The 144,179-nt window shown below is 44.9% G+C and overlaps 1 protein-coding gene across 1 annotated transcript; it reads right to left on the reverse strand.

The window, feature by feature from the left end:
• Window positions 1–42,803: 42,803 nt before the first annotated feature.
• On the reverse strand, window positions 42,804–117,281 carry fmc1 (formation of mitochondrial complex V assembly factor 1 homolog). Its single transcript, XM_084437697.1, has 2 exons — window positions 117,147–117,281; window positions 42,804–43,285 (listed from the first exon to the last, which is right to left on the reverse strand). Exons 1-2 carry the CDS (start codon window positions 117,276–117,278, stop codon window positions 43,082–43,084), a joined length of 336 nt encoding a protein of 111 aa, XP_084293823.1. The 5' UTR covers window positions 117,279–117,281; the 3' UTR covers window positions 42,804–43,081.
• Between the last annotated feature and the right edge of the window lie 26,898 nt (window positions 117,282–144,179).

The raw sequence follows: 144,179 nt of genomic DNA on the forward strand, positions 1-144,179 counted from the left end.
CGCTACTTCCTTAAGAAAGAGGACATCGAACGAGTTGTGACGTTCATCGGCAACTACGCTGAAGACCATGCCATTGTCTTGCCTGGCAGACACCCTGGTCACAGGGATTTAACTGCAAAGTTGCTGCCATCCAATGTCTCCAAAGCTTCAGTGTGGCGGCTCTACAAAGATGCTGTGGAAAAGCTTGGTATGTAAAAGTTGGATAAATACATACATATCAAATACAAACATCCTATGGTTAAAAACATACATATTTAATTCAATATCATACTAATAAAATATTATTTATTTTCAGAACACCGTGTTGTGGCTCTGGACACCTTCAGACGGCTGTGGAAGTCATTGCTCCCTCACATAGCAAGCACCAAACCCCGGACAGATCTCTGCTGGCAGTGTCAGAGCAACAACTATCAAGTTTACCGAAGTGCCAACCTGCCTGACCACGTGAAATCAGCCAAGCTGAAGAAGCAGGAGCAGCATCTCAACCTTGTTCTACAGGAGCGGTCACTCTACAATGACATGAAAGCTACATGTGCCAAGACCTGTGAGGATTTGCAGCTCTCCCTTGGCCCCTCCACACCAGCCAGCAAGAAGATCACTATGCACTACAGCTTTGATTTTGCACAACAGGTGAGAATACGTTCATCCTATGATGAGTGTGTTGTGATGTGATGTGGTATGGTTAGGGTTACATGTGTGTTTTTGATTTTCAATGCATCTCATCTTTTCCTTTTCTTCCTATTTTTTCCTTTGTCTCTTAGGTTCACTTCCCTTCTGACCCTTTTCAGCCAGGACCCATGTACTTCTTGACTCCTCGTAAGTGTGGCATTTTTGGTGTCTGCTGTGAGGGAATACCGAAGCAAGTGAACTACCTGATCGACGAAGGGATGGCCTCAAGCAAGGGCAGCAATGCAGTCATCAACTACGTGCATCATTTCTTCAACAACTATGGAGTTGGAGAAACACACGTGGACCTTCATTGCGACAACTGCCGTGGACAAAACAAGAACAATTTTGTGCTGTGGTACTGTGCTTGGCGGACCATGCACAAGCTTCACCTGCAGCTGGACGTCCACTTCCTGATTGCAGGCCACACCAAGTTTGGCCCTGACTGGTGCTTCGGCCTGGTCAAGCAGAGCTTCAGGAAGACCAGAGTGGACACTCTGTCTGCCATTGCTGGAGTCGTCAGGGACAGCTCTCCTGTGAAGCACGTCAACATCCCCCAGCTTGTTGGACTGGAAGACGGCACCGTGCTTGTTGAATGCTACAACTGGCAAGAGCATCTGAAACCCTACTTCCGGGCACTCCCACAGATTTCGAGTTACCAGCACTTCAGGTAATTATCATGCATTAGCTAGTCTATTTAATCAACACTTTCTGGTACTATTTTATGTATATGGAGTGCCAGTACTGTGGCCAATAGTTTAATGTACTTTCTTCCTTCTATTCTATTGCAGTTTTGATGCAGAGAGACCTGGCATGGTTGTGGCCAGAGAACACCGTGATGCACCAGCAGTTGAGTTTCAGCTGCTGCGCAAGCCTGATGTCCTGCCCCCCAGAGAAGGTCTTCCTGTGCAAGCCCCACCCGGACTGGACATGGCCAGACAGACATATCTCTTTAACAAGATCAGAGAGTTCTGTTCTGATGAGGGACGAGACATCACATGTCCCCCGCCAAACTCCACAGCAGCTCAGAACAAGACTGTCCGCTTGTAGATTCACTGCAGATCATCAGGACGGACAGCACTGCAGGAGAAAGGCCACAGCCTTTTCCTGTTTGTATACTGAAGCATTGCTTGTTCTCTTGCACAGACTTGCGCACACTTGCACAGACTGCATTGTTCGAATATTGAATACTGAGCCGAGTACTGTTATTACCTTGAGTATTGAGCTGGGGACTGTTATTACTTTGTTGTACACTTGATCACAATGAACACTATGCACCTTGTTATTACTTTGTTGTGCACTTGATCACATTGAACACTATGCACCTTGTTATAACTTTGCTGTGCACTTGATCACAATGAACACTATGCACCTTGTTATTACTTTGTTGTGCACTTGATCACATTGAACACTATGCACCTTATTACTTTGTTGTGCACTTGATCACAATGAACACTATGCACCTTGTCTATACAACAGACAACTGACTGTACACTTTAACACTTAGACTGTTGCCTTTTTTTGTACACTTTACTACTTATGCTTGACCTCATTTGAAAGCTTACAATCTGCACTTTCATAATCTGTAAAAAACTGAAAAATGAAAATGTCTAGTTGAGGACCAAATTACCAGCGGCGGTCACATTTACTTCTTCAGAATCCAGACAATCACGTGAACATTTCCATGTATAATATGTCCTTCGGTCTTTAGAAGTGTAGGAGAGGTGAAGAGTTAGAAACAGTTAGAGATTCTAGAGCGAAGAGAGATTTTCTAGAGTGTGGCTCCATTGATTTCAATGGAGGGGGGGGGTCATTATTCGAACTGTCACAGAGTGAAAAATATACATCGAAGAGCTTAGCTTTTTTTGATTTTATGAATCCCAAGAGTCGTGTGAACGTTTTGATATATAATATATGTATGAGCTGTGAGAATTACAAGAGGGATGGCAGTTTAAAAAAAGGTGTGACTTTTTTCAAAATGCTCTGAAACTGGTGAAAATGTGCAGAAGACAAAAAGTGTTCCTTTCATTCTGCAATCAAACAAATGAAGAAATAATGAAACCATGGGGTGTTTTGAACTCGGCATGAGCCAGGGAATCCATTGCTACCATAATTTTGAAGATTGGACATACAGTTCAAAAGTTACTAGCATAAACGCAACTCCAACTTTGACACGCTGGTGGCGCTAGAGTGCACGAGATGTCAACATAAGGCTTAATGACAGATGTCATGGGTGTGTCCCGGATGAGTGTGCCAAATGTGGTTTTGATAGATTAAAACATTACTGAGATATGACCCCAGTTCCTGTTTTGCAGCTTTTCTGACAATTTTGATTGGCTGTCACGAGCGAACGCAATGGATAATCAAGAATCCCTGTAAGACTTTTGTGGACATCGGTCTATAGATTTTGCATACTGCGTTTCGTGCAGAGTGGTGAAAAAATCTAGGAGGAGATACATTTTAAGTGTTTTTCACAAGATCCAAAATGGCAGGAAATCCAATAAGGCGGAAAATGATGTCATGGAGTGCGTTGAACTCGGCTTGAGCCAAGGAATCCAACGGTACCTCGTTTTTGAAGATCTGGCTTACAGGTCAAAAGTTGTGTGCACAAACGCACCTCCAACTTTGACATGTTGGTGGCGCTAGAGGGTTCGAGCTGTGTACATGGGTCTTGGTGAAAAGACTCAGGGGACTGTCATGAATAAGTGTGCCAATTTTCACAACTTTTTACTATATGGTTCTATGGGCTGCCATAGACTCCAATGCCAGAGGAAGATGAAGAATAACTAGAAAGTACATTTCCTGGAGAAAATGTGAGGTGGGCTAGCTCCTGCAGCTGTATGTAACAGCTACTGCTAGAACTACTACGGACCAGGCAATCTCCATGCACCCACCGGCGAAGACCGTGCGTCTCTAGCCCAATCAGGGGCTGAGTTGTGGGGTCTGTGGTGTGGACAGTGGCATGGTGGTGAGACTCCGCCTCCTCAGGTCAGAGCTGGTCGAGGACAGTGTACCCCTCTCCGGACCACCTACCCGCCCGCACCGGTGAAGACCATGTGTCTCTAGCCCAATCAGGGGCTGAGTTGTGGGGCCCGTGGCATAGATAGTGGCGTGGTGGTGAGACTCCGCCCCCCCAGGTCAGAGCTGGTCGAGGACAGTGTACCCCTCTCCGGGCCACCTACCCGCCCGCACCGGTGAAGACCATGTGTCTCTAGCCCACTCAGGGGCTGAGTTGTGGGGCCCGTGGTGTAGATTGTGGCGTGGTGGTGAGACTCCGCCCCCTCAGGTCAGAGCTGGTCGAGGACAGTGTACCCCTATCTGGGCCACCTACCCGCTCGCACCGGTGAAGACCATGTGTCTCTAGCCCACTCAGGGGCTGAGTTGTGGGGCCGTGGATAGTGGCGTGGGGGTGAGACTCCGCCCCCTCAGGTCAGAGCCAGTCAGGGACAGTGTACCCCTCTCCGGGCCACCTACCTGACTCATCCGGTGAAGATCGTGTGTCTCTTGCCCACTCAGGGGCTGAGTTGTGGGGCCGTGGATAGTGGCGTGGGGGTGAGACTCCGCCCCCTCAGGTCAGAGCCAGTCAGGGACAGTGTACCCCTCTCCGGGCCACCTACCTGACTCATCCGGTGAAGATCGTGTGTCTCTTGCCCACTCAGGGGCTGAGTTGTGGGGCCCGTGGCGTGGATAGTGGCGTGCTGGTTAGGCCCCGCCCCCTTGGGTAACAGCTAGTCGGGGACAGTACAGTGACCTCTGGGCAATTTCCATGCATCCACCAATGAAGACTGTGTCTCTAACCCACTCGGGGGTTGAGTTGTGGGGCCCGTGGCGTAGATAGTGGCGTGGTGGTGAGACTCCGCCCCCTCAGGTCAGAGCTGGTCGAGGACAGTGTACCCCTCTCCGGCCCACCTATCCACCCGCACCGGTGAAGACCATGTGTCTCTAGCCCACTCAGGGGCTGAGTTGTGGGGCCGTGGCGTGGATAGTGGCGTGGGGGTGAGACTCCACCCCCTTGGGTCAGAGCCGGTCGTGGACAGTATAGGCCATGCCGGGCTACCCACCTGCCTTCACCAGTGAAGACTGTGTACAGTGCACTGACATCCGGGCAATCTCCATGCACCCACAGTGAAGACCGTGTGTCTGTAGCTCACTCAGGGGCTGAGATGTGGGGACAGTGGAGTGGATAATGGCGTTGTGACGAGACTCCGCCACCTCGGGTCAGAGCCGGTCTAGGACAGTGTACTGCTCCCCGGACCACCCGCATGCACCCAACCATGAAAACTGCATCTTTAGCCAACTCAGGGGCTGAGATGTGGGGACGGTGGCGTGGATAGTGGCGTGGTGGCGAGACTCCGCCCCCTCAGGTCAGAGGTTGTTGGAGGCAGGTCAGTGATTGCCAGGCCATCCCCATGCACCCCTCATTGGAGACCATGTGTCTATAGCCCACTCCGGGGCGGAGCAGTAGCTGTTGAGGTGTTGTATGGAAGTTGAGGTTAGAAGCAGTAGCAGTGAAAAGCAGTAGGTGTTTGTTATAAGTACTGCTAGTACTACACTCAAAAATAGATTAGACCACTCATCATAACTCATAGTTTTATTCAGTTCAATAGCTGAAAGAGGAGAAAATATATTAATATGAGTTTGCAGCCTGAAAATATTCTGAATATTTCTAAGAAAGATGGATGGATGCAAGAAAGAAAGAAACAAAGAAAGAAGGATGGATGGATGGATGGATGAAAAAAAGAAAGACGGATGGATGAAAGAAAGAAAGATGGATGGAAGAAAGAAAGAAAGTAGGATGAAAGATGAAAGAAAGAAAGAAGGAAGGAAAGAAGGAAGGATGGAACGATGGAAGGAAGGATGGAAGGAAGGAAGGAAGGAAGGAAAGAAAGAAAGAAGGAAGGATGGAAGTAAGGAAGGAAGGAAGGAAGGAAAGAAAGAAAGAAAGAAAGGAAATGAATGAAGGATCGAAGGAAAGAAAGAAAGAAGGAAGGGAAGGAAGGAAGGATGGAAGGAAGGAAAGAAAGAAAGGAGGAAGGAAGGATGGACGGATGGAAGGAAGGAAGGATGGATGGATGGAAGGAAGGAAGGAAGGAAAGAAAGAAGGAAGGATGGAAGAAAGGATGGAAGGAAGGAAAGAAGGGAAGGAAGGAAGGAAAGAAAGAAAGCAAGAAGAAAGGAAGGAATGGAAGGAAGGATGGAAGGATGGAAGGAAGGAAAGATGGAAGGAAGGAAGGAAGGAAGGAAGGAAGGAAGGAAAGGAAGGAAGGATGGAAGGAAGGAAAGAAGGAAGGAAGGAAGGGAAGGATGGAAGGATGGAAGGAAGGAAAGGAAAGGAAAGGAAAGGAAGGAAGGAAAGGAAGGAAGGAAGGAAGGAAGGAAGGAAGGAAGGAAGGGAAGGAAGGAAGGAAGGAAAGAAGGAAGGATGGAAGGAAGGAAGGAAGGAAGGATGGAAGGAAGGATGGAAGGAAGGAAAGGAAGGAAGGAAAGATGGAAGGGAGGATGGAAGGAAGGAAGGAAGGAAGGAAGGATGGAAGGAAGGAAGGAAGGAAGGAAGGAAGAAAGGAAAGGAAGGAAGGATGGAAGGATGGAAGGAAGGTAAGGAAGGAAAGGAAGGAAGGAAGGAAGGATGGAAGGAAGGAAAGAAGGAAGGAAGTAAGGAAGGAAAGGAAGGATGGAAGGAAGGAAGGATGGAAGGATGGAAGGAAGGAAGGAAAGAAGGAAGGAAGTAAGGAAGGAAAGGAAGGAAGGATGGATGGATGGATGGAAGGATGGAAGGAAGGAAAGAAAGGAAGGAAGGATGGAAGGAAGGAAGGAAGGATGAAAGGAAGGGAAGGAAGGATGGATGGAAGGAAGGAAGGAAGGAAAGAAAGAAAGAAGGAAGGAAGGATGGAAGGATGGAAGGAAAGAAGGATGGAAGGAAGGGATGGAAGGAAGGAACGATGGAAGGAAGGAAAGAAAGAAGAAAGGAAGGATGGAAGGAAGGAAGGAAAGAAAGAAGGATGAAAGGAAGGGAAGGAAGGAAGGATGGATGGAAGGAAGGAAGGAAGGAAGGAAGGAAGGAAGGAAAGAAAGAAATAAAGAAAGAAAGAAAGAAAGAAAGAAAGAAAGAAAGAAAGAAAGAAAGAAAGAAAGAAAGAAAGAAAGAAAGAAGGAAGGAAGGATGGAAGGATGGAAGGAAAGAAGGATGGAAGGAAGGGATGGAAGGAAGGAACGATGGAAGGAAGGGATGGAAGGAAGGAACGATGGAAGGAAGGAAGGAAGGGAAGGATAGAAGGAAGGAAGGAAGGAAAGAAAGAAAGAAGGAAGGGAAGGATGGAAGGAAAGCAAGGAAAGAAAGAAAGCAAGTAGGAAGGAAGGAATGGAAGGATGGACGGAAGGACGGATGGAAGGAAGGAAAGAAAGAAAGGAAAGGAAGGAAGGATGGAAGGAAGGTAAGGAAGGAAAGGAAGGAAGGATGAAAGGAAGGAAAGAAGGAAGGAAGGATGGAAGGAAGGAAGAAAAGGAAATGAATGAAGGATCGAAGGACCACTCATCATAACTCATAGTTTTATTCAGTTCAATAGCTGAAAGAGGAGAAAATATATTAATATGTGACAGCGGCTGGTGATTTGGTCCGCAACTCGGCAAACCCCGAAATGCGCTAGAGGGCAAAATACATAAAAAAACGTTTTTTTTCGTTTTTTGTTTTATTTTGTATTACCAAAGTTGAAGTTGTGAAGAACCCACTTACTATAACAGACAACAGTTTTAGGTTCACGAAATACGTTTAATTAGTCTGCAAACTAAGCTCGTTTTTAGCTGATTTCGAGCCGGGCTTGGGGGCGGGCAGATCGATTAGCATGATTTGTTTTCATTGGCTATTGCTTCCGGGTTCTCCGCCCCCACCCTTCCCCAACAACACGCCGGCTGTTTACATTCAGTTCCAAGTTTACCAAGGATGCTACAGCTTTTGCTAAAGAGAAGACGGGGATGGCATCCAGGACATGGAAAGAGTTTTAAGAGCAGCTAAAACTCCAGCAGAGCAGGACTCGTTCGTACACGGAGTTTATTCTTGATGTCCTGTGATACAGAGATGACTGTATCAGCAAAGCGTGTTGCTACCAAGCGAACGCGAACGACGTAGCAGATTCACACCACCGCCAAGCATTCTGCTTTGCTTTGGGGTAAGCTGATCTTTATACTATCTGTGGTGTTTACATTACATTAACGTTAGTCGTTTAGCAGTAGCTCCTTTCTAAACAAGTGACTAAGTCTAGCTAGCATAACAAACTAACAAAGGCTAGCTAGCTAACGTTAGCTAACATGCTAGTTAGCTGAGCTAGCCCTTTGTTCCTAAACTAGCCAGCGTGGCAGCTAATATCGAGCTAGGTAGCTATATTAGAGAGAAACAGAATGAGAGAGCATGAGAGCTATGGTAGTCTGACACCTTTGTTTTTTGTTTTGGTTACAGGATGAGCAAAAAGGTGAGGATTTGCAGCTCTCCCTTGGCCCCTCCATACCAGCCAGCAAGAAGATCACTATGCACTACAGCTTTGATTTTGCACAACAGGTGAGAATACGTTCATCCTATCATGCATTAGCTAGTCTATTTAATCAACACTTTCTGGTACTATTTTATCTATATGGACTGCCAGTACTGTGGGCAATAGTTGAATGTACTTTCTTCCTTCTATTCTATTGCAGTTTTGATGCTGAGAGACCTGGCATGGTTGTGGCCAGAGAACACCGTGATGCACCGGCAGTCGAGTTTCAGCTGCTGCGCAAGCCTGATGTCCTGCCCCCCAGAGAAGGTCTTCTTGTGCAAGCCCCACCCAGACTGGACATGGCCAGGCAGACGTATCTCTTTGACAAGATCAGAGAGTTCTGTTCTGATGAGGGACGAGACGTCACATGTCCCCCACCAAACTCCACAGCAGCTCAGAACAAGACTGTCCGCTTGTAGATTCACTGCAGATCATCAGGACGGACAGCACTGCAGGAGAAAGGCCACAGCCTTTCCTGTTTTCCTGTTTGTATACTGAAGCGTTCTCTTGCACAGACTTGCCCACACTTGCACAGACTGCATTGTTAGAATATTGAATACTGAGCTGAGTACTGTTGTTATTACCTTGAGTATTGAGCTGGGGACTGTTATTACTTTGTTGTACACTTGATCACAATGAACACTATGCACCTTGTCTATAAAACAGACAACTGACTGTACACTTTAACACTTAGACAGTTGCCTTTTTTTGTACACTTAACTACTTATGCTTGTACTTTATATCATGTATGTGACAATAAAGAAGGTTAAATTTGAACTTCATCTTATATTGTTCTTAACTGCATTCACAACACAAGATTAATACTGACTCAGAGTGTGGGGTCATCAGTGAGAGAGCACCTCACTTGGCAGCCACTCTCAGTTAATACCCCAAGTTGACAGCCACTCTGACAGATAATGACAGATCGTCCAGTGGGGGAGTGGCTGGGGGAGGGGTTACCAGGCCATTGTTCACGCCCATTACCTGGCAGTCAGAGGTGTGAAAATGTTGGAGAACTTTGGAGGGAGATTTCTCAGCTAAGTTGATTTGGCAGTACTAGCATTCAAATAAGCATATCTTCTTCAAATATGTTCAGATTTCAATGTATGAGACCTCATTTGAAAGCTTACAATCTGCACTTTCATAATCTGTAAAAAACTGAAAAATGAAAATGCCTAGTTGAGGACCAAATTACCAGCGGCGGTCACATATGAGTTTGCAGCCTGAAAATATTCTGAATATTTCTAAGAAAGATGGATGGATGCAAGAAAGAAAGAAAGAAAGAAAGAAAGAGGGTTGATGGATGGATGGATGGATGAAAGAAAGAAAGAAACAAAGAAAGAAGGATGGATGGATGGATGAAAAAAAGAAAGACGGATGGATGAAAGAAAGAAAGAAAGATGGATGGAAGAAAGAAAGTAGGATGAAAGTTGAAAGAAAGAAAGAAGGAAGTAAAGAAGGAAGGATGGAACGATGGAAGGAAGGATGGAAGGAAGGAAGGAAGGAAGGAAGGAAGGATGGAAGGAAGGAAGGAAGGAAGGAAGGAAGGAAGGAAGGAAAGAAAGAAAGAAAGGAAATGAATGAAGGATCGAAGGAAAGAAAGAAAGAAGGAAGGGAAGGAAGGAAGGATGGAAGGATGGAAGGAAGGATGGATGGATGGAAGGAAGGAAGGAAGGAAAGAAGGATGGAAGGAAGGGATGGAAGGAAGGAACGATGGAAGGAGGAAGGAAGGAAGGAAGGAAGGGAAGGAAGGAAGGAAAGAAAGAAAGCAAGAAGGAAGGAAGGAATGGAAGGAAGGATGGAAGGATGGAAGGAAGGAAAGATGGAAGGAAGGAAGGAAGGAAAGGAAGGAAGGATGGAAGGAAGGAAGGAAAGAAAGAAGGAAGGAAGGGAAGGATGGAAGGAAGGATGGAAGGAAAGGAAGGAAGGAAGGAAGGAAGGAAGGAAGGAAGGAAGGAAGGAAGGAAAGAAAGAAAGAAAGAAGGAAGGATGGAAGGATGGGAGGGAAGGAAGGATGGAAGGGAGGATGGAAGGAAGGAAGGAAGGAAGGAGGATGGAAGGAAGGAAGAAAGGAAAGGAAAGGAAGGAAGGATGGAAGGAAGGAAGAAAGGAAAGGAAGGAAGGATGGAAGGATGGAAGGAAGGAAAGGAAGGAAGGAAGGATGGAAGGAAGGAAGGATGGAAGGATGGAAGGAAGGAAAGAAGGAAGGAAGTAAGGAAGGGAAGGAAAGGAAGGATGGAAGGAAGGAAGGATGGAAGGATGGAAGGATGGAAGGATGGAAGGAAGGAAAGAAGGAAGGAAGTAAGGAAGGAAAGGAAGGAAGGAAAGAAAGGAAGGATGGAAGGAAGGAAGGAAAGAAAGAAGGATGAAAGGAAGGGAAGGAAGGAAGGATGGAAGGATGGAAGGAAGGAAGGAAGGAAGGAAAGAAAGAAAGAAAGAAAGAAAGAAAGAAGGAAGGAAGGATGGAAGGATGGAAGGATGGAAGGAAAGATGGATGGAAGGAAGGGATGGAAGGAAGGAACGATGGAAGGAAGGAAGGAAGGGAAGGATAGAAGGAAGGAAGGAAAGAAAGAAAGAAGGAAGGGAAGGATGGAAGGAAGGAAAGCAAGGAAAGAAAGAAAGCAAGAAGGAAGGAAGGAAGGAATGGAAGGATGGAAGGATGGACGGAAGGAAGGATGGAAGGAAGGAAAGAAAGAAAGGAAAGGAAGGATGGAAGGAAGGTAAGGAAGGAAAGGAAGGAAGGATGAAAGGAAGGAAAGAAGGAAGGAAGGATGGAAGGAAGGAAGAAAAGGAAATGAATGAAGGATCGAAGGAAAGAAAGAAAGAAGGGAAGGAAGGGTGGAAGGAAGGAAAGAAAGGAAGGAAGGATGGAAGGAAGGAAGGAAAGAAAGAAGGATGAAAGGAAGGGAAGGAAGGAAGGAAGGAAGGAAGGAAGGAAGGATGGAAGGAAGGAAGGAAGGAAGGAAGGAAGGAAAGAAAGAAAGAAGGAAGGATGGAAGGATGGAAGGAAAGAAGGATGGAAGGAAGGGATGGAAGGAAGGAACGATGGAAGGAAGGAAGGAAGGGAAGGATAGAAGGAAGGAAGGAAAGAAAGAAAGAAGGAAGGGAAGGATGGAAGGAAGGAAAGCAAGGAAAGAAAGAAAGCAAGAAGGAAGGAAGGAAGGAATGGAAGGATGGAAGGATGGACGGAAGGAAGGATGGAAGGAAGGAAGGAAAGAAGGAAGGAAGGAAAGGAAGGATGGAAGGAAGGAAAGGAAGGAAAGGAAGGAAAGATGGAAGTAAGGAAGGAAAGGAAGGAAGGAAGGAAGGGAGGGAAGGATGGAAGGAAGGATGGAAGGAAGGAAAGGAAAGGAAAGGAAAGGAAAGGAAAGGAAAGGAAAGGAAAGGAAAGGAAAGGAAGGAAAGGAAAGGAAGGAAGGATGGAAGGAAGGGTAGGATGGAAGGAAGGAAGGATGGAAGGAAAGAAGGAAGGATGGAAGGAAGGGAAGGAAGAAAGGAAGGATGGAAGGAAGGATGGAAGGAAGGATGGAAGGAAGGAAGGAAGGAAGAAAGAAGGAAGGAAGGGAAGGAAGGATGGAAGTAAAGAAAGCAAGAAGAAAGGAAGGAAAGGAAGGATGGAAGGAAGGAAGGATGGAAGGATGGAAGGAAGGAAGTAAGGAAGGAAAGGAAGGAAGGATGGATGGATGGATGGATGGAAGGAAGGAAGGAAGGAAGGAGTGAATGAATATGAATGCTACCACAGTAGTCAATTAAGGGTGCCTGTACAGAGAGCATGCACGTGTCCCCAAATTCAAATCCCAACTGACACTGAGCATCCTCTCATTCACTTCAATGGAAAGGCATGTTGGCTTCAGACAGCTCTCTCTCAAAAAGTATAAAGGTGCCAGCCTAGATTTTGACACCGTATGAATCCTGAGAAAATGCTGAACATTTTAGGCTATTATATGTCCATGTAGCTTAAAAACTGTAGGCATGGCGACGAGTTAGAAAAAGGGTAAAAATGCAAAATTAGCAGCTCAAAAGGTAGTGTGGGCCCATACGTTTCAATGGAGAGCGCAGTTGCCAAACAAATCGTCATACAGCGAAAATTATAAGTCACACGGCTTAGATACTTACATTGTACGAATCAGCACAGTTGTGTGAAAGTTTTTATGTATTATACGTGTGTGAGCTTTCAAAACTGTAGGAGTGCCAGCAGTTTACAAAATGTGTAAATATTTTAAAAGCAACAGCTGCCACCACTCTAAAAACATAATGATACTGAACATTCCACCAGCAGTTTCAATGGCACAAAAATGACTATTAAAAGTTAAATGACTAAAAAACTATAAAAAATATCAAAAATCTGAATACATCCGTTAAAGAGCTAAACATCGTGAACATTTTAAAGTTTGAATGAAGTTTCTAGCACAAAGTATGAAGAAGTTATAAAGGAGACAAAAAAGGGGGAGAATAATAATAACTATAAAGTACATTTCCTGGAGAAAATGTGAGGTGGGCTAGCTGCTGCAGCTGTATGTAACAGCTACTGCTAGAACTACTATGGACCAGGCAATCTCCATGCACCCACCAGCGAAGACCGTGCGTCTCTACCCCACTCAGGGGCTGAGTTGTGGGGTCTGTGGCGTGGATAGTGGCATGGTGGTGAGACTCTGCCCCCTCAGGTCAGAGCTGGTTGAGGACAGTGTACCCCTCTCCGGGCCACCTACCCGCCCTGAAGACCATGTGTCTCTAGCCCAACTCAGGGTCTGAGATGTGGGGACGGTGGCGTGGATAGTTGCGTGGTGGCGAGACTCCGCCCCCTCAGGTCAGAGGTTGTGGGGGGCAGGTCAGTGATTGCCAGGCCACCCCTATGCACCCCTCATTGGAGACCATGTGTCTATAGCCCACCCCGGGCGGAGCAGTAGCTGTGGAGGTGTTGCAGTAGGTGTTTGTTATAAGTACTGCTAGTACTACACTCAAAAATAGATAAGACCACTCATCATAACTCATAGTTTTATTGAGTTCAATAGCTGAAAGAGGAGAAAATATATTAATGAGTTTGCAGCCTGAAAAAGAGTGTCATTCTGAATATTTCTTTGAATATATGGAAGGAAGAAAGAAAGAAAGAAAGAAAGAAGGATGGAAGGAAAGGAAGGATGAAAGGAAGGAAGGAAAGGAAGGAAGGATGAAAGGAAGGAAAGAAGGAAGGAAGGAAGGAAGGAAGGGAAGGAAGGATGGAAGGAAGGAAAGGAAGGAAAGGAAGGATGAAAGGAAGGAAGGATGGAAGGAAGGGAAGGAAGAAAAGGAAGGAAAGAAGGATGAAAGGAGGAAAGGAAGGAAGGAAGGAAGGAATGGAAGGAAGGAAGGAAGGAAGGAAGGAAGGAAGGAAGGAAGGAAGGAAAGAAAGAAGCAAGGAAGGGAAGGAAGGATGGAAGGAAGGATGGAAGGAAGGAAGGAAGGAAGGAAGAAGGAAGGGAAGGAAGGATGGAAGTAAAGAAAGCAAGAAGAAAGGAAGGAAAGGAAGGATGGAAGGAAGGAAGGATGGAAGGATGGAAGGAAGGAAGTAAGGAAGGAAAGGAAGGATGGATGGATGGATGGAAGGATGGATGGATGGAAGGAAGGAAGGAAGGAAGGAAGGAAGGAGTGAATGAATGAATATGAATGCTACCACAGTAGTCAATTAAGGGTGCCTGTACAGAGAGCATGCACGTGTCCCCAAATTCAAATCCCAACTGACACTGAGCATCCTCTCATTCACTTCAATGGAAAGGCATGTTGGCTTCAGACAGCTCTCTCTCAAAAAGTATAAAGGTGCCAGCCTAGATTTTGACACCGTATGAATCCTGAGAAAATGCTGAACATTTTAGGCTATTATATGTCCGTGTAGCTTAAAAACTGTAGGCATGGCGACGAGTTAGAAAAAGGGTAAAAATGCAAAATTAGCAGCTCAAAAGGTAGTGTGGGCCCATACGTTTCAATGGAGAGCGCAGTTGCCAAACAAATCGTCATACAGCGAAAATTATAAGTCACACGGCTTAGATACTTACATTGTACGAATCAGCACAGTTGTGTGAAAGTTTTTATGTATTATACGTGTGTGAGCTTTCAAAACTGTAGGAGTGCCAGCAGTTTACAAAATGTGTAAATATTTTAAAAGCAACAGCTGCCACCACTCTAAAAACATAATGATACTGAAAATTCCACCAGCAGTTTCAATGGCACAAAAATGACTATTAAAAGTTAAATGACTAAAAAACTATAAAAAATATCAAAAATCTGAATACATCCGTTAAAGAGCTAAACATCGTGAACATTTTAAAGTTTGAATGAAGTTTCTAGCACAAAGTATGAAGAAGTTATAAAGGAGACAAAAAAGGGGGAGAATAATAATAACTAGAAAGTACATTTCCTGGAGAAAATGTGAGGTGGGCTAGCTGCTGCAGCTGTATGTAACAGCTACTGCTAGAACTACTATGGACCAGGCAATCTCCATGCACCCACCAGCGAAGACCGTGCGTCTCTACCCCACTCAGGGGCTGAGTTGTGGGGTCTGTGGCGTGGATAGTGGCATGGTGGTGAGACTCTGCCCCCTCAGGTCAGAGCTGGTTGAGGACAGTGTACCCCTCTCCGGGCCACCTACCCACCCTGAAGACCATGTGTCTCTAGCCCAACTCAGGGTCTGAGATGTGGGGACGGTGGCGTGGATAGTTGCGTGGTGGCGAGACTCCGCCCCCTCAGGTCAGAGGTTGTGGGGGGCAGGTCAGTGATTGCCAGGCCACCCCTATGCACCCCTCATTGGAGACCATGTGTCTATAGCCCACCCCGGGCGGAGCAGTAGCTGGCGAGGTGTTGCAGTAGGTGTTTGTTATAAGTACTGCTAGTACTACACTCAAAAATAGATAAGACCACTCATCATAACTCATAGTTTTATTGAGTTCAATAGCTGAAAGAGGAGAAAATATATTAATGAGTTTGCAGCCTGAAAAAGAGTGTCATTCTGAATATTTCTTTGAATATATGGAAGGAAGAAAGAAAGAAAGAAAGAAAGAAGGATGGAAGGAAAGGAAGGATGAAAGGAAGGAAGGAAGGAAGGAAAGGAAGGAAGGAAGGATGAAAGGAAGGAAAGAAGGAAGGAAGGAAGGAAGGAAGGGAAGGAAGGATGGAAGGAAGGAAAGGAAGGAAAGGAAGGATGAAAGGAAGGAAGGATGGAAGGAAGGGAAGGAAGGAAAGGAAGGAAAGAAGGATGAAAGGAGGAAAGGAAGGAAGGAAGGAAGGAAGGAATGGAAGGAAGGAAGGAAGGAAGGAAGGAAGGAAGGAAGGAAGGAAGGAAGGAAGGAAGGAAAGAAAGAAAGAAGCAAGGAAGGGAAGGAAGGATGGAAGGAAGGATGGAAGGAAGGAAGGAAGGAAGGAAGAAGGAAGGGAAGGAAGGATGGAAGTAAAGAAAGCAAGAAGAAAGGAAGGAAAGGAAGGATGGAAGGAAGGAAGGATGGAAGGAAGTAAGGAAGGAAAGGAAGGATGGATGGATGGATGGATGGATGGATGGAAGGAAGGAAGGAAGGAAGGAGTGAATGAATGAATATGAATGCTACCACAGTAGTCAATTAAGGGTGCCTGTACAGAGAGCATGCACGTGTCCCCAAATTCAAATCCCAACTGACACTGAGCATCCTCTCATTCACTTCAATGGAAAGGCATGTTGGCTTCAGACAGCTCTCTCTCAAAAAGTATAAAGGTGCCAGCCTAGATTTTGACACCGTATGAATCCTGAGAAAATGCTGAACATTTTAGGCTATTATATGTCCGTGTAGCTTAAAAACTGTAGGCATGGCGACGAGTTAGAAAAAGGGTAAAAATGCAAAATTAGCAGCTCAAAAGGTAGTGTGGGCCCATACGTTTCAATGGAGAGCGCAGTTGCCAAACAAATCGTCATACAGCGAAAATTATAAGTCACACGGCTTAGATACTTACATTGTACGAATCAGCACAGTTGTGTGAAAGTTTTTATGTATTATACGTGTGTGAGCTTTCAAAACTGTAGGAGTGCCAGCAGTTTACAAAATGTGTAAATATTTTAAAAGCAACAGCTGCCACCACTCTAAAAACATAATGATACTGAAAATTCCACCAGCAGTTTCAATGGCACAAAAATGACTATTAAAAGTTAAATGACTAAAAAACTATAAAAAATATCAAAAATCTGAATACATCCGTTAAAGAGCTAAACATCGTGAACATTTTAAAGTTTGAATGAAGTTTCTAGCACAAAGTATGAAGAAGTTATAAAGGAGACAAAAAAGGGGGAGAATAATAATAACTAGAAAGTACATTTCCTGGAGAAAATGTGAGGTGGGCTAGCTGCTGCAGCTGTATGTAACAGCTACTGCTAGAACTACTATGGACCAGGCAATCTCCATGCACCCACCAGCGAAGACCGTGCGTCTCTACCCCACTCAGGGGCTGAGTTGTGGGGTCTGTGGCGTGGATAGTGGCATGGTGGTGAGACTCTGCCCCCTCAGGTCAGAGCTGGTTGAGGACAGTGTACCCCTCTCCGGGCCACCTACCCACCCTGAAGACCATGTGTCTCTAGCCCAACTCAGGGTCTGAGATGTGGGGACGGTGGCGTGGATAGTTGCGTGGTGGCGAGACTCCGCCCCCTCAGGTCAGAGGTTGTGGGGGGCAGGTCAGTGATTGCCAGGCCACCCCTATGCACCCCTCATTGGAGACCATGTGTCTATAGCCCACCCCGGGCGGAGCAGTAGCTGTGGAGGTGTTGCAGTAGGTGTTTGTTATAAGTACTGCTAGTACTACACTCAAAAATAGATAAGACCACTCATCATAACTCATAGTTTTATTGAGTTCAATAGCTGAAAGAGGAGAAAATATATTAATGAGTTTGCAGCCTGAAAAAGAGTGTCATTCTGAATATTTCTTTGAATATATGGAAGGAAGAAAGAAAGAAAGAAAGAAAGAAAGAAAGAAGGATGGAAGGAAAGGAAGGATGAAAGGAAGGAAGGAAGGAAAGGAAGGAAGGAAGGATGAAAGGAAGGAAAGAAGGAAGGAAGGAAGGAAGGAAGGGAAGGAAGGATGGAAGGAAGGAAAGGAAGGAAAGGAAGGATGAAAGGAAGGAAGGATGGAAGGAAGGGAAGGAAGGAAAGGAAGGAAAGAAGGATGAAAGGAGGAAAGGAAGGAAGGAAGGAAGGAAGGAATAAAAGGAAGGAAGGAAGGAAGGAAGGAAGGAAGGAAGGAAGGAAGGAAGGAAGGAAGGAAGGAAGGAAAGAAAGAAAGAAAGAAAGAAAGAAGGAAGGAAGGGAAGGAAGGATGGAAGGAAGGATGGAAGGAAGGAAGGAAGGAAGAAGGAAGGGAAGGAAGGATGGAAGTAAAGAAAGCAAGAAGAAAGGAAGGAAAGGAAGGATGGAAGGAAGGAAGGATGGAAGGATGGAAGGAAGGAAGTAAGGAAGGAAAGGAAGGATGGATGGATGGATGGAAGGAAGGAAGGAGTGAATGAATGAATATGAATGCTACCACAGTAGTCAATTAAGGGTGCCTGTACAGAGAGCATGCACGTGTCCCCAAATTCAAATCCCAACTGACACTGAGCATCCTCTCATTCACTTCAATGGAAAGGCATGTTGGCTTCAGACAGCTCTCTCTCAAAAGTATAAAGGTGCCAGCCTAGATTTTGACACCGTATGAATCCTGAGAAAATGCTGAACATTTTAGGCTATTATATGTCCGTGTAGCTTAAAAACTGTAGGCATGGCGACGAGTTAGAAAAAGGGTAAAAATGCAAAATTAGCAGCTCAAAAGGTAGTGTGGGCCCATACGTTTCAATGGAGAGCGCAGTTGCCAAACAAATCGTCATACAGCGAAAATTATAAGTCACACGGCTTAGATACTTACATTGTACGAATCAGCACAGTTGTGTGAAAGTTTTTATGTATTATACGTGTGTGAGCTTTCAAAACTGTAGGAGTGCCAGCAGTTTACAAAATGTGTAAATATTTTAAAAGCAACAGCTGCCACCACTCTAAAAACATAATGATACTGAAAATTCCACCAGCAGTTTCAATGGCACAAAAATGACTATTAAAAGTTAAATGACTAAAAAACTATAAAAAATATCAAAAATCTGAATACATCCGTTAAAGAGCTAAACATCGTGAACATTTTAAAGTTTGAATGAAGTTTCTAGCACAAAGTATGAAGAAGTTATAAAGGAGACAAAAAAGGGGGAGAATAATAATAACTAGAAAGTACATTTCCTGGAGAAAATGTGAGGTGGGCTAGCTGCTGCAGCTGTATGTAACAGCTACTGCTAGAACTACTATGGACCAGGCAATCTCCATGCACCCACCAGCGAAGACCGTGCGTCTCTACCCCACTCAGGGGCTGAGTTGTGGGGTCTGTGGCGTGGATAGTGGCATGGTGGTGAGACTCTGCCCCCTCAGGTCAGAGCTGGTTGAGGACAGTGTACCCCTCTCCGGGCCACCTACCCACCCTGAAGACCATGTGTCTCTAGCCCAACTCAGGGTCTGAGATGTGGGGACGGTGGCGTGGATAGTTGCGTGGTGGCGAGACTCCGCCCCCTCAGGTCAGAGGTTGTGGGGGGCAGGTCAGTGATTGCCAGGCCACCCCTATTCACCCCTCATTGGAGACCATGTGTCTATAGCCCACCCCGGGCGGAGCAGTAGCTGTGGAGGTGTTGCAGTAGGTGTTTGTTATAAGTACTGCTAGTACTACACTCAAAAATAGATAAGACCACTCATCATAACTCATAGTTTTATTGAGTTCAATAGCTGAAAGAGGAGAAAATATATTAATGAGTTTGCAGCCTGAAAAAGAGTGTCATTCTGAATATTTCTTTGAATATATGGAAGGAAGAAAGAAAGAAAGAAAGAAAGAAAGAAAGAAGGAAAGAAAGAAGGATGGAAGGAAAGGAAGGATGAAAGGAAGGAAGGAAGGAAAGGAAGGAAGGATGAAAGGAAGGAAAGAAGGGAAGGAAGGATGGAAGGAAGGAAAGGAAGGAAAGGAAGGATGAAAGGAAGGAAGGATGGAAGGAAGGGAAGGAAGGAAAGGAAGGAAAGAAGGATGAAAGGAGGAAAGGAAGGAAGGAAGGAAGGAAGGAATGGAAGGAAGGAAGGAAGGAAGGAAGGAAGGAAGGAAGGAAGGAAGGAAAGAAAGAAAGAAACAAACAAAGAAAGAAGGAAGGAAGGGAAGGAAGGATGGAAGGAAAGGAAGGATGAAAGGAAGGAAGGATGGAAGGATGGAAGGAAGGAAAGGAAGGAAGGAAGGATGAAAGGAAGGAAAGCAGGAAGGAAGGAAGGAAGGAAGGAAGGATGGAAGGAAGGAAAGGAAGGAAAGGAAGGAAGGAAGGATGAAAGGAAGGAAGGATGGAAGGAAGGAAAGGAAGGAAAGAAGGATGAAAGGAAGGAAAGAAAGAAGGAAGGAAGGAAGGGAAGGATGGAAGGAAGGAAAGGAAGGAAAGGAAGGATGAAAGGAAGGAAGGATGGAAGGAAGGAAGGAAGGAAGGAAAGGAAGGAAAGGAAGGAAGGATGAAAGGAAGGAAAGAAAGAAGGAAGGATGGAAGGAAGGAAGGATGGAAGGAACGATGGAAGAATGGAAGGATGGAAGGATGGAAGGAAAGGAAGGATGGAAGGAAAGGAAGGATGGAAGGAAAGGAAGGATGGAAGGAAGGAAGGATGGAAGGAAGGATGGAAGGAAGGAAGGAAGCAAGGAAGGAAAGGAAGGAAGGATTGAAGGAAGGATGGAAGGAAGGATGGAAGGAAGGAATGGAAGGAATGGAAGGAAGGAAATGAAGGAATGGAAGGAAGGAAGGATAGAAGGAAGGAAAGGAAGGAAAGGAAGGGAGGAAGGATGAAAGGAAGGAAGGATGGAAGGAAAGAAAGGAAAGAAAGGAAGGAAAGGAAGGAAGGAAGAATGAAAGGAAGGAAAGAAAGAAGGAAGGATGGAAGGAAAGAGAGGAGGAAGGATGGAAGGAAGGAAGGAAAGAAGGAAGGAAGGATGGATGGAAGGAAGGAAGTTAGGATGGAAGGAAGAAAGGAAAGGAAGGAAGGTTGGAAGGAAGGAAAGGAAGGAAGGAAGGATGAAAGGAAGGAAAGAAAGAAGGAAGGATGGAAGGAAGGAAAGAAAGGAGGAAGGAAGGATGGAAGGAAGGAAGGAAAGAAAGAAGGATGGAAGGAAGGGAAGGAAGGATGGATGGAAGGAAGGATGGAAGGAAGGAAGGAAAGAAAGGAAAGGAAGGAAGGATGAAAGGAAGGAAAGAAAGAAGGAAGGAAGGATGGAAGGAAGGAAGGAAGGAAAGAAAGAAGGATGGAAGGAAGGAAGGAAGGATGGAAGGAAGGAAGAAAGGAAAGGAAGGATGAAAGGAAGAAAGGGTAGGGAAGTGAGCGAAAAGTCAATGGGGGCTGTACGTTTCCTTGCATGGAAGTCAATGGGGGCTGTACACAAAGTGCTACCATTGTACACGTACTCACTAAAATGTGGTCAGCCCCAATTCTGCGGTATGAGGGCTGTACACCAAAGTGTACAGACCCGATCACACCACCCGGGGGCGACTCCGAGTCACCGCCCAGCGCACTATGGGGGCCTATTGGCCCTGTACACGGCGTACAACGCCCATGCAACCCGGCTGGAGGCCGTCTGGCGTGTACAGCTCAGGCGGGACGCGCCTGGGCCGTACGCCGTGTACAACCCAGGCAGGTTCCTTGGACGAGTGTACAGCCCAGGCACTTTTCAGTGCAAACTGTGAGCGTTGTACACGCGTGTACAGCCCAGGCACTTTTCATTCAAAAACGGCGTCCCAGACCGCGCGACCTCTCGGGACGCCGTTTTTGGGCGTGGCCTCGCCAAATCCGAACCGTGCGCCCTCCGGAGGGCGCCGATGACCCCCCCGGTGGCCAAAAGTGTCTCGGGCCGGTTTTGAGTTTGACCCCCACCGAACGGGCTGACGTCCGGTCAGGGTGGAGGCCCGACCGTGGCCTAACGGCGTGCGGAGTTTCGGACCAATCAGAGAGCTCCATTTTCAAAGTTTTCCGATCGGCACGCCCTTCGGTGAGCGTGATCAGGCCCTCGGGGCCTATGGGCCCTCTGTACGGCGGACCAATCGGAGCGTCCCATATGGGCCAATCGGAGAACGGGGTATTCAGAGCGGTCCGTTCGGCACGAAATCCGGCGTGCGTGATCGGCACCTCGAGGACAAAGGGCCGTACGGGTTTCGGACCGATCGGACCGCTCGATTTCTTTTAATACGCTACAGTACACAGGCGTGTACAGGCGCCATAGCTTTGGTGTACAACAGCAATAGGTTTACATGTTAAAATTAAAATTGCTCCGATTTGCTCGAAACCTATGCACAGTGACAGTACACCATGGGGACATAAACATACTGCCATATCAGCCTCCTAGCCCCTGTCAATTTGGAGATGATGTGTACAGCCGCCATAGGAATGTATGGCGGCTGTACACGCCAAATTTCTCCAAAGCGGTGGGGGCTAGGAGGCTATAAAGCGGGGGTCCTCAAGTACCAAAGAGTGGGATGAACATACTCTGAGATCAGCCTCCTACCCCCAGCCACTTTGGAGATATTGACCTGAGACAGCCGTTGTACACATGACCTTTTGAAACAAAGGTCACAGCCCCTGGAGGACCTTTACATGCACAGTACAGACACAGTACTCGGGTCAGTTACTCAGCATGCCCTGCCATTGCAGAATGTGCAGAGCTTTCGTCTCTGCTACCTTCGGTCGGGTTACGGGAAGCGACTTAGGGAGAATGTGTACAGCCGCCGAATTCCTATGGCGCCTGTACACGCACATTGTTTTTCTGTACAGAGGGGGTTCCGAAAGCACTAGAGGCCTCAAAATCGGGTCAGTGGGTCATGAGTGAGTGTCCATCGAGACTGTGCAGAGAAATTTCAGCTAACCCCTCTAGAAAAAAAAAATCCTCACATATCTCCAAATTTGAACCAGGACACTGTCAGACTCTTAGAGTACAACACCCTTCTGTGCAAGAATTGATCATTTTGATCAATTAAGAAAACCGCTTAATCTTGGGGGCTGACGCTGAAATATGTTGATCCTTGGACACTCTAGAGCAATCTGAGATTTGATTCATATCTGTGGGATGTTTGTAGGCCGTACGGGAAAGGCGTACAGTGCCAATAGGTTTATATGGCGGCTGTACATTCCTTTATTTCCACACTTAACAGAGAGCTAGGAGGCTGATATTCCAGTATGTTAGTGTCAACCCTTGGTCCTTTAACACCACTGAGCGATAGCCTCCTATCATGCACCAGTTTGGAGAAACAGGCGTGTACAGCCGCCATAGGTCGGTGTACAACCGCCATAGCTTTACATGTTAAAATTAAAATTGCTCGGATTGGCTCGAAACCTATGCACAGTAACAGTACACCATGGAGACATGAACATACTGCCATATCAGCCTCCTAGACCAAGAATCTTTGGAGATATTGACCCGTGTACACTGACATGTGGGGGCTGTACGCGGCCGTTTCTCACGATCGGTTGGGAGTAGGTGGCTGATCTCAGAGTATGTTCATCCCAGCCTTTGGTACTTGAGGACCCCCGCTTTATAGCCTCCTAGCCTCCACCACTTTGGAGAAATGTGGCGTGTACCGCCGCCATAGGTTTGTGTACAAAAGCAATGGCGGCTGTACACGCCACATTTCTCCAAAGCTGTGGGGGCTAGGAGGCTATAAAGCGGGGGTCCTCAAGTACCAAAGTGTGGCATGAACATACTCTGAGATCAGCCTCCTACCCCCAGCCACTTTGGAGATATTGACCTGAGACAGGCGTGTACAGCCGCCATAGGTTGGTGTACAACCGCCATAGCTTTACATGTTAAAATTAAAATTGCTCGGATTGGCTCGAAACCTATGCACAGTAACAGTACACCACGGAGACATGAACATACTGCCATATCAGCCTCCTAGCCCCTGTCAATTTGGAGATGATGTGTACAGCCGCCATAGGAATGTATGGCGGCTGTACACGCACAATTTCTCCGAAGCGGTGGGGGCTAGGAGGCTATAAAGCGGGGGTCCTCAAGTACCAAAGAGTGGGATGAACATACTCTGAGATCAGCCTCCTACCCCCAGATACTTTGGAGATATTGACCTGAGACAGGCGTGTACAGCCACCATAGGAATGTATTACGGCTGTACACGCACAATGTCTCCGAAGCGGTGGGGGCTAGGAGGCTATAAAGCGGGGGTTCTCAAGTACCAAAGGGTGGGATGAACATACTCTGAGATCAGCCTCCTAGCCCCCACCACTTTGGAGAAATGTGGCGTGTACCGCCGCCATAGGTTTGTGTACAAAAGCAATGGCGGCTGTACACGCCACATTTCTCCAAAACGGTGGGGGCTAGGAGGCTGTACAGCGGGGGTCTTCAAGTACCAAGGAGTGGCATGAACATACTCTGAGATCAGCCTCCTACCCCCAGCCACTTTGGAGATATTGACCTGAGACAGGCGTGTACAGCCGCCATAGGACGGTGTACAGCCGCGATAGGTTTGCATGGTGAGTGTACGGGTCAATATCTCCAAAGTGACAGGGGCTAGGAGGCTGATATGGCAGTATGTTCATACCTCCATGGTACTCTTTAAGTGTGCTGTGTTTCGAGGCAATCCGAGCAATTTGAATTTTTGACCAAAATCTCAAAACCTCAAAATTGACTTAGAGCAGCCAAGAGGGTAAATTTCAACTTTCTCCAATCCTTACGGTATTCGGAGGGCTTGTCCCTTATGGTAAGAGGATGCTGAGGTTACATTATGAGCCTCCTACCCCCAGCCACTTTGGAGATATTGGCCTGGACACTCACCATGCAAACCTATTGCGGCTGTACACCAACCTATTGGGGCTGTACACGCCAGTCTCAGGTCAATATCTCCAAAGTGGCTAGGGCTAGGAGGCTGATCTCAGAGTATGTTCATCCCACCCTTTGGTACTTGTAGACCCCCGCTTATTAGCCTCCTAGCCCCCACCACTTTGGAGAAATGTGGCGTGTACCGCCGCCATAGGTTTGTGTACAAAAGCAATGGCGGCTGTACACGCTACATTTCTCCAAAACGGTGGGGGCTAGGAGGCTGTCCAGCGGGGGTCTTCAAGTACCAAGGAGTGGCATGAACATACTCTGAGATCAGCCTCCTACCCCCAGCCACTTTGGAGATATTGACCTGAGACTGGCGTGTACAGCCGCCATAGGACGGTGTACAGCCGCAATAGGTTTGCATGGTGAGTGTACGGGTCAATATCTCCAAAGTGACAGGGGCTAGGAGGCTGATATGGCAGTATGTTCATACCTCCATGGTACTCTTTAAGTGTGCTGTGTTTCGAGGCAATCCGAGCAATTTGAATTTTTGACTAAAATCTCAAAATCTCAAAATTGACTTAGAGCAGCCAAGAGGGTAAAATTCAACTTTCTCCAATCCTTACGGTATTCGGAGGGCTTGTCCCTTATGGTAAGAGGATGCTGAGGTTACATTATGAGCCTCCTACCCCCAGCCACTTTGGAGATATTGGCCTGGACACTCACCATGCAAACCTATTGCGGCTGTACACCAACCTATTGGGGCTGTACACGCCAGTCTCAGGTCAATATCTCCAAAGTGGCTAGGGCTAGGAGGCTGATCTCAGAGTATGTTCATCCCACCCTTTGGTACTTGTAGACCCCCGCTTATTAGCCTCCTAGCCCCCACCACTTTGGAGAAATGTGGCGTGTACCGCCGCCATAGGTTTGTGTACAAAAGCAATGGCGGCTGTACACGCTACATTTCTCCAAAACGGTGGGGGCTAGGAGGCTGTCCAGCGGGGGTCTTCAAGTACCAAGGAGTGGCATGAACATACTCTGAGATCAGCCTCCTACCCCCAGCCACTTTGGAGATATTGACCTGAGACAGGCGTGTACAGCCGCCATAGGACGGTGTACAGCCGCAATAGGTTTGCATGGTGAGTGTACGGGTCAATATCTCCAAAGTGACAGGGGCTAGGAGGCTGATATGGCAGTATGTTCATACCTCCATGGTACTCTTTAAGTGTGCTGTGTTTCGAGGCAATCCGAGCAATTTGAATTTTTGACTAAAATCTCAAAATCTCAAAATTGACTTAGAGCAGCCAAGAGGGTAAAATTCAACTTTCTCCAATCCTTACGGTATTCGGAGGGCTTGTCCCTTATGGTAAGAGGATGCTGAGGTTACATTATGAGCCTCCTACCCCCAGCCACTTTGGAGATATTGGCCTGGACACTCACCATGCAAACCTATTGCGGCTGTACACCAACCTATTGGGGCTGTACACGCCAGTCTCAGGTCAATATCTCCAAAGTGGCTAGGGCTAGGAGGCTGATCTCAGAGTATGTTCATCCCACCCTTTGGTACTTGTAGACCCCCGCTTATTAGCCTCCTAGCCCCCACCACTTTGGAGAAATGTGGCGTGTACCGCCGCCATAGGTTTGTGTACAAAAGCAATGGCGGCTGTACACGCTACATTTCTCCAAAACGGTGGGGGCTAGGAGGCTGTCCAGCGGGGGTCTTCAAGTACCAAGGAGTGGCATGAACATACTCTGAGATCAGCCTCCTACCCCCAGCCACTTTGGAGATATTGACCTGAGACAGGCGTGTACAGCCGCCATAGGACGGTGTACAGCCGCAATAGGTTTGCATGGTGAGTGTACGGGTCAATATCTCCAAAGTGACAGGGGCTAGGAGGCTGATATGGCAGTATGTTCATACCTCCATGGTACTCTTTAAGTGTGCTGTGTTTCGAGGCAATCCGAGCAATTTGAATTTTTGACTAAAATCTCAAAATCTCAAAATTGACTTAGAGCAGCCAAGAGGGTAAAATTCAACTTTCTCCAATCCTTACGGTATTCGGAGGGCTTGTCCCTTATGGTAAGAGGATGCTGAGGTTACATTATGAGCCTCCTACCCCCAGCCACTTTGGAGATATTGGCCTGGACACTCACCATGCAAACCTATTGCGGCTGTACACCAACCTATTGGGGCTGTACACGCCAGTCTCAGGTCAATATCTCCAAAGTGGCTAGGGCTAGGAGGCTGATCTCAGAGTATGTTCATCCCACCCTTTGGTACTTGTAGACCCCCGCTTATTAGCCTCCTAGCCCCCACCACTTTGGAGAAATGTGGCGTGTACCGCCGCCATAGGTTTGTGTACAAAAGCAATGGCGGCTGTACACGCTACATTTCTCCAAAACGGTGGGGGCTAGGAGGCTGTCCAGCGGGGGTCTTCAAGTACCAAGGAGTGGCATGAACATACTCTGAGATCAGCCTCCTAGCCCCCACCACTTTGGAGAAATGTGGCGTGTACCGCCGCCACAGGTCGGTGTACAACAGCAATAGGTTTGCATGGTGAGTGTACGGGTCAATATCTCCAAAGTGCAAGGTCATAGCCTCTCCCAACCACCACCTACCCCCACTAATTCCTAGGCTAGCTTTCAAATGAATCCATCCGTGAAGCTCTACGACGTTCCGTTAATTTTGCCTATTTTCTGGCAGACGGTTATAACCAAAGTTATAACCGTCTGCCAGATAGGCTATATCTCCAGTGTAGAAGTTGGTAGCTACTCAGAACCACCACCTACCCCCACTAATTCCTAGGCTAGCTTTCAAATGAAACCATCCGTGAAGCTCTACGACGTTTCATTAATTTTAACATGTAAACCTATGGCGGTTGTACACCGCCCTATGGCGGCTGTACACGCCTGTCTCAGGTCAATATCTCCAAAGTGCCTGGGGGTAGGAGGCTGATCTCAGAGTATGTTCATGCCACACTTTGGTACTTGAGGACCCCCGCTTTATAGCCTCCTAGCCCCCACCACTTTTGAGAAATGTAGCGTGTACCGCTGCCATAGGTTTGTGTACAAATGCAATGGCGGCTGTACACGCCACATTTCTCCAAAGTGGTGGGGGCTAGGAGGCTGATCTCAGAGTATGTTCATCCCACCCTTTGGTACTTGAGGACCCCTGCTTATTAGCCTCCTAGCCCCCACCACTTTTGAGAAATTTAGCGTGTACCGCTGCCATAGGTTTGTGTACAAATGCAATGGCGGCTGTACACGCCACATTTCTCCAAAACGGTGGGGGCTAGGAGGCTGTACAGCAGGGGTCCTCAAGTACCAAAGTGTGGCATGAACATACTCTGAGATCAGCCTCCTACCCCCAGCCACTTTGGAGATATTGACCTGAGACTGGCGTGTACAGCCGCCATAGGACGGTGTACAGCCGCAATAGGTTTGCATGGTGAGTGTACGGGTCAATATCTCCAAAGTGACAGGGGCTAGGAGGCTGATATGGCAGTATGTTCATACCTCCATGGTACTCTTTAAGTGTGCTGTGTTTCGAGGCAATCCGAGCAATTTGAATTTTTGACTAAAATCTCAAAATCTCAAAATTGACTTAGAGCAGCCAAGAGGGTAAAATTCAACTTTCTCCAATCCTTACGGTATTCGGAGGGCTTGTCCCTTATGGTAAGAGGATGCTGAGGTTACATTATGAGCCTCCTACCCCCAGCCACTTTGGAGATATTGGCCTGGACACTCACCATGCAAACCTATTGCGGCTGTACACCAACCTATTGGGGCTGTACACGCCAGTCTCAGGTCAATATCTCCAAAGTGGCTAGGGCTAGGAGGCTGATCTCAGAGTATGTTCATCCCACCCTTTGGTACTTGTAGACCCCCGCTTATTAGCCTCCTAGCCCCCACCACTTTGGAGAAATGTGGCGTGTACCGCCGCCATAGGTTTGTGTACAAAAGCAATGGCGGCTGTACACGCTACATTTCTCCAAAACGGTGGGGGCTAGGAGGCTGTCCAGCGGGGGTCTTCAAGTACCAAGGAGTGGCATGAACATACTCTGAGATCAGCCTCCTACCCCCAGCCACTTTGGAGATATTGACCTGAGACAGGCGTGTACAGCCGCCATAGGACGGTGTACAGCCGCAATAGGTTTGCATGGTGAGTGTACGGGTCAATATCTCCAAAGTGACAGGGGCTAGGAGGCTGATATGGCAGTATGTTCATACCTCCATGGTACTCTTTAAGTGTGCTGTGTTTCGAGGCAATCCGAGCAATTTGAATTTTTGACTAAAATCTCAAAATCTCAAAATTGACTTAGAGCAGCCAAGAGGGTAAAATTCAACTTTCTCCAATCCTTACGGTATTCGGAGGGCTTGTCCCTTATGGTAAGAGGATGCTGAGGTTACATTATGAGCCTCCTACCCCCAGCCACTTTGGAGATATTGGCCTGGACACTCACCATGCAAACCTATTGCGGCTGTACACCAACCTATTGGGGCTGTACACGCCAGTCTCAGGTCAATATCTCCAAAGTGGCTAGGGCTAGGAGGCTGATCTCAGAGTATGTTCATCCCACCCTTTGGTACTTGTAGACCCCCGCTTATTAGCCTCCTAGCCCCCACCACTTTGGAGAAATGTGGCGTGTACCGCCGCCATAGGTTTGTGTACAAAAGCAATGGCGGCTGTACACGCTACATTTCTCCAAAACGGTGGGGGCTAGGAGGCTGTCCAGCGGGGGTCTTCAAGTACCAAGGAGTGGCATGAACATACTCTGAGATCAGCCTCCTACCCCCAGCCACTTTGGAGATATTGACCTGAGACAGGCGTGTACAGCCGCCATAGGACGGTGTACAGCCGCAATAGGTTTGCATGGTGAGTGTACGGGTCAATATCTCCAAAGTGACAGGGGCTAGGAGGCTGATATGGCAGTATGTTCATACCTCCATGGTACTCTTTAAGTGTGCTGTGTTTCGAGGCAATCCGAGCAATTTGAATTTTTGACTAAAATCTCAAAATCTCAAAATTGACTTAGAGCAGCCAAGAGGGTAAAATTCAACTTTCTCCAATCCTTACGGTATTCGGAGGGCTTGTCCCTTATGGTAAGAGGATGCTGAGGTTACATTATGAGCCTCCTACCCCCAGCCACTTTGGAGATATTGGCCTGGACACTCACCATGCAAACCTATTGCGGCTGTACACCAACCTATTGGGGCTGTACACGCCAGTCTCAGGTCAATATCTCCAAAGTGGCTAGGGCTAGGAGGCTGATCTCAGAGTATGTTCATCCCACCCTTTGGTACTTGTAGACCCCCGCTTATTAGCCTCCTAGCCCCCACCACTTTGGAGAAATGTGGCGTGTACCGCCGCCATAGGTTTGTGTACAAAAGCAATGGCGGCTGTACACGCTACATTTCTCCAAAACGGTGGGGGCTAGGAGGCTGTCCAGCGGGGGTCTTCAAGTACCAAGGAGTGGCATGAACATACTCTGAGATCAGCCTCCTAGCCCCCACCACTTTGGAGAAATGTGGCGTGTACCGCCGCCACAGGTCGGTGTACAACAGCAATAGGTTTGCATGGTGAGTGTACGGGTCAATATCTCCAAAGTGCAAGGTCATAGCCTCTCCCAACCACCACCTACCCCCACTAATTCCTAGGCTAGCTTTCAAATGAATCCATCCGTGAAGCTCTACGACGTTCCGTTAATTTTGCCTATTTTCTGGCAGACGGTTATAACCAAAGTTATAACCGTCTGCCAGATAGGCTATATCTCCAGTGTAGAAGTTGGTAGCTACTCAGAACCACCACCTACCCCCACTAATTCCTAGGCTAGCTTTCAAATGAAACCATCCGTGAAGCTCTACGACGTTTCATTAATTTTAACATGTAAACCTATGGCGGTTGTACACCGCCCTATGGCGGCTGTACACGCCTGTCTCAGGTCAATATCTCCAAAGTGCCTGGGGGTAGGAGGCTGATCTCAGAGTATGTTCATGCCACACTTTGGTACTTGAGGACCCCCGCTTTATAGCCTCCTAGCCCCCACCACTTTTGAGAAATGTAGCGTGTACCGCTGCCATAGGTTTGTGTACAAATGCAATGGCGGCTGTACACGCCACATTTCTCCAAAGTGGTGGGGGCTAGGAGGCTGATCTCAGAGTATGTTCATCCCACCCTTTGGTACTTGAGGACCCCTGCTTATTAGCCTCCTAGCCCCCACCACTTTTGAGAAATTTAGCGTGTACCGCTGCCATAGGTTTGTGTACAAATGCAATGGCGGCTGTACACGCCACATTTCTCCAAAACGGTGGGGGCTAGGAGGCTGTACAGCAGGGGTCCTCAAGTACCAAAGTGTGGCATGAACATACTCTGAGATCAGCCTCCTACTCCCAACCAATCATGAGAAACAGCCGCGTACAGCCCCGACCTATGGCGGCTGTACACGCCTGTTTCTCCAAACTGGTGCATGATAGGAGGCTATCGCTCAGTGGTGTTAAAGGACCAAGGGTTGACACTAACATACTGGAATATCAGCCTCCTAGCTCTCTGTTAAGTGTGGAAATAAAGGAATGTACAGCCGCCATATAAACCTATTGGCACTGTACGCCTTTCCCGTACGGCCTACAAACATCCCACAGATATGAATCAAATCTCAGATTGCTCTAGAGTGTCCAAGGATCAACATATTTCAGCGTCAGCCCCCAAGATTAAGCGGTTTTCTTAATTGATCAAAATGATCAATTCTTGCACAGAAGGGTGTTGTACTCTAAGAGTCTGACAGTGTCCTGGTTCAAATTTAGAGATATGTGAGGATTTTTTTTTTCTAGAGGGGTTAGCTGAAATTTCTCTGCACAGTCTCGATGGACACTCACTCATGACCCACTGACCCGATTCTGAGGCCTCTAGTGCTTTCGGAACCCCCTCTGTACAGTAAAACAATGTGCGTGTACAGGCGCCATAGGAATTCGGCGGCTGTACACATTCTCCCTAAGTCGCTTCCCGTAACCCGACCGAAGGTAGCAGAGACGAAAGCTCTGCACATTCTGCAATGGCAGGGCATGCTGAGTAACTTACCCGAGTACTGTGTCTGTACTGTGCATGTAAAGGTCCTCCAGGGGCTGTGACCTTTGTTTCAAAAGGTCATGTGTACAACGGCTGTCTCAGGTCAATATCTCCAAAGTGGCTGGGGGTAGGAGGCTGATCTCAGAGTATGTTCATCCCACTCTTTGGTACTTGAGGACCCCCGCTTTATAGCCTCCTAGCCCCCACCGCTTTGGAGAAATTTGGCGTGTACAGCCGCCATACATTCCTATGGCGGCTGTACACATCATCTCCAAATTGACAGGGGCTAGGAGGCTGATATGGCAGTATGTTTATGTCTCCATGGTGTACTGTTACTGTGCATAGGTTTCGAGCAAATCGGAGCAATTTTAATTTTAACATGTAAACCTATTGCTGTTGTACACCAAAGCTGTGGCGCCTGTACACGCCTGTGTACTGTAGCGTATTAAAAGAAATCGAGCGGTCCGATCGGTCCGAAACCCGTACGGCCCTTTGTCCTCGAGGTGCCGATCACGCACGCCGGATTTCGTGCCGAACGGACCGCTCTGAATATCCCGTTCTCCGATTGGCCCATATGGGACGCTCCGATTGGTCCGCCGTACAGAGGGCCCATAGTCCCCGAGGGCCTGATCACGCTCACCGAAGGGCGTGCCGATCGGAAAACTTTGAAAATGGAGCTCTCTGATTGGTCCGAAACTCCGCACGCCGTTAGGCCACGGTCGGGCCTCCACCCCGACCGGACGTCAGCCCGATCGGTGGGGGTCAAACTCAAAACCGGCCCGAGACACTTTTGGCCACCAGGGGGCTCATCGGCGCCCTCCGGAGGGCGCACGGTTCGGATTTGGCGAGGCCACGCCCAAAAACGGCGTCCCGAGAGGTCTCGCGGTCAAAGACGCCGTTTTTGAATGAAAAGTGCCTGGGCTGTACACGCGTGTACAACGCTCACAGTTTCCGTTTTTGAATGAAAAGTGCCTGGGCTGTACGTTCTGTACCGCCGCCACAGGATTCGCAAATCCTGTGAGCGTACAACGCTCACAGGATTTGCCGGGACGGTCGCCCCCTTGTGGAACGGGCCGGGATCGCCCCGAAGCGGCCGAAAAACCGGTAAAAGCCGAGGGCCGCCGGTCGCCGGCCCGGGACGGCGCCGGGGGGCGCCGGCGGGGGACCCGGGCGGCCTTTTAGAGACCGTCCGCCTATTTTAGGCGGGCCCCGGCGGCGTACGGGAAGGCCGTGTACAGAAGTCCATGTTTGTACAGCCCTCACACCTTTTTTAACATGGGGCGGTGTGGCGGCTGTACGCCACTTCCTGATGGGGGGAAAGGAAGGAAGGAAGGAAAGGAAGAAAGGAAGGATGAAAGGAAGGAAAGAAAGAAGAAAGGAAGGATGGAAGGAAGGAAAGAAAGGAGGAAGGAAGGATGGAAGGAAGGAAGGAAAGAAAGAAGGATGGAAGGGAAGGAAGGAAGGATGGAAGGAAGGAAGGAAAGAAAGGAAAGGAAGGAAGGATGAAAGGAAGGAAAGAAAGAAGGAAGGAAGGATGGAAGGAAGGAAAGAAAGGAGGAAGGAAGGATGGAAGGAAGGAAGGAAGGAAGGAAAGAAAGAAGGATGGAAGGAAGGAAGGATGGAAGGAAGGAAGGAAGAAAGGAAAGGAAGGAAGGAAAGGAAGGAAGGAAGGAAGGAAGGAAGGAAGGAAGGATGGAAGGAAGGAAGGAAGGAAGGAAGGAAAGGAAGGAAGGAAGGAAGGAAGGAAAGGAAGGAAAGGAAGGAAGAAAGGAAGGAAAGAAGGATGGAAGGAAAGAAAGGAGGAAGGAAGGATGGAAGGAAGGAAGGAAGGAAAGAAAGAAGGATGGAAGGAAGGGAAGGATGGATGGATGGATGGATGGAAGGATGGAAGGAAAGAAAGAAAGAAAGAAAGAAGGAAGGAAGGATGGAAGGAAGGAAGGATGGAAGGAAGGATGGAAGGAAAGAAGGATGGAAGGAAGAAAGGAAGGAAGGGAAGGAACGAAGGAAGGAAGGAAGGAAAGAAAGAAAGAAGGAAGGAAAGGATGGAAGGAAGGAAAGCAAGGAAAGAAAGAAAGCAAGAAGGAAGGAAGGAATGGAAGGAAGGATGGAAGGAAGGAAGGATGGAAGGATGGAAGGAAGGAAAGAAGGAAGGAAGGAAGGAAAGGAAGGATGGAAGGAAAGAAAGGAAGGAAAGATGGAAGGAAGGAAGGAAGGAAGGAAGGAAAGGAAGGATGGAAGGAAGGAAGGAAGGAAGGAAGGAAGGAAAGAAAGAAAGAAAGAAGGAAGGAAGGGAAGGAAGGATGGAAGGAAGGAAAGGAAGGAAGGAAGGAAGGAAGGAAGGAAAGAAGGATGGAAGTAAGGGAAGGAAGGAAGGATGGAAGGAAGGATGGAAGGAAAGGAAAGGAATGAAGGATCGAAGGAAAGGAAGAAAGAAGGAAGGGAAGGAAGGATGGATGGAAGGATGGATGGAAGGAAGGAAAGGAAAGGAAGGAAGGAAAGAAAGGAGGAAGGAAGGATGGAAGGAAGGAAGGAAAGAAACGTCCCTACCAAATGTCATCTCTACGCCTGTTACATCTCAGATAACGCCCTTACCGTTAACTGGTACTATTTTTGGAACACTCTTACCCCAAACAAGGATGTCTGAAATAACGGCCCCCCTAGGTTATTACTCTTCGGACACACCTCCCTCTGGTTCCTCTTCCATTGACCATATAGTTGCTTCTCCTGTTTCATGCCCTCCTGCTGTGTCTCACGCTCAAATTGGTCTCTCTGTGACCCCATGTCACCATTTTGACACTTCAGTGTCTCTGCCCCATCCCTTTGTTTCTGCTTCTAACTCACAAGTTGACCGTCCAGGTTCTGCTGATTCTTTTGAACATCTGGTTAATGAGTTTGGTAAACTATGCTTGCCAATAATCCGTCTGCTAAGTGAACAATGTGAAGCTGAGATAAGAAGGGACTCTGTGAGACGAGCTGCACAGTGTAGGTATTTCAACAATATCGCTCGCACTAAGCAACTACCGATGGGGGTACAGAAAAAACAAGATGGAGGCTATAGAGATAATCAGAGATATTCACAACAAAACAGCAGGGTTTACAAATCTGATCAGCGCTGTTATTTTTGCAACCGCAAAGGGCATTACCGGAGGGAATGTAGACAATACGCTAAAATTCAAAAGTCTTCTGTTAATACTCCACAGGGTGGTGGATTCTGACTAGATAAGATAGATATCTCAGTAGGGAAAGTCTAGGAAGAGTGAGAGTGTACGTGACATGGGGGGGGGGGGGGGGGGGGGGGGGGTAAAGGTAAGAGAAAAAAGAAAATATTCATATTTGCCAATATCTTAGTCTTATACATATTGTCTGACAACCCAATTTTGAGAATTTTGTTTTGTTTAAGATTTCATGTTTTACTGATTTCAGATGCACATTCATTGGTTTTGAGTTTTACAGAGAATTGACGTTCCTGGACTACCGGATAAATGCCAAACCGGTTGGAACCGCAAGTATTTTAATAATTTGAAATGACTGCCACTTAAAGTTGTGTTAGATGATGCTAACTTCAAACTCAATTCACTGTATTGTCATGTTAACTTAATATGCTCAGATACATATTCTTGAAAAGAAAAAAAGAAAAGACATCACTCCAATTTATCAAAACTGCGGTCTATGATTTATTTTGTTATGTTTATGTGCCTCCGGCGCATAATTTCTAAGAATTGGTGTTACCCACAAGAGTGGTGAGAAATTGAAATGTCTTTTATTTTGTCTGTCTTTTATTGTATGTAAACTGCCCATGCAGCTCTGTCTGTGCGTCTGACGGCCCACAGAGACAGCTGCATGGTAAAACAAATGTGTCACGTATTATTTCTGAAGTTTGTTTACAGAGTAGACACAGGCACGGGACAAGAGATGGAGGCTGCTCCAAGAATTGGATACAACCGGGGTAACCGACTTCCCATTTAGATGGGCTGACACCTTGGTTCGTGGGGACGCTGGTCAAACGCCTCACCCCCACGTTGCCCAACTGACTGTGGGTAAGAGATAGATATGATCTAGGCTAAATTTAAGAATAGTAACCAAGTGGTTGTCAGACCCAAGGAACCATCACGTCCTAAGCGTGCTCATAACCCTCTGTCCTCAAACGCAGAAATGTGGTTATTGAAATTGAGCTCAACTTATAACACCCCTAGTGTTCTTTTGAGAGCGGTTTAGATAAATTATATTTGTTCATGGGTTGAGAACCCCATATGAAGCTATTCATTTATTGTTTTTGGTTTGAGTAATGCATTTTTTCCATTTGTTCACCCTGATTTAAGGGAATTTTTGTTTTTACCATTAGAGGGCGCTGTTTTACATAATGTGTTGGCGCTCCCCTTTTTAAATGATTATTTTGAATAACAATTTCTTGTTAGAAACAAGGACTCATGGTTTGATGATACGAATATGTTGTTTTATTTTAGGAAATGGCCATAGAATTTCTAAGAACTAAATCTAATTGGTGCGTGAGCAGGTTAATTACCTTGGTCACTTAATAATGATAAATAAACACATGCACTGCTTGGGACTAGACTACTGCAGAGTCTATCCCATGATTTTGCAGACATAACCCTCATTAGACAAAAGCTAGCTCCACTTGACAAGATTACATGGACTGACGAGCCCGACTGGCTCTAACAATGACTACACCCTGTTTAAGACTTGACTCTGTTAAAAGGACTTGGGTCCTACTTGAAATCAGTGGCAGCTACCACTGGTGCTGTTTTGGACCTAGTAGCACTGCGCACACTGTTTTGTCCATGTCCGGCATGTTGTGTCTATTCATCTTTTACATCGCACCTACACACAGCGTGGCTGCTGCTTTAATAAGAATGAACTGTTGACCGTGCATTTCAAAGATGCACTGTTCGTAACTCTGCTTCCTCCTCCAGAAGGCAGAGAGACATGACTCAACATATTGACCGAGATCAATTAAGCCACGCTCAAACCTCTCAGATATTCTCCTCTCACTCTGATTTTGAATGAATGCTCATTTCATAGTTAGCATAACCTATACTGCATATTCCATGCTTTCATTATGTTTTCAAATTAGCACACTGACCAGATCATGTTTCAAAAAAGAGGGGGAGTAAAGGATGTTATCAAGTTAACTGGTTGTTGCTAATGAAACAGACTAGTAGTAGTGAAGAAGGTAATGAAGAAGTTGAATTGAAGGTAGTGAGGAAGTTGAATTGAAGGTAGTGAGGAAGTTGAATTGAAGGTAGTGAGGAAGTTGAATTGAAGGTAGTGAGGAGGTTGAATTGAAGGAAATTAGAAAGTAGTTGAAAGAACAAGATGCAGAGCTGAAGAAGAACCTGAAACCAGAGTGCCCGTTGGCTGGGCCCGTACCAGTTCCTGCTGCTAACCCAGACGTAGCAGAGAGGACTTTGTGGGTACACGCCAGCCACTGCAGGCTGGTTCCAAACCAGGACGAGGCACCCGGCCTGAGGATTCAACAACCAAGATGCAATATCCTGTGTCACCACCAGGGCGAAAGCTCACTCTCTGGTCTCCTCAGATGAGAAATCAGAAAAAGAATAACGCACTACTTTTCCTCATTGCTGTCAGGATGACAACTCTGACCACTCCAGCAAAACACAATTATGGGCCACCACACTGTGGCTTCCTCTGAGGAGGAGCTATTGAAAGAAGTGACCTTGCCTGTCACCTCCTTCCCAGGATCGTTATGGCAACGTGGACAAGCGTTTGTCCTATTTGAATGTTGCACTCCACTTGACTGTTGGGTCTATACGGTAGCGAAGATGTATGGAAAATACTACATTCTGCATATATAAGATTTGAAAGCAACAGAGATTTCCAGGTTATACTGTTGAAACTGTGACTGGAGTTTAGTTTAGAGTGGGTATAGAAGTATTGAAAATTCATAATTATAAAGTTGATCTTTGTAGAAGCTGTTCCAGACTATTCTCAGGGGACTGTGTTTAACTGTGTTTAACTGCTATGCACCTAACTACATCAACCAAGTATTAAAATGAAGCCTAACAGAATTGCATCCACAGGGCTGAACTTGAAAAGCGAGTTAAACAATTTGAAGTGACCTCTTCAATATATCACAGCATGTATTAATATTTTCAGATACAACACATAGATTAGGACAAATTAGTGTTTAAGCGATTTGAGATGTGAAATTAAGGTTCAGAGAGCCATTCCAAATGGCGTATTTTTGAGCTATAGGGAAATAGCGTATTCAACTTTAAATTGCAACAGTGTCATATGAATGTTATCTTGCTCATGTAATGTCCAGGATTAAGAAGATTGATCACACTCAAATGCAGGGAATTCATCAGCAATCAAACTAGACACCATAGAGCTGTCTCGAATTTTCAATTTAGTTTCAGTATATTATTTCTCTCATGAACGCATGACACATGATCGCACAATACCAAGTAATTTCAGCCTTAGCTACAGAAGTAAATTACATGGAAAAGATTGTGCTACAAAATAGACTTCCCTTAGAGAGAATACTGGCTATATCTGCTGTTCGGTTAGTTCAGATCCAAATGCTACATTGAGTTCCATGAAGCAAACGATAAAGGTATTCAGATCTTAGATAATGTTCCTAAATGGAATGCTTTTGCAAGTCCTGGATATTCTCAAATATGTGTGTTTTCAGTTGTATGTTCTTCATTGTTATTATTTTTTAAATATTCTTAAGTGTATGTTTAAATGCTGTTCCAGATATGCCTATGCTGCCTAAATAATGATGGAAAAAGTTAAATTTACTATTAATTCAATTCAAGATCTTAATGATGTCTGTGCCATTGACATTGACTATTTGGAATATTTTGATACATAATCTGTTGGTTCTAATTTGAATTTAAGGGTTTTCCTCTAAAACAAAGAGGTTTTTTCCCACTCAGTCATGAATATATGATGTCTTAGATTAATAATCATGTTATCTTTTTACCTTGCTTATGCCAAATTAAGGTGAGGAGTTTTGGTACGTGATTGCATATGAGAAGAAAATGATCTTGGTGTGTTAAATAACTTGAGTTTGTTAAATCTTTATTATGCTCCACCTAGTGGAGAAATAGATTACTTCCTTTCCATATGTGTAGAATAGGGTTTTTGCCAAAGATGTTGGATTATTTTTATGATAGGCCTATTTTATAATTTGATTTCACATTGTTGATTCTTTCATTTCTATTATAGTTGTGGATATTTAATCCACAAAGTGGGGAATTGTGAATGAATTTCAAGTCTCAACAAAGTGTTGTTTTTCCCATTTACTGTTATTCTTAACTTTGTAGTTCGTTCTCATAGATCAGTCTGTTAGAACTACAAATCCCTCCCTGTGTGACATCACTTCCCTGTCTTCCCCCTGAAACTGTCACTTCCTCTTCTTCTGTATAAACCAACGACCCCTCCTCACATGCTTCACTCTTGCCTGGAATCACTTCCGGTGCGAGGGTCCGACTCTGCAGAATCGTAACATAGAATAAACTATTGACTTTGTTTAAAACCAGCTTGATCGACCACTCAGCGTGTTCTTTGACAATCTAACTAAGATAAGGATAAAATAACTTTCACAAGAATAATAAAGAAAGAAAGAAATAGTGGGAATATCACAAGTTGGGCTATCTTTTACAAGCTAGCCCACCTAATAATAAAGAAATAGTGGGAATATCACAAGTTGGGCTAGCTTTTGCAAGCTAGCCCACCTAATAATAAGAAAAGGTACAAGAACAATGGTGGCCTGCGCAGCTTCGCTGCTTGGCCCCCAATAATAATCCTTCGAGTTTCAATAGGGCCTCGCACCGCCAGTGCTCGGGCCCTAATAATCCTTCGAAATTCAATAGGGCCTCGCACCGCCATTGCTCGGGCCCTAATAATCCTTCGAGTTTCAATAGGGCTTCGCACAGCCAGTGCTCGGGCCCTAATAATCCTTCGAGTTTCAATAGGGCCTCGCACCGCCAGTGCTCGGGCCCTAATAATAATCCTTCGAGTTTCAATAGGGCCTCGCACCGCCAGTGCTCGGGCCCTAATAATCCTTCGAGTTTCAATAGGGCCTCGCACCGCCAGTGCTCGGGCCCTAATAATCCTTCGAAATTCAATAGGGCCTCGCACCGCCAGTGCTCGGGCCCTAATAATAATCCTTTGAGTTTCAATAGGGCCTCGCACCGCCAGTGCTCGGGCCCTAATAATCCTTCGAGTTTCAATAGAGCCTCGCACCGTCAGTGCTCGGGCCCTAATAATCCTTCGAAATTCAATAGGGCCTCGCACCGCCAGTGCTCTGGCCCTAATAATCCTTCGAAAAATACAATAGGGCCTTGCACCGCCAGTGCTCGGGGCCCTAATAATCCTTCGAGATCAATAGGGCCTCGCACCGCCAGTGCTCGGGCCCTAATAATCCTTCGAATTTCAATAGGGCCTCGCACCGCCAGTGCTCGGGCCCTAAATAGTGGGCTCCCGGCACACCCCTAATACAGAGTAGTTACTAGATAGTCCTTCATTACCCCATCATTACTTAATCATTAGGATTCATAGTTAATCATTAACTAATCATTGGTTCCTCAGTAGCTACTACAGTAGTCCCCAGTCTGTTCTCTAGTAGCCCATCAATATCTACAGTAAGGGATTCATAGTTAATCAGTACCTACTCATTAACTCATTGGTTCCTCAGTAGCTACTATAGTAGTCCCCAGTCTGTTCTCCAGTTCCTCAGTAGTAGTCCCCATCAGTAACTATTCATTAACTAATCTCATCAGCAACTACTAATTAGAGACCCTATTGAAATTCGAAGGATTATTATTATTCTCCTACCTTCTCCTACCTTCTTCTTCCAAAACAAATGCCTTCTTGGCGGCCTAAACATCAATGAAAACGGATGAAACTTTGCAGATACGTCAGTCCCGGTGAAAAATTTGATAATTCATGGGTGACGGAAATGGGCGTGGCAAAACGGCTCAAGAGCGCCCCCTGGAAAATTTAAAATGGCGAGCCCAACCTTTCAGCTTGATGTAGGCGAACGAAATTCGGAGGGCATATGTATTTCATCGAGACACAAGCTGAATCCCAATCTGAGTGCGCAAACCGCACTTGCGGCCCCTCGCACTTGTGGCCTGAGGCCTGAGCACTTAATTGACGTCAGCTGGAAGGGCCAGAGGGTGCAGGGCCGTGAATTAAATGGGACAGCACTCCCAGTTTCGCTCAATGCCCCTCCCACTTCGTTTTCATTGGCTGCCGCGTTCCTCCGACGCAGAGGCTGCTCTGACGCTCCCTTCAGCTCTGCAAATTGACCGATTGACGTCTGTTTTAATTTAATAATAATAAAAAAATTAGGTTGGGTGGGATATGTTTGCAGCATGTGGATTTCAAGATAAATGTTGTGTTATCTGCAAATGTCATCATTTATGTGTGATGCACTCGGATCATGACTCGGATGCACTCAAGCACTGTGTCACGAGACGCGGTGGGCTGTGGGTATTTTCTGCTCCTAAGTCCGTGAAATTGCGGACTTTCGGTAAGTGCGGTTAAAGTGCGCAAAATGGCGGTGTGGCGCACTTGTGGACCTAGCAATTCCGTTTTGGAACTACCCTGAGCCCTTGTGGACTTAGCGGGAACGCGCATGTAAGGCCACAAGGCCGCGCGTGCTCTGCACTTTCGCCTAAGTGCGCGATTTGGGATTCAGCTATACTAAAATGTCTGTTGGAGCTATACCCAACATGCAACAGGAAGTCCGCCATTTTGCTCTTAATGTGCCATTTTCCCCTTGTTTTTACCATTTCCATGCCTCATACTTTAACGAACTCCTCCTACAGATTTCATCCGATCAACTTCATATTCGGTCAGCTTCATCTTAAGACCTATGTGATCAAAAGTTATTAAAAAAATTTAGTTTTCATCAAACACCCTTGCCGTGGCGCCCCGCCAAATTTTGACATTTCGCCATAAAACACGAAGTCCTCATAACTCCTCCATACATTATCCGATTTGTCCGATATATCTCATGCTTCATGACGCTTCTGTCCTGAACACATCTATGTGTCAGTATTGCGTCATACTTATAGCGCCACCTATTGGTGAAACAGGAAGTCCTCATAACTCCTGCATACATCATCTGATTTGCACCAAATTGCTGACGCTTCATGAAGGTCACCTTCTGAACACATCTATGCGTCGGTATTGAGTCACACTTACAGCGCCACCTAAAGGTGAAACAGGAAGTACTCATAACTCCTGCATATGTTATCCGATTTACTCCAAATTTCTCATGCTTGATGAAGGTCGCATCTTGAACACTTCTGTAAGTCAGTATTGCGTCATACCTACAGCGCCACCTACTGGTGAAACAGGAAGTCCTCATAACTCCTACATATCTTATCCCATTTACTCAAAATTGCTCAGGGTTGATGGTCACATTCTGAACACATCTGTACGTCAGTATTGAGTCATACTTATAGCGCCGCCTACAGGTCAAGCAGGAAGTCATCATAACTCCTACATACATTGTCCGATTTACTCAACAATTCTCAGGCTTCATCAAGGTACCGTCCTGAACACATCTATGCATCGGTATTGAGTCACGCTTAGAGCGCCACCTACTGGTGACAGGAAGTTTCTCTCAGTACTGGACACCGAAATAGCACAGCCTTTAACGGCGCCGCACCCCGACGCGCGTGGGGTGCGAGGGCCCGCTCACTGCTGCTTGCAGCCCTAGTTAATCATTGGTTCCTCCTTACTCAGTAAATACTATTTGTTGTGTACCTTATTATAAAGTGTTACCATTTCTAGCCTACCTGTCACAGGGTCTTGCATTGTCCCGTGCATCGGTGAGCTGTTGATATTTGGTGGGCAGGGCTTCATCTCCTGCTGTCCTTGCATATCTATTTTCCCCATTATGTTTGTTGGGGTCACGGCATCATGTAATGTTATATGATTTCATTTGATGTTTTCATTGTCTTATTTTTCTGAATTGTATCCGGGTTATTGCATGTTGCAATGGCACATTTGTGGGGGAACCACAGTAGGCCCGTCACCGGTGTTTCATATTTGTAATGGCCAATGCGAGCAAGGCTATTTAATGTGTTTTGCATATTACATACACACTGAAAATTAATGGGACATACCGTTATCCTACATAGAATAGGTAGGCAGAACCGCTGGAGAATGGGAGATGTGTGGATTCAGCCCGCATGGGAGCATGTAATTATATGGAACAATCTATTAGCCTGGCATTGATTGTTTTGTTTTCAGCACTGAGGTGGTGGACAGCTCTGGTTAAGACGCTTCTTACCAGACTTATTTAGCGCCGTCTTAAGGCACTAAGAACGCATCTGAGAAACTACTAACTTCAGGCTCCGTCTTCACTGACCTCTTCTTTGGAGAGATCTTAACTCCTCAAGAACAATCTTAACTGGGAAACACACCCAATAACGGTGAATAGGCACTTGGGAGTTGACCACCATGCCTGATCCTAACCCATCACATCCTAAAACAGGACTTCATTCTACCATGGAACTCATGGAGTATCCTTCTTCTTCCAGATGAAGAAGGAGAATGTTCATGCCCAAGAGCAGATATGAAATGGTAATATTATTTAGCCTATCACGAGACAAGGTTGTAAGTATCCAAAGGAAAGCCTTCAATCAGATGAGTTAATATTAGCATCCTAGGTCATAGGACTACTCAAATTATTTGGGAAACCAGTTATGATTGATACTTTATTAGGCAACATAACTCACAAAGCTAATGTATTTACAAATCTTTTAGCACTACAGAGACAGTGGGGATGAGAAAATGGTGGAGCCATCTCTTTTTCTACAAAATGGCTCTTAATTGGCTTCAATCCTCCCTTTTAATCATCGCAAATAATTTTGTCCCTGTTTTCGTAGGTGATTAATGATAGATTATCAATAGGTCCAGTCCTTTTCAGAACCCGTAGCTTCCTGCCATGTGTCGTCTTCGAGGGTCCCGTCCACCCTTCACCCTTCTCTCTTCACTTCTCCCAGCCTTTCCCTCCCGGCTGAGTGGGCAGCCGGAGCCCCACCATGCCTGCCATCTCTTCGGTGCCGCGGTCGCCCTTCCCGTGGTACAGGTTGTGGAGGGCCATGTGGTTCCTGGTGGAAGCCAGAAGACACAGGTAGGTCTGGGAGGCGTGGAGTGCCTCCTGGTGGGCCCGGCAGTACCTCTCTCCGCTGATCTGGGTAGGAGGGGAGGGAGGAAAGAAAAGAAAGATGGGTGTTCAGCAAGTAAGTTTCCTTCTGAATCCTGTATATCAGTACATCTTTGTTGGATAGGGATAGGTTAGGTTATGTAGAGCACACAGTATAATGTTATCAGTGCATACATAAGCAAATAAGCGTTGGGCGATATTACATTACAGTCATTTAGCTGATGCTTTTATCCAAAGCGACTTATACTTGTAACAATAATTGCATTTAACAAAGGAAAAGCCAATGTACTGCTACTTGCAAGAACTAACAAGTGCATCTCCTTTCTAAAACAAGTGACCAAGAGCATAATCTATTGCTGAAGGCAAAGTGCAAGAATAGCAATCTAACAATATTACAATGGAGCCCGTTTTCAAAAAGTCGGCGATCAGCATTAGGGGTTCTCCAAAGAATCGATTCTTCTTCTTTTTTCTCTCACTCTCTTTCGCCTTCCATCCTCAAAGCTATTTCCCCACCACCGTTCGCCCTTTCTGGCTCCCGTAGTTGTTGCTGCAACAGAGCGTGGGCAGCCAGGCAGTGTGGCTAGTAAAGCCTGTGCTAACTTTAGCTCAAATGTTAACAACAGTTAGCTAGTTCACCTATACTTCTAACGTTTATCTGGCGTGGCAACGCATACTGTATAACGTTAGTTGCTGAAATCCTGGGAAACGAAGACAAGCAAGGAATACAGACTGCCCTGTCACAGCTGAAGGCAGGCATTTGGACACATTGAGGCTTCTACTTTCCCTCAGGAGAAGGAGAATAATAATAATCCTTCAAATTTCAATAGGGCCTCGCACCGCCAGTGCTCAGGCCCTAATAATAACTAGGACTGCGAGCAGCAGTGAGCGGGCCCTCGCACCCAATGCACGTCGGGGTGCGGCGGCGTTAAAGGCTGTGCTATTTCGGTGTCCAGTACTGAGAAAAACTTCCTGTCACCAGTAGGTGGCGCTCTAAGCGTGACTCAATACCGATGCATAGATGTGTTCAGGACAGTAACTTGATGAAGCGTGATATATGTTGAGTAAATCGGATAATGTATGTAGGAGTTATGATGACTTTCTGCTTGACCTGTAGGCGGCGCTATAAGTATGACTTAATACTGACCTACAGATGTGTTTAGGACACGACCTTCATCAACCCTGAGAAATTTGGAGTAAATCGGATAACGTATGTAGGAGTTGTGAGGACTTCCTGTTTCACCAGTAGGTGGCACTGTAGGTATGATGCAATATTGACTTATAGATGTGTTCAAGATGCGACCTTCATGAAGCGTCAGCAATTTGGTGCAAATCGGATGATGTATGCAGGGGTTGAGGACTTCCTGTTTCACCAATAGGTGGCGCTATAAGTATGATGCAGTACTGACACAGATGTGTTCAGGACTGAACCGTCATGAAGCGTGAGATATATCGGACAAATCGGATAATGTATGGAGGAGTTATGAGGACTTCGTGTTTTATGGCGAAATGTCAAATTTTGGCGGGGCGCCACGGCAAGAAGGTTTGGTGAAAACTCAATTTTTTTGATAACTTTTGATCACAAAGGTCTTAAGATGAAGCTGACCGAATATGAAGTTGATCGGATAAAATCTGTAGGAGGAGTTCGTTGCAGTACGAGGCATGGAAACGGTCAAAACAAGGACAAAATGGCACATTAAAAGCAAAATGGCGGCCTTCCTGTTGCATGTTGGGTATAGCTCCAAGAGACATTTTAGTGTGTCTCGATGAACTACATATGCCCACCGAATTTCGTTCGCCTACATCAAACTGAAAGGTGGGGCTCGCCATTTTAGATTTTCCAGAGGGCGCTCTTGAGACGTTTTCCCACGCCCATTTCCGTCACCCATGAATTATCAAATTTTTCACAGATGTGTTCAGGACGGTACCTTGATGAAGCGTGAGAAATGTTCAGTAAATTGGACAATGTATGTAGGAGTTATTATGACTTCCTGCTTGACCTGTAGGCGGCGCTATAAGTAGGACTCAATACTGACCTACAGATGTGTTCAGGACGCGAACTTCATCAAGCGTGAGAAATGTTGAGTAAATCGGATAACGTATGTAGGAGTTATGAGGACTTCCTGTTTCACCAGTAGGTGGCGCTATAAGTATGACGCAATACTGACACATAGATGTGTTCAGGACAGAACCGTCATGAAGCGTGAGCTATATCGGACAAATTGGATAATAAATGGAGGAGTTATGAGGACTTCCTGTTTCACCAATAGGTGGCGCTATAAGTATGACGCAATACTGACACATAGATGTGTTCAGGACAGAACCGTCATGAAGCGTGAGATATATCAGACAAATTGGATAATGTATGTAGTAGTTATGAGGACTTCCTGTTTCACCAATTGGTGGCGCTATAAGTATGATGCAATACTGACACATAGATGTGTTCAGGACAGAACCGTCATGAAGCGTGAGATATATCGGACGAATTGGATAATGTATGTAGAAGTTATGAGGACTTCCTGTTTCACCAATAGGTTGCGCTATAAGTATGACGCAATACTGACACAGATGTGTTCAGGACAGAACCGTCATGAAGCGTGAGATATATGGGACAAATTGGATAATGTATGTAGTAGTTATGAGGACTTCCTGTTTCACCAATAGGTGGCGCTATAGTACGATGCAATACTGACACAAAGATGTGTTCAGGACAGAACCGTCATGAAGCGTGAGATATATCGGACAAATTGGATAATGTATGTAGTAGTTATGAGGACTTCCTGTTTCACCAATAGGTGGCGCTATAAGTATGACGCAATACTGACACATAGATGTGTTCAGGACAGAACCGTCATGAAGCGTGAGATATATCGGACAAATCCAATAATGTATAAAGGAGTTATGGGGACTTCCTGTTTCACCAATAGGTGGCGCTATAAGTATGATGCAATACTGACACATAGATGTGTTCAGGACAGAACTGTCATGAAGCGTGAGATATATCGGACAAATTGGATAATGTATGTAGTAGTTATGAGGACTTCCTGTTTCACCAATAGGTGGCGCTATAAGTATGATGCAATACTGACACAAAGACGTGTTCAGGACAGAACCGTCATGAAGCGTGAGATATATCGGACAAATTGGATAATGTATGGAGGAGTTATGAGGACTTCCTGTTTCACCAATAGGTGGCGCTATAAGTATGATGCAATACTGACACAAAGATGTGTTCAGGACAGAACCGTCATGAAGCGTGAGATATATCGGACAAATTGGATAATGTGTGGAGGAGTTATGAGGACTTCCTGTTTCACCAATAGGTGGCGCTATAATAATGACGCAATACTGACACATAGATGTGTTCAGGACAGAACCGTCATGAAGCGTGAGATATATCGGACAAATTGGATAATGTATGCAGGAGTTATGAGGACTTCCTGTTTCACCAATAGGTGGCGCTATACGTATGACGCAATACTGACACAAAGATGTGTTCAGGACAGAACCGTCATGAAGCGTGAGCTATATCGGACAAATTGGATAATGTATGGAGGAGTTATGAGGACTTCCTGTTTCACCAATAGGTGGCGCTATAAGTATGACGCAATACTGAAACATAGATGTGTTCAGGAGAGAACCGTCATGAAGCGTGAGAAATATCGGACAAATCGGATAATGTATGGAGGAGTTATGAGGACTTCCTGTTTAACCAATAAGTGGCGCTATAAGTATGATGCAATACTGACACATAGATGTGTTCAGGACAGAACCGTCATGAAGCGTGAGATATATTGGACGAATTGGATAATGTATGTAGGAGTTATGAGGACTTCCTGTTTCACCAATAGGTGGCGCTATAAGTATGACGCAATACTGACACATAGATGTGTTCAGGACAGAACCGTCATGAAGCGTGAGATATATCGGACAAATCCGATAATGTATGGAGGAGTTATGAGGACTTCCTGTTTCACCAATAGGTGGCGCTATAGTACGATGCAATACTGACACAAAGATGTGTTCAGGACAGAACCGTCATGAAGCGTGAGATATATCGGACAAATTGGATAATGTATGTAGTAGTTATGAGGACTTCCTGTTTCACCAATAGGTGGCGCTATAAGTATGACGCAATACTGACACATAGATGTGTTCAGGACAGAACCGTCATGAAGCGTGAGATATATCGGACAAATCCGATAATGTATAAAGGAGTTATGGGGACTTCCTGTTTCACCAATAGGTGGCGCTATAAGTATGATGCAATACTGACACATAGATGTGTTCAGGACAGAACTGTCATGAAGCGTGAGATATATCGGACAAATTGGATAATGTATGTAGTAGTTATGAGGACTTCCTGTTTCACCAATAGGTGGCGCTATAAGTATGATGCAATACTGACACAAAGACGTGTTCAGGACAGAACCGTCATGAAGCGTGAGATATATCGGACAAATTGGATAATGTATGGAGGAGTTATGAGGACTTCCTGTTTCACCAATAGGTGGCGCTATAAGTATGATGCAATACTGACACAAAGATGTGTTCAGGACAGAACCGTCATGAAGCGTGAGATATATCGGACAAATTGGATAATGTGTGGAGGAGTTATGAGGACTTCCTGTTTCACCAATAGGTGGCGCTATAATAATGACGCAATACTGACACATAGATGTGTTCAGGACAGAACCGTCATGAAGCGTGAGATATATCGGACAAATTGGATAATGTATGCAGGAGTTATGAGGACTTCCTGTTTCACCAATAGGTGGCGCTATACGTATGACGCAATACTGACACATAGATGTGTTCAGGACAGAACCGTCATGAAGCGTGAGCTATATCGGACAAATTGGATAATGTATGGAGGAGTTATGAGGACTTCCTGTTTCACCAATAGGTGGCGCTATAAGTATGACGCAATACTGAAACATAGATGTGTTCAGGAGAGAACCGTCATGAAGCGTGAGAAATATCGGACAAATCGGATAATGTATGGAGGAGTTATGAGGACTTCCTGTTTAACCAATAAGTGGCGCTATAAGTATGATGCAATACTGACACATAGATGTGTTCAGGACAGAACCGTCATGAAGCGTGAGATATATTGGACGAATTGGATAATGTATGTAGGAGTTATGAGGACTTCCTGTTTCACCAATAGGTGGCGCTATAAGTATGACGCAATACTGACACATAGATGTGTTCAGGACAGAACCGTCATGAAGCGTGAGATATATCGGACAAATCCGATAATGTATGGAGGAGTTATGAGGACTTCCTGTTTCACCAATAGGTGGCGCTATAAGTATGATGCAATACTGACACATAGATGTGTTCAGGACAGAACCGTCATGAAGCGTGAGATATATCGGACAAATCCGATAATGTATGGAGGAGTTATGAGGACTTCCTGTTTCACCAATAGGTGGCGCTATAAGTATGATGCAATACTGACACATAGATGTGTTCAGGACAGAACCGTCATGAAGCGTGAGATATATCGGACAAATTGGATAATGTATGGAGGAGTTATGAGGACTTCGTGTTTTATGGCGAAATGTCAAACTTTGGCGGGGCGCCACGGGAAGGGTGTTTGGTGAAAACTCAATTTTTTTGATAACTTTTGATCACAAAGGTCTTAAGATGAAGCTGACCCGATATAAAGTTGATCGGATGAAATCTGTAGGAGGAGTTCGTTGAAATACGAGGCATGGAAATGGTCAAAACAAGGACAAAATGGCACATTAAAAGCAAAATGGCGGCCTTCCTGTTGCATGTTGGGTACAGCTCCAAGAGACATTTTAGTGTGGCTCGATAAAATACATATGCCCTCCGAATTTCGTTCGCCTACATCAAACTGAAAGGTGGGGCTCGCCATTTTAAACTTTCCAGGGGGCGCTCTTGAGCCGTTTTGCCACACCCATTTCTGTCACCCATGAATTATCAAATTTTTCACCAGGAGTGACGTATCTGCAAAGTTTCATCCGTTTTCATCGATGTTTAGGCCGCCAAAAAGGCATTTGTTTTGGAAGAAGAATAATAACTAGGGCTGCGAGCAGCAGTGAGCGGGCCCTCGCACCCCATGCGGGTCGGGGTGTGGCGCCGTTAAAGTGTGTGCTATTTCGGTGTCCAGTACTGAGAGAAACTTCCTGTCACCAGTAGGTGGCGCTCTAAGCGTGACTCAATACAAACGCATAGATGTGTTCAGGACGGTACCTTGATGAAGCGTGAGAAATGTTGTGTAAATCGGACAATGTTTGTAGGAGTTATGATGACTTCCTGTAAGCAGTAGGTGGCGCTATTTGTATGACCCAATGCTCACGCAGAGATGTGTTCAGGATGCGACCTTCATCAAGCGTGAGCAATTTGGAGTAAATCGGATAACGTATGTAGGAGTTATGAGTACTTCCTGTTTCACCAGTAGGTGGCGCTGTAAGAGTGACTCAATCCGGACGCATAGATGTGTTCAGAATGCGACCTTCATGAATCGTCAGCAATTTGGTGCAAATCGGATAATGTATGTAGGAGTTATGAGGACTTCCTTTTTCCCCAATAGGTGGCGCTATAAGTATGACGCAGTACTGACACATAGATGTGTTCAGGACTGAACCGTCATGAAGCGTGAGATATATCGGACAGATTGGATAATGTATGTAGGAGTTATGAGGACTTCCTGTTTCACAGATAGGTGGCGCTATAAGTATGACGCAATACTGACACATAGATGTGTTCAGGACGCAAACATGATGAAGCGTGAGATATATCGGACAAATCGGATAATGTATGGAGGAGTTATGAGGACTTCGTGTTTTATGGCGAAATGTCAAATTTTGGCGGGGCGCCACGGCAAGGGTGTTTGGTGAAAACTCAATTTTTTTGATAACTTTTGATCACAAAGGTCTTAAGATGAAGCTGACCCGATATGAAGTTGATCGGATGAAATCTGTAGGAGGAGTTCGTCGAAGTACGAGGCATGGAAATGGTCAAAACAAGGGAAAATGGCACATTAAGAGCAAAATGGCGGACTTCCTGTTGCATGTTGGGTATAGCTCCAAGAGACATTTTAGTGTGTCTCGATGAAATACATATGCCCTCCGAAATTCGTTCGTCTACATCAAACTGAAAGGTGGGGCTCGCCATTTTAAATTTTCCAGGGGGCGCTCTTGAGCTGTTTTGCCACGCCCATTTCCGTCACCCATGAATTATCAAATTTTTCACCGGGACTGACGTATCTGCAAAGTTTCATCCGTTTTCAATGATGTTTAGGCCGCCAAAAAGGCATTTGTTTCGGAAGAAGGAGAATAATAATAATAACTAGTGCTGCGAGCAGCAGTGAGCGGGCCCTCGCACCCCACGCGTGTCGGGGTGTGGCGCCGTTAAAGGGTGTGCTATTTCGGTGTGCAGTACTGAGAGAAACTGCCTGTCACCAGTAGGTGGCGCTCTAGGCGTGACTCAATACCGAAGCATAGATGTGTTCAGGACGGTACCTTGATGAAGCGTGAGACATGTTGAATAAATCGGATAACGTATGTAGGAGTTATGAGTACTTCCTGTTTCACCAGTAGGTGGCGCTGTAAGAGTGACTCAATCCGGACGCATAGATGTGTTCAGAATGCGACCTTCATGAATCGTCAGCAATTTGGTGCAAATCGGATAATGTATGTAGGAGTTATGAGGACTTCCTTTTTCCCCAATAGGTGGCGCTATAAGTATGACGCAGTACTGACACATAGATGTGTTCAGGACTGAACCGTCATGAAGCGTGAGATATATCGGACAGATTGGATAATGTATGTAGGAGTTATGAGGACTTCCTGTTTCACAGATAGGTGGCGCTATAAGTATGACGCAATACTGACACATAGATGTGTTCAGGACGCAAACATGATGAAGCGTGAGATATATCGGACAAATCGGATAATGTATGGAGGAGTTATGAGGACTTCGTGTTTTATGGCGAAATGTCAAATTTTGGCGGGGCGCCACGGCAAGGGTGTTTGGTGAAAACTCAATTTTTTTGATAACTTTTGATCACAAAGGTCTTAAGATGAAGCTGACCCGATATGAAGTTGATCGGATGAAATCTGTAGGAGGAGTTCGTCGAAGTACGAGGCATGGAAATGGTCAAAACAAGGGAAAATGGCACATTAAGAGCAAAATGGCGGACTTCCTGTTGCATGTTGGGTATAGCTCCAAGAGACATTTTAGTGTGTCTCGATGAAATACATATGCCCTCCGAAATTCGTTCGTCTACATCAAACTGAAAGGTGGGGCTCGCCATTTTAAATTTTCCAGGGGGCGCTCTTGAGCTGTTTTGCCACGCCCATTTCCGTCACCCATGAATTATCAAATTTTTCACCGGGACTGACGTATCTGCAAAGTTTCATCCGTTTTCAATGATGTTTAGGCCGCCAAAAAGGCATTTGTTTCGGAAGAAGGAGAATAATAATAATAACTAGTGCTGCGAGCAGCAGTGAGCGGGCCCTCGCACCCCACGCGTGTCGGGGTGCTGCTCCGTTAAAGGCTGTGCTATTGCGGTGTGCAGTACTGAGAGAAACTTCCTGTCACCAGTAGGTGGCGCTCTAGGCGTGACTCAATACCGAAGCATAGATGTGTTCAGGACGGTACCTTGATGAAGCGTGAGAAATGTTGAGTAAATCGGATAACGTATGTAGGAGTTATGAGGACTTCCTGTTTCACCAGTAGGTGGCGCTGTCAGTGTGACTCAATACCGACACATAGATGGGTTCAGAAGGCCACCTTCATGAAGCGTCAGCAATTTGGTGCAAATCGGATGATGTATGCAGGAGTTATGAGGACTTCCTGTTTCACCAATAGGTGGCGCTATACGTATGACGCAATACTGACACATAGATGTGTTCAGGACAGAACCGTCATGAAGCGTGAGCTATATCGGACAAATTGGATAATAAATGGAGGAGTTATGAGGACTTCCTGTTTCACCAATAGGTGGCGCTATAAGTATGACGCAATACTGACACATAGATGTGTTCAGGAGAGAACCGTCATGAAGCGTGAGATAAATCGGACAAATCGGATAATGTATGGAGGAGTTATGAGGACTTCCTGTTTCACCAATAGGTGGCGCTATAAGTATGACGCAATACTGACACATAGATGTGTTCAGGACAGAACCTTCATGAAGCGTGAGATATATCGGACGAATTGGATAATGTATGGAGGAGTTATGAGGACTTCCTGTTTCACCAATAGGTGGCGCTATAAGTATGATGCAATACTGACACATAGATGTGTTCAGGACAGAACCGTCATGAAGCGTGAGATATATCGGACAAATCGGATAATGTATGGAGGAGTTATGAGGACATCGTGTTTTATGGCAAAATGTCAAACTTTGGCGGGGCGCCACGGCAAGGGTGTTTGGTGAAAACTCAATTTTTTTGATAACTTTTGATCACAAAGGCCTTAAGATGAAGCTGACCCGATATGAAGTTGATCGGATGAAATCTGTAGGAGGAGTTCGTTGAAGTACGAGGCATGGAAATGGTAAAAACAAGGGAAAATGGCACATTAAAAGCAAAATGGCGACCTTTCTGTTGCATGTTGGGTATAGCTCCAAGAGACATTTTAGTGTGGCTCGATGAAATACATATGCCCACCGAATTTCGTTCGCCTACATCAAACTGAAAGGTGGGGCTCGCCATTTTAAACTTTCCAGGGGGCGCTCTTGAGCCGTTTTGCCACGCCCATTTCCGTCACCCATGAATTATCAAATTTTTCACCGGGACTGACGTATCTGCAAAGTTTCATCCGTTTTCATCGATGTTCAGGCCGCCTAAAAGGCATTTGTTTGGAGTAAAGAAGAATAATAATAATAACTAGTGCTGCGAGCAGCAGTGAGCGGGCCCTCGCACCCCACGCGGGTCGGGGTGTGGCGCCGTTAAAGGGTGTGCTATTTCGGTGTCCAGTACTGACAGAAACTTCCTTTCACCAGTAGGTGGCGCTCTAAGCGTGACTCAATACCGACGCATAGATGTGTTCAGGACAGTACCTTGATGAAGCTTGAGAAATGTTGTGTAAATCGGACAAAGTATGTAGGAGTTATGAGGACTTCCTGTAAGCAGTAGGTGGCGCTGTAGGTATGACGCAATACTGACCTACAGATGTGTTCAAGATGCGACCTTCATCAAGCATGAGCAATTTGGAGTAAATCGGATAATGTATGTAGGAGTTATGAGTACTTCCTGTTTCACCAGTAGGTGGCGCTGTAAGTGTGACTCAATACCGATGCATGGATGTGTTCAGGATGCAACCTTCATGAAGCGTGAGCAATTTGGAGTAAATCGGATAACGTATGTAGGAGTAATGAGTACTTCCTCTTTCACCAGTAGGTGGCGCTGTAGGTATGATGCAATACTGACTTACAGATGTGTTCAAGATGCAACCTTCAATAAGCATGAGCAATTTGGAGTAAATCGGATAACGTATGTAGGGGTTATGAGTACTTCCTGTTTCACCAGTAGGTGGCGCTGTAAGTGTTACTCAATACCGATGCATAGATGTGTTCAGGACAGAACGGTCATGAAGCGTGAGATATATCGGACAAATTGGATAATGTATGGAGGAGTTATGAGGACTTCCTGTTTCACCAATAGGTGGCGCTATAAGTATGACGCAATACTGACACATAGATGTGTTCAGGACAGAACCGTCATGAAGCGTGAGATATATCGGACAAATTGGATAATGTATGGAGGAGTTATGAGGACTTCCTGTTTCACCAATAGGTGGCGCTATAAGTATGACGCAATACTGACACATAGATGTGTTCAGGACAGAACCGCCATGAAGCGTGAGATATATCGGACAAATAGGATAATGTATGGAGGAGTTATGAGGACTTCCTGTTTCACCAATAGGTGGCGCTATAAGTATGACGCAATACTGACACATAGATGTGTTCAGGACAGAACCGTCATGAAGCGTGAGCTATATCGGACAAATTGGATAATGTATGTAGGAGTTATGAGGACTTCCTGTTTCACCAATAGGTGGCGCTACTAGTATGACGCAATACTGACACATAGATGTGTTCAGGACAGAACCGTCATGAAGCGTGAGATATATCGGACAAATTGGATAATGTATGTTGGAGTTATGAGGACTTCCTGTTTCACCAATAGGTGGCGCTATAAGTATGACGCAATACTGACACATAGATGTGTTCAGGACAGAACCGTCATGAAGCGTGAGACATATCGGACAAATCGGATAATGTATGGAGGAGTTATGAGGACGTACTGTTTCACCAATAGGTGGCGCTATAAGTATGACGCAATACTGACACATAGATGTGTTCAGGACAGAACCGTCATGAAGCGTGACATATATCGGACAAATTGAATAATGTATGGAGGAGTTATGAGGACTTCGTGTTTTATGGCGAAATGTCAAACTTTGGCGGGGCGCCACGGCAAGGGTGTTTGGTGAAAACTCAATTTTTTTGATAACTTTTGATCACAAAGGTCTTAAGATGAAGCTGATCCGATATGAAGTTGATCGGATGAAATCTGTAGGAGGAGTTCGTCGAAGTACGAGGCATGGAAATGGTCAAAACAAGGACAAAATGGCACATTAAGAGCAAAATGGCGGACTTCCTGTTGCATGTTGGGTATAGCTCCAAGAGACATTTAAGTGTGGCTCGATGAAATACATATGCCCACCGAATTTCGTTCGCCTACATCAAACTGAAAGGTGGGGCTCGCCATTTTAAACTTTCCAGGGGGCGCTCTTGAGCCGTTTTGCCACGCCCATTTCCGTCACCAATGATATATCCGATTTTCACCGGGACTGATGTATCTGCAAAGTTTCATCCGTTTTCATTGATGTTTAGGCCGCCAAAAAGGCATTTGTTTCGGAAGAAGAAGGAGAAGAAGGAGAATAAGGAGAATAATAATAATCCTTCGAGTTTCAATAGGGCCTCGCACCGCCAGTGCTCGGGCCCTAACTAGGGCTGCGAGCAGCAGTGAGCGGGCCCTCGCACCCCACGCGTGTCGGGGTGTGGCGCCGTTAAAGGGTGTGCTATTTCGGTGTCCAGTACTGACAGAAACTTCCTGTCACCAGTAGGTGGCGCTCTAAGCGTGACTCAATACCGACGCATGGATGTGTTCAGGACGGTACCTTGATGAAGCGTGAGAAATGTTGTGTAAATCGGACAAAGTATGTAGGAGTTATGAGGACTTCCTGTAAGCAGTAGGTGGCGCTGTAGGTATGACGCAATACTGACCTACAGATGTGTTCAAGATGCGACCTTCATCAAGCGTGAGCAATTTGGAGTAAATCGGATAATGTATGTAGGAGTTATGAGTACTTCCTGTTTCACCAGTAGGTGGCGCTGTAAGTGTAACTCAATACCGACGCATAGATGTGTTCAGAAGGTGACCTTCATGAAGCGTCAGCAATTTGGTGCAAATCGGATAATGTATGCAGGAGTTATGAGGACTTCCTGTTTCACCAATAGGTGGCGCTATAAGTATGACGCAATACTGACACATAGATGTGTTCAGGACAGAACCGTCATGAAGCGTGAGATAAATCGGACAAATCGGATAATGTATGGAGGAGTTATGAGGACTTCCTGTTTCACCAATAGGTGGCGCTATAAGTATGACGCAATACTGACACATAGATGTGTTCAGGACAGAACCGTCATGAAGCGTGAGATATATCAGACAAATCGGATAATGTATGGAGGAGTTATGAGGACTTCCTGTTTCACCAATAGGTGGCGCTATAAGTATGACGCAATACTGACACATAGATGTGTTCAGGACAGAACCGTCATGAAGCGTGAGATATATCGGACAAATCGGATAATGTATGGAGGAGTTATGAGGACTTCCTGTTTCACCAATAGGTGGCGCTATAAGTATGATGCAATACTGACACATAGATGTGTTCAGGACAGAACCGTCATGAAGCGTGAGATATATCGGACAAATTGGATAATGTATGGAGGAGTTATGAGGACTTCGTGTTTTATGGCGAAATGTCAAACTTTGGCGGGGCGCCACGGCAAGGGTGTTTGGTGAAAACTCAATTTTTTTGATAACTTTTGATCACAAAGGTCTTAAGATGAAGCTGACCCGATATGAAGTTGATCGGATGAAATCTGTAGGAGGAGTTCGTCGAAGTACGAGGCATGGAAATGGTCAAAACAAGGACAAAATGGCACATTAAGAGCAAAATGGCGGACTTCCTGTTGCATGTTGGGTATAGTTTCAAGAGACATTTTAGTGTGTCTCGATGAAATACATATGCCCTCCGAATTTCGTTCGCCTACATCAAACTGAAAGGTGGGGCTCGCCATTTTAAACTTTCCAGGGGGCGCTCTTGAGCCGTTTTGCCACGCCCATTTCCGTCACCAATGATATATCCGATTTTCACCGGGACTGATGTATCTGCAAAGTTTCATCCGTTTTCATTGATGTTTAGGCCGCCAAAAAGGCATTTGTTTCGGAAGAAGAAGGAGAAGAAGGAGAATAAGGAGAATAATAATAATCCTTCGAGTTTCAATAGGGCCTCGCACCGCCAGTGCTCGGGCCCTAACTAGTGCTGCGAGCAGCAGTGAGCGGGCCCTCGCACCCCACGTGGGTCGGGGTGTGGCGCCGTTAAAGGGTGTGCTATTTCGGTGTCCAGTACTGACAGAAACTTCCTGTCACCAGTAGGTGGCGCTCTAAGCGTGACTCAATACCTACGCATAGATGTGTTCAGGACAGTACCTTGATGAAGCGTGAGAAATGTTGTGTAAATCGGACAAAGTATGCAGGAGTTATGAGGACTTCCTGTAAGCAGTAGGTGGCGCTGTAGGTATGACGCAATACTGACCTACAGATGTGTTCAAGATGCGACCTTCATCAAGCATGAGCAATTTGGAGTAAATCGGATAATGTATGTAGGAGTTGAGTACTTCCTGTTTCACCAGTAGATGGCGCTGTAAGTGTAACTCAATACCGACGCATAGATGTGTTCAGAAGGTGACCTTCATGAAGCGTCAGCAATTTGGTGCAAATCGGATGATGTATGCAGGAGTTATGAGGACTTCCTGTTTAACCAATAGGTGGCGCTATAAGTATGACGCAATACTGACACATAGATGTGTTCAGGACAGAACCGTCATGAAGCGTGAGATAAATCGGACAAATCGGATAATGTATGGAGGAGTTATGAGGACTTTCTGTTTCACCAATAGGTGGCGCTATAAGTATGACGCAATACTGACACATAGATGTGTTCAGAAGGTGACCTTCATGAAGCGTCAGCAATTTGGTGCAAATCGGATGATGTATGCAGGAGTTATGAGGACTTCCTGTTTCACCAATAGGTGGCGCTATAAGTATGACGCAATACTGACACATAGATGTGTTCAGGACAGAACCCTCATGAAGCATGAGATATATCGGACAAATCGGATAATGTATGGAGGAGTTATGAGGACTTCCTGTTTCACCAATAGGTGGCGCTATAAGTATGACGCAATACTGACACATAGATGTGTTCAGGACAGAACCGTCATGAAGCGTGAGATAAATCGGACAAATCGGATAATGTATGGAGGAGTTATGAGGACTTCCTGTTTCACCAATAGGTGGCGCTATAAGTATGACGCAATACTGACACATAGATGTGTTCAGGACAGAACCGTCATGAAGCGTGAGATATATCGGACAAAGCGGATAATGTATGGAGGAGTTATGAGGACTTCCTGTTTTACCAATAGGTGGCGCTATAAGTATGACGTAATACTGACACAGATGTGTTCAGGACAGAACCTTCATGAAGCGTGAGATATATTGGACGAATTGGATAATGTATGGAGGAGTAATGAGGACTTCTTGTTTCACCAATAGGTGGCGCTATAAGTATGATGCAATACTGACACATAGATGTGTTCAGGACAGAACCGTCATGAAGCGTGAGATATATCGGACGAATTGGATAATGTATGTAGGAGTTATGAGGACTTCCTGTTTCACCAATAGGTGGCGCTATAAGTATGACGCAATACTGACACATAGATGTGTTCAGGACAGAACCGTCATGAAGCGTGAGATATATCGGACAAATCCGATAATGTATGGAGGAGTTATGGGGACTTCCTGTTTCACCAATAGGTGGCGCTATAAGTATGATGTAATACTGACACATAGATGTGTTCAGGACAGAACCGTCATGAAGCGTGAGATATATCGGACAAATTGGCTAATGTATGTAGGAGTTATGAGGACTTCCTGTTTCACCAATAGGTGGCGCTATAAGTATGACGCAATACTGACACATAGATGTGTTCAGGACAGAACCGTCATGAAGCGTGAGATATATCGGACAAATTGGATAATGTATGGAGGAGTTATGAGGACTTCCTGTTTCACCAATAGGTGGCGCTATAAGTATGACGCAATACTGACACATAGATGTGTTCAGGACAGAACCGTCATGAAGCGTGAGATATATCGGACAAATTGGATAATGTATGGAGGAGTTATGAGGACTTCCTGTTTCACCAATAGGTGGCGCTATAAGTATGACGCAATACTGACACATATATGTGTTCAGGACAGAACCGTCATGAAGCGTGAGATATATCGGACAAATTGGATAATGTATGGAGGAGTTATGAGGACTTCCTGTTTCACCAATAGGTGGCGCTATAAGTATGACGCAATACTGACACATAGATGTGTTCAGGACAGAACCGTCATGAAGCGTGAGATATATCGGACAAATTGGATAATGTATGGAGGAGTTATGAGGACTTCCTGTTTCACCAATAGGTGGCGCTATAAGTATGACGCAATACTGACACATAGATGTGTTCAGGACAGAACCGTCATGAAGCGTGAGATATATCGGACAAATTGGATAATGTATGGAGGAGTTATGAGTACTTCCTGTTTCACCAGTAGGTGGCGCTGTAAGTGTGACTCAATATCGACGCATAGATGTGTTCAGAAGGTGACCTTCACGAAGCGTCAGTAATTTGGTGCAAATCGGATGATGTATGCAGGAGTTATGAGGACTTCCTGTTTCACCAATAGGTGGCGCTATAAGTATGACGCAATACTGACACATAGATGTGTTCAGGACAGAACCGTCATGAAGCGTGAGATATATCAGACAAATTGGATAATGTATGGAGGAGTTATGAGGACTTCCTGTTTCACCAATAGGTGGCGCTATAAGTATGATGCAATACTGACACATAGATGTGTTCAGGACAGAACCGTCATGAAGCGTGAGATATATCGGACAAATTGGATAATGTATGGAGGAGTTATGAGGACTTCCTGTTTAACCAATAGGTGGCGCTATAAGTATGACGCAATACTGACACATAGATGTGTTCAGGACAGAACCGTCATGAAGCGTGAGATATATCGGACGAATCGGATAATGTATGGAGGAGTTATGAGGACTTCCTGTTTCACCAATAGGTGGCGCTATAAGTATGATGCAATACTGACACATAGATGTGTTCAGGACAGAACCGTCATGAAGCGTGAGATATATCGGACAAATTGGATAATGTATGGAGGAGTTATGAGTACTTCCTGTTTCACCAATAGGTGGCGCTATAAGTATGACGCAATACTGACACATAGATGTGTTCAGGACAGAACCGTCATGAAGCGTGAGATATATCGGACAAATTGGATAATGTATGGAGGAGTTATGAGGACTTCCTGTTTCACCAATAGGTGGCGCTATAAGTATGACGCAATACTGACACATAGATGTGTTCAGGACAGAACCGTCATGAAGCGTGAGATATATCGGACAAATTGGATAATGTATGGAGGAGTTATGAGGACTTCCTGTTTCACCAATAGGTGGCGCTATAAGTATGACGCAATACTGACACATAGATGTGTTCAGGACAGAACCGTCATGAAGCGTGAGATATATCGGACAAATTGGATAATGTATGGAGGAGTTATGAGTACTTCCTGTTTCACCAATAGGTGGCGCTATAAGTATGACGCAATACTGACACATAGATGTGTTCAGGACAGAACCGTCATGAAGCGTGAGATATATCGGACAAATTGGATAATGTATGGAGGAGTTATGAGGACTTCCTGTTTCACCAATAGGTGGCGCTATAAGTATGACGCAATACTGACACATAGATGTGTTCAGGACAGAACCGTCATGAAGCGTGAGATATATCGGACAAATTGGATAATGTATGGAGGAGTTATGAGGACTTCCTGTTTCACCAATAGGTGGCGCTATAAGTATGACGCAATACTGACACATAGATGTGTTCAGGACAGAACCGTCATGAAGCGTGAGATATATCGGACAAATCGGATAATGTATGGAGGAGTTATGAGGACTTCGTGTTTTATGGCGAAATGTCAAACTTTGGCAGGGCGCCACGGCAAGGGTGTTTGGTGAAAACTCAATTTTTTTGATAACTTTTGATCACAAAGGTCTTAAGATGAAGCTGACCCGATATGAAGTTGATCGGATGAAATCTGTAGGAGGAGTTCGTCGAAGTACGAGGCATGGAAATGGTCAAAACAAGGACAAAATGGCACATTAAGAGCAAAATGGCGGACTTCCTGTTGCATGTTGGGTATAGCTCCAAGAGACATTTAAGTGTGGCTCGATGAAATACATATGCCCACCGAATTTCGTTAGCCTACATCAAACTGAAAGGTGGGGCTCGCCATTTTAAACTTTCCAGGGGGCGCTCTTGAGCCGTTTTGCCACGCCCATTTCCGTCACCCATGAATTATCAAATTTTTCACCGGGACTGACGTATCTGCAAAGTTTCATCCGTTTTCATCGATGTTCAGGCCGCCTAAAAGGCATTTGTTTGGAGTAAAGGAGAAGAAGAAGGAGAAGAATAATAATAATCCTTCGAGTTTCAATAGGGCCTCGCACCGCCAGTGCTCGGGCCCTAATAATAATAATCCTTCGAAATTCAATAGGGCCTCGCACCGCCAGTGCTCGGGCCCTAACTAGTGCTGCGAGCAGCAGTGAGCGGGCCCTCGCACCCCACGCGTGTCGGGGTGTGGCGCCGTTAAAGGGTGTGCTATTTCGGTGTGCAGTACTGAGAGAAACTGCCTGTCACCAGTAGGTGGCGCTCTAGGCGTGACTCAATACCGAAGCATAGATGTGTTCAGGACGGTACCTTGATGAAGCGTGAGACATGTTGAATAAATCGGATAACGTATGTAGGAGTTATGAGTACTTCCTGTTTCACCAGTAGGTGGCGCTGTAAGTGTGACTCAATACCGAAGCATAGATGTGTTCAGAATGCGACCTTCATGAAGCATCAGCAATTTGGTGCAAATCGGATAATGTATGTAGGAGTTATGAGGATGTACTGTTTCACCAATAGGTGGCGCTATAAGTATGACGCAATACTGACACATAGATGTGTTCAGGACAGAACCGTCATGAAGCGTGAGATATATCGGACAAATTGGATAATGTATGGAGGAGTTATGAGGACTTCCTGTTTCACCAATAGGTGGCGCTATAAGTATGACGCAATACTGACACATAGATGTGTTCAGGACAGAACCGTCATGAAGCGTAAGATATATCGGACAAATTGGATAATGTATGGAGGAGTTATGAGGACTTCCTGTTTCACCAATAGGTGGCGCTATAAGTATGACGCAATACTGACACATAGATGTGTTCAGGACAGAACCGTCATGAAGCGTGAGATATATCGGACAAATTGGATAATGTATGGAGGAGTTATGAGGACTTCCTGTTTCACCAATAGGTGGCGCTATAAGTATGACGCAATACTGACACATAGATGTGTTCAGGACAGAACCGTCATGAAGCGTGAGATATATCGGACAAATTGGATAATGTATGGAGGAGTTATGAGGACTTCGTGTTTTATGGCGAAATGTCAAACTTTGGCGGGGCGCCACGGCAAGCGTGTTTGGTGAAAACTCAATTTTTTTGATAACTTTTGATCACAAAGGTCTTAAGATGAAGCTGACCCGATATGAAGTTGATCGGATGAAATCTGTAGGAGGAGTTCGTCGAAGTACGAGGCATGGAAATGGTCAAAACAAGGACAAAATGGCACATTAAAAGCAAAATGGCGGACTTCCTGTTGCATGTTGGGTATAGCTCCAAGAGACATTTAAGTGTGGCTCGATGAAATACATATGCCCACCGAATTTCGTTCGCCTACATCAAACTGAAAGGTGGGGCTCGCCATTTTAGATTTTCCAGGGGGCGCTCTTGAGCCGTTTTGCCACGCCCATTTCCGTCACCCATGAATTATCAAATTTTTCACCGGGACTGACGTATCTGCAAAGTTTCATCCGTTTTCATCGATGTTTAGGCCGCCAAAAAGGCATTTGTTTTGGAAGAAGGAGAAGGAGGAGAATAATCCTTCGAAATACAATAGGGCCTCGCACCGCCAGTGTGCTCGGGCCCTAACTAGTGCTGCGAGCAGCAGTGAGCGGGCCCTCGCACCCCACGCGTTTCGGGGTGCTGCGCCGTTAAAGGCTGTGCTATTTCGGTGTGCAGTACTGAGAGAAACTTCCTGTCACCAGTAGGTGGCGCTCTAGGCGTGACTCAATATCGAAGCATAGATGTGTTCAGGACGATACCTTGATGAAGCGTGAGAAATGTTGAGTAAATCGGATAACGTATGTAGGAGTTATGAGGACTTCCTGTTTCACCAGTAGGTGGCGCTGTAAGTGTGACTCAATACCGACACATAGATGGGTTCAGAAGGCCACCTTCATGAAGCGTCAGCAATATGGTGCAAATCGGATGTTGTATGCAGGAGTTATGAGGACTTCCTGTTTCACCAATAGGTGGCGCTATACATATGACGCAATACTGACACATAGATGTGTTCAGGACAGAACCGTCATGAAGCGTGAGCTATATCGGACAAATTGGATAATGTATGAAGGAGTTATGAGGACTTCCTGTTTCACCAATAGGTGGCGCTATAAGTATGACGCAATACTGAAACATAGATGTGTTCAGGACAGAACCATCATGAAGCGTGAGATATATCAGACAAATTGGATAATGTATGGAGGAGTTATGCGGACTTCCTGTTTCACCAATAGGTGGCGCTATAAGTATGACGCAATACTGACACATAGATGTGTTCAGGACAGAAACGTCATGAAGCGTGAGATATATCGGACAAATTGGATAATGTATGTAGGAGTTATGAGGACTTCGTGTTTTATGGCGAAATGTCAAACTTTGGCGGGGCGCCACGGCAAGGGTGTTTGGTGAAAACTCAAATTTTTTTGATAACTTTTGAACACAAAGGTCTTAAGATGAAGCTGACCCGATATGAAGTTGATCGGATGAAATCTGTAGGAGGAGTTCGTCGAAGTACGAGGCATGGAAATGGTCAAAACAAGGACAAAAAGGCACATTAAAAGCAAAATGGCGGACTTCCTGTTGCATGTTGGGTATAGCTCCAAGAGACATTTTAGTGCGACTCGATGAAATACATAGGCCCTCCGAATTTCGTTCGCCTACATCAAACTGAAAGGTGGGGCTCGCCATTTTAAACTTTCCAGGGGGCGCTCTTGAGCCGTTTTGCCACGCCCATTTCCGTCACCCATGAATTATCAAATTTTTCACCGGGACTGACGTATCTGCAAAGTTTCATCCGTTTTCATCGATGTTCAGGCCGCCTAAAAGGCATTTGTTTGGGGTAAAGAAGAAGGTAGAAGGAGAAGAATAATAATCCTTCGAATTTCAATAGGGCCTCGCACCGCCAGTGCTCGGGCCCTAATAATAATCCTTCGAAATACAATAGGGCCTCGCACCGCCAGTGCTCGGGCCCTAATAATAATAATAATCCTTCGAGTTTCAATAGGGCCTCGCACCGCCAGTGCTCGGGCCCTAATAATCCTTCGAGTTTCAATAGGGCCTCGCACCGCCAGTGCTCGGGCCCTAACTAGTGCTGCGAGCAGCAGTGAGCGGGCCCTCGCACCCCATGCGGGTCGGGGTGTGGCGCCGTTAAAGGGTGTGCTATTTCGGTGTGCAGTACTGAGAGAAACTTCCTGTCACCAGTAGGTGGCGCTCTAAGCGTGACTCAATGCCGAAGCATAGATGTGTTCAGGACGGTACCTTGATGAAGCGTGAGAAATGTTGAGTAAATCGGATAACGTATGAAGGAGTTATGAGGACTTCCTGTTTCACCAGTAGGTGGCGCTGTAAGTGTGACTCAATACCGACACATAGATGGGTTCAGAAGGCCACCTTCATGAAGCGTCAGCAATTTGGTGCAAATCGGATGATGTATGCAGGAGTTATGAGGACTTCCTGTTTCACCAATAGGTGGCGCTATACGTATGACGCAATACAGACACATAGATGTGTTCGGGACAGAACCGTCATGAAGCGTGAGCTATATTGGACAAATTGGATAATGTATGGAGGAGTTATGAGGACTCCCTGTTTCACCAATAGGTGGCGCTATAAGTATGACGCAATACTGACACATAGATGTGTTCAGGACAGAACCGTCATGAAGAGTGAGATATATCGGACAAATTGGATAATGTATGGAGGAGTTATGAGGACTTCCTGTTTCACCAATAGGTGGCGCTATAAGTATGACGCAATACTGACACATAGATGTGTTCAGGACAGAACCGTCATGAAGCGTGAGATATATCGGACAAATTGGATAATGTATGGAGGAGTTATGAGGACTTCCTGTTTCACCAATAGGTGGCGCTATAAGTATGACGCAATACTGACACATAGATGTGTTCAGGACAGAACCGTCATGAAGCGTGAGATATATCGGACAAATTGGATAATGTATGGAGGAGTTATGAGGACTTCCTGTTTCACCAATAGGTGGCGCTATAAGTATGACGCAATACTGACACATAGATGTGTTCAGGACAGAACCCTCATGAAGCGTGAGATATATCGGACAAATCCGATAATGTATGGAGGAGTTATGGGGACTTCCTGTTTCACCAATAGGTGGCGCTATAAGTTTGACGCAATACTGACACCTAGATGTGTTCAGGACAGAGCCGTCATGAAACGTGAGATATATCGGACAAATTGGATAATGTATGGAGGAGTTATGAGGACTTCCTGTTTCACCAATAGGTGGCGCTATAAGATTGACGCAATACTGACACATAGATGTGTTCAGGACAGAACCGTCATGAAGCGTGAGATATATCGGACAAATTGGATAATGTATGGAGGAGTTATGAGGACTTCGTGTTTTATGGCGAAATGTCAAACTTTGGCGGGGCGCCACGGCAAGGGTGTTTGGTGAAAACTCAATTTTTTTGATAACTTTTGATCACAAAGGTCTTAAGATGAAGCTGACCCGATATGAAGTTGATCAGATGAAATCTGTAGGAGGAGTTCGTCGAAGTACGAGGCATGGAAATGGTCAAAACACGGACAAAATGGCACATTAAGAGCAAAATGGCGGACTTCCTGTTGCATGTTGGGTATAGCTCTAAGAGACATTTTAGTGTGTCTCGATGAACTACATATGCCCACCGAATCTCGTTCGCCTACATTAAACTGGAAGGTGGGGCTCGCCATTTTAAATTTTCCAGGGGGCGCTCTTGAGCCGTTTTGCCACGCCCATTTCCGTCACCCATGAATTATCAAATTTTTCACCGGGACTGATGTATCTGCAAAGTTTAATCCGTTTTCATCGATGTTTAGGCCGCCAAAAAGGCATTTGTTTGGGGAGAAGAAGAAGAAGAAGGAGAAGGGAGAATAATAACTAGTGCTGCGAGCAGCAGTGAGCGGGCCCTCGCACCCCACGCGGGTCGGGGTGTGGCGCCGTTCAAGGCTGTGCTATTTCGGTGTGCAGTACTGAGAGAAACTTCCTGTCACCAGTAGGTGGCGCTCTAGGCGTGACTCAATACCGAAGCATAGATGTGTTCAGGACGGTACCTTGATGAAGCGTGAGAAATGTTGAGTAAATCGGATAACGTATGTAGGAGTTATGAGGACTTCCTGTTTCACCAGTAGGTGGCGCTGTAAGTGTGACTCAATACCGACACATAGATGGGTTCAGAAGGCCACCTTTATGAAGCATCAGCAATTTGGTGCAAATCGGATGATGTATGCAGGACTTATGAGGACTTCCTGTTTCACCAATAGGTGGCGCTATACGTATGACGCAATACTGACACATAGATGTGTTCAGGACAGAACCGTCATGAAGCGTGAGCTATATCGGACAAATTGGATAATGTATGGAGGAGTTATGAGGACTTCCTGTTTCACCAATAGGTGGCGCTATAAGTTTGACGCAATACTGACACATAGATGTGTTCAGGACAGAAACTTCATGAAGCGTGAGATATATCGGACAAATCGGATAATGTATGGAGGAGATATGAGGACGTACTGGTTCACCAATAGGTGGCGCTATAAGTATGACGCAATACTGACACATAGATGTGTTCAGGACAGAACTGTCGTGAAGCGTGAGACATATCAGACAAATCGGATAATGTATGGAGGAGTTATGAGGACGTACTGTTTCACCAATAGGTGGCGCTATAAGTATGATGCAATACTGACACATAGATGTGTTCAGGACAGAACCTTCATGAAGCGTGAGATATATCGGACGAATTGGATAATGTATGGAGGAGTTATGAGGACTTCCTGTTTTACCAATAGGTGGCGCTATAAGTATGACGCAATACTGACACATAGATGTGTTCAGGACAGAACCGTCATGAAGCGTGAGATATATCGGACAAATTGGATAATGTATGGAGGAGTTATGAGGACTTCCTATTTCACCAATAGGTGGCGCTATAAGCATGACGCAATACTGACACATAGATGTGTTCAGGACAGAACAGTCATGAAGCGTGAGATATATCGGACAAATCGGATAATGTATGGAGGAGTTATGAGGACTTCCTGTTTCACCAATAGGTGGCGCTATAAGTATGACGCAATACTGACACATAGATGTGTTCAGGACAGAACCGTCATGAAGCGTGAGATATATCGGACAAATCGGATAATGTATGGAGGAGTTATGGGGACTTCCTGTTTCACCAATAGGTGGCGTTATAAGTATGACGCAATACTGACACATAGATGTGTTCAGGACAGAACCGTCATGAAGCGTTAGATATATCGGACAAATTGGATAATGTATGGAGGAGTTATGAGGACTTCCTGTTTCACCAATAGGTGGCGCTATAAGTATGACGCAATACTGACACATAGATGTGTTCAGGACAGAACCGTCATGAAGCGTGAGATATATCGGACAAATTGGATAATGTATGGAGGAGTTATGAGGACTTCCTGTTTCACCAATAGGTGGCGCTATAAGTATGACGCAATACTGACACATAGATGTGTTCAGGACAGAACCGTCATGAAGCGTGAGATATATCGGACAAATTGGATGATGTATGGAGGAGTTATGAGGACTTCCTGTTTCACCAATAGGTGGCGCTATAAGTATGACGCAATACTGACACATAGATGTGTTCAGGACAGAACCGTCATGAAGCGTGAGATATATCGGACAAATTGGATAATGTATGGAGGAGTTATGAGGACTTCCTGTTTCACCAATAGGTGGCGCTATAAGTATGACGCAATACTGACACATAGATGTGTTCAGGACAGAACCGTCATGAAGCGTGAGATATATCGGACAAATCGGATAATGTATGGAGGAGTTATGGGGACTTCCTGTTTCACCAATAGGTGGCGCTATAAGTATGACGCAATACTGACACATAGATGTGTTCAGGACAGAACCGTCATGAAGCGTGAGATATATCGGACAAATTGGATAATGTATGGAGGAGTTATGAGACTTCCTGTTTCACCAATAGGTGGCGCTATAAGTATGACGCAATACTGACACATAGATGTGTTCAGGACAGAACCGTCATGAAGCGTGAGAAATATCGGACAAATTGGATAATGTATGGAGGAGTTATGAGGACTTCCTGTTTCACCAATAGGTGGCGCTATAAGTATGACGCAATACTGACACATAGATGTGTTCAGGACAGAACCGTCATGAAGCGTGAGATATATCGGACAAATTGGATGATGTATGGAGGAGTTATGAGGACTTCCTGTTTCACCAATAGGTGGCGCTATAAGTATGACGCAATACTGACACATAGATGTGTTCAGGACAGAACCGTCATGAAGCGTGAGATATATCGGACAAATTGGATAATGTATGGAGGAGTTATGAGGACTTCCTGTTTCACCAATAGGTGGCGCTATAAGTATGACGCAATACTGACACATAGATGTGTTCAGGACAGAACCCTCATGAAGCGTGAGATATATCGGACGAATTGGATAATGTATGTAGGAGTTATGAGGACTTCCTGTTTCACCAATAGGTGGTGCTATAAGTATGATGCAATACTGACACATAGATGTGTTCAGGACAGAACCGTCATGAAGCGTGAGATATATCGGACGAATCGGATAATGTATGGAGGAGTTATGAGGACTTCCTGTTTCACCAATAGGTGGCGCTATAAGTATGACGCAATACTGACACATAGTTGTGTTCAGGACAGAACCTTCATGAAGCGTGAGATATATCGGACGAATTGGATAATGTATGTAGGAGTTATGAGGACTTCCTGTTTCACCAATAGGTGGCGCTATAAGTATGATGCAATACTGAAACATAGATGTGTTCAGGACAGAACCGTCATGAAGCGTGAGATATATGGGACAAATTGGATAATGTATGGAGGAGTTATGAGGACTTCCTGTTTCACCAATAGGTGGCGCTATAAGTATGACGCAATACTGACACATAGATGTGTTCAGGACAGAACCTTCATGAAGCGTGAGATATATCGGACGAATTGGATAATGTATGTAGGAGTTATGAGGACTTCCTGTTTCACCAATAGGTGGCGCTATAAGTATGACGCAATACTGACACATAGATGTGTTCAGGACAGAACCTTCATGAAGCGTGAGATATATCGGACGAATTGGATAATGTATGTAGGAGTTATGAGGACTTCCTGTTTCACCAATAGGTGGCGCTATAAGTATGACGCAATACTGACACATAGATGTGTTCAGGACAGAACCTTCATGAAGCGTGAGATATATCGGACGAATTGGATAATGTATGTAGGAGTTATGAGGACTTCCTGTTTCACCAATAGGTGGCGCTATAAGTATGATGCAATACTGAAACATAGATGTGTACAGGACAGAACCCTCATGAAGCGTGAGATAAATCGGACGAATTGGATAATGTATGTAGGAGTTATGAGGACTTCCTGTTTCACCAATAGGTGGCGCTATAAGTATGATGCAATACTGACACATAGATGTGTTCAGGACAGAACCGTCATGAAGCGTGAGATATATCGGACGAATCGGATAATGTATAGAGGAGTTATGAGGACTTCCTGTTTCACCAATAGGTGGCGCTATAAGTATGACGCAATACTGACACATAGTTGTGTTCAGGACAGAACCTTCACAAAGCGTGAGATATATCGGACGAATTGGATTATGTATGTAGGAGTTATGAGGACTTCCTGTTTCACCAATAGGTGGCGCTATAAGTATGATGCAATACTGAAACATAGATGTGTTCAGGACAGAACCTTCATGAAGCGTGAGATATATCGGACGAATTGGATAATGTATGTAGGAGTTATGAGGACTTCCTGTTTCACCAATAGGTGGCGCTATAAGTATGACGCAATACTGACACATAGATGTGTTCAGGACAGAACCTTCATGAAGCGTGAGATATATCGGACGAATTGGATAATGTATGTAGGAGTTATGAGGACTTCCTGTTTCACCAATAGGTGGCGCTATAAGTATGATGCAATACTGAAACATAGATGTGTACAGGACAGAACCGTCATGAAGCGTGAGATATATCGGACAAATTGGATAATGTATGTAGGAGTTATGAGGACTTCGTGTTTTATGGCGAAATGTCAAACTTTGGCGGGGCGCCACGGCAAGGGTGTGTGGTGAAAACTCAATTTTTTTGATAACTTTTGATCACAAAGGTCTTAAGATGAAGCCGACCCGATATGAAGTTGATCGGATGAAATCTGTAGGAGGAGTTCGTTGAAGTACGAGGCATGGAAATGGTCAAAACAAGGACAAAATGGCACATTAAAAGCAAGATGGCGGACTTCCTGTTGCATGTTGGGTATAGCTCCAAGAGACATTTTAGTGTGTCTCGATGAACTACATATGCCCACCGAATTTCGGTCGACTACATCAAACTGAAAGGTGGGGCTCGCCATTTTAAATTTTCCAGGGGGCGCACTTGAGCCGTTTTGCCACGCCCATTTCCGTCACCCATGAATTATCAAATTTTTTACCGGGACTGACGTATGTGCAAAGTTTCATCCGTTTTCATCGATGTTAAGGCCGCCAAAAAGGCATTTGTTTGGGGAGAAGGAGAAGGAGAAGAAGGAGAAGAATAATAATAATAATCCTTCGAGTTTCAATAGGGCCTCGCACCGCCAGTGCTCGGGCCCTAACTAGTGCTGCGAGCAGCAGTGAGCGGGCCCTCGCACCCCACGCGGGTCGGGGTGTGGCGCCGTTAAAGGGTGTGCTATTTCGGTGTCCAGTACTGACAGAAACTCCCTGTCACCAGTAGGTGGTGCTCTAAGCGTGACTCAATACCGACGCATAGATGTGTTCAGGACGGTACCTTGATGAAGCGTGAGAAATGTTGTGTAAATCGGAAAAGTATGTAGGAGTTATGAGGACTTCCTGTAAGCAGTAGGTGGCGCTGTAGGTATGAAGCAATACTGACCTACAGATGTGTTCAAGATGCGACCTTCATCAAGCATGAGCAATTTGGAGTAAATCGGATAACGTATGTAGGAGTTATGAGTACTTCCTGTTTCACCAGTAGGTGGCGCTGTAAGTGTGACTCAATACCGACGCATAGATGTGTTCAGAAGGTGACCTTCACGAAGCGTCAGTAATTTGGTGCAAATCGGATGATGTATGCAGGAGTTATGAGGACTTCCTGTTTCACCAATAGGTGGCGCTATAAGTATGACGCAATACTGACACATAGATGTGTTCAGGACAGAACCGTCATGAAGCGTGAGATATATCGGACAAATTGGATACTGTATGGAGGAGTTATGAGGACTTCCTGTTTCACCAGTAGGTGGCGCTGTAAGTGTGACTCAATACCAACACATAGATGGGTTCAGAAGGCCACCTTCATGAAGCATCAGCGATTTGGTGCAAATCGGATGATGTATGCAGGAGTTATGAGGACTTCCTGTTTCACCAATAGGTGGCGCTATAAGTATGACGCAATACTGACACATAGATGTGTTCAGGACAGAACCGTCATGAAGCGTGAGATATATCGGACAAATTGGATAATGTATGGAGGAGTTATGAGGACTTCCTGTTTCACCAATAGGTGGCGCTATAAGTATGACGCAATACTGACACATAGATGTGTTCAGGACAGAACCGTCATGAAGCGTGAGAAATATCGGATAAATCGGATAATGTATGTAGGAGTTATGAGGACTTCGTGTTTTATGGCGAAATGACAAACTTTGGCGGGGCGCCAAGGCAAGGGTGTTTGGTGAAAACTAAATTTTTTTGATAACTTTTGATCACAAAGGTCTTAAGATGAAGCTGACCGAACATGAAGTTGATCGGATGAAATCTGTAGGAGGAGTTCGTCAAAGTACGAGGCATGGAAATGGTAAAAACAAGGGGAAAATGGCACATTAAGAGCAAAATGGTGGACTTCCTGTTGCATGTTGGGTAAAGCTCCAAGAGACATTTTAGTGTGGTTCGATGAAATACATATGCCCACCGAATTTCGTTCGCCTACATCAAACTGAAAGGTGGGGCTCGCCATTTTAAACTTTCCAGGGGGCGCTCTTGAGCCGTTTTGCCACGCCCATTTCCGTCACCAATGAAATATCCGATTTTCACCGGGACTGATGTATCTGCAAAGTTTCATCCGTTTTCATCGATGTTTAGGCCGCCAAAAAGGCATTTGTTTGGGGAGAAGAAGGAGAATAAGGAGAACTAGGGCTGCGAGCAGCAGTGAGCGGGCCCTCGCACCCCACGCGTGTCGGGGTGTGGCGCCGTTAAAGGGTGTGCTATTTCGGTGTGCAGTACTGAGAGAAACTTCCTGTCACCAGTAGGTGGCGCTCTAGGCGTGACTCAATACCGAAGCATAGATGTGTTCAGGACGGTACCTTGATGAAGCGTGAGACATGTTGAGTAAACTGGATAACGTATGTAGGAGTTATGAGGACTTCCTGTTTCACCAGTAGGTGGCGCTGTAGGTATGACGCAATACTGACTTACGTAAGTGTTCAAGATGCGACCTTCATCAAGCATGAGAAATTTGGAGTAAATCGGATAACATATGTAGGAGTTATGAGGACTTCCTGTTTCACCAATAGGTGGCGCTATACGTATGATGCAATACTGACACATAGATGTGTTCAGGACAGAACCGTCATGAAGCGTGAGATAAATCGGACAAATTAGATAATGTATGTAGGAGTTATGAGGACTTCCTGTTTCACCAATAGGTGGCGCTATAAGTATGATGCAATACTGACACATAGATGTGTTCAGGACAGAACCGTCATGAAGCGTGAGATATATCGGACAAATTGGATAATGTATGGAGGAGTTATGAGGACTTCCTGTTTCACCAATAGGTGGCGCTATAAGTATGACGCAATACTGACACATAGATGTGTTCAGGACAGAACCGTCATGAAGCGTGAGATATATCGGACAAATTGGATAATGTATGTAGGAGTTATGAGGACTTCCTGTTTCACCAGTAGGTGGCGCTATAAGTATGACGCAATACTGACACATAGATGTGTTCAGGACAGAACCGTCATGAAGCGTGAGATATAACGGACAAATTGGATAATGTATGTAGGAGTTATGAGGACTTCCTGTTTCAACAATAGGTGGCGCTATACGTATGATGCAATACTGACACATAGATGTGTTCAGGACAGAACCGTCATGAAGCGTGAGATATATCGGACAAATTGGATTATGTATGGAGGAGATATGAGGACTTCCTGTTTCACCAATAGGTGGCGCTATAAGTATGACGAAATACTGACACATAGATGTGTTCAGGACAGAACCGTCATGAAGCGTGAGATATATCGGATAAATTGGATAATGTATGTAGGAGTTATGAGGACTTCCTGTTTCACCAATAGGTGGCGCTATAAGTATGATGCAATACTGACACATAGATGTGTTCAGGACAGAACCGTCATGAAGCGTGAGATATATCGGACAAATTGGATAATGTATGGAGGAGTTATGAGGACTTCCTGTTTCACCAATAGGTGGCGCAATAAGTATAACGCAATACTGACACATAGATGTGTTCAGGACAGAACCGTCATGAAGCGTGAGATATATCGGACAAATTGGATAATGTATGGAGGAGTTATGAGGACTTCCTGTTTTACCAATAGGTGGCGCAATAAGTATGATGCAATACTAGCACAAAGATGTGTTCAGGACAGAACCGTCATGAAGCGTGATATATTGGACAAATTGGATAATGTATGGAGGAGTTATGAGGACTTCCTGTTTCACCAATAGGTGGCGCCATAAGTATGACGCAATACTGACACATAGATGTGTTCAGGACAGAACCGTCATAAAGCGTGAGATATATCGGACAAATTGGATAATGTATGGAGGAGTTATGAGGACTTCGTGTTTTATGGCGAAATGTCAAACTTTGGCGGGGCGCCACGGCAAGGGTGTTTGGTGAAAACTCAATTTTTTTGATAACTTTTGATCACAAAGGTCTTAAGATGAAGCTGACCCGATATGAAGTTGATCGGATGAAATCTGTAGGAGGAGTTCGTTGAAATACGAGGCATGGAAATGGTCAAAACAAGGACAAAATGGCACATTAAAAGCAAAATGGCGGCCTTCCTGTTGCATGTTGGGTACAGCTCTAAGAGACATTTTAGTGTGGCTCGATGAAATACATATGCCCTCCGAATTTCGTTCGCCTACATCAAACTGAAAGGTGGGGCTCGCCATTTGAAACTTTCCAGGGGGCGCTCTTGAGCCGTTTTGCCACGCCCATTTCCGTCACCCATGAATTATCAAATTTTTCACCGGGACTGCCGTATCTGCAAAGTTTCATCCGTTTTCATCGATGTTCAGGCCGCCTAAAAGGCATTTGTTTGGAGTAAAGGAGAAGGAGAAGGAGAAGAATAATAATAACTAGGGCTGCGAGCAGCAGTGAGCGGGCCCTCGCACCCCATGCGTGTCGGGGTGTGGCGTCGTTAAAGGGTGTGCTATTTCGGTGTGCAGTACTGAGAGAAACTTTCTGTCACCAGTAGGTGGCGCTCTAAGCGTGACTCAATACCGAAGCATAGATGTGTTCAGGACGGTACCTTGATGAAGCGTGAGAAATGTTGAGTAAATTGGATAACGTATGTAGGAGTTATGAGGACTTCCTGTTTCACCAATAGGTGGCGCTATAAGTATGATGCAATACTGACACATAGATGTGTTCAGGACAGAACCGTCATGAAGCGTGAGATATATCGGACAAATTGGATAATGTATGCAGGAGTTATGAGGACTTCCTGTTTCACCAATAGGTGGCGCTATAAGTATGACGCAATACTGACACATAGATGTGTTCAGGACAGAACCGTCATGAAGCGTGAGATATATCGGACAAATTGGATAATGTATGGAGGAGTTATGAGGACTTCCTGTTTCACCAATAGGTGGCGCTATAAGTATGACGCAATACTGACACATAGATGTGTTCAGGACAGAACCGTCATGAAGCGTGAGATATATCGGACAAATTGGATAATGTATGGAGGAGTTATGAGGACTTCCTGTTTCACCAATAGGTGGCGCTATAAGTATGACGCAATACTGACACATAGATGTGTTCAGGACAGAACCGTCATGAAGCGTGAGATATATCGGACAAATTGGATAATGTATGGAGGAGTTATGAGTACTTCCTGTTTCACCAATAGGTGGCGCTATAAGTATGACGCAATACTGACACATAGATGTGTTCAGGACAGAACCGTCATGAAGCGTGAGATATATCGGACAAATTGGATAATGTATGGAGGAGTTATGAGGACTTCCTGTTTCACCAATAGGTGGCGCTATAAGTATGACGCAATACTGACACATAGATGTGTTCAAGACAGAACCGTCATGAAGCGTGAGATATATCGGACAAATTGGATAATGTATGGAGGAGTTATGAGGACTTCCTGTTTCACCAATAGGTGGCGCTATAAGTATGACGCAATACTGACACATAGATGTGTTCAGGACAGAACCGTCATGAAGCGTGAGATATATCGGACAAATTGGATAATGTATGGAGGAGTTATGAGGACTTCGTGTTTTATGGCGAAATGTCAAACTTTGGCAGGGCGCCACGGCAAGGGTGTTTGGTGAAAACTCAATTTTTTTGATAACTTTTGATCACAAAGGCCTTAAGATGAAGCTGACCCGATATGAAGTTGATCGGATGAAATCTGTAGGAGGAGTTCGTCGAAGTACGAGGCATGGAAATGGTCAAAACAAGGACAAAATGGCACATTAAAAGCAATATGGCGGACTTCCTGTTGCATGTTGGGTATAGCTCCAAGAGACATTTAAGTGTGGCTCGATGAAATACATATGCCCACCGAATTTCGTTCGCCTACATCAAACTGAAAGGTGGGGCTCGCCATTTTAAACTTTCCAGGGGGCGCTCTTGAGCCGTTTTGCCACACCCATTTCCGTCACCCATGAATTATCAAATTTTTCACCGGGACTGACGTATCTGCAAAGTTTCATCCGTTTTCATCTATGTTTAGGCCGCCAAAAAGGCATTTGTTTGGGGAGAAGAAGAACAAGAAGAAGAAAAAGGAGAATAATAATAATCCTTCGAGTTTCAATAGGGCCTCGCACCGCCAGTGCTCGGGCCCTAACTAGTGCTGCGAGCAGCAGTGAGCGGGCCCTCGCACCCCACATATGTCGGGGTGTGGTGCCGTTAAATGCTGTGCTATTTCGGTGACCAGTACTGAGAGAAACTTCCTGTCACCAGTTGGTGGCGCTCTAAGCGTGACTCAATACCGATGCATAGATGTGTTCAGGACGGTACCTTGATGAAGCGTGAGAAATGTTGAGTAAATCGGATAACGTATGTAGGAGTTATGAGGACTTCCTGTTTCACCAATAGGTGGCGCTATAAGTATGATGCAATACTGACACATAGATGTGTTCAGGACAGAACCGTCATGAAGCGTGAGCTATATCGGACAAATTGGATAATGTATGGAGGAGTTATGAGGACTTCCTGTTTCACCAATAGGTGGCGCTATAAGTATGACGCAATACTGACACATAGATGTGTTCAGGACAGAACCGTCATGAAGCGTGAGATAAATCGGACAAATCGGATAATGTATGGAGGAGTTATGAGGACTTCCTGTTTCACCAATAGGTGGCGCTATAAGTATGACGCAATACTGACACATAGATGTGTTCAGGACAGAACCCTCATAAAGCGTGAGATATATCGGACAAATCCGATAATGTATGGAGGAGTTATGGGGACTTCCTGTTTCACCAATAGGTGGCGCTATAAGTATGATGCAATACTGACACATAGATGTGTTCAGGACAGAACCGTCATGAAGCGTGAGATATATCGGACGAATTGGATAATGTATGTAGGAGTTATGAGGACTTCCTGTTTCACCAATAGGTGGCGCTATAAGTATGACGCAATACTGACACATAGATGTGTTCATGACAGAACTGTCATGAAGCGTGAGACATATCGGACAAATCGGATAATGTATGGAGGAGTTATGAGGACTTCCTGTTTCACCAATAGGTGGCGCTATAAGTATGACGCAATACTGACACATAGATGTGTTCAGGACAGAACCGTCATGAAGCGTGAGATATATCGGACAAATTGGATAATGTATGGAGGAGTTATGAGGACTTCCTGTTTCACCAATAGGTGGCGCTATAAGTATGACGCAATACTGACACATAGATGTGTTCAGGACAGAACCGTCATGAAGCGTGAGATATATCGGACAAATTGGATAATGTATGGAGGAGTTATGAGGACTTCGTGTTTTATGGCGAAATGTCAAACTTTGGCGGGGCGCCACGGCAAGGGTGTTTGGTGAAAACTCAATTTTTTTGATAACTTTTGATCACAAAGGTCTTAAGATGAAGCTGACCCGATATGAAGTTGATCGGATGAAATCTGTAGGAGGAGTTCGTCGAAGTACGAGGCATGGAAATGGTCAAAACAAGGACAAAATGGCACATTAAAAGCAAAATGGCGGCCTTTCTGTTGCATGTTGGGTATAGCTCCAAGAGACATTTTAGTGCGTCTCGATGAACTACATATGCCCTCCGAATTTCGTTCGCCTACATCAAACTGAAAGGTGGGGCTCGCCATTTTAGATTTTCCAGGGGGCGCTCTTGAGCCGTTTTGCCACGCCCAGTTCCGTTACCCATGAATTATCAAATTTTTCACCGGGCCTGACGTATCTGCAAAGTTTCATCCGTTTTCATCGATGTTCAGGCCGCCTAAAAGGCATTTGTTTGGAGTAAAGAAGAAGAAGAAGAAGAAGAACAAGAAGGTAGAATAATAATCCTTCGAAATACAATAGGGCCTCGCACCGCCAGTGCTCGGGCCCTAACTAGGGCTGCGAGCAGCAGTGAGCGGGCCCTCGCACCCCACGCGTGTCGGGGTGTGGCGCCGTTAAAGGCTGTGCTATTTCGGTGTGCAGTACTGAGAGAAACTTCCTGTCACCAGTAGGTGGCGCTCTAGGCGTGACTCAATACCGAAGCATAGATGTGTTCAGGACGGTACCTTGATGAAGCGTGAGAAATGTTGAGTAAATCGGATAACGTATGTAGGAGTTATGAGGATTTCCTGTTTCACCAATAGGTGGCACTATACGTATGACGCAATACTGACACATAGATGTGTTCAGGACAGAACCTTCATGAAGCGTGAGATATATCGGACGAATTGGATAATGTATGTAGGAGTTATGAGGACTTCCTGTTTCACCAATAGGTGGCGCTATAAGTATGATGCAATACTGACACATAGATGTGTTCAGGACAGAACCGTCATGAAGCGTGAGATATATCGGACGAATTGGATAATGTATGTAGGAGTTATGAGGACTTCCTGTTTCACCAATAGGTGGCGCTATAAGTATGATGCAATACTGACACATAGATGTGTTCAGGACAGAACCGTCATGAAGCGTGAGATATATCGGACGAATTGGATAATGTATGTAGGAGTTATGAGGACTTCCTGTTTCACCAATAGGTGGCGCTATAAGTATGATGCAATACTGACACATAGATGTGTTCAGGACAGAACCGTCATGAAGCGTGAGACATATCGGACAAATCGGATAATGTATGGAGGAGTTATGAGGACGTACTGTTTCACCAATAGGTGGCGCTATAAGTATGACGCAATACTGACACATAGATGTGTTCAGGACAGAACCGTCATGAAGCGTGAGACATATCGGACAAATCGGATAATGTATGGAGGAGTTATGAGGACGTACTGTTTCACCAATAGGTGGCGCTATAAGTATGACGCAATACTGACACATAGATGTGTTCAGGACAGAACCGTCATGAAGCGTGAGACATATCGGACAAATCGGATAATGTATGGAGGAGTTATGAGGACGTACTGTTTCACCAATAGGTGGCGCTATAAGTATGACGCAATACTGACACATAGATGTGTTCAGGACAGAACCGTCATGAAGCGTGAGACATATCGGACAAATCGGATAATGTATGGAGGAGTTATGAGGACGTACTGTTTCACCAATAGGTGGCGCTATAAGTATGACGCAATACTGACACATAGATGTGTTCAGGACAGAACCGTCATGAAGCGTGAGACATATCGGACAAATCGGATCATGTATGGAGGAGTTATGAGGACTTCGTGTTTTATGGCGAAATGTCAAACTTTGGCGGGGCGCCACGGCAAGGGTGTTTGGTGAAAACTCAATTTTTTTGATAACTTTTGATCACAAAGGTCTTAAGATGAAGCTGACCCGATATGAAGTTGATCGGATGAAATCTGTAGGAGGAGTTCGTCGAAGTACGAGGCATGGAAATGGTCAAAACAAGGACAAAATGGCACATTAAGAGCAAAATGGCGGACTTCCTGTTGCATGTTGGGTATAGCTCCAAGAGACATTTTAGTGTGGCTCGATGAAATACATATGCCCTCCGAATTTCGTTCGCCTACATCAAACTGAAAGGTGGGGCTCGCCATTTGAAACTTTCCAGGGGGCGCTCTTGAGCCGTTTTGCCACGCCCATTTCCGTCACCCATGAATTATCAAATTTTTCAGCGGGACTGACGTATCTGCAAAGTTTCATCCGTTTTCATCGATGTTCAGGCCGCCTAAAAGGCATTTGTTTGGAGTAAAGGAGAAGAAGGAGAAGAAGGAGAAGAATAATAATCCTTCGAGTTTCAATAGGGCCTCGCACCGCCAGTGCTCGGGCCCTAACTAGTGCTGCGAGCAGCAGTGAGCGGGCCCTCGCACCCCACGCGGGTCGGGGTGTGGCGCCGTTAAAGGGTGTGCTATTTCGGTGTCCAGTACTGACAGAAACTTCCTGTCACCAGTAGGTGGCGCTCTAAGCGTGACTCAATACCGACGCATAGATGTGTTCAGGACAGTAACTTGATGAAGCGTGAGAAATGTTGTGTAAATCGGACAAAGTATGTAGGAGTTATGAGGACTTCCTGTAAGCAGTAGGTGGCGCTGTAGGTATGACGCAATACTGACCTACAGATGTGTTCAAGATGCGACCTTCATCAAGCATGAGCAATTTGGAGTAAATCGGATAATGTATGTAGGAGTTATGAGTACTTCCTGTTTCACCAGTAGGTGGCGCTGTAAGTGTAACTCAATACCGACGCATAGATGTGTTCAGAAGGTGACCTTCATGAAGCGTCAGCAATTTGGTGCAAATCGGATAATGTATGTAGGAGTTATGAGGACTTCCTGTTTCACCAATAGGTGGCGCTATAAGTATGACGCAATACTGACACAAAGATGTGTTCAGGACAGAACCGTCATGAAGCGTGAGATATATCGGACGAATCGGATAATGTATGGAGGAGTTATGAGTACTTCCTGTATTACCAACAGGTGGCGCTATAAGTATGATGCAATACTGACACAAAGATGTGTTCAGGACAGAACCGTCATGAAGCGTGAGATATATCGGACAAATTGGATAATGTATGGAGGAGTTATGAGGACTTCCTGTTTCACCAATAGGTGGCGCTATAAGTATGACGCAATACTGACACATAGATGTGTTCAGGACAGAACCGTCATGAAGCTTGAGATATATCGGACAAATTGGATAATGTATGGAGGAGTTATGAGGACTTCGTGTTTTATGGCGAAATGTCAAACTTTGGCGGGGCGCCACGGCAAGTGTGTGTGGTGAAAACTAAATTTTTTTGATAACTTTTGATCACAAAGGTCTTAAAATGAAGCTGACAGAATATGAAGTTGATCGGATGAAATCTGTAGGAGGAGTTCGTCGAAGTACGAGGCATGGAAATGGTCAAAACAAGGACAAAATGGCACATTAAAAGCAAAATGGCGGACTTCCTGTTGCATGTTGGGTATAGCTCTAAGAGACATTTTAGTGTGTCTCGATGAAATACATATGCCCTCCGAATTTCGTTCGCCTACATCAAACTGAAAGGTGGGGCTCGCCATTTTAAACTTTCCAGGGGGCGCTCTTGAGCCGTTTTGCCACGCCCATTTCCGTCACCCATGAATTATCAAATTTTTCACCGGGACTGACGTATCTGCAAAGTTTCATCCGTTTTCATCGATGTTTAGGCCGCCAAAAAGGCATTTGTTTCGGAAGAAGAAGGAGAATAATAATCCTTCGAAATACAATAGGGCCTCGCACCGCCAGTGCTCGGGCCCTAATAATCCTTCGAGTTTCAATAGGGCCTCGCACAGCCAGTGCTCGGGCCCTAATAAGGAGAATAATAATCCTTCGAAATACAATAGGGCCTCGCACCGCCAGTGCTCGGGCCCTAATAATAATCCTTCGAAATACAATAGGGCCTCGCACCGCCAGTGCTCGGGCCCTAATAATCCTTCGAAATTCAATAGGGCCTCGCACCGCCAGTGCTCGGGCCCTAACTAGTGCTGCGAGCAGCAGTGAGCGGGCCCTCGCACCCAACGCGTGTCGGGGTGCTGCGCCGTTAAAAGGCTGTGCTATTTCGGTGTGCAGTACTGAGAGAAACTTCCTGTCACCAGTAGGTGGCGCTCTAGGCGTGACTCAATACCGAAGCATAGATGTGTTCAGGACGGTACCTTGATGAAGCGTGAGAAATGTTGAGTAAATCGGATAACGTATGTAGGAGTTATGAGGACTTCCTGTTTCACCAGTAGGTGGCGCTGTAAGTGTAACTCAATACCGACGCATAGATGTGTTCAGAAGGTGACCTTCATGAAGCGTCAGCAATTTGGTGCAAATCGGATGATGTATGCAGCAGTTATGAGGACCTCCTGTTTCACCAATAGGTGGCGCTATAAGTATGACGCAATACTGACACATAGATGTGTTCAGGACAGAACCGTCATGAAGCGTGAGATAAATCGGACAAATCGGATAATGTATGGAGGAGTTATGAGGACTTCCTGTTTCACCAAAAGGTGGCGCTATAAGTATGACGCAATACTGACACATAGATGTGTTCAAGACAGAACCGTCATGAAGCGTGAGATATATCGGACAAATCGGATAATGTATGGAGGAGTTATGAGGACTTCCTGGTTTACCAATAGGTGGCGCTATAAGTATGACGCAATACTGACACATAGATGTGTTCAGGACAGAACCTTCATGAAGCGTGAGATATATCGGACGAATTGGATAATGTATGGAGGAGTTATGAGGACTTCCTGTTTCACCAATAGGTGGCGCTATAAGTATGATGCAATACTGACACTTAGATGTGTTCAGGACAGAACCGTCATGAAGCGTGAGATATATCGGACGAATTGGATAATGTATGGAGGAGTTATGAGGACTTCCTGTTTCACCAATAGGTGGCGCTATAAGTATGATGCAATACTGACACATAGATGTGTTCAGGACAGAACCGTCATGAAGCGTGAGATATATCGGACAAATTGGATAATGTATGGAGGAGTTATGAGGACTTCGTGTTTTATGGCGAAATGTCAAACTTTGGCAGGGCGCCACGGCAAGGGTGTTTGGTGAAAACTCAATTTTTTTGATAACTTTTGATCACAAAGGTCTTAAGATGAAGCTGACCCGATATGAAGTTGATCGGATGAAATCTGTAGGAGGAGTTCGTCGAAGTACGAGGCATGGAAATGGTCAAAACAAGGACAAAATGGCACATTAAGAGCAAAATGGCGGACTTCCTGTTGCATGTTGGGTATAGCTCCAAGAGACATTTTAGTGTGTCTCGATGAACTACATATGCCCACTGAATTTCGTTCGCCTACATCAAACTGAAAGGTGGGGCTCGCCATTTTAAATTTTCCAGGGGGCGCTCTTGAGCCGTTTTGCCACGCCCATTTCGGTCACCCATGAATTATCAAATTTTTCACCGGGACTGACGTATCTGCAAAGTTTCATCCGTTTTCATCGATGTTCAGGCCGCCTAAAAGGCATTTGTTTGGAGTAAAGGAGAAGAAGAAGGAGAAGAAGGAGAAGAATAATAATAATCCTTCGAGTTTCAATAGGGCCTCGCACCGCCAGTGCTCGGGCCCTAATAATAATAATCCTTCGAGTTTCAATAGGGCCTCGCACAGCCAGTGCTCGGGCCCTAATAATAACTAGTGCTGCGAGCAGCAGTGAGCGGGCCCTCGCACCCCACGCGGGTCGGGGTGTGGCGCCGTTAAAGGGTGTGCTATTTCGGTGTCCAGTACTGACAGAAACTTCCTGTCACCAGTAGGTAGCGCTCTAAGCGTGACTCAATACCGACGCATAGATGTGTTCAGGACAGTACCTTGATGAAGCGTGAGAAATGTTGTGTAAATCGGACAAAGTATGTAGGAGTTATGAGGACTTCCTGTTTCACCAGTAGGTGGCGCTGTAAGTGTGACTCAATACCGACACATAGATGGGTTCAGAAGGCCACCTTCATGAAGCATCAGCAATTTGGTGCAAATCGGATGATGTATGCAGGAGTTATGAGGACTTCCTGTTTCACCAATAGGTGGCGCTATACGTATGACGCAATACTGACACATAGATGTGTTCAGGACAGAACCGTCATGAAGCGTGAGATATATCGGACAAATTGGATAATGTATGGAGGAGTTATGAGGACTTCGTGTTTTATGGCGAAATATCAAACTTTGGCGGTGTGCAGTACTGAGAGAAACTTCCTGTCACCAGTAGGTGGCGCTCTAGGCGTGACTCAATACCGAAGCATAGATGTGTTCAGGACGGTACCTTGATGAAGCGTGAGAAATGTTGAGTAAATCGGATAACGTATGAAGGAGTTATGAGGACTTCCTGTTTCACCAGTAGGTGGCGCTGTGAGTGTGACTTAATACCGACACATAGATGGGTTCAGAAGGCCACCTTCATGAAGCGTCAGCAATTTGGTGCAAATCGGATAATGTATGCAGGAGTTATGAGGACTTCCTGTTTCACCAATAGGTAGCGCTATACGTATGACGCAATACTGAAACATAGATGTGTTCAGGACAGAACCGTCATGAAGCGTGAGCTATATCGGACAAATTGGATAATGTATGGAGGAGTTGTGAGGACTTCCTGTTTCACCAATAGGTGGCGCTATAAGTATGACGCAATACTGACACATAGATGTGTTCAGGACAGAACCGTCATGAAGCGTGAGATATATCGGACAAATTGGATAATGTATGTAGTAGTTATGAGGACTTCCTGTTTCACCAATAGGTGGCGCTATAAGTATGATGCAATACTGACACATAGATGTGTTCAGGACAGAACCGTCATGAAGCGTGAGATATATCGGACGAATTGGATAATGTATGTAGGAGTTATGAGGACTTCCTGTTTCACCAATAGGTGGCGCTATAAGTATGACGCAATACTGACACATAGATGTGTTCAGGACAGAACCTTCATGAAGCGTGAGATATATCGGACGAATTGGATAATGTATGTAGGAGTTATGAGGACTTCCTGTTTCACCAATAGGTGGCGCTATAAGTATGACGCAATACTGACACATAGATGTGTTCAGGACAGAACCTTCATGAAGCGTGAGATATATCGGACGAATTGGATAATGTATGTAGGAGTTATGAGGACTTCCTGTTTCACCAATAGGTGGCGCTATAAGTATGATGCAATACTGAAACATAGATGTGTACAGGACAGAACCGTCATGAAGCGTGAGATATATCGGACAAATTGGATAATGTATGTAGGAGTTATGAGGACTTCGTGTTTTATGGCGAAATGTCAAACTTTGGCGGGGCGCCACGGCAAGGGTGTGTGGTGAAAACTCAATTTTTTTGATAACTTTTGATCACAAAGGTCTTAAGATGAAGCCGACCCGATATGAAGTTGATCGGATGAAATCTGTAGGAGGAGTTCGTTGAAGTACGAGGCATGGAAATGGTCAAAACAAGGACAAAATGGCACATTAAAAGCAAGATGGCGGACTTCCTGTTGCATGTTGGGTATAGCTCCAAGAGACATTTTAGTGTGTCTCGATGAACTACATATGCCCACCGAATTTCGGTCGACTACATCAAACTGAAAGGTGGGGCTCGCCATTTTAAATTTTCCAGGGGGCGCACTTGAGCCGTTTTGCCACGCCCATTTCCGTCACCCATGAATTATCAAATTTTTTACCGGGACTGACGTATGTGCAAAGTTTCATCCGTTTTCATCGATGTTAAGGCCGCCAAAAAGGCATTTGTTTGGGGAGAAGAAGGAGAAGGAGAAGAAGGAGAAGAATAATAATAACTAGTGCTGCGAGCAGCAGTGAGCGGGCCCTCGCACCCCACGCGGGTCGGGGTGTGGCGCCGTTAAAGGGTGTGCTATTTAGGTGTCCAGTACTGACAGAAACTTCCTGTCACCAGTAGGTGGCGCTCTAAGCGTGACTCAATACCGACGCATAGATGTGTTCAGGACAGTACCTTGATGAAGCGTGAGAAATGTTGTGTAAATCGGACAAAGTATGTAGGAGTTATGAGGACTTCCTGTAAGCAGTAGGTGGCGCTGTAGGTATGACGCAATACTGACCTACAGATGTGTTCAAGATGTGACCTTCATCAAGCATGAGCAATTTGGAGTAAATCGGATAATGTATGTAGGAGTTATGAGTACTTCCTGTTTCACCAGTAGGTGGCGCTGTAAGTGTAACTCAATCCCAACGCATAGATGTGTTCAGAAGGTGACCTTCATGAAGCGTCAGCAATTTGGTGAAAATCGGATGATGTATGCAGGAGTTATGAGGACTTCCTGTTTCCCCAATAGGTGGCGCTATAAGTATGAAGCAATACTGACACATAGATGTGTTTAGGACAGAACCGTCATGAATCGTGAGATAAATCGGACAAATCGGATAATGTATGGAGGAGTTATGAGGACTTCCTGTTTCACCAATAGGTGGCGCTATAAGTATGACGCAATACTGACACATAGATGTGTTCAGGACAGAACCGTCATGAAGCGTGAGATATATCGGACAAATCGGATAATGTATGGAGGAGTTATGAAGACTTCCTGTTTCACCAATAGGTGGCACTATAAGTATGACGCAATACTGACACATAGATGTGTTCAGGACAGAACCGTCATGAAGCGTGAGATATATCGGACAAATCGGATAATGTATGGAGGAGTTATGAGGACTTCCTGTTTCACCAATAGGTGGCGCTATAAGTATGACGCAATACTGACACATAGATGTGTTCAGGACAGAACCGTCATGAAGCGTGAGATATATCGGACAAATTGGATAATGTATGGAGGAGTTATGAGGACTTCCTGTTTCACCAATAGGTAGCGCTATAAGTATGACGCAATACTGACACATTGATGTGTTCAGGACAGAACCGTCATGAAGCGTGAGATATATCGGACAAATTGGATAATGTATGGAGGAGTTATGAGGACTTCCTGTTTCACCAATAGGTGGCGCTATAAGTATGACGCAATACTGACACATAGATGTGTTCAGGACAGAACCGTCATGAAGCGTGAGATATATCGGACAAATTGGATAATGTACGGAGGAGTTATGAGGACTTCGTGTTTTATGGCGAAATGTCAAACTTTGGCGGGGCGCCACGGCAAGGGTGTTTGGTGAAAACTCAATTTTTTTGATAACTTTTGATCACAAAGGTCTTAAGATGAAGCTGACCCGATATGAAGTTGATCGGATGAAATCTGTAGGAGGAGTTCGTCGAAGTACGAGGCATGGAAATGGTCAAAACAAGGACAAAATGGCACATTAAGAGCAAAATGGCGGACTTCCTGTTGCATGTTGGGTATAGCTCCAAGAGACATTTTAGTGTGTCTCGATGAAATACATGTGCCCTCCGAATTTCGTTCCCCTACATCAAACTGAAAGGTGGGGCTCGCCATTTTAAATTTTCCAGGGGGCGCTCTTGAGCCGTTTTGCCACGCCCATTTCCGTCACCCATGAATTATCAAATTTTTCACCGGGACTGACGTATCTGCAAAGTTTCATCCGTTTTCATCGATGTTCAGGCCACCTGAAAGGCATTTGTTTGGAGTAAAGGAGAAGGAGAAGGAGAAGGAGAAGAATAATAATAATAATCCTTCGAGTTTCAATAGGGCCTCGCACCGCCAGTGCTCGGGCCCTAACTAGTGCTGCGAGCAGCAGTGAGCGGGCCCTCGCACCCCACGCGGGTCGGGGTGTGGCGCCGTTAAAGGGTGTGCTATTTCGGTGTCCAGTACTGACAGAAACTTCCTGTCACCAGTAGGTGGCGCTCTAAGCGTGACTCAATACCGACGCATAGATGTGTTCAGGACAGTACCTTGATGAAGCGTGAGAAATGTTGTGTAAATCGGACAAAGTATGTAGGAGTTATGAGGACTTCCTGTAAGCAGTAGGTGGCGCTGTAGGTATGACGCAATACTGACCTACAGATGTGTTGAAGATGCGACCTTCATCAAGCATGAGCAATTTGGAGTAAATCGGATAATGTATGTAGGAGTTATGAGTACTTCCTGTTTCACCAGTAGGTGGCGCTGTAAGTGTAACTCAATACCGACGCATAGATGTGTTCAGAAGGTGACCTTCATGAAGCGTCAGCAATTTGGTGCAAATCGTATGATGTATGCAGGAGTTATGAGGACTTCCTGTTTCACCAATAGGTGGCGCTATAAGTATGACGCAATACTGACACATAGATGTGTTCAGGACAGAACCATCATGAAGCGTGAGATAAATCGGACAAATCGGATAATGTATGGAGGAGTTATGAGGACTTCCTGTTTCACCAATAGGTGGCGCTATAAGTATGACGCAATACTGACACATAGATGTGTTCAGGACAGAACTGTCATGAAGCGTGAGACATATCGGACAAATCGGATAATGTATGGAGGAGTTATGAGGACGTACTGTTTCACCAATAGGTGGCGCTATAAGTATGACGCAATACTGACACATAGATGTGTTCAGGACAGAACAGTCATGAAGCGTGAGACATATCGGACAAATCGGATAATGTATGGAGGAGTTATGAGGACGTACTGTTTCACCAATAGGTGGCGCTATAAGTATGACGCAATACTGACACATAGATGTGTTCAGGACAGAACCGTCATGAAGCGTGAGACATATCGGACAAATCGGATAATGTATGGAGGAGTTATGAGGACGTACTGTTTCACCAATAGGTGGCGCTATAAATATGACGCAATACTGACACATAGATGTGTTCAGGACAGAACCGTCATGAAGCGTGAGATATATCGGACAAATCGGATAATGTATGGAGGAGTTATGAGGACATCGTGTTTTATGGCGAAATGTCAAACTTTGGCGGGGCGCCACGGCAAGGGTGTTTGGTGAAAACTCAATTTTTTTGATAACTTTTGATCACAAAGGTCTTAAGATGAAGCTGACCCGATATGAAGTTGATCGGATGAAATCTGTAGGAGGAGTTCGTCGAAGTACGAGGCATGGAAATGGTCAAAACAAGGACAAAATGGCACATTAAGAGCAAAATGGCGGACTTCCTGTTGCATGTTGGGTATAGCTCCAAGAGACATTTAAGTGTGGCTCGATGAAATACATATGCCCACCGAATTTTGTTCGCCTACATCAAACTGAAAGGTGGGGCTCACCATTTGAAACTTTCCAGGGGGCGCTCTTGAGCCGTTTTGCGACGCCCATTTCCGTCACCCATGAATTATCAAATTTTTCACCGGGACTGACGTATCTGCAAAGTTTCATCCGTTTTCATCGATGTTCAGGCCGCCTAAAAGGCATTTGTTTGGAGTAAAGAAGGAGAAGAAGGAGAACTAGTGCTGCGAGCAGCAGTGAGCGGGCCCTCGCACCCCACGCGGGTCGGGGTGTGGCGCCGTTAAAGGGTGTGCTATTTCGGTGTCCAGTACTGACAGAAACTTCCTGTCACCAGTAGGTGGCGCTCTAAGCGTGACTCAATACCGACGCATAGATGTGTTCAGGACGGTACCTTGATGAAGCGTGAGAAATGTTGTGTAAATCGGACAAAGTATGTAGGAGTTATGAGGACTTCCTGTAAGCAGTAGGTGGCGCTGTAGGTATGACGCAATACTGACCTACAGATGTGTTCAAGATGCGACCTTCATCAAGCATGAGAAATTTGGAGTAAATCGGATAATGTATGTAGGAGTTATGAGTACTTCCTGTTTCACCAGTAGGTGGCGCTGTAAGTGTAACTCAATACCGACGCATAGATGTGTTCAGAAGGTGACCTTCATGAAGCGTCAGCAATTTGGTGCAAATCGGATGATGTATGCAGGAGTTATGAGGACTTCCTGTTTCACCAATAGGTGGCGCTATAAGTATGACGCAATACTGACACATAGATGTGTTCAGGACAGAACCGTCATGAAGCGTGAGATAAATCGGACAAATCGGATAATGTATGGAGGAGTTATGAGGACTTCCTGTTTCACCAATAGGTGGCGCTATAAGTATGACGCAATACTGACACATAGATGTGTTCAGGACAGAACCGTCATGAAGCGTGAGATATATCGGACAAATTGGATAATGTATGGAGGAGTTATGAGGACTTCCTGTTTCACCAATAGGTGGCGCTATAAGTATGACGCAATACTGACACATAGATGTGTTCAGGACAGAACCGTCATGAAGCGTGAGATATATCGGACAAATTGGATAATGTATGGAGGAGTTATGAGGACTTCCTGTTTCACCAATAGGTGGCGCTATAAGTATGACGCAATACTGACACATAGATGTGTTCAGGACAGAACCGTCATGAAGCGTGAGATATATCGGACAAATTGGATAATGTATGGAGGAGTTATGAGGACTTCCTGTTTCACCAATAGGTGGCGCTATAAGTATGAGGCAATACTGACACATAGATGTGTTCAGGACAGAACCGTCATGAAGCGTGAGATATATCGGACAAATTGGATAATGTATGGAGGAGTTATGAGGACTTCCTGTTTCACCAATAGGTGGCGCTATAAGTATGACGCAATACTGACACATAGATGTGTTCAGGACAGAACCGTCATGAAGCGTGAGATATATCGGACAAATTGGATAATGTATGGAGGAGTTATGAGGACTTCGTGTTTTATGGCGAAATGTCAAACTTTGGCGGGGCGCCACGGCAAGGGTGTTTGGTGAAAACTCAATTTTTTTGATAACTTTTGATCAGAAAGGCCTTAAGATGAAGCTGACCCGATATGAAGTTGATCGGATGAAATCTGTAGGAGGAGTTCGTCGAAGTACGAGGCATGGAAATGGTCAAAACAAGGACAAAATGGCACATTAAAAGCAAAATGGCGGCCTTCCTGTTTTATGTTGGGTATAGCTCCAAGAGACATTTTAATGCGTCTCGATGAACTACATATGCCCTCCGAATTTCGTTCGCCTACATCAAACTGAAAGGTGGGGCTCACCATTTTAGATTTTCCAGGGGGCGCTCTTGAGCCGTTTTGCCACGCCCATTTCCGTCACCCATGAATTATCAAATTTTTCACCGGGACTGACGTATCTGCAAAGTTTCATCCGTTTTCATCGATGTTCAGGCCGCCTAAAAGGCATTTGTTTGGAGTAAAGGAGAAGAAGGAGAAGGATAATAATAATCCTTCGAGTTTCAATAGGGCCTCGCACCGCCAGTGCTCGGGCCCTAATAATCCTTCGAAATACAATAGGGCCTCGCACCGCCAGTGCTCGGGCCCTAATAATCCTTCGAGTTTCAATAGGGCCTCGCATCGCCAGTGCTCGGGCCCTAATAATAATCCTTCGAAATTCAATAGGGCCTCGCACCGCCAGTGCTCGGGCCCTAACTAGTGCTGCGAGCAGCAGTGAGCGGGCCCTCGCACCCCACGCGGGTCGGGGTGTGGCGCCGTTAAAGGGTGTGCTATTTCAGTGTCCAGTACTGACAGAAACTTCTTGTCACCAGTAGGTGGCGCTCTAAGCGTGACTCAATACCAAAGCATAGATGTGTTCAGGACAGTACCTTGATGAAGTGTGAGAAATGTTGTGTAAATCGGACAAAGTATGTAGGAGTTATGAGGACTTCCTGTAAGCAGTAGGTGGCGCTGTAGGTATGACGCAATACTGACCTACAGATGTGTTCAAGATGCGACCTTCATCAAGCATGAGCAATTTGGAGTAAATCGGATAATGTATGTAGGAGTTATGAGTACTTCCTGTTTCACCAGTAGGTGGCGCTGTAAGTGTAACTCAATACCGACGCATAGATGTGTTCAGAAGGTGACCTTCATGAAGCATCAGCAATTTGGTGCAAATCGGATGATGTATGCAGGAGTTATGAGGACTTCCTGTTTCACCAATAGGTGGCGCTATAAGTATGACGCAATACTGACACATAGATGTGTTCAGGACAGAACCGTCATGAAGCGTGAGATAAATCGGACAAATCGGATAATGTATGGAGGAGTTATGAGGACTTCCTGTTTCACCAATAGGTGGCGCTATAAGTATGACGCAATACTGACACATAGATGTGTTCAGGACAGAACCGTCATGAAGCGTGAGATATATCGGACAAATCGGATAATGTATGGAGGAGTTATGAGGACTTCCTGTTTTACCAATAGGTGGCGCTATAAGTATGACGCAATACTGACACATAGATGTGTTCAGGACAGAACCTTCATGAAGCGTGAGATATATCGGACGAATTGGATAATGTATGTAGGAGTTATGAGGACTTCCTGTTTCACCAATAGGTGGCACTATAAGTATGACGCAATACTGACACATAGATGTGTTCAGGACAGAACCGTCATGAAGCGTGAGATATATCGGACAAATCGGATAATGTATGGAGGAGTTATGAGGACTTCCTGTTTTACCAATAGGTGGCGCTATAAGTATGACGCAATACTGACACATAGATGTGTTCAGGACAGAACCTTCATGAAGCGTGAGATATATCGGACGAATTGGTTAATGTATGGAGGAGTTATGAGGACTTCCTGTTTTACCAATAGGTGGCGCTATAAGTATGACGCAATACTGACACATAGATGTGTTCAGGACAGAACCTTCATGAAGCGTGAGATATATCGGACGAATTGGTTAATGTATGGAGGAGTTATGAGGACTTCCTGTTTCACCAATAGGTGGCGCTATACGTATGACGCAATACTGACACATAGATGTGTTCAGGACAGAACTGTCATGAAGCGTGAGATATATCGGACAAATCCGATAATGTATGGAGGAGTTATGAGGACATCGTGTTTTATGGCGAAATGTCAAACTTTGGCGGGGCGCCACGGCAAGGGTGTTTGGTGAAAACTCAATTTTTTTGATAACTTTTCATCACAAAGGTCTTAAGATGAAGCTGACCCGATATGAAGTTGATCGGATGAAATCTGTAGGAGGAGTTCGTCGAAGTACGAGGCATGGAAATGGTCAAAACAAGGACAAAATGGCACATTAAGAGCAAAATGGCGGACTTCCTGTTGCATGTTGGGTATAGCTCCAAGAGACATTTAAGTGTGGCTCGATGAAATACATATGCCCTCCGAATTTCGTTCGCCTACATCAAACTGAAAGGTGGGGCTCGCCATTTTAAATTTTCCAGGGGGCGCTCTTGAGCCGTTTTGCCACGCCTATTTCCGGCACCCATGAATTATCAAATTTTTCACCGGGACTGACGTATCTGCAAAGTTTCATCCGTTTTCATCGATGTTAAGCCGCCAAAAAGGCATTTGTTTGGGGAGAAGAAGAACAAGAAGGTAGAACTAGGGCTGCGAGCAGCAGTGAGCGGGCCCTCGCACCCCATGCGTGTCGGGGTGTGGCGCCGTTAAAGGGTGTGCTATTTCGGTGTGCAGTACTGAGAGAAACTTTCTGTCACCAGTAGGTGGCGCTCTAAGCGTGACTCAATACCGATGCATAGATGTGTTCAGGGCCGTACCTTGATGAAGCGTGAGAAGTGTTGAGTAAATGGGATAATGTATGTAGGAGTTATGAGGACTTCCTGTTTCACCAGTAGGTGGCGCTGTAAGTGTGACTCAATACCGACACATAGATGGGTTCAGAAGGCCACCTTCATGAAGCGTCAGCAATTTGGTGCAAATCGGATGATGTATGCAGGAGTTATGAGGACTTCCTGTTTCACCAATAGGTGGCGCTATACGTATGACGCAATACTGACACATAGATGTGTTCAGGACAGAACCGTCATGAAGCGTGAGATATATCGGACAAATCCGATAATGTATGGAGGAGTTATGGGGACTTCCTGTTTCACCAATAGGTGGCGCAATAAGTATGATGCAATACTGACACAAAGATGTGTTCAGGACAGAACCGTCATGAAGCGTGAGATATATCGGACAAATTGGATAATGTATGGAGGAGTTATGAGGACTTCCTGTTTCACCAATAGGTGGCGCTATAAGTATGACGCAATACTGACACATAGATGTGTTCAGGACAGAACCGTCATGAAGCGTGAGATATATCAGACGCATTGGATAATGTATGTAGGAGTTATGAAGACTTCCTGTTTCCCCAATAGGTGGCGCTATAAGTATGACGCAATACTGAAACATAGATGTGTTCAGGACAGAACCTTCATGAAGCGTGAGATATATCGGACGAATTGGATAATGTATGGAGGAGTTATAAGGACTTCCTGTTTCACCAATAGGTGGCGCTATAAGTATGACGCAATACTGACACATAGATGTGTTCAGGACAGAACCGTCATGAAGCGTGAGATATATCGGACAAATTGGATAATGTATGGAGGAGTTATGAGGACTTCCTGTTTCACCAATAGGTGGCGCTATAAGTATGACGCAATACTGACACATAGATGTGTTCAGGACAGAACCGTCATGAAGCGTGAGATATATCGGACAAATTGGATAATGTATGGAGGAGTTATGAGGACTTCGTGTTTTATGGCGAAATGTCAAACTTTGGCGGGGCGCCACGGCAAGGGTGTTTGGTGAAAACTCAAATTTTTTGATAACTTTTGATCACAAAGGTCTTAAGATGAAGCTGACCCGATATGAAGTTGATCGGATGAAATCTGTAGGAGGAGTTCGTCGAAGTACGAGGCATGGAAATGGTCAAAACAAGGACAAAATGGCACATTAAAAGCAAAATGGCGGACTTCCTGTTGCATGTTGGGTATAGCTCCAAGAGACATTTAAGTGTGGCTCGATGAAATACATATGCCCACCGAATTTCGTTCGCCTACATCAAACTGAAAGGTGGGGCTCGCCATTTTAGATTTTCCAGGGGGCGCTCTTGAGCCGTTTTGCCACGCCCGTTTCCGTCACCCATGAATTATCAAATTTTTCACCGGGACTGACGTATCTGCAAAGTTTCATCCGTTTTCATCGATGTTCAGGCCGCCTAAAAGGCATTTGTTTGGAGTAAAGAAGGAGAAGGAGAAGAAGAATAATAATAATCCTTCGAAATTCAATAGGGCCTCGCACCGCCAGTGCTTGGGCCCTAACTAGGGCTGCGAGCAGCATTGAGCGGGCCCTCGCACCCCAAGCGTGTCGGGGTGTGGCGCCGTTAAAGGCTGTGCTATTTCGGTGTCCTGTACTGAGAGAAACCTTCTGTCACCAGTAGGTGGCGCTATACGCGTGACTCAATACCGATGCATAGATGTGTTCAGGACGGTACCTTGATGAAGCGTGAGAAATGTTGAGTAAATCGGATAACGTATGTAGGAGTTATGAGGACTTCCTGTTTCACCAGTAGGTGGCGCCGTAAGTGTGACTCAATACCGACGCATAGATGGGTTCAGAAGGTGACCTTCATGAAGCGTCAGCAATTTGGTACAAATCGGATGATGTATGCAAAAGTTATGAGGACTTCCTGTTTCACCAATAGGTGGCGCTATAAGTATGACGCTATACTGACAAATAGATGTGTCCAGGACAGAACCGTCATGAAGCGTGAGATATATCGGACAAATCTGATAATGTATGGAGGAGTTATGAGGACTTCATGTTTCACCAATAGGTGGCGCTATAAGTATGACGCAATACTGACACATAGATGTGTTCAGGACAGAACCGTCATGAAGCGTGAGATATATCGGACAAATTGGATAATGTATGTAGGAGTTATGAGGACTTCCTGTTTCACCAATAGGTGGCGCTATAAGTATGATGCAATACTGACACATAGATGTGTTCAGGACAGAACCGTCATGAAGCGTGAGATATATCGGACAAATTGGATAATGTATGTAGGAGTTATGAGGACTTCCTGTTTCACCAATAGGTGGCGCTATAAGTATGATGCAATACTGACAAAGATGTGTTCAGGACAGAACCGTCATGAAGCGTGAGATATATGGGACAAATTGGATAATGTATGGAGGAGTTATGAGGACTTCCTGTTTCACCAATAGGTGGCGCTATAAGTATGACGCAATACTGACACAGATGTGTTCAGGACAGAACCGTCATGAAGCGTGAGATAAATCGGACAAATCGGATAATGTATGGAGGAGTTATGAGGACTTCCTGTTTCACCAATAGGTGGCGCTATAAGTATGACGCAATACTGACACATAGATGTGTTCAGGACAGAACCGTCATGAAGCGTGAGATATATCGGACAAATTGGATAATGTATGGAGGAGTTATGAGGACTTCCTGTTTCACCAATAGGTGGCGCTATAAGTATGATGCAATACTGACACAAAGATGTGTTCAGGACAGAACCGTCATGAAGCGTGAGATATATCGGACAAATTGGATAATGTATGTAGGAGTTATGAGGACTTCCTGTTTCACCAATAGGTGGCGCTATAAGTATGATGCAATACTGACACATAGATGTGTTCAGGACAGAACCGTCATGAAGCGTGAGATATATCGGACAAATTGGATAATGTATGTAGGAGTTATGAGGACTTCCTGTTTCACCAATAGGTGGCGCTATAAGTATGATGCAATACTGACACAAAGATGTGTTCAGGACAGAACCGTCATGAAGCGTGAGATATATCGGACAAATTGGATAATGTATGTAGGAGTTATGAGGACTTCCTGTTTCACCAATAGGTGGCGCTATAAGTATGACGCAATACTGACACATAGATGTGTTCAGGACAGAACCGTCATGAAGCGTGAGATATATCGGACAAATTGGATAATGTATGTAGGAGTTATGAGGACTTCCTGTTTCACCAATAGGTGGCGCTATAAGTATGACGCAATACTGACACAAAGATGTGTTCAGGACAGAACCGTCATGAAGCGTGAGATATATGGGACAAATCGGATAATGTATGGAGGAGTTATGAGGACTTCCTGTTTCACCAATAGGTGGCGCTATAAGTATGACGCAATACTGACACATAGATGTGTTCAGGACAGAACCGTCATGAAGCGTGAGATAAATCGGACAAATCGGATAATGTATGGAGGAGTTATGAGGACTTCCTGTTTCACCAATAGGTGGCGCTATAAGTATGACGCAATACTGACACATAGATGTGTTCAGGACAGAACCGTCATGAAGCGTGAGATATATCGGACAAATCGGATAATGTATGGAGGAGTTATGAGGACTTCCTGTTTTACCAATAGGTGGCGCTATAAGTATTATGCAATACTGACACATAGATGTGTTCAGGACAGAACCGTCATGAAGCGTGAGATATATCAGACAAATTGGATAATGTATGGAGGGGTTATGAGTACTTCCTGTTTCACCAGTAGGTGGCGCTGTAAGTGTGACTCAATACCGACGCATAGATGTGTTCAGAAGGTGACCTTCATGAAGCGTCAGCAATTTGGTGCAAATCGGATAATGTATGTAGGAGTTATGAGGACTTCCTGCTTGACCTGTAGGCGGCGCTATAAGTATGACTCACTGCTGACGCACAGATGTGTTCAGGATGCGACCTTCATCAAGCTTGAGCAATTTGGAGTAAATCGGATAACGTATGTAGGAGTTATGAGTACTTCCTGTTTCACCAGTAGGTGGCGCTGTAAGTGTGACTCAATACCGACGCATAGATGTGTTCAGAAGGTGACCTTCATGAAGCGTCAGCAATTTGGTGCAAATCGGATAATGTATGTAGGAGTTATGAGGACTTCCTGCTTGACCTGTAGGCGGCGCTATAAGTATGACTCACTGCTGACGCACAGATGTGTTCAGGATGCGACCTTCATCAAGCTTGAGCAATTTGGAGTAAATCGGATAACGTATGTAGGAGTTATGAGTACTTCCTGTTTCACCAGTAGGTGGCGCTGTAAGTGTGACTCAATACTGAAGCATAGATGTGTTCAGAATGCGACCTTCATGAAGCATCAGCAATTTGGTGCAAATCGGATAATGTATGTAGGAGTTATGAGGACGTACTGTTTCACCAATAGGTGGCGCTATAAGTATGACGCAATACTGACACATAGATGTGTTCAGGACAGAACTGTCATGAAGCGTGAGACATATCGGACAAATCGGATAATGTATGGAGGAGTTATGAGGACGTACTGTTTCACCAATAGGTGGCGCTATAAGTATGACGCAATACTGACACATAGATGTGTTCAGGACAGAACTGTCATGAAGCGTTAAGATATATCGGACAAATTGGATAATGTATGGAGGAGTTATGAGGACGTACTGTTTCACCAATAGGTGACGCTATAAGTATGACGCAATACTGACATATAGATGTGTTCAGGACAGAACTGTCATGAAGCGTGAGACATATCGGACAAATCGGATAATGTATGGAGGAGTTATGAGGACGTACTGTTTCACCAATAGGTGGCGCTATAAGTATGACGCAATACTGACACATAGATGTGTTCAGGACAGAACCGTCATGAAGCGTGAGATATATCGGACAAATCCGATAATGTATGGAGGAGTTATGAGGACATCGTGTTTTATGGCGAAATGTCAAACTTTGGCGGGGCGCCACGGCAAGGGTGTTTGGTGAAAACTCAATTTTTTTGATAACTTTTGATCACAAAGGTCTTAAGATGAAGCTGACCCGATATGAAGTTGATCGGCTGAAATCTGTAGGAGGAGTTCGTCGAAGTACGAGGCATGGAAATGGTCAAAACAAGGACAAAATGGCACATTAAGAGCAAAATGGCGGACTTCCTGTTGCATGTTGGGTATAGCTCCAAGAGACATTTAAGTGTGGCTCGATGAAATACATATGCCCTCCGAATTTCGTTCGCCTACATCAAACTGAAAGGTGGGGCTCGCCATTTTAAATTTTCCAGGGGGCGCTCTTGAGCCGTTTTGCCACGCCTATTTCCGGCACCCATGAATTATCAAATTTTTCACCGGGACTGACGTATCTGCAAAGTTTCATCCGTTTTCATCGATGTTTAGGCCGCCAAAAAGGCATTTGTTTGGGGAGAAGAAGAACAAGAATAACTAGTGCTGCGAGCAGCAGTGAGCGGGCCCTCGCACCCCACGCGGGTCGGGGTGTGGCGCCGTTAAAGGGTGTGCTATTTCGGTGTCCAGTACTGACAGAAACTTCCTGTCACCAGTAGGTGGCGCTCTAAGCGTGACTCAATACCGACGCATAGATGTGTTCAGGACAGTACCTTGATGAAGCGTGAGAAATGTTGTGTAAATCGGACAAAGTATGTAGGAGTTATGAGGACTTCCTGTAAGCAGTAGGTGGCGCTGTAGGTATGACGCAATACTGACCTACAGATGTGTTCAAGATGCGACCTTAATCAAGCATGAGCAATTTGGAGTAAATCGGATAATGTATGTAGGAGTTATGAGAACTTCCTGTTTCACCAGTAGGTGGCGCTGTAAGTGTAACTCAATACCGATGCATAGATGTGTTCAGAAGGTGACCTTTATGAAGCGTCAGCAATTTGGTGCAAATCGGATGATGTATGCAGGAGTTATGAGGACTTCCTGTTTCACCAATAGGTGGCGCTATAAGTATGACGCAATACTGACACATAGATGTGTTCAGGACAGAACCGTCATGAAGCGTGAGATATATCGGACAAATCCGATAATGTATGGAGGAGTTATGGGGACTTCCTGTTTCACCAATAGGTGGCGCTATAAGTATTATGCAATACTGACACATAGATGTGTTCAGGACAGAACCGTCATGAAGCGTGAGATATATCGGACGAATTGGATAATGTATGGAGGAGTTATGAGGACTTCCTGTTTCACCAATAGGTGGCGCAATAAGTATGACGCAATACTGACACAAAGATGTGTTCAGGACAGAACTGTCATGAAGCGTGAGATATATCGGACAAATCCGATAATGTATGGAGGAGTTATGAGGACATCGTGTTTTATGGCGAAATGTCAAACTTTGGCAGGGCGCCACGGCAAGGGTGTTTGGTGAAAACTCAATTTTTTTGATAACTTTTGATCAAAAAGGTCTTAAGATGAAGCTGACCCGATATGAAGTTGATCGGATGAAATCTGTAGGAGGAGTTCGTCGAAGTACGAGGCATGGAAATGGTCAAAACAAGGACAAAATGGCACATTAAGAGCAAAATGGCGGACTTCCTGTTGCATGTTGGGTATAGCTCCAAGAGACATTTAAGTGTGGCTCGATGAAATACATATGCCCACCGAATTTCGTTCGCCTACATCAAACTGAAAGGTGGGGCTCGCCATTTTAAACTTTCCAGGGGGCGCTCTTGAGCCGTTTTGCCACGCCCATTTCCGTCACCAATGAATTATCAAATTTTTCACCGGGACTGACGTATCTGCAAAGTTTCATCCGTTTTCATCGATGTTTAAGCCGTCAAAAAGGCATTTGTTTGGGGAAAAGAAGAAGGTAAAAGAATAATAATCCTTCGAAATACAATAGGGCCTCGCACCGCCAGTGCTCGGGCCCTAATAATCCTTCGAAATTCAATAGGGCCTCGCACCGCCAGTGCTCGGGCCCTAACTAGGGCTGCGAGCAGCAGTGAGCGGGCCCTCGCACCCCATGCGTGTCGGGGTGCTGCGCCGTTAAAGGCTGTGCTATTTCGGTGTGCAGTACTGAGAGAAACTTCCTGTCACCAGTAGGTGGCGCTCCAGGCGTGACTCAATACAGAAGCATAGATGTGTTCAGGACGGTACCTTGATGAAGCGTGAGAAATGTTGAGTAAATCGGATAACGTATGTAGGAGTTATGAGGACTTCCTGTTTCACCAGTAGGTGGCGCTGTAAGTGTGACTCAATACCGACACATAGATGGGTTCAGAAGGCCACCTTCATGAAGCGTCAGCAATTTGGTGCAAATCGGATGATGTATGCAGGAGTTATGAGGACTTCCTGTTTTACCAATAGGTGGCGCTATTCGTATGACGCAATACTGACACATAGATGTGTTCAGGACAGAACCGTCATGAAGCGTGAGCTATATCGGACAAATTGGATAATGTATGGAGGAGTTATGAGGACTTCCTGTTTCACCAATAGGTGGCGCTATAAGTATGACGCAATACTGACACATAGATGTGTTCAGGACAGAACCGTCATGAAGCATGAGATATATCGGACAAATCGGATAATGTATGGAGGAGTTATGAGGACTTCCTGTTTCACCAATAGGTGGCGCTATAAGTATGACGCAATACTGACACATAGATGTGTTCAGGACAGAAGCGTCATGAAGCGTGAGATATATCGGACAAATTGGATAATGTATGGAGGAGTTATGAGGACTTCGTGTTTTATGGCGAAATGTCAAACTTTGGCGGGGCGCCACGGCAAGGGTGTTTGGTGAAAACTCAATTTTTTTGATAACTTTTGATCACAAAGGTCTTAAGATGAAGCTGACCCGATATGAAGTTGATCGGATGAAATCTGTAGGAGGAGTTCGTCGAAGTACGAGGCATGGAAATGGTAAAAACAAGGACAAAATGGCACATAAAGAGCAAAATGGCGGACTGAGAAATGTTGTGTAAATCGGACAAAGTATGTAGGAGTTATGAGGACTTCCTGTAAGCAGTAGGTGGCGCTGTAGGTATGACGCAATACTGACCTACAGATGTGTTCAAGATGCGACCTTCATCAAGCATGAGCAATTTGGAGTAAATCGGATAATGTATGTAGGAGTTATGAGTACTTCCTGTTTCACCAGTAGGTGGCGCTGTAAGTGTAACTCAATACCGACGCATAGATGTGTTCAGAAGGTGACCTTCATGAAGCGTCAGCAATTTGGTGCAAATCGGATGATGTATGCAGGAGTTATGAGGACTTCCTGCTTCACCAATAGGTGGCGCTATAAGTATGACGCAATACTGACACATAGATGTGTTCAGGACAGAACCGTCATGAAGCGTGAGATAAATCGGACAAATCGGATAATGTATGGAGGAGTTATGAGGACTTCCTGTTTCACCAATAGGTGGCGCTATAAGTATGACGCAATACTGACACATAGATGTGTTCAGGACAGAACCGTCATGAAGCGTGAGATATATCGGACAAATTGGATAATGTATGGAGGAGTTATGAGGACTTCGTGTTTTATGGCGAAATGTCAAACTTTGGCGGGGCGCCACGGCAAGGGTGTTTGGTGAAAACTCAATTTTTTTGATAACTTTTGATCACAAAGGTCTTAAGATGAAGCTAACCCGATATGAAGTTGATCGGATGAAATCTGTAGGAGGAGTTCGTCGAAGTACGAGGCATGGAAATGGTAAAAACAAGGACAAAATGGCACATAAAGAGAAAAATGGCGGACTTCCTGTTGCATGTTGGGTATAGCTCCAAGAGACATTTAAGTGTGGCTCGATGAAATACATATGCCCACCAAATTTCGTTCGCCTACATCCAACTGAAAGGTGGGGCTCGCCATTTTAAACTTTCCAGGGTGCGCTCTTGAGCCGTTTTGCCACGCCCATTTCCGTCACCAATGAAATATCCGATTTTCACCAGGACTGATGTATCTGCAAAGTTTCATCCGTTTTCATCGATGTTTAGGCCGCCAAAAAGGCATTTGTTTGGGGAGAAGAAGAAGGTAGAATAATAATAATAATAATAATCCTTCGAAATTCAATAGGGCCTCGCACCGCCAGTGCTCGGGCCCTAACTAGTGCTGCGAGCAGCAGTGAGCGGGCCCTCGCACCCCACGCGGGTCGGGGTGTGGCGCCGTTAAAGGGTGTGCTATTTCGGTGTCCAGTACTGACAGAAACTTCCTGTCACCAGTAGGTGGCGCTCTAAGCGTGACTCAATACCGATGCATAGATGTGTTCAGGACAGTACCTTGTTGAAGCGTGAGAAATGTTGTGTAAATCGGACAAAGTATGTAGGAGTTTTGAGGACTTCCTGTAAGCAGTAGGTGGCGCTGTAGGTATGACGCAATACTGACCTACAGATGTGTTCAAGATGCGACCTTCATCAAGCATGAGCAATTTGGAGTAAATCGGATAATGTATGTAGGAGTTATGAGTACTTCCTGTTTCACCAGTAGTTGGCGCTGTAAGTGTAACTCAATACCGACGCATAGATGTGTTCAGAAGGTGACCTTCATGAAGCGTCAGCAATTTGGTGCAAATCGGATGATGTATGCAGGAGTTATGAGGACTTCCTGTTTCACCAATAGGTGGCGCTATAAGTATGACGCAATACTGACACATAGATGTGTTCAGGACAGAACCGTCATGAAGCGTGAGATAAATCGGACAAATCGGATAATGTATGGAGGAGTTATGAGGACTTCCTGTTTCACCAATAGGTGGCGCTATAAGTATGACGCAATACTGACACATAGATGTGTTCAGGACAGAACCGTCATGAAGCGTGAGATATATCGGACAAATCGGATAATGTATGGAGGAGTTATGAGGACTTCCTGTTTTACCAATAGGTGGCGCTATAAGTATGACGCAATACTGACACATAGATGTGTTCAGGACAGAACCTTCATGAAGCGTGAGATATATCAGACGAATTGGATAATGTATGCAGGAGTTATGAGGACTTCCTCTTTCACCAATAGGTGGCGCTATAAGTATGATGCAATACTGACACATAGATGTGTTCAGGACAGAACCGTCATGAAGCGTGAGATATATCGGACGAATCGGATAATGTATGGAGGAGTTATGAGGACTTCCTGTTTCACCAATAGGTGGCGCTATAAGTATGACGCAATACTGACACATAGATGTATTCAGGACAGAACCGTCATGAAGCGTGAGATATATCGGACAAATTGGATAATGTATGGAGGAGTTATGAGGACTTCCTGTTTCACCAATAGGTGGCGCTATAAGTATGACGCAATACTGACACATAGATGTGTTCAGGACAGAACCGTCATGAAGCGTGAGATATATCGGACGAATTGGATAATGTATGGAGGAGTTATGAGGACTTCCTGTTTCACCAATAGGTGGCGCTATAAGTATGATGCAATACTGACACATAGATGTGTTCAGGACAGAACCGTCATGAAGCGTGAGATATATCGGACAAATTGGATAATGTATGGAGGAGTTATGAGGACTTCGTGTTTCACCAATAGGTGGCGCTATAAGTATGACGCAATACTGACACATAGATGTGTTCAGGACAGAACCGTCATGAAGTGTGAGATATATCGGACAAATTGGATAATGTATGGAGGAGTTATGAGGACTTCCTGTTTCACCAATAGGTGGCGCTATACGTATGACGCAATACTGACACATAGATGTGTTCAGGACAGAACCGTCATGAAGCGTGAGCTATATCGGACAAATTGGATAATGTATGGAGGAGTTATGAGGACTTCCTTTTTCACCAATAGGTGGCGCTATAAGTATGACGCAATACTGACACATAGATGTGTTCATGACAGAACTGTCATGAAGCGTGAGACATATCGGACAAATCGGATAATGTATGGAGGAGTTATGAGGACTTCCTGTTTCACCAATAGGTGGCGCTATAAGTATGACGCAATACTGACACATAGATGTGTTCAGGACAGAACCGTCATGAAGTGTGAGATATATCGGACAAATTGGATAATGTATGGAGGAGTTATGAGGACTTCGTGTTTTATGGCGAAATGTCCAACTTTGGCGGGGCGCCACGGCAAGGGTGTTTGGTGAAAACTCAATTTTTTTGATAACTTTTGATCACAAAGGTCTTAAGATGAAGCTGACCCGATATGAAGTTGATCGGATGAAATCTGTAGGAGGAGTTCGTCGAAGTACGAGGCATGGAAATGGTCAAAACAAGGACAAAATGGCACATTAAGAGCAAAATGGCGGACTTCCTGTTGCATGTTGGGTATAGCTCCAAGAGACATTTAAGTGTGGCTCGATGAAATACATATGCCCACCGAATTTCGTTAGCCTACATCAAACTGAAAGGTGGGGCTCGCCATTTTAAACTTTCCAGGGGGCGCTCTTGAGCCGTTTTGCCACGCCCATTTCCGTCACCCATGAATTATCAAATTTTTCACCGGGACTGACGTATCTGCAAAGTTTCATCCGTTTTCATCGATGTTCAGGCCGCCTAAAAGGCATTTGTTTGGAGTAAAGGAGAAGGAGAAGAAGGAGAATAATCCTTCGAAATACAATAGGGCCTCGCACCGCCAGTGCTCGGGCCCTAACTAGTGCTGCGAGCAGCAGTGAGCGGGCCCTCGCACCCCACGCGGGTCGGGGTGTGGCGCCGTTAAAGGGTGTGCTATTTCGGTGTCCAGTACTGACAGAAACTTCCTGTCACCAGTAGGTGGCGCTCTAAGCGTGACTCAATACCGACGCATAGATGTGTTCAGGACAGTACCTTGATGAAGTGTGAGAAATGTTGTGTAAATCGGACAAAGTATGTAGGAGTTATGAGGACTTCCTGTAAGCAGTAGGTGGCGCTGTAAGTATGACGCAATACTGACCTACAGATGTGTTCAAGATGCGACCTTCATCAAGCATGAGCAATTTGGAGTAAATCGGATAATGTATGTAGGAGTTATGAGTACTTCCTGTTTCACCAGTAGGTGGCGCTGTAAGTGTTACTCAATACCGACGCATAGATGTGTTCAGAAGGTGACCTTCATGAAGCGTCAGCAATTTGGTGCAAATCGGATGATGTATGCAGGAGTTATGAGGACTTCCTGTTTCACCAATAGGTGGCGCTATAAGTATGACGCAATACTGACACATAGATGTGTTCAGGACAGAACCGTCATGAAGCGTGAGATAAATCGGACAAATCGGATAATGTATGGAGGAGTTATGAGGACTTCCTGTTTCACCAATAGGTGGCGCTATAAGTATGATGCAATACTGACACATAGATGTGTTCAGGACAGAACCGTCATGAAGCGTGAGATATATCGGACAAATCCGATAATGTATGGAGGAGTTATGGGGACTTCCTGTTTCACCAATAGGTGGCGCTATACGTATGACGCAATACTGACACATAGATGTGTTCAGGACAGAACCGTCATGAAGCGTGAGCTATATCGGACAAATTGGATAATGTATGGAGGAGTTATGAGGACTTCCTGTTTCACCAATAGGTGGCGCTATAAGTATGACGCAATACTGACACATAGATGTGTTCAGGACAGAACCGTCATGAAGCGTGAGATATATCGGACAAATCGGATAATGTATGGAGAAGTTATGAGGACATCGTGTTTTATGGCGAAATGTCAAACTTTGGCGGGGCGCCACGGCAAGGGTGTTTGGTGAAAACTCAATTTTCTTGATAACTTTTGATCACAAAGGGCTTAAGATGAAGCTGACCGAGTATGAAGTTGATCGGATGAAATCTGTAGGAGGAGTTCGTTGAAATACGAGGCATGGAAATGGTCAAAACAAGGACAAAATGGCACATTAAAAGCAAAATGGCGGCCTTCCTGTTGCATGTTGGGTACAGCTCTAAGAGACATTTTAGTGTGGCTCGATGAAATACATATGCCCTCCGAATTTCGTTCGCCTACATCAAACTGAAAGGTGGGGCTCGCCATTTGAAACTTTCCAGGGGGCGCTCTTGAGCCGTTTTGCCACGCCCATTTCCGTCACCCATGAATTATAAAATTTTTCACCGGGTCTGACGTATCTGCAAAGTTTCATCCGTTTTCATCGATGTTTAGGCCGCCAAAAAGGCATTTGTTTTGGAAGAAGGAGAAGAAGGAGAAGGAGAATAATCCTTCGAAATACAATAGGGCCTCGCACCGCCAGTGTGCTCGGGCCCTAACTAGGGCTGCGAGCAGCAGTGAGCGGGCCCTCGCACCCCACGCGTGTCGGGGTGCTGCGCCGTTAAAGGCTGTGCTATTTCGGTGTGCAGTATTGAGAGAAACTTCCTGTCACCAGTAGGTGGCGCTCTAGGCGTGACTCAATACCGAAGCATAGATATGTTCAGGACGGTACCTTGATGAAGCGTGAGAAATGTTGAGTAAATCAGATAACGTATGTAGGAGTTATGAGGACTTCCTGTTTCACCAGTAGGTGGCGCTGTAAGTGTGACTCAATACCGACACATAGATGGGTTCAGAAGGCCACCTTCATGAGGCGTCAGCAATTTGGTACAAATTGGATGATGTATGCAGGAGTTATGAGGACTTCCTGTTTCACCAATAGGTGGCGCTATTCGTATGACGCAATACTGACACATAGATGTGTTCAGGACAGAACCGTCATGAAGCGTGAGATATATCGGACAAATTGGATAATGTATGTAGTAGTTATAAGGACTTCCTGTTTCACCAATAAGTGGCGCTATAAGTATGATGCAATACTGACACATAGATGTGTTCAGGACAGAACCGTCATGAAGCGTGAGATATATCGGACGAATTGGATAATGTATGTAGGAGTTATGAGGACTTCCTGTTTCACCAATAGGTGGCGCTATAAGTATGACGCAATACTGACACAGATGTGTTCAGGACAGAACCGTCATGAAGCGTGAGATATATCGGACGAATTGGATAATGATTGTAGGAGTTATGAGGACTTCCTGTTTCACCAATAGGTGGCGCTATAAGTATGACGCAATACTGAAACATAGATGTGTTCAGGACAGAACCGTCATGAAGAGTGAGATATATCGGACCAATTGGATAATGTATGGAGGAGTTATGAGGACTTCCTGTTTCACCAATAGGTGGCGCTTTAAGTATGACGCAATACTGACACATAGATGTGTTCAGGACAGAACCGTCATGAAGCGTGAGATATATCGGACAAATTGGATAATGTATGGAGGAGTTATGAGGACTTCGTGTTTTATGGCGAAATGTCAAACTTTGGCGGGGCGCCACGGCAAGGGTGTTTGGTGAAAACTCAATTTTTTTGATAACTTTTGATCACAAAGGTCTTAAGATGATGCTGACCCGATATGAAGTTGATCGGATTAAATCTGTAGGAGGAGTTCGTCGAAGTACGAGGCATGGAAATGGTCAAAACAAGGACAAAATGGCACATTTAGAGCAAAATGGCGGACTTCCTGTTGCATGTTGGGTATAGCTCCAAGAGACATTTAAGTGTGGCTCGATGAAATACATATGCCCACCGAATTTCGTTCGCCTACATCAAACTGAAAGGTGGGGCTCGCCATTTTAAACTTTCCAGGGGGCGCTCTTGAGCCGTTTTGCCACGCCCATTTCCGTCACCAATGAAATATCCGATTTTCACCGGGACTGATGTATCTGCAAAGTTTCATCCGTTTTCATCGATGTTTAGGCCGCCAAAAAGGCATTTGTTTGGGGAGAAGAAGAATAAGGAGAACGAGCAGCAGTGAGCGGGCCCTCGCACCCCACGCGGGTCGGGGTGTGGCGCCGTTAAAGGGTGTGCTATTTCGGTGTCCAGTACTGACAGAAACTTCCTGTCACCAGTAGGTGGCGCTCTAAGCGTGACTCAATACCAAAGCATAGATGTGTTCAGGACAGTACCTTGATGAAGCGTGAGAAATGTTGTGTAAATCGGACAAAGTATGTAGGAGTTATGAGGACTTCCTGTAAGCAGTAGGTGGCGCTGTAGGTATGACGCAATACTGACCTACAGATGTGTTCAAGATGCGACCTTCATCAAGCATGAGCAATTTGGAGTAAATCGGATAATGTATGTAGGAGTTATGAGTACTTCCTGTTTCACCAGTAGGTGGCGCTGTAAGTGTAACTCAATACCGACGCATAGATGTGTTCAGAAGGTGACCTTCATGAAGCGTCAGCAATTTGGTGCAAATCGGATGATGTATGCAGGAGTTATGAGGACTTCCTGTTTCACCAATAGGTGGCGCTATAAGTATGACGCAATACTGACACATAGATGTGTTCAGGACAGAACCGTCATGAAGCGTGAGATATATCGGACAAATCGGATAATGTATGGAGGAGATATGAGGACTTCCTGTTTCACCAATAGGTGGCGCTATAAGTATGACGCAATACTGACACATAGATGTGTTCAGGACAGAACCGTCATGAAGCGTGAGAAATATTGGAGAAATTGGATAATGTATGGAGGAGTTATGAGGACTTCCTGTTTCACCAATAGGTGGCGCTATAAGTATGACGCAATACTGACACATAGATGTGTTCAGGACAGAACCGTCATGAAGCGTGAGATATATCGGACAAATCGGATAATGTATGGAGGAGTTATGAGGACTTCCTGTTTCACCAATAGGTGGCGCTATAAGTATGACGCAATACTGACACATAGATGTGTTCAGGACAGAACCGTCATGAAGCGTGAGATATATCGGACAAATCGGATAATGTATGGAGGAGTTATGAGGACATCGTGTTTTATGGCGAAATGTCAAACTTTGGCGGTCGCCACGGCAAGGGTGTTTGGTGAAAACTCAATTTTTTTGATAACTTTTGATCACAAAGGCCTTAAGATGAAGCTGACCCGATATGAAGTTGATCGGATGAAATCTGTAGGAGGAGTTCGTTGAAGTACGAGGCATGGAAATGGTCAAAACAAGGACAAAATGGCACATTAAGAGCAAAATGGCGGACTTCCTGTTGCATGTTGGGTATAGCTCCAAGAGACATTTTAGTGTGTCTCGATGAACTACATATGCCCACGGAATTTCGTTCGCCTACATCAAACTGGAAGGTGGGGCTCGCCATTTTAAATTTTCCAGGGGGCGCTCTTGAGCCGTTTTGCCACGCCCATTTCCGTCACCCATGAATTATCAAATTTTTCACCGGGACTGACGTATCTGCAAAGTTTCATCCGTTTTCATCGATGTTTAGGCCGCCAAAAAGGCATTTGTTTTGGAAGAAGAAGGAGAAGGAGAAGGAGAAGGAGAATAATCCTTCGAAATACAATAGGGCCTCGCACCGCCAGTGTGCTCGGGCCCTAATAATCCTTCGAAATACAATAGGGCCTCGCACCGCCAGTGCTCGGGCCCTAAAAACATGATTTTCACACAAAAACAAAAACATAATAATGAATATTTACTGCAAATCAGTGTGACTTCTGCTGTTGCCTTTCAGAGACCAGTTCAGAAATGTGCAGCTTCACCATGGTAAGTGAATCCGTGTATCGTTCGTTCTTTGGTTTTTCTGTTTCAAAACGAAATTGGAAAAACCAAAAAACGAGTGAATTTTCGTTTTTCCGTTTTGGTTTTAAAACGAAAAAAGAGAAAAACCAAACCGAGAAAAACCGAGATGATTTGGTTTGGTTTTTCAAAACGGAAAAACCAAAAATCAGAAAAACTAACTCTCTGTGGTTTGTTTTGGTTTGCGTTCGGTGTACGCTCGGCGCATATACCGGCTGCTGCCGAGTGGGCGTCATCTGCCTGTCATCCATGGACTGACTATGAAACGTGCCTAACCCCCGAGTCGCTCTGGCTCCTTCCGACCGTAACACATCTAGAAATCACCAGGGGGGTGGTTATTCTACCTACGGCTCTGGGAACAAAGGGTGCTGTTCCTAAATAAACTAGGTTGATGCAAACTTTTGGCTTCTTCGATCAGTCCATTTTGAGGCAGCATTCCAGGGTGCTGAACCGATCGACACATGCGTAGCCTACAGCATTCATAATTGGCTACATTGTTGATGGAAAATACTCTTTTACATTCTAAGTGCCTTATATATATTTCATATATTTTCATTTATGAATCACCAGTGACAGGCCTACTTGTGTTCCCCACAAAAGTGCCGTTGCGCACGCAGTAGAATGTCTGACTCTGAAAACATCAACTGACGCAAATAATGTCCAATAAATAATGTCCTTAAATAATTAAGCTGTCGGACGGCGGTACACCTGGACCAAGGTAGACCTTGTAGTGCATATTTTTCGGTGTTGTCCCCACTGGACCCGCCCGCGAGATGGAACAGGTTTGACCATGATTATTCTGCAACCATCCCTTATTTGAATGGACATACAGTATAAGATACAGTAGTTCATCCCCATCAAATGTGTGTAACTACCCCCGGATCATTATATACAATAGTCTGCATTAACCAATAGCCCTAGCTGTGCGTAATTGGATGTGATTGCCATTTGGATAGCTGTTGGATAGTCTGTCATCACACACACGAGCAACGGGGAGTTGGTGCATTGGGTATCAGGCCACCACGGTTGGCCATGTATTCATACTCTATCATATGGGCCATTTTTGTTGCCTATACATGTTGTTTGTTGTGCCATCTTGAATGTGTCCTTTGCTATTATTTCTAGCCTACCTGTCACATTGTCCCGTGCATCTGTGAGCTGTTGATATTTGGTGGGCATGGCTTCGACTCCTGCTCTCCATGCATATCTCAGCGTTTTCCCCATTATGTTTGTTGGGGTCACGGCATCATGTAATGTTATTTCTTTTTTTTTTCCATTTAATTTATTTTCCGATTTTTTATCAGGGTTATTGTAGGCCTACATTATTTGCGTCAGTTGATGTTTTCAGAGTCAGACATTCTACTGCGTGCGCAATGGCACTTTTGTGGGGAACACAAGTAGGCCTGTCACTGGTGATTCATAAATGAAAATATATGAAATATATATAAGGCACTTAGAATGTAAAAGAGTATTTTCCATCAACAACGTAGCCAATTATGAATGCTGTAGGCTACGCATGTGTCGATCGGTTCAGCACCCTGGAATGCTGCCTCAAAATGGACTGATCGAAGAAGCCAAAAGTTTGCATCAACCTAGTTTATTTAGGAACAGCACCCTTTGTTCCCAGAGCCGTAGGTAGAATAACCACCCCCCTGGTGATTTCTAGATGTGTTACGGTCTGAAGGAGCCAGAGCGACTCGGGGGTTAGGCACGTTTCATAGTCAGTCCATGGATGACAGGCAGATGACGCCCACTCGGCAGCAGCCGGTATATGCGCCGAGTGTACACCGAACGCAAACCAAAACAAACCACACAGAGTTAGTTTTTCTGATTTTTGGTTTTTCCGTTTTGAAAAACCAAACCAAATCATCTCGGTTTTTCTCGGTTTGGTTTTTCTCTTTTTTCGTTTTAAAACCAAAACGGAAAAACGAAAATTCACTCGTTTTTTGTTTTTTCCAATTTCGTTTTGAAACAGAAAAACCAAAGAACGAACCATACACGGATTTAAGTGCCACTCTCATGTCATTTTTGCAACAAAGTCTGTTCCTTTCACAATCACACGACGTACCATGACGACAGTCACAAGTCGACTACTGAGCGCACCAAATTCCCTGCAGCACAGATAGGTCAAGCGATGTAGCGTGGTCACCTGCAGCCAATGATGGCCAAGCGGGGCGTGTCATCACGAATCATATGAGTCGGGTGTGTGTCTTGACCTCCGCCGAACCCCTGAGACTGACTCACCGAACCCCTGGGGTTCGATCGAACCCAGGTTAAGAACCACTGCTCTAGAAACTGAACATTCCACACATCCACTTCAATGTTAAAAAGGGTCCAAAACAAACTTAAATTACATAAAAACTATAAAGAATTTAAAATATCTGAATAGATCGTTTACTCAGCTAAAGGTCCTGAATATTTTAAACTTCGAAGCAGGTTTCTAGCACAAAAAATGAAGGAGGAGAAGAGGCTGTGTTGTGAGATCCGAGGCGTGGTGTTGGCGAGACTCCGTCCCCTCGGGTCAGAGCCAGTCGGGGGCAGTGCACTGAAATCCGGGCAATCTCCCTGCACCCACCAGTGAAGACTGTGTGTCTGTAGCTCACTCAGGGTCTTAGTTGTGGTGTCTGTGGCGTGGATAGTGGCGTGGTGGTGAGACTCCACCCCCTTTGGGTCAGAGCCAGTCGTGGACAGTGTAGGCCGTGCCAGGCTACCCACCTGCCTTCATCAGTGAAGACCGTGTCTCTCTAGCTGCCTCAGAGGCTGTGTTGTGAGGTCCGTGGCCTGTTAGTGGCGTGGTGACGAGACTCCGCCCCATCGGGTCAGAGCCGGTCGATGACAGTCTACTGCTCCCCAGGCCACCCACATGCACCCAACCGTGAAAACTGCATCTTTAGCCAACTCAGGGTCTGAGTCTCGTCACAACACCACTATCCACGCCACTGTCCCCACATCTCAGCCCCTGAGTGAGCTACAGACACACGGCCTTCACTGTTGGGTGCATGGAGATTGCCCGGATGTCAGTGCACTGCCCCTGACCTGCATTGACTTGAGGGGGTGGAGTCTCGCCATCACGCCACTATCCACGCCACGGACCTCACAACACAGCCTCTGAGGTGGCTAGAGACACAATATCTTCACTGGTGAAGGCATGGCCTACACTGTCCACGACCAGCTCTGACCCAAGGGGGCGGAGTCTCACCCCCACACCACTATCCACGCCACGGCCCCACAACTCAGCCCCTGAGTGGGCTAGAGACACATGGTCTTCACCGGTGCGGGCAGGTAGGTGGCCCGGAGAGGGGTACACTGTCCTCGACCAGCTCTGACCTGAGGGGGCGGAGTCTCACCACCACGCCACTATCTACGCCACGGGCCCCACAACTCAGCCCCTGATTGGGCTAGAGACACATGGTCTTCACCGGTGCGGGCGGGTAGGTGGTCCGGAGAGGGGTACACTGTCCTCGACCAGCTCTGACCTGAGGGGGCGGAGTCTCACCACCATGCCACTGTCCACGCCACAGACCCCACAACTCAGCCCCTGAGTGGGCTAGAGACGCACGGTCTTCGCCGGTGGGTGCATGGAGATAGCCTGGTCCATAGTAGTTCTAGCAGTAGCTGTTACATACAGCTGCAGCAGCTAGCCCACCTCACATTTTCTCCAGGAAATGTACTTTCTAGTTTGACATTACTGTTAAATAAATCTAATTCATTCACATCCTTTATGAAAACCGCTTCCGCCAGGTTTTCACACACCTGTCAGACCACTGTGTAAAAGGCCCGTCGTTATTTGACAATAGTAGGCTAGCCTAAGCACAGTCTTAACACATTTATATTTTGTTATAGGCTATTATATAAAAAAAAAAAAGGATCCGTAACTGCACACAGATATGATGTAGGCCTACACCTAAAAATGACGTGTCTTTTAGCCATATCGACTGCCTTGGGCTTCATGGCCTAGCTGATTTGTACGTTATGCATGCTATAAAATGTGTCATTTTGTTATCAGGCTATTCTATTCGATTCTATTATATTATGTTTAGCTATTCTATGTTATTATTATCATAATACTTATGAGTATTAATAATAATAATAATAATAATAAATAGTATTATTGTTATTATATGACTATGTTATTCTAATATGCAGTAGGTCTCTATGCCTGCAATCAATAGGCTAGTCGTTCTAAATGTTATTGTATTGCCCAGATTATGGACAGCAATCGTTGTGCCCAGTGACCATTCCATCAACGAGCTTGACGGTGAATCTGACAGCTATAGGCCTACCGTTAGAGCAAGGAGGATGTGGGTACATGACACGATCTGTAGGAAACAACAGTAGGAGCGGCAGTAACAAGACCAGCGTCTTTCTGAAAAGTTGAGATATTTTCAACTTTGAGCGCTCGGAGCGGCCGCTCAAAAAAAGACGCTGGGTGCTGCGCTTATAGCGAGCAGTCTACCATAAAATGTATAGCCTAACCATAATGTTATAAATCTAGACTACATGCATTGTGGTATTTCTTTATATAGCCCAGCTTGCCTATCAATTGTTTCTCAATAAACAGTTATGTCATCCTCATCCTCCGAGTAGCCTAGGCTATGATTTGACCGGCAGCTCTAAATGCCTTCCCAATCAATGAGACGTGGTTGTAAAAATGATGTTGTATTGATGAAAAGGGTAAAACTGAAATACATGGAAAGAGAAAATATTATATTATTATAGAAATCAGTGTCATTAGTCCCAAACAAACAGACTTGCGTAATGTGGAGTCATTGCATTGATCGATGCAGTCCGTTCAAATAGGCATCAAATGTAGGCCTATTTAAAATGACCAATTACATCTTCAAATCCAATTCATGCCATCTAGCCTACAGCCGTAATTCAAAGTAGCAAAGGTGACAAAATAAAGTAAAAGGCTGTCCAGTGGCGCTGTGCAGTCCCGGACATCTATAGAGCATGCGAATCATGAAAGCCTATAGACCTGGTCCAGGGCGATATCTATACAGATAACGCCATGTTACTCTCAATGCAATTTGCCTATGAAAGCGCTTCATCGGCCCGGTCGTCCGAGTCTACACCTTTCAAATAAAAGGCAAATTTGTACACTTAAATGGTGTTGAGAGACTTTAAGATGTAATGCATCATCCCCAACATGGGCGGCAGCAGTGAGTAGGCTAAACAAAGCGGAGAGCGCCGATTCGCCGGTAGAAGAAGACAGTCGATGTGCTGTGGATATAAAACATTTAAGTGTACAAATTTGCCTTTTATTTGAAAGGTGGGGGACTACAAACTGTAGCGACTTAGGAGAAAAGGCTTTCATCTTTCCAACGATGCGTTTACTTTGGTGAGTAAAGAAACGGTTTTGTCTGTAGACTCGGACGACCGGGCCGATGAAGCGCTTTCATAGGCAAATTGCATTTCATAGGCAAATTGCAGAAGACGTAAGTAAAAGTAAATATTTCTAAATAAAAGCCACTCGAGGGTGGAAGTAGGCTAGAGGTCCATATCTATAGATACTATGGAGCTGTGTTGCATTATATTTATCACTGTATCACATCTTATTAGTGGAAAGAATACTCATATTTACTATAATTATCTGGTTAGATAATTTAGGCTTTAGCCTATATTTCAGTGTGCAATGTGTCTGTTTGTTGTTGAGGTAATGAATATGCCTTGCCCGTGATGAGAGGCTGGGGTTTGAGGCATGCAGGGTTCGGGCTAGATTGTGATGCAGACTTTACCAAGCGCACCTGGTTATGGTTGGACTATCCTAATTGTAGCTCGATGGACGGGGGGACGTAGGGTGAAAATTGTTTTTGAGTTGACATCCGCGGCCATTGAGTGGATGAAATAGGCTATAGCCTAGGCGAGAGACTGAATAATTATGATAAATTCTTTTTTGCCACTATAAGGTGCGATACAGTGATATGATGCAACACAGCTCCACATTGTAGCCTACCGAAATGTTACAAATGGGGTATTAGTGTGTAGGCACAAACACTAACGTCCAGGCGAACGTAATCAAAAAGAATGAAATATGTATTAAAGATGGGGCATTACATGTGTGACTTCTTATAGCCTATCTAATCTTCTCTATGGGCCTACTCAATGAACACTGGGGGTAGGCCTACCCGGGACTGGTCTGTTACTCCTGGCCGAGGGCTAAAACTGCACCCTAACTAAAATCTTCCCCTAGCTATATGTGCCTACTGTGCAGTCCCTATATCCTATCCCTATCACTGATATTAAATCAGTTCAATTATAATCAGTCATAGACATTACACGTATATACCAATGGCAGCTGGTGACTCAAAAAACTAAAGGAGGACAGGAGGAAGAGAGGCGAACCGCCCATGGGCGCTGGGGGGCACTTTCCCTCAGTCGGTTATTATTTGAAATATCAGCTTTAAAGTGGATTTACAGTCAATTTTAGCATATGAAAAACTGAATAACACTTTCTTAAACTACATGCAGCAATTATTTATCATATTCATGATAAAATATTACAAAACAACAATAAAACATTGTAAGCAATAGTTGTTGTAGTGTATTGTACTCTTCTCTAAAGAGAGAAAATAATTGATATTGGTGAGGTGCTGGAGAGGTTAGGTGATAATATGAAAAATGTTTTTGATTAGGAGACACTGAGGTGTGCTGGCTCTCAAACCAGAACAGAATGAATACCACCTACTAGCAAACAAAACATGTCCAGTCACAATTATACTGTTAAAACTAAGATGCCTGGATAAAATAATATGTTTTCCAATGGATATATTTGACGAAAGTAGATTAATAAGTAAGCCGATTTTCATTGCTAACTCAGAGCGGGGAGATCCATGAACGCGCGTTTACATTTCACATCTGTTCATGGACTACAAGAACGCGTCATTGATACCTTTGACTGCGCATGTCAAAGGTACCAATGATGCGTTTTTTTCAAAGATGGCGCGTCCTATAGGGCTTAGATTTCGAATCCTGGGGGCCTGGTTCAAATGAAAAATCGTAAAGACCAAGTATTTCCGCGTTTTGTTTGGTGGTTTCAAACGAAAAACGAATATCTGTCTGCCTACGATCATTTTCCAATTAATAAAGAAAACATGAAAAAGGTATTGGCAAAAAACTAAATTGGACTGTTATCTTGCTCTTCATATTTTGATTTTGACAACAACAACGAAATACGGGTTCGTAATTCCGTTTTTCCGCTTTTGTCTTCAAATACAAAATCGGAAATTCCGTTTTTTGATTGTGGTTTCCAAATGAATTACAGATTATCCGATCATACCCTGACCGGCTGGGAGGGGTGGACCCAATCGAACAGAAATCCTTATTAAACATGTTGCAACACGATCTGGATGTTTACTGTTGCTATGCGGCCGAATTTGATACCGTAAATTAGTCGGCAAAAATAAACTTGCAGTGTGCCAAGCAGGACGGCGACCCTGACACTGATCCAGTCGGGATAGTAGAGGTCGCAACATGTGAACGGCCGTGCGGCTGTGTGTGTGCGCGCATTAGCATAACTGGCTAGTTGTTATCTTGCAGCTGGCAACATGCATGAGTTGTTTTGACCACATGCAGCATCAGTACTTACTTGGTTTTTCCGGAATTGATCTAAGACGTAAGTATATGCCATTGACTGTTTGTACTGTGGTCCATTTAATGCACGTATCTCCTTCAATAACCCCCGGCAAACGCGGAGAGAAGACGACAGCGCGGCCATCATGGATTTGTTTTGGGTTGCTCGGTTCGAGAGTCTAGCTGCTAAAGGAAGGAGCAATCAAATGTCGAGTGGTCGATTGTCTACACCAAAGTTGATTTCATCTAGGCTAGCTAGCTATATCGCTAATCTAAATGGATGTGGGTATATCGTTGCAACGCGTAAGTATCCATGCACTTTTAAATGTATAGTTAATAAACAGCTAATTATATATAATGTCATATTTGATAGATAAATAGGTTATAGGTATATTTAGCCTACCTTGGTGCAAACATCAAAGGTTCAGGACTGCCAGCTGCAGTCAATTTTTTCTTGAAGATGGATAGGCCCAGTCCCAATGTCCACCCTTGCAGACTCGCAGACTTAAGGGCGCGCTCCCGCGAAGTCCGCGAGGGCTTAGGGGTGTCCCAATGTCAACTCGGCAAGTGCGCGAGGGCTCTCCGGCAGCCATTTTGAGCCCTTTATGGCCCCTTCCCGTAAGTCTGCATTTCTGCAGACTTAGCCCAAGGGAATTACCCACAGTTCATAGCGTCGTGACGTGAAACACGGGGTTACCTGAAGAACAGCCAATAAACAAGCACGGACAGATCAACCAACCCTAACGTTCACGTTACAGAACAAAATATGTTTTCATGTTTTCAGCTGGACTTGCTTATCTGCACAAGTAGCCTTATAATTATTTTGGTTTCATTATTTTTAAGTAGGCCTATGGGTTATTAACCCCATGGGTTTGTATAATGTGATTTGATTAAAAATATGTAGGCTATGGTTATAATTTACATCGATTTCTGTTGCTCTAAATCATATGATTGCCCAGTTAAAAGCAGTATGACATTAATTACCCATTTCGGTGCAGTGTTCTTTGAATTGAGATTTCCAACATGAATATGGAAAGAGTTGTGAGGTGCAGGAATGTGTATACATAATATATTATCATTCTTAAGTTAATACTTTTGGATTAATCACAAAAGAATCACAGGCAGTAATGTAGGATCGATGCGATCCTACTAACAAATACTGGGTTGGGTTGATATTTGATCGCAGATGCGATCGCATATGACCACAAAATGAAATGATTTCAAGTTGAACAAATGTTTTGAGGGTAACACAGAGAGTTCTGATAATGTAATGGGGATTTGACTCAGCCAAAATTAATTTACACGAAGGCCTACAAGAAAAACATGTACAATTTACAAATTGATTTAAAAAAAAGCCCCACGCCCACAATAGTAAGAAATATGTTTTCACGTCAACGTAATGTGATGTCACAAGTGCTGTCCCATTCCTTGTTATACCAATTCGAGCCCTTGCAGCCTCTCACACTCGATCACTTCACCAGGTGACGTCAATAAGTCTGTGAGGGCTCAGGGCTTGAGGGTTTAGGGGGGACATTGGGATTGGGCCGCAGATGGATGGATGGATGGATGGATAGATAGATGGTACGGACTGCAGCCAGACTCCAAAGTTTTTCTTGAAGGTGGATGGATGGACAGATAGACGGTAAACAGACTGCACTATATAGCGCTTTTATCCAAAGCGCTTTACAGTGGCCCCTCATTCACCCATTCATTGGCCCAGTCCCAATGTCCACCCTTGCAGACTCGCAGACTTAAGGGCGCGCTCCCGCGAAGTCCGCGAGGGCTTAGGGGTGTCCCAATGTCAACTCGGCAAGTGCGCGAGGGCTCTCCGGCAGCCATTTTGAGCCCTTTATGGCCCCTTCCCGTAAGTCTGCATTTCTGCAGACTTAGCCCAAGGGAATTACCCACAGTTCATAGCGTCGTGACGTGAAACACGGGGTTACCTGAAGAACAGCCAATAAACAAGCACGGACAGATCAACCAACCCTAACGTTCACGTTACAGAACAAAATATGTTTTCATGTTTTCATGTTTTCAGCTGGACTTGCTTATCTGCACATGTAGCCTTATAATTATTTTGGTTTCATTATTTTTAAGTAGGCCTATGGGTTATTAACCCCATGGGTTTGTATAATGTGATTTGATTAAAAATATGTAGGCTATGGTTAGAATTTACATCGATTTCGGTTGCTCTAAATCATATGATTGCCCAGTTAAAAGCAGTATGACATTAATTACCCATTTCGGTGCAGTGTTCTTTGAATTGAGATTTCCAACATGAATATGGAAAGAGTTGTGAGGTGCAGGAATGTGTATACATAATATATTATCATTCTTAAGTTAATACTTTTGGATTCATCACAAACAAGAATCACAGGCAGTAATGTAGGATCGATGCGATCCTACTAACAAATACTGGGTTGGGTTGATATTTGATCGCAGATGCGATCGCATATGACCACAAAATGAAATGATTTCAAGTTGAACAAATGTTTTGAGGGTAACACAGAGAGTTCTGATAATGTAAAGGGGATTTGACTCAGCCAAAATTAATTTACACGAAGGCCTACAAGAAAAACATGTACAATTTACAAATTGATTTAAAAAAAGCCCCACGCCCAATATAGTAAGAAATATGTTTTCACGTCAACGTAATGTGATGTCACAAGTGCTGTCCCATTCCTTGTTATACCAATTCGAGCCCTTGCAGCCTCGCGCACTCGATCACTTCACCAGGTGACGTCAATAAGTCTGTGAGGGCTCAGGGCTTGAGGGTTTAGGGGGGACATTGGGATTGGGCCACTCACACACACACAGCACACACAGGCCCTTTCCGAATCCAGTCCCTCCCCACTCGCACTCAGTCACCGAGTGCACTCCGTTTTGTAGTCCCCTCACAGCTGAATGGAGTTCCCTTGATTAGGGTGTAGGGTATAAAAACCTTAGGGACGCACTCCCCTCACTCCAGCGGAAACAGGAAACAGAAACCATAACAGTTGCCATGGTTTCGCGTAAACATGTAGCGGTAGCGGCAGCTGTTCGCATCTTCCTTCACCTGCTCCAGATGAGGATGCAATCTGCACGAAGGCGTAGACGTTTAAGGCGCCTTTTATCGGTTGTCCACCAGCTACAGGTATGTTTTTAGTTGTCTGCTAATAGTAAACTGCTGCGCTATTTCAATTTACTTATTTTCTTTACATATTTTTGGGGAATAGCCTACCTTTCTCCAGATCCCTAAAGTGGGAATATCCAAAAAGACAATATGGCCAAGGCATTTAAAATCATTTAACCTTCATTTTAAGAAATCTCACCTATTAATTAACCCTTTGCCATAATTTGTTAGCATCATTATTATTATTATTAGTAGTAGTAGTAGTAGTAGTAGTATTTATATTATTATAGTCAATGAAATAATCCTCTCTTTTCCTAGGACTGTACTCAGGGCAGAGGGCCATACATGCAGCTAAATGCTGCCACTCCCATCATGCGCCTATATGCGGACCCAGAAGCTTGCCTCAAAAAGGACTTCAGAATGTCCCGAGCCACTATAAACCATCTGCTGCAGATGATTGCCACACCGAGGGAGCACGGTTGGGGCCAGGAGATGGAGGTAAGGAAAGAAACAAAGATCAGTTTTATTTGGGAGGGACAGTGTGCATTAATAAACATAGCTTACATGATTAACTGTAAATACACTGGTGTTAGCAGGAATGCTAATTTTCATCATTTTCATCATCTTCAGGTGCTTGTGTTCCTGTACAGCTTGGCCCATGGGCTGTCACTGTCAGTTGTGAGTTCGGCCTTTGACATCCCTATGAGCACTGTCCACAACATGATGCACAGAATAAGCAAGGAGATCAAGGCCGAACTCTCCACTGTCATCCGTCTGCCATCAGCCCATGAGCTCCCCACCATCGCTGCAGGTTTCAGTCTGCTTGCTCACAGTGATGCCTTCTCCCATGTGGCTGGTGCTATGGACGGGTGCCACATCAGGATCAGGTCTCCAGGGGAGCAGCACCAGGCAGACTATTACAACTACAAGCTCTTTCCATCCATCCAGATGCAGGCCATCTGCGACTATAGAGGCAAGTTCCTGGATGTCTTTGTGGGCTATCCAGGTTCAGTGCATGATGCCAGGATCTTGCGCAACAGCCCAGTCTTCCACCAGGCCCTGTACCCTCCAGCTGGCTACTACATCCTTGCGGATGGTGCCTATCCCTGCTTGGAAACACCAATGGCCATCCTTACTCCCTACAAGCACCCTCTTCACGGCCGGGTCCAGGTTTGTTTGTATGGATGCACTAGAACATGGTGATGTAGATGAGATTAGTTTGTCATTGTCAGAAAACAACAAAATTATGTTTAGCAGCTGTTTGACACAGTACATACAATATGCAATAACACATACAATATAAGTTATGCAGTGATAACTCTTCTTTTTTAAGGCTGTGGTATAGTTGACAGCCCATGACATGTTTCCACCCATGGGAACAATGAAGTTGATCTTCTATTTTGTATCTTGTATCCAGGAGAGGTACAACTGGCATCACTCCCAGGCTCGTTCTGTCGTCGAACGAGCATTTGGGATGATGAAAGCGCGCTGGCGAGCCACACTGTCCAAGGCCCTGGAGCTCCATCCCACCTTTGTCCCAGAGATCATCGTTTGCTGTGCAATGCTCCACAATCTTTGCCTGGAGATGAATGATCACCTGGGTGAGCTGGAGGACCCCCAGCCTGCTGAAGATCCCCAGGATGGTCCCCCCATTGGCGTAGGAGGGCCGGAACATCCTGGGACTCATATTCGGGACAGGATTGCCCAACAGCTGGCTGCACCTGTTGAGCTAGTTGAGCAGCTCCTTGACCATGATTATTTGTGATTGTTTTATTTTTGTTGCGAGTTTAATTTCGACCAAAACAATGCTAAGGCCCGATTTTGTTTGTCTTACAAAAAAGGCCATTTTATTTTGGGCATTTGACACTCATTCCATTTTAAGTTATTAAGCACTTTGGGCTGCAATTAGTTTTAAAAGTTGCTATTAAAACAAGCCCATCAAACTACACAAGCTGGCTGTATGAATCCGTTTGTCCAATTGTAATTTTCTACAAATAATGTCTGACTTCGTACATTTTGGGGATGAGTTGTATGTAGAAAGGGACTTACTCAAACATCTATAAATACTAAACTCAAACATCTATAAATACTAAACCATACATAGTAAACCAGGATTGTGCAGTGGTCCCATATAGGAAGAGCTGTATAGCAAAAGCTCTTACTCAAACATCAATAGTAAACCAGGATTTAGATTTAGATTTTGCTGTGGTCTCATCCTTTTCAGAGCAGCGTTCCTTTTCAGATTGGCGTTCACCTGTGGTCTTAAGTATTAGAAGACAGACCATACCACTAATATGACAACCAGAGATCACACAGAATATGGAGACAAATGTGCAAAGGATACAAAGGGATTCTCAAAAATAAATTTATTCAACAGAAATTGGCCATCACATTTTGTTGACCATTTTCTCAAAAAGTGTTAGGAACTTCTGGGTGGTCTGTACCAGCTCCTGGTGTCGCTCTTCCTCCTTTTCGGATTCCCGCTCCAGGACCTCCATCACCCCATCAGTGGACACCCGTCTCTTTTTGGCAGGTGGGGGGGCAAGTGAGGACACGGATGTGCCAGGGAGGGAGGGTGGAACAGGGGTGCCAGGGAGGGAGGGTGGAACAGGTGTGCCAGGGAGGGAGGGTGGAACAGGGGTGCCAGGGAGGGAGGGTGGAACAGGTGTGCCAGGGAGGGAGGGTGGAACAAATGAGGATGTGCCCGGGTCTGGGAGGGACGACGGCTCTTGACTTGCCTTTGACATGCATGAGGCAATGAGGACAGGTGGAGTCAAAGACGGTTTTGACCCCACTGCCTCATGCATGTCGTCATAGAAGCTCCAGGTGGCTGGTGTTTCCTCCCCCTGGTCGGTCCCAGAGCCGGTGGGTGGCAATCTCAGCTCCTAAAACAAAAAGAGGCATGAGATGTCTGCAGCATCTAGAAGGCTATATGCATGTTATGTCTAATAATAATAACACTCTGTATGCACACAGGTCCATATGAAAAAGTAAATTACCTTGTACTTCTTCTTGAGGTTTTCCCATTTTTTGGAGGCCTGCTTTGGGGTTGCCTGGCCCTCCAGGTCCATTTGTTTGATGATGAAGCTGTTGAGAAATGTCAGGGAAGATATAGTTAGAAGATATAGTTAAAATGCTTTGCTCAGAATAATCTCACAATATACATGAATACTGTGTGGCCCCTGCAATCACACCACATCAGGCCTACACATCATTTGGCAAGACCTAGTAATGGGATACAATCACCTAATTACATTTCAGTGAGGTATGTTTTTTTTAAGCAATTAATCTTTCAAGAATCTTAAGCATTCCGGTGTTTTGGTTGTCGGCCTAATCAGTGAAATGTGTAAAGGGGACAAGTGAAACTTTGCATAATGTTAGGAAGGAACAAGTCTCTTGGCCTATCTCGCTGAAATGTTGCTTGTTGGTTGAGTGTCTACATTACGTGTAAAAAGATGAGCGTTTTGTGGTGGGTGCCAGGTTCACGGACTAGGGAAATAAATAATACTTTAGCCTATGGAAATAAATAATACTTACTCCCAAGCTTCTTTGGTACTGTTTCTTTTTTGGGTAAACAGCTTCTCGTGTTTTGTTCGGAGTTTGATTAACTGTCTGGTCTGCGCAACAGTCCCTGTAAATATCCACCACTTCAATCAAATGTACACAATCTACCGTTTTTTAGAACGGTAGGCTATTTGATTAGAAGTACAATGCAAATGTTGTATGATTTGTGAGGAACTTACATTTGTATGGCGTGTCTTCCATTTCGGAGCCTTAACACTGCTGCACATGCCAATCGAGCCTGCATCGATGCAGACTCGCTACCGAGGGTCTTATAAGCCACTTCCACTCGGCGCAAATTGGTTTCAGATGGCACTTAATATGGCGCGGCCTCCGCGTGAACGCGCAAACCGAGGGGGAGTGCATAGGGCGAGGGAAGAGGGGCTGGATTCGGAAAGGGCCACACACACTAATGGCTGCAGCTGCCATGCAAGGTGCTAGTCGATCACTGCTGCCGCCCATGTCGGGGATGATGCATTACATCTTAAAGTCTCTCAACACCATTTAAGATGTAATGCATCATCCCCGACATGGGCGGGGGCAGTGAGTAGGCTAAACAAAGCGGAGAGCGCCGATTCGCCGGTAGAAGAAGACAGTCGATGCGCTGTGTATATAAAACATTTAAGTGTACAAATTTGCCCTTTATTTGAAAGGTGGGGGACTACAAACTGTAGCGCCTTAGGAGAAAAGGCTTTCATCTTTCCAACGATGTGTTTACTTTGGTGAGTAACGAAACGGTTTTGTCTGTAGACTCGGACGACCGGGCCGATGAAGCGCTTTCATAGGCAAATTGCATTGAGAGTAACAGGGCGTTATACGTAGGATATCCTGCTGATAACCCTGGACCAGGTCTACCTTCAGACATGACATCAAATTTGGTCTGATAGTCAAGTTAAAGCATCATATACGATATTTGGGTAAAATTGTGCATAGATGACTATGTTGTGCGTTTTTGGTCAGCTAACAGTGGTATCCTCTAACCTGCCTTCTTGGTTGCTAACTTGGCTTTAGCTAGTAAAGTTAAAGCTTCATATAGGATATTTAGATACAATTGTTGCATAGATATGCTGATATATATTTTTACTGTTGGTTTATGCATATATATTTATTTTTTTTATTAGCTTTGTTCCTCTAATTTCAGGATTTTACTACAAGGCAAGGGGATTCACTACAAGGCCAAGTAATATAATTAGCACCACCTCACTTTACCTCTTTTAATCAGCATCAGTCCAGCCCCAGCTCAGGTCAGCCCAGCCCCAACCTAGCCCCAGCTCAGGTCAGCCCAGCCCCAACCTAGCCCTAGCCCCAGCTTGGGTCAGCCCAGCCCCAACCTAGCCCTAGCCCCAGCTCAGGTCAGCCCAGCCCCAACCTACACCGCATGCAGGTGACGGGGTTACTTCGCAGTATTTCACATTTCCCAGTCTAACTCTGAAAAGTCTACCTGTTGACCCTGTTGTGCCTTTATTGCTGTTATCACTTCAGGCCATCTCATTTCTGCTGTGCTGAACGTAAGGAAAAAAGTTGGTGTTCCCAGTTGTCTGAGCATGGAAAACAAATCCCTTAGTGTTTTCTCCCAGTAGGCTGGAGTCCCTCTCAGTGGTGCTATAAATCTGGTTACATCTTTGTTCTCCACCAGCCTCTGAACCTCACGTTTGTCCTGCAGCAATCTAGTGCTTATTCTGCGTCCATCTCTGGTCGTGGGCTTGCCTTTTCTGAGCTGTATGGACATACTGGAGGTGGCCATATGCATTTCTGTGACAAACTGTGCAAAAAATATGTAATTTGTGTCCATAGCAAAACGATTGTCAACACAGAACAGCCTCGCCTTGAAATATCCGCTTGGCGATAACTTCCTCATTCTGTTGACCTCATCTAAGGTGTTCTTTCCAGTGGGGAACTGAACGGGGAAAGCCATAGCCTCCAATTTAGGAACTTTAAAAAAGCTGACTGGTCTGTTTCCCTCAGCAGGAGCGATACAATAAACACTGTCACTGTAGGTTAACATCTCATGTGCTATGTCAGTTGGCTGAAGGCATGTATCCAGGGCAACACCGGGTCTCTGCTCATCTACATCCTGTTCTGAGTTAGGTGTCTGATTATCTGCGGTCACATTTTCATCAGAGGGCAACATTTCAGTGCTGGGTTGATCTGACAGATTTGCCTCCACAATTACACGTTCCTCCCAGCTGTCCATTTCCATCAGATCCCTTTGGTCAAAGTTGTCAACAGCATCACTAACGTCAGGCTGTGGCATATCACGTTTTTGCTGCTGCTCTACAACACTATCTTGGGCCTCTGTCACTTCACTGTCGTCACAGTTATCAAAATCCATCAGTTCCTGTGCTATACTGTCAACAGTTTGGTCACTAGAGGAGGCTTCATCTCTGATAGATATGTCGTTATACTCAGAATGAATCTCTTTCAACTTTGATAAGGCTGTTAGCACTTTCCTCATGTTTGGTGTCTGGAACTGGTAATGGCCTTTGTAGTTCATGCGTCTTTTCAACTTAACTTTCATGAGCTGAGATTCACTATCGGGTCTTGGTAATGTATTCACAGTCGCTTCCACCTCTGAAGGTACACACACCACAGCGCCATGTATCGCTCTCTGTTGTCCTTTGGGAAGGGTGATGATTTTAGCAAACGGAATGTGTCTGGCTATGACGTGTCTCTCAACTATGTTCAGGTCACAAAGTTCAGCAGGAATCGGTGATAACTCCAGTTTATTTGCCACAGCTAGGGAGGGCATGCTTCCTGCCTTGAGATGATCATGACAAGTGAAACAAATCCACTCTTTCTTTCTCTCACTGGGTACTTGACACTCTTGTGCACCTCTGCATTCATCATTACAAACATGAACATAACTTCCTGTCAGGCAAGCTGCAGCCACATTAGGATTTTTTATGTAATTTGACCTGATGCAGGATCGTACTTGATTTGGAAATGATGCTTTATGACAGACTGTGCAGACATATGTGGGTCCATTCTTTATTTGTGTCTGAAAAACAGCTATAGCTTTTTCAATCAAAGAGTTGTCAATCTGAGGGTTTCATGAACAGGTCTGTTGCATATTCATCCTTTGATATTTTCTTTTTATTTTCATTGCAGATCGCATGTTATGAAGGATCCTTAATGCTGCTTCACTGTGATATCTTTTGTGAAGGTTAGAAGCACAGCGTTGCCTGTGATGCATTCTGAAATCGGTCGATCATTTGTGTACCTGTTTTTCAACAGTCCTCATATCGTAGAGAGGTCTCCTTTGCATTGAGAAATGTTTAGTCAAGCCAGGCTACTGCACATCGACGAGCCGGATTGGATTCTTCCCTCGGTGGAAGTTGGAACTGGCCTCCGAGAGAAACCTAAGCATGTTATCTTAGCCATTTATGACATGATTCTAAGAGTAGCATTTTGTGATATGTGAAATAAGTGCATTGTGATTCTGCGTGAAAAACCACTGAAAACTACTTTCAGACACCAATCAAGAGAACCTCAACCTTTTTCCTCTGTGTCTTGTGACTGAATGTGCTGTGTTTTGATTCTGACTTCCTTGTTGTTTTTGACAGAGGACATGGCAGACCACGCCCCCTCCGTGGCCATGGAGGCAGTGCTGAAGCCGAGTTCCGCCCTGCCGGACGACATGCCCAAGATCCGGGGCTACGACTTCAACCAGGGGGTGGACCACCGCGCTCTGCTGGCCTCCTTCATCACCACGGGCTTCCAGGCCAGCAGCGTGGGGCAGGCTGTCCTAGAGATCAACAAGATGGTGGGTGGAGGACAAAGCCGGTTGGCCACTTTAAAGTCCTTTCATTGAATTGTACTCTGCGACTGTACTGCAGATATGGCTATAATTGGGATGTTGTTGTTGAAAACAACACTTGCACTTACATAGCACTTTTATCCAAAGCGCTTTACAATGAAGGCCTCTCATTCACACATTCACACACCAATGGCGGCAGTTGCAATGCAAGGTGCTAGCCTGCTCATTGGGAGCAATTTGGGGTTCAGTGTCTTTGCCCAAGGACATTTCGACATGTGGACAGGACGAGCCGGGATTCAAACCGCCGATCCTGCGGCAACCCGCTCTACCTCCTGAATTATACAGCTGCCCCAAAGATCAGCTACATCCATATATTAGTTTGTTGTGTGCTGCACAGCGGCTCAAAAATAGGAAAATCCGCACTAATTTATACGTTTAAATGATTATTTTAATGCATAGTACAGCAGCAAACAACAACTGTGTTTACCACACTTCACAGCAGCTGCAGCAATGTCTCAAACACACCCCATGATGTCACACTTCTAACATGGTACACATACATTACATGTGACTAATGAATCTTGGTTCTCCCTGGGCATCCACTCTTGTAAACCTCAGCTTTAGGTCCTTACATGGTTCTGCCTGGCCATCCACTCTTGTAAACCTCAGATTTAGGTTCTAACATGGTTCTGCCTGGTCATCCACCCTTGTAAACCTCAGATTTAGGTTCTAACATGGTCCTGCCTGGTCATCCACTCTTGTAAACCTCAGATTGAGAAGCGGCTGGAGCCGGTGGAGGAAGAGGAAGGAAGTGAGGACGTGTGATCAGAGCCCCCCCCCCTCTCGCACGGGTTGTACAATCTTCCTGGGCTACACCTCCAACCTCATCAGCTCTGGAGTGAGGGAATCCATCCGCTACCTGGCCCAGCACAAAATGGTATGCTCCGCTTCTTAATAATGACCCCTTCTCCAGGCCAAAATGTAACGCTCTGCTTCTTAAAGGATAGGTCTGGTATTTAGCATTAGAAGTCATGTTATAAAGCTATTTACGATCATATACAACTGCTTATATCAAAGTTTCGACAAACGTTGTACTCTCGATATTACCTGTCATTGCTGGATGATGCATTAAAAGGTACATTGAGAAAATCCCTCAAAAACACTATACATTCTTAAAGTCCAGGATTGCTTTGCAGCTGGTATTTCATTGATAGTGTTATTGTAGGTAGAAGTGTTTGTTGATCAAAACGGATATGGGACGCGGATGAATCTAAACATCTCTGGCGTTGTTGTCAATACAAATCAATCGATATAATTGCCTCCGCTCTGACCGCAAGCACAGATTCGGTCGGGTGTGTTCGTTCGTTCGTTATTTAGCAGGATTACACAAAAACTACCAGAGCGATTTTCATGAAATTCTGTGGAGGGAGGTAGCATGGGCCAACTTAGAACCCATTACATTTTGGAGTGGATCAGAATCATTGGGCGGATACACGAATTAAAAGAAAACAAAATTTAGCCATACTTGGACCATCTCTCTTCATCCTTACTTCTTCTGCCAAGTTTACCGTACTGCCCGGTGGCCGAGTGGTCAAGGCATTGCTCTAGTGATCTGTAGACCTGGGTTGGCGTCCTACAATGAGGAGGAGTTAAATCAGCTAAGATATCATTTTGGATATCAATTTGAATGATTTGCTGTTTAAGCAACCAATATTATCTTATGTTTCTATGCATGTAAAACAAAATCATATCGGATTCATGAGAAACAAATCAGATAAACACTGTATTATGAAAAGTTACATTTTCTTAGACTGGATCCTGTGGTACTACATATAAATCATATGCTACCTGAATCACGGGGCGGATACACGAATTGAAAACAACTTATTCCAATTCCCTTCACTTTTTTTTTTTTACATCTTCTATCAAGTTTACCTTACAACGCTCAAACTCCCTTCGCTCGGCAACTTTTTCGTCTCCCGGCACAGCAGTGGGCTAAAGCAGATCAAAGTAAGTAATCATTCAGTGTTTTTATTTCTTTCTTAAATAGTTACATACATTCTATTTCCATCTGTTGCACAAGGTCATTTCATAATTTTTTAACCCTTCAACTGACAACCAACAGCTGTACCATAAGAAGCTGTGTCGACAAGAGCGAAGTCGGTTTGCTTAGGCTACTGATCTAATAATGACAGTCATTTTATCATATCACCGACAACCAACATCAGTCATAGCTTGGTGCTAACGTTGGTGCTGACGTCATTAGACCGCTTACCTAGACTAATTTAAGAAGCGCTGTTGACAAGATCTAACTAATGTTAGCACTACTTGGCTCATGACAGTCATTTCATCATTTTGCTGTCGGGTCAACTACAGCACGGTAGCAATCAGAATAGTTTGCCACGCCAATATACAGTACGGTACCCTATAAAGCTTATAAATTACTAAATTCAAATGATGTAAATTGGTAGGTTATAAGCCAACGTTTAGCCAGTGTGTAATATGTATGGTGTAATGTTAGTAAGCCACATGGATAACTGTCTCCTAGGCACGCTCCATGCGTAATTGTGAACTTCTCGGATGGTGTTAAGTATGCCTTTTATTAGGATGGACAATAGAACGCAATATTTGACCCCACCTGAAGCCTAGATAAGAATGACAGCTGTTAATGGTTGTAGATATATCCATGTCATTACTGTATCTGAATGCAAAAAATGTGCAAAGCAAATCAGTGTAGTTTGCTTATACCATGTTTATGCTGTGATACATACTTGTATTTTTATTCTTATTATTTCCATGTTATCTTTAGATGAGCACTAAACCTAGAGCTACAAGGTCCACTGTGTCAACACCAACAGCCTTAAGGTTTGGCTGGGCATTTGTGCCAACCTTCGGTCACCTGCCAAATACACTGGTATGTTTATTTGATATCTGCCTACATACAGTCCTACTTTTAGTTTGTGGCTTTAGTTGTATCATTCCCATTGTGTCAGGACTGGAGTGCCGGCCATACCCACAGGAGCCAACAGAGGGCGCCGAGGCCTCCGGTCTCGGACAATTGACTGATCATTACCTGTGATTTACCACACCTGTGTCAGTTTGGGTGTGTGGCCTATTTAAACCCCAGTGATCTGATATTCTGTGCTGGATCTTGAATTATGCTGCCGGGAGTTGTACTGGTGAAGTTTTGGTTTCTCTTTGCTCTTTGAGCTGGATTGTTATTTTGACTTCTGATTTTTGTTATTAAAGCCCTCTGATTTTTGCTCCACACCGTTGTCCGCAATTGCACTTTTTCAAGCCCGTTGTGACACATTGCCAAAGCAAATCGCTCACTAATAAGATGGTGCAGATATAACTTTGATATTAAAATCAAACTTAATGAATGCAATAACAGGTAATGAATGACCTTTGAATACAACTAACAGGGCTGTGTGTGTGTGCGTGTGCGTGCCCGTGTCTTGGTGTTGACTACCTACTGAGTCAGACTGTAAGGCCCCTGAAGAAGGTGAACCCTGACTCAGAGGAGACAGAGGACAGGCTGGAGGATTGAACCCCGACTCAGAGGAGACAGAGGACAGGCTGGAGGATTGAACCCCGATTCAGAGGAGACAAAGGACAGGCTGGAGGGTGGAACCCTGACTCAAAGGAGACAAAGGACATGCCCTAACCAACCAGCAGGTCAGGAGGAACCAGACCTCCCTGGCCCCAACCAACCAGCAGGTCAGGAGGAACCAGACCTCCCTGGCCCCAACCAACCAGCAGGTCAGGAGGAACCAGACCTCCCTGGCCCCAACCAACCAGCAGGTCAGGAGGAACCAGACCTCCCTGGCCCCAACCAACCAGCAGGTCAGGAGGAACCAGACCTCCCTGGCCCCAACCAACCAGCAGGTCAGGAGGAACCAGACCTCCCTGGCCCCAACCAACCAGCAGGTCAGGAGGAACCAGACCTCCCTGGCCCCAACCAACCAGCAGGTCAGGAGGAACCAGACCTCCCTGGCCCTAACCAACCAGCAGGTCAGGAGGAGCCAGACCTCCCTGGCCCCAACCAACCAGCAGGTCAGGAGGAACCAGACCTCCCTTGCCCCAACCAACCAGCAGGTCAGGAGGAACCAGACCTCCCTGGCCCCAACCAACCAGCAGGTCAGGAGGAACCAGACCTCCCTGGCCCCAACCAACCAGCAGGTCAGGAGGAACCAGACCTCCCTGGCCCTAACCAACCAGCAGGTCAGGAGGAGCCAGACCTCCCTGGCCCTAACCAACCAGCAGGTCAGGAGGAACATGTATTATCTTGCTACTTTCTCTCTGTGCTCTGTCATACATGTTCACACGTGCACATGTTTTAGTTTTCTCATGTGCTGTTATGTTCTCTCTCTGCTTCGCTCTGTGGCAGAACCTGCTGGACTGTGACAAGCAGAGGGTGGTGTTTGCTGCCAGATCTCAGAGCAGGCTGGACACGGGGAGGTTCAGGTCTCCTATGAAGAGGCAGGAGGTCACTCCAGGGGTGGAGAGTGTGAAGAGACACACAATCAATGCTCCGCTTGCCCAGTGTCCAGATCGCTGCCACCTGGTCTCCGTCAGGCACTGTGCCATCCACCGCGGTCCCAAGAAGAAGGGTGTGAAGGGGGGAGTCCAGACGGGATGGACAGAGGCATGGTGAAGGGGGGAGTCCAGACGGGATGGACAGAGGCATGGACACTGGGCTAGTGCCCCTCTACCCCTTTACTCCCCAGAGGAATGAACACGACTTTATTTCTCTATATTAGTGTGTAACTCATGTTCTGTGTTATTGTCTGTAATGGCTGATTGACAGGTCTTTAACTCTCCCAGAATCTCTTTCAAATGGCACTCGCTAGAGTTGTTTCATCCAACTGAGCTTTAGATAGATCAACTTTATTTGCTGTTAAAGGAGTAGTAAAGGGAAAATGCATGTTTAGCCCTGTTTTAAGGTTACTTATGATCATTTCAATGGTTCTGATCAAAACGTTGACAAAACTTGCACTTTTGAGAAAGTCTGATAATTGCTCTACCACCGTTTTGGTCATACAATGGATGTGGGTGGGCACTGTGAAAAATCATTCAAAAACATGTTAAACTTTCAATTTCAATGCATGACATGTATCAGGGATGCACGATTTATCGGCAATCATAATGGTATTGGCCTAAGTTAGTCATTTTTTTATATATCGATATCGGTCTGATGTGCAAAACAGGGCCGATGTGAACAGCCAATAATTTTGTCTGTCTAGCTACTGTTGTGTGTGTTGTTTTCAAGAGGAAACAATGCAGTAAATCTATGATTGATTGGCTTTTCCAAATATTTTGGAAATAGTGTTTCCATGTGTTTTTCAGTATGAATAACATTTGATTATCGTAGAACGTTTTTATAAAGAACATATCGACATCAGTGAATATCGGTTATCGGCCATAACAGCAATGTTAATCTGTTATTGGTATCGGCCAACATTTTCATATCGGTGCATCCATGCATGTATGTACGAGTTGATGTTCCAGGAGATCTCGTCCACTGTGATGTAATGGAGGATCTTGTGATGATCCCTCTCTTGTTCTCCTCCAGGTGGACGTGATCGTGACCACGGCTGGGGGTGTGGAGGAGGACCTCATTAAGTGTTTGGCGCCCACCTTCCTGGGAGAGTTCAGCCTATCAGGCAAGGAGCTGCGCCAGAGAGGCATCAACAGGTAACAAGCTCCGCCCCCCCGGTGCCGCCACCTCTGGATGGTCCAGCATGGTCACGCCATGCTCTCTCTGGGCCAGGGCTCGCTTGAGAGAGAGGTGTTCATCTCACTCTGACTTCCCTGGTTAGATGTAAACACTAGGAACATCTGGATAGTGTCTCAGTTCAGCTGCACACTGACTGCACCTCCCCCTCCACCTCTGTGTGGGCCAGTCAAGTTCTTCCACACCAACCTCACAGTTGATCGTGGAATATCTAGGAGGGAAGAAATTCCCCAAACTGACTTGTTACAGCGGTGGCATGAATTACATTAGTAAATAAAATTCACTTTCCATACGTCCTTCATGCACTTTCCAATTTTCAAGCATTTCCTATACAGCTTTACTGTCCTGTGAAAAATGCATACAGACAAAACAAACTCCTTCCTGCTAGCATGACAATACTACTGTAATCTACACTCAACTAATTCACAGAGTAAATAGTTAATTTGTGTACAAGTCTTTTATATACACACTTTTGTACCTGCCATTACATTACGTAAAGTGCACACACACACAAAAAAAAGTACATTGAAGTGGGATGTGGATTTCCTGAGGCAATTCTCTAAACATGGGATATGAGTGCACATGCATTCCACTTTCAATAGAGCCATGCAAACAATATTTGTTTTCAGCTTTTGTGTGTTGGTAGAATAGGTGCCACTTCAGTATGTTCAAATATTTGACCAACGTATTTGACCCAAGGTTATATTGAAATATGAGGTGGTTTTAAGACCGTGGTTACATTATTTAAACCAGGCCAGGTCCAGCCTGGCTTATGTGCGTGGCTGGCTTGTTTCTGTTCAGGACTGGTAGGACGGAAGCTAGTCATGCCACTGAAATAGCGTTTTCAATTGTGAATTGAAATGACATGAAATAATGTCTGATAGATTAAGATAAGTCTTGTCGCCTGGACACATCAGTTTCAATGCTTCCATGCTAATCCAGCACAATAAGAGTGGGATAGCCAGTTAGCTCATGAGCTCACAACAACTAGCAGCAGCTTCCATAACATTAATGGTAGCGGTCAGTGGCTAAAGCAGTTACACTGATGATTCCTGTAACGTTAGCTATTTTGCTGCAATTAGTTCAACTTCTGTTTCTGGAAAAAGGTAAGGGATAAAATATTGGAGTGAAAGGATGAACATGTGGAGGTTTGGGGTATAGTCCCATAAAGTCATCCCCACTGGGGCCTTGAACCCCGATCTCCTGTGTGGGAGTCCATTGCTTTCACCGCTACCCTACTTGTGCAGTGGAGATCGGTGGGTTGATTATGAAAGAAAATCTTACTTGGTTTAGTTTAGATTTCAAGAACACGCTGAGTGGTCGGTCAAGCTGGTTTCAAACAAAGACAATAAGTTTATTCTATGTTACGATTTGCAAACCGGACTCAATGCACAGGAAGTGAATCCAGGCAAGAGTGAGTGACTGGGGAACGAAAGCGATAGTTTATAACGTGAAAAAGGAAGTGACACAGTTTCAGGATGAAGAGGACAGGGAAGTGAAGTGTCACACAGGAACAATTTGTAGTTTTAACAGACTGATTCTAGAGGAACGAACTACAAAGTTAGAACAACAGTCAGGTAGGAAAACAAAGAAAATAACAAATTAGGGTAACACATTGGTGAGACTTGAATTTCATTCACATGATTTTGGTGTCCTTCTTTATTTTGGTGTGCTGGGACTACTGAAGGGGCAGAGCAGACTGTTCTTTCTAAGGAGGCTCGGGTCGCTCGACGTGTGTAACAGACTGTTGAGGATGTTCTACCAGTCGGTGGTGGCCAGCGCACTGTTCTTCGCTGTGGCCTGCTGGGGGAGCAGCGCCAAGAAGGGTGATATAAACAGACTAAACAAGCTAACAAGCTGGTGGGGGGAAAACTGGACAGCCTGGAGGAGGGGGGAATGAGGAAGATGGGGGACAAGCTGCTGTCCATCATGGAGAACCCCTCTCACCCCCTCTTTGAAGAGCTGAGCCAGAGGAGGAGCTGCTTCAGCCACAGAATGATCCTGCCTAAAATTAAGACTAGCTGGGTTTCCATCCAAATGTATCGCAAATTTTAAGCGAATTTTGTGAAAATCCGCAAAAGAAAATGCGAATGTACGCACGTTTCCATTCAGTTATGTTTTGCGAATATTGGGAGTCAGCAGGTCGAGCTGCTGACTCCCAATATGGTGGCGCTTCTCGTGAAAATGAAAATAAAAATGCAAAAAACACCTGTAGAAGAAGAGGGCGCAATTAAATAACATCATTAACACTAGAATCGCCGCGTCTCACTATATATATCGGCCAGTAGCCGTTGAATGCCTAAGAACGCATAGTTTTTTGTATATATATACGGTCTTAGGATTGTACTGTACAACTCAAGGCTTAATTTTGTCCTTTAATACTACTAACACAATGACTATATGGCAATAAAATAACACAACAACATGTTATTTTCACAATTTAACAATATAACAGTATAGCCTACACTTGAACGATGATGAACGATGAAACGGCTAGCCTACAAGAACAGCATTTTGGCCAAGGATCCAAATAAAACAGAAGCCTAGCCTACTTAGGCCTACAGATGCAGCATAGAACGTAGATACATAATAATTATCTAATTAATAATTATCCAAGTTAATATATGAGAACGGATCGCATTTTACGGTAGGCTAGGCCTATGCGTCTTGTGATCACAGATGCAGCATAGAACTTAGATGTTTAATAATTATCTAATGAAATTAATAATTATCTAATTATCTAGTTGATATAGGCTATGAATAAAACAATAAGCCGTTTTATTGGCTATGGGCCACTAGTTGTAGGCTATACACGACTTGATGCGCTCTGCTCTTACGTTGAGGTTGAGGCGGCAGCTCAAATACACTTCGCACATATCCTCTGCACCTTGGCAGTGCAACTGCCACAGACAGCTTTGGTGCACTTCGTGCATTAGTAGACAGTTCTGTTCTTGCTGCAGCTTGTCTTCACCATGCAGGTATTTTTTGGGGGGTGTTCTTTTGTGGACACTGCGAGGGGTGCCGCCGGTGGCTGTTTGGACACCAGAGCGCGCAGCTCTTCAGCCAACTGGAGGATGAAGTCGCGTCTGGGGAGGCTCTGTAGACTATGCGTCTCTCCACCAGTCCCCAGCGAGTCCAAGCTCCCCCAATGAATAATACTTATTTATAATAGCCTACATTGCGCAAAACTGTGCATATAATAGGCTGTACATAGCGCGAAACTGCGCATACCCTATAGCCGTTCATTGAACAGCTGGCGGCTGATATAGGTATAAATTAAAAACATACACAATATTGTTTTTATTTGAATGATCTTGAATATATTTAACAATAGGGGGTGCAACATAACACCCTTTTAGGAAAAGTCATTGACTGCACACCGCAATATGCATTCTTTGATCAAACATCATTCTTCAATCAAACATTCATTCTTGCACCACTCCTCTACTGGACCATCAGACCACTGTCAGAATGCAGGTCAGTACTTTCTGTCTCATGCGCTTCACTCTCCTTCATTGAGGGTTCCTCGCTCAACACAGCTATTCCTCGCTCAACACAGCTAGCACAACAAAACTGGAGACCTACCACTCACACACACTTTAACATCTTCTCTACAACCTTTCAACCTCAAAAGAGATGCTGATTTCTGATCACTGTATTACAGAGTGAGTCATGCTCATACACACACACACACACACTGGGTGAACCAAGGTGGGTTAGGGTTGATATATGAGATACGTGTACACGCTTGGGGGTCTTTATTGTTGATCTTCTCTCCCCTCTCCCCCTCTCTGTCAAGAGACCTCAGCGGTGGAACTCTCCCAGGACTGAATGGTGAGGATGGAGTGGAAGAGACAGCCAACAGTGTCCCCGAGATGTCCAACTAACATTCAGACATGCAGCTGCCAAGACAAGGACATGACTGCAGATGCATACAGTTGAGAACAGTGAAACGTACAAATACACACACACACTGTTGCATGGTATACCGATACTAGAAAGGTACTGCGATACCCTGCTGGCAAAAATGGTACAATTAAGCAATTGACCAGGAGGCAGTGGGTTACACAGGATTTTACAGCTACGGGGCGTTGTTAGGCCCGACACGATAGCGGAGGCAACGCAGCACATTGCGTACGCAACGCATAGTACCGCTTGATCTAATCAACAACCATCGTCAATGAGATTGATGGCGCATTAGTGCTAATTATTATGTGGTCGCAGAAGTGAGTTACTGAGTGTTTTACAACGGCTGCTAGCCAATGAGAATGAAGTATCCAAAATCTGTTGTAGAATACCCCATTTTATTTATATTTATAATCTTTTTCTGTCTCTCACCTCCCTCCCTCCCTCCAGTCCGGACTTTGAGCAGATCTCCATAGACCCAGTGTGTAGCTGGAGGCTGGTACCGGTCAGACCTGCACATACAGGAAGCCCTCCGTCCAGAGCTCTACACTGTCTGCTCCAGTCACATGGTCCTGTTCTGTCCATGGAGATGATTGCAGCCCTGGGCTGCGTGTGTGCATTAAAGCTACAAACCTATTGAGACTTGTTTGAGTTGTCTTTGGCATTATTCATGCATTTATTTTGGGATAGAGGGATAGAATAAAACCATGTGAGTTTTTATTTTTCAAATTGACTAAACACTAAGCATTCCAAGACCAGGAACCTCTGTCTGAATCCAGCACATGCATGGTTTGCAATAGCCTGAGGTCATTATTGCCTGTGTTGTCATTGCATGCTATACCCTACTGTAGTTTAAATGATATGATAATGACTTTATGTAGGCTAACTAAAAGTGCATTATTCATAACGGAGACCGGAAGACATAAAGTTCAATATCCAAGTGAAGCTACTATGCAACATTTGAACATAAAATGTCAACTCTAACCTTGTTTAGACCAGTTCTGAATGAAATACAGAGGCGCGTGTGAACGCTGTGTTGCCAAGCTGCCCTGGCAACGGCTCGGACAGTCATTCCGTCACCTTTGAATCTCCGGTAGGGTAACATTGGCTAACAATGTTAAGACAGTTGGCTAGCAAATATTAATATGTCATATCTAAACCATGTCAATGTTATTGATATGAACATTATTGCTAAAAATACAGTTAATTCTGCTAGTAAAATGTGTTTTTGTTGAACGTAGTTTGAACCCTGGCTAACTAACTAATGCTAACGCAAACGATAGCGCTAGCTAGTAAGCCGTAGACTGATTTTTTTTAAAATTTAAACAAGACCAACGTTTGATGTTTATTCACATAGCGACAGGTTTTACAACAATAAATCGCGGAATGTGTAAATAAACCTCCATATTCATAAAGTAAGAGACATTAGCGAACGCCTAAATTCGACAGGATAGCTAACCTAACTTGCTAACTTGATAGTCTCGGCACTGTCAGCTCACGCTGTCAACTGAAGTTAACGGTTAAGCTATAGCTAGCTCTAGCCTCCTGAGACCCGAACTGCTGTTTGGTATGCCTGTAATTTCTGCTAGCTATTTGGAATTCGTATGACCTGATAAGTGTAGTGGTCTGCTAGTGCTGGTCTATAGCTGAACTATAGCTAGCTTGTAAGGGGTTGATAGATTCAACGTAACGTTACAGTAAAAAAAAAAAAATAGGGACCTGTATTTATCAAGCGTCTCAGAGTAGGAGTGCTGCTCTAGGATCAGGGCCCCACTTCTCCATATGATTTCATTCAAACGGGACAACAGATCCTAGATCAGCACTTCTACTCTGAGATGCTTCATAACGCCTTCCCATAGCACCACAATGAACATAAAGGCTATGACGCCCCCTTGTGGACAGAATGAAACACTTTTTTTATGCCTATGTCTTTTGTCTTTCTTCACAGATTTGATTGTGATTCAGGTAAGTTAAAGCATGAAAACCATCCGCTATATTTCTGGATAAATTAATGTTGTTTTGACAATTAGCTACCTCAGGCCATACTCTTTCCAATCCAACCCTATATTAATATAATGTGCTTTCTCTCCCCCTGTCATACTACAGAGTCCGGTTGGATCCTTCGGTTGGCCACGCTCAACAGTGAGTCACTCAATTTTGTTTAGTTATTGGGCTTCATGCCTGTGGCCCAGATGCCATAAGCCATTTGCTTAAAAAATAGATACAATAATAAAACAGCAACATTGAGCTGTGTTTAAGGGTGAGGGTTAAATCAGTTACTTTATTAGGCCTTGAAGGTTACACAGTGCAGGTCAGGTGGTATTTTACTTTAGTTGAACATGTACAAATTCAATAGGCTCACTCTTCACTATATCCAAGTGTATCTACAAATCAGCTCATAAGTATTGTTGTCTGCTGCCAGCAACACCATGGTTTCAGGATCTTAATTCACTTTCATTTGGGGAATGTCATCTGAATTACAATGTCATATCTGAATTACAAACCATTTAAACACCTATTTGTTTCTTGTCTCACAGGTTCCACCACTGCTCTCGCTGTTGCCATCCAAACAGCAACAACCCAAAAGCTTTTTTAAAAGCTATCTCTACTGAAAAGCATTCTATCTTACTTATCTCTGTGTCCCCGCTCTATCTATTTTGAAAGCACTCTACTGAAAAGCATTCTATCTTACTTATCTCTCTGTCCCCGCTCTATCTATTTTGAAAGCACTCTACTGAAAAGCATTCTATCTTACTTATCTCTCTGTCCCCACTCTATCTTTTTTACCAGCATTACCCGCATTTGAAGCATTTGAAAGCATTTGAAGCATTTGAAAGAATTCGAAGCATTTGAAAGCATTTGAAGCATTTGAAAGCATTTGAAGCATTTGAAGCATTTGAAAGCATTTGAAAGATTTTGAGAATACTTTGTGAAGGATTTGAAAGCATTACCAAGCATTTGAAAGCATTACCAAGCATTTTAAGAACACTTACCAGCCTTCTATTTAAAAGCCTTTCTATATTCAAGTATTTCCATTTCCTCTCTCTACCCTATCCCATTTTGTTCTGTTCTATTCTATATAGAAGCGAAGTGAGTAAAATACAATTAATTTTCATCTGAATAGCCATTAATTTACATCAAGATTGTATAGAGTATATTGAATTAGTTAGTTAATAGCGTTACCTCTTTCTACTTGTTTGTTCAGAATTGTATTTGCATTTGCTTTATAACTTAATACAAAGACAAAACGATACGATCTGTTGCTTTTTTATATATTTCAGAAGTACACTAATTGTATTGGATCTACAAATACAGTGCATAGAATTGATCTGAATAGTCATACATACATCATCGAGGTGAAAGTCATACATACAAATCTACATTGTTGATTTTCTGATTTCCTCGTGACCATGCCGCGGAAGGGTAAGAAATCTTGCGCTGTAAAAGAGTGCTGGAGGAAGCTGGATCTATCCGACTGTGGAGCATCAGCAAAAAAGGTTGAGTCTCATGGTCCAGTGAGAAGCAGAGAGGTAAATCTGTCAGAGCTGTCTTATGCTGACTGTGTACAACAGGGAGGTCAGTCTGATGTTACATGTGTGCAAGCGTCCCGTAGCCAGGCGTCCTTGAGGTATGGAGAGTTCTCTCGGAACAAGCAGTGTACTTGCAACTCCCTCACGTTTCTTGCATTTCTTGAAGAGAATCTAGAACTCACAAGTGCAGACCTTGACCTTGTATTAGATAAGGGTGATGTTATGTATAGACGTGTTAGGAATGAGACAAACAATGTTCACATACATTTGGCTAGTGATGAGCTCCCTGAGAGAGTTGCTGCATGTAGGCAAGAGTACAGTGTGGAGAAATTACTTTCCAAGTATGGCGAATTTAGAGCACCTGTACCTGAAGGCGCGGACGACTACCTGAACCTGGGAGAAAGACTTCAGTGTTTGACATCGGATGTGAACAGCGCTTTGCTGATAATGGGTGGATCATGCATCGCTGTATTTAGGGACAAGGCAGGAAGGTATGGTTTCTTTGATCCACACTCAAGAAGTCCTGGTGGTTTACCTATACTATCCCACTGCATGCAAAGTGCTGGCACTGCCTTAATGCTTACTTTCACCCATTTGAGTGATATGATTAGGAGGCTTGTCCAATGCCGTAACATGTTAGAAACACCACCTACATGTCAATATGAGCTGACTCCCATGCTATTCCACAGTGATGATGTGCCCAACATGGATGACAATATTGTTTCACCGATAAGCGAGCAGGAGGTTCAGATAAACTCCGATGTCACACAAACTGAGCATGACATGTCGGGTCCATCAAACTTAACTTCCCTCACACATGATGCTACTCACAATAAACCAACCTCAAACTTGAGTACCCCACACAAGCCCTCTGCTCTCACCGACTCATCTGTAAATGAAAATATGACGCAGGTAATCTCCAGTAACATTATGGTGGAACGTCCTATATCAGAAATGCCAAACCTGAGCAAGCAACATATTCCAGATGTGTCAAAATTGACTATACAGCAACAGAAAAAGTTAAAGAGGAGGGCATTGCACTTGGAAAAAATAAAAGAAACTGCAAAGGATCACTATGTCAGAAAGGTAGACAAAGTCAGACGAAGTGAAGTTAAAAAAAATGAAAAAAAGAGAAGTATGCAAACGATAAACCTCTCAGAGAACAGAAAAAGTCATACATAACCAGTCGTTACAGTCAAGACGATGACTACAGGGGGAAACAAAAGGCATATATAACCAGTCATTACAGTCAAGACGATGACTACAGGGGGAAACAAAAGGCATGGAAACAAAGGCACAACCAGTCGTTACAGTCAAGATTCCGACTTTAGGGGGAAACAAAAGTAATATATAACCAGTCGATACCGTCAAGATTCTGACTTCCAATTCAGACAAAAGTCTTACATCACAGACCGTTATGCAAACAAGGCTGCATTCAGACTGAAACAGAAACACATTATGAAGCAACAAATGTTTAACAGGTACACAAATGACACAGATTTCAGAATGCATCACAGTCTTCGACAGAAACAAAACATGAAAAACAGGTACACAAATGATCGACCGATTTCAGAATGCATCACAGGCAACGCTGTGCTTCTAACCTTCACAAAAGATATCACAGTGAAGCAGCATTTAGGATCCTTCATAACATGCGATCTGCAATGAAAATAAAAAGAAAATATCAAAGGATGAATATGCAACAGACCTGTTCATTAAACCCTCAGATTGACAACTCTTTGATTGAAAAAGCTATAGCTGTTTTTCAGACACAAATAAAGAATGGACCCACATATGTCTGCACAGTCTGTCATAAAGCATCATTTCCAAATCAAGTACGATCCTGCATCAGGTCAAATTACATAAAAAATCCTAATGTGGCTGCAGCTTGCCTGACAGGAAGTTATGTTCATGTTTGTAATGATGAATGCAGAGGTGCACAAGAGTGTCAAGTACCCAGTGAGAGAAAGAAAGAGTGGATTTGTTTCACTTGTCATGATCATCTCAAGGCAGGAAGCATGCCCTCCCTAGCTGTGGCAAATAAACTGGAGTTATCACCGATTCCTGCTGAACTTTGTGACCTGAACATAGTTGAGAGACACGTCATAGCCAGACACATTCCGTTTGCTAAAATCATCACCCTTCCCAAAGGACAACAGAGAGCGATACATGGCGCTGTGGTGTGTGTACCTTCAGAGGTGGAAGCGACTGTGAATACATTACCAAGACCCGATAGTGAATCTCAGCTCATGAAAGTTAAGTTGAAAAGACGCATGAACTACAAAGGCCATTACCAGTTCCAGACACCAAACATGAGGAAAGTGCTAACAGCCTTATCAAAGTTGAAAGAGATTCATTCTGAGTATAACGACATATCTATCAGAGATGAAGCCTCCTCTAGTGACCAAACTGTTGACAGTATAGCACAGGAACTGATGGATTTTGATAACTGTGACGACAGTGAAGTGACAGAGGCCCAAGATAGTGTTGTAGAGCAGCAGCAAAACCGTGATATGCCACAGCCTGACGTTAGTGATGCTGTTGACAACTTTGACCAAAGGGATCTGATGGAAATGGACAGCTGGGAGGAACGTGTAATTGTGGAGGCAAATCTGTCAGATCAACCCAGCACTGAAATGTTGCCCTCTGATGAAAATGTGACCGCAGATAATCAGACACCTGACTCAGAACAGGATGTAGATGAGCAGAGACCCGGTGTTGCCCTGGATACATGCCTTCAGCCAGCTGACATAGCACATGAGATGTTAACCTACAGTGACAGTGTTTATTGTATCGCTCCTGCTGAGGGAAACAGACCAGTCAGCTTTTTTAAAGTTCCTAAATTGGAGGCTATGGCTTTCCCCGTTCAGTTCCCCACTGGAAAGAACACCTTAGATGAGGTCAACAGAATGAGGAAGTTATCGCCAAGCGGATATTTCAAGGAGAGGCTGTTCTGTGTCGACAATCGTTTTGCTATGGACACAAATTACATATTTTTTGCACAGTTTGTCACAGAAATGCATATGGCCACCTCCAGTATGTCCATACAGCTCAGAAAAGGCAAGCCCACGACCAGAGATGGACGCAGAATAAGCACTAGATTGCTGCAGGACAAACGTGAGGTTCAGAGGCTGGTGGAGAACAAAGATGTAACCAGATTTATAGCACCACTGAGAGGGACTCCAGCCTACTGGGAGAAAACACTAAGGGATTTGTTTTCCATGCTCAGACAACTGGGAACACCAACTTTTTTCCTTACGTTCAGCACAGCAGAAATGAGATGGCCTGAAGTGATAACAGCAATAAAGGCACAACAGGGTCAACAGGTAGACTTTTCAGAGTTAGACTGGGCCACAAAATGTGAAATACTGCGAAGTAACCCCGTCACCTGCATGCGCATGTTTGAGAAGAGAGTTGATGCGCTGATGAGAGATTTGCTCATGTCA

The sequence above is a fragment of the Borostomias antarcticus genome (assembly GCF_949987555.1).
Source record: "Borostomias antarcticus genome assembly, chromosome: 5".
Taxonomy (NCBI): Eukaryota; Metazoa; Chordata; class Actinopteri; order Stomiiformes; family Stomiidae; genus Borostomias; species Borostomias antarcticus.

What these genes read in the sequence shown, in the direction of transcription:
- fmc1 (XM_084437697.1), bottom strand. Translation starts at nt 117,278, where the DNA reads ATGATGGCCGCGCTGTCGTCTTCTCTCCGCGTTTGCCGGGGGTTATTG. An exon ending in ATCAATTCCGGAAAAACCAA is followed by an intron (nt 43,286 to 117,146) that starts GTAAGTACTGAT and finishes CCTCCTACCCAG; the next exon opens with ATCAGCGGAGAGAGGTACTG.